Here is a 144,179-nt window from a genome sequence, read left to right on the forward strand (position 1 = left end):
ACATGTACTGGCTTCAGCAGGGGGAACGTCTGGCCCTGCAGGACCTGAGTCCCTATCGGCGTAGTGTGTTACTGATGGTTCCTTTGTTACTCTGGTCCCAGCTCTCTGCAGGTCATTCACTAGGTCCCCGTGTGGTTCTGGGATCTTTACTCACCGTTCTTGTGATCATTTTTACCCCCCAGGGTGAGATCTTGGAGCCCCAGATGGAGGGAGATTATCAGTGTCTTGTATGTCTTCCATTTTCTAATAATTGATCCCACAGTTGATTTCTTCACACCAAGCTGTTACCTATTGCAGATTCAGTCTTCCAGCCCGGTGCAGGTCTAGAATGTTGTTTCTGACGTCCTTTGACAGCTCTTTGGTCTTGGCCATAGTGGAGTTTGGAGTGTGACTGTTTGAGGTAAAAGCCATAAATCTTGCTTGTTTGTAGGTGACCAAATACTTATTTTACTTGAGGAATTTAACAATTAATTCAGTAAAAATCCTACAATGTGATTTCCTGGATTCTTTCCCCCCATTCTGTCTCTCATAGTTGAAGTTACCTATGATGAAAATTACAGGCCTCTCTCATCTTTTGAAGTTGGAGAAATACCTCCCAGTAATGGGCTGGGGGACAGAACATGTAACATGTAAATGTAATTTTCCCATATTATTCTCCCATGTCTTTGACCTGGGACAGGTCCCTGATCCATCGATACACTGAACTGGATTCAATAACGTCTTTTGCAGATAGATTATCAGACCTTGAAGAAGGTCGTAATGATTGTTGTCTGCCTGACGGAGAAGAAGTAAGACCAACAAAGAAATTGTAGCAGGTAATACTTATTGGCTCGTAGGAGAATACAACTAGGATGGAAATCACAGTTTGCCTCCACAGTGTCCCCTTGAGTTTAAGACCTCACAATAACCCCAAATCCAGAATAAAATACAACCTTAGAGGGTCTCCTGGGAAACTGGATGTGGATCGGAGCCCAATATTAGAATACAAAAGGAAACTGTGAACGGTTAAACAAATACATATCAGTTCCCAGAGGTAGTGTCTGTCCACATGCCTCAGGACACTCACAACATAAGCAACCCCCCCCTCCCCCGTTGTTGTGTTGTACATTATTGTTCCATAATTATTTCTACGTATGTTGCAACATCTGCAGAACCTGCATTGCAGATCACGAGTGAGGGACTAAAAATGGAAAATAAGGCTTTTGAAGTAAACTGATCCTTATTAAACCTTTGACATGAACAAAAATGTTTCAATAAAATGCCTGTTTTGACATTATCTCTCTTTTTTTTACATAACGAATGGGGTAAAGTTTAGCTTGCGATCCTCCTTTCTTTTAACAAGCATAATCAGATTTTCCAGGATTAAATGTAATGTTATACTGCATACCATTTCAGATTTGTAACAGATTTTGTAGGACACAGGACTACTTTATGATCTGCACAGGTCAAATGTTTATTGATAGTATTTTGAAACATGTATCCAGGTTTACAGCCTCTCAACTTTCTGGACAGATCCATAAAAAGATTAAACAAAACAGGTGATGGTAATCCACTTTGTTGCAGTCCATTAGTCACTTGAAAGGATGCAGAGTGTGCTGCTGCCTTCCTTGGCCAGGTCACCCTCGTAAAAGAGGTCTTGATCTCAATGGGTCTTTTATCTGGTTAAATAAAGGTGAGATAAAAATAGATTTGGGGATGTTTTTCTGCAAAGGGACCAGGACGACTGATCCGTGTAACGGAAAACGGAAAGATAAACTCCTACTCCATCTAATAATCACCGTTTGATGAAAATACCAAAAACAGAGAATCTATATTAATTATTAGGGAACCAAAAATCCAGAAAGTAATGAGTAATGAAAGTAGTGAGTAATGAACGTCCACGATTAGCATACATAATATGTTCTATTGTTACTTGTTCCCTTTTCAGTTTTTTAGTTGTAACTCATTTGATGAAACAACATTGCTGTCCTTCATTTTGCCATTCAACATCCCAGCTATCTTCAGGTAAAAGGCAACGGTAAACCCTGCAGTTACCAGTCCACCGCTGGGCCTCTTTTTATTATTAATAACCTTAATTCCTCTCCAGCAGTTGCTACCGTTCTTCTCCTGCAGTGAGTCCCCATTGCCTGCTCAGCAAGTTCAATAAAATGCCAGAAACAATACCAAAAGAAAAAGAAAAAGAAAGCCCAGCAACAACACTTTTTAAACCTATAATGCTTCATATTTGATACATTAATTTCTGAGACCTTTGCAGCACCCACATGATATGAAGAAAAAACACTATATACCACTTCTGCACCGCTTTCCCCTCCTGGGCCAGAATCTCTTTGAAACCATCCGGAAGTCGCTCTCCAAACTCTGGGCCGAAGCCTCGTCCCAGTTTGCCTGAAGCGCTGCTGGAGATGGGACTTAAAGCTCTTTCTATGAGAGAAGTGTCCAAGACATGTGGCCGCAAGTCCGATGATACAATTGACCCTTTGTCAGCCTTCTGATTGGTCCCTGTCTGACCAATCAGAAAAATGATTCTCCGCTACATCCGGGGCAGAATATCCGGTTGGACAAAACAGCCGTCTCTCTCGTTCACATCAATGGAGAGAGCCTAGTTTTTACTTGCCTTGTATCGAAATTGTTAAAACTTTGTATCAATAAAAGAAACACTTGGGAACACACTGCACACAGTGCAGTGAGGGTGCAGCTTAGTATTTATCCCCAAACTGGCAGAAATCCGATCCGTACTTCCAAAACCTCAGCTCGGCAGCAGGCTACAACCGCGAACGCGTTTATTTATTTATCTTGATTAAGTGGTGTGCTCGGGGCACTTGTAAAAGTGACACCCAGAGAGAATCACAGGAATACATTTCATCCCAAAACCAACGGCAAATTAGGAAAAATGTCTGCTTTAGATAAAGCTATGTGGACGCCCAGGCCTTCCACTGTGCTATCAGCTAAACTAATCAAAATATCTCGTTTTCGCCTAAACTTTTAAACTCACAACCCGGTACCTGAGGTGTTCCTTTTTATTAATATCTAGTTGTTGCTGATTTTCTTTGGTTGAATAATTAGAAATAAAGTGATGTAAAACCCTGTGTTTACAATGGAAGTGGACTGGAGAAACGGCAGTTTTGTCTGACCGAGCAACGGGGGTCACTTGACCCTTTGTCAAGCCTCGCGAAGGCGATCATCACGCTGCAACCCTGGGTGTCCTGGTGGCGTGTACACATGTACAAACACCCTTATACTTGAACATGGTGTTTAATGAACAATCTGTGACGGGCAAAGAAATCCAATAACAAAACAGCACTCAGGTTTAGCTTGTTCTTTCCAATCACACCCCTCCAGTAAAAATGTTTCATAGGGGTGGCCAGATGGGGCCACTTAAATTCTTGGGGTGGACACCAAAACTAAAAGCCATCATTACAGGATTTTATTATACTGTTGTAGCATACAGGCTCAGAAATACTTAAAGAAACACCTACTGATATGCATTTGGCCCAAATGATTTGGGATGAAACGCATAACTGACGATAGAATCTAAGTGACCGGAAAGTGTTTTTTTTTTGTTTTTTTGTTTTATTGAGGCAAGTGGGGTGGCCAGCAAATTTGTAGGGGGGCCTCTCTGTAGAGCAGCTTCTGCAGCCGTGGATCGGGCCGCCACGGTCCCCGCCTTCGGCCACCACAAAGCTTATGCTTATACTTTTCCACTAGTACCAACTCGGCTCTACTCATCTCAGCTCGACTCAACTCGGCCTGGTTTCTTTTCCACATCAATTCAGCACCTGGATCAGAAGTAGGAGGTTGGAGTGAAGCTGCTGTGACGTATTTGATTGTGTGATGTAAACGAGGAAGACAACAACACTAAAGATGTAGAACCTGGAGGAGATGATAGATGTGTTGCTGGGTCTGTGGCTTGTGTTCCATATCAAGTTAAAAAATGAGAGAGAGAGAGAAGCTTCAAGCAGCAACGCTTTTTAATTTTTTTAGTTCGGTGTTGCTGAAAAGTCAGCTGTAGCCGTGAGCAGCTATGAAGTGACAGAGCTCCTGGTAGATCTGGTCATTCCTTATCACCGTCTAGATCCTTTTTAATTCTCTCCTCAGCACCAGGTTTATGAACATCTGACCCTCAGAGTTGGATCATTAAACAGACTTTTGCACTGCCGTTGCCTGTTGAATAAAATGAACAAGAAGCCGTCAGAGTCTCTTTCTCTGGACGTCTGACTCCAACCCCCCGACCAATCAGTGGCCTGTAGTGTGATGATGTCAGATACAGCCGACTCAGCAGCTTAGAACCTCGGCAGAATAGTTACAGAAAAGTATCTACTTGGCACGTTAGACCCCTGGTGGAAAAGAACCAAACCGAGGCGAGTCGAGTCGAGTCGGGCTGAGTAGGTACTAGTGGAAAAGCGCCATTACACTACACCCAACCCCTATGGCCCCTCCCACAGGCAAGCGCAAATGATGGTCGCTGTTTTTATTCATCATACGGGGTATTTTAAGCGGTGCTTTGTCTGACTCCCCACCTAGGACCGGTTTGTCTTGGGTGACCCTACAAGGGGCATAAAGCCCCAGAAAACTGAGGTCCAAGGATCAGTGGAGCATGCAAACACCTCCCCCACGGTAAGGTGGCAGCATCCAGGCTATTGAAAACTATGTTAATGTGTTGAGATGAGCAGAGGGAGCAGAGCAATCAGTGCTGACTTTCATTACCGTTTTGATGGAAATGTGAATGCAGAGAGGCAAAAACAAGGGAATTATGCATCAGCGCCAGGTAAAACTTCTCTCTAATTAAAAGATGTGTGCCCTTCACTTTACGGAAATCCCATATCTTGTTTTGATCGCGCAGTCGCTGCTGCTAACCTGCACAGAATGTTTGAAAAGTACTCTCAGAATTAGATTAAACTCTTCTCCTGACTTTGTTCATCTAGCTTTTTTAAATGGAAATCACTCCGTAAGAAGGTTTGTTTCAAGCGAACAGAAGGCTGACTCATCTAAAAGCTCGGAGTGGAGACTGCAGCAGGAAGACGCACACTTCAGATGAAAGCTCAACCGCCGTGTTTCAAAAGGACGCAAAAACAAGTTCATTCATCTTCTCCTTCATCTCCTGTAACCCCCCTGGAAGCTAGAAATCAGCTTCATGTACATTCTGCTTTAGATACACAAAGTGAATTGTGAATGATTAGTAAAGAGGAGTGTTTAGTCATTGAACATTTAATGGAAAGTCTGACCTCTTCTTTTCTGAGCTCTTTCAGCACAAAGATTTCATCTGAAAGTCAATAATACGCTATCGATCCCCAAAGGAAAGCGTTTGTTCAAGAGTGTGTCCATAAAGTACACGCACTGACTGCAACATATGGCACCTCATTTGATGTTTATATGGGATATCCACCCAGAGAGTACCTAAAATCTGGCTTCATTAAAAGGACCGTGTTAGAATAAATACATTCTGGGCTAGAGAGCATATATTTCAGTGGCAACCAAATCAAAAACTTCAACATAAAACAGAAGCCTGAAGCTTAACTTTGGCCAATCTGAGACTGAAAACATGTCACGCAGGGAGCTGCTGAGATTTGCAAGAACAGAGACATCTGTTTGTTTTCTCGAGGTTGGGAAGAACAAGAACAAAGTACCCCGATGCAAACAACAATAAAGCGACAGCACGGTGACCACGGCAGCGTAGAAGGAGGAGGAAGGCCATCTGCATATAGACGCTGGGTTAGAGCCAAGGATGCCAAAAGAAAGCCTTTCTTTGATATTTATGCAATCTGACGTTGCTGCAGAAGTACGTTTCCTTGTGTAAGTGTGTGAGTGAAGGTGAACGTGCCCTACACCAGTCCTCTCCACAGGCTGATCCCACAAACTTTATTAGGACCTGAGACAGACTCTGACAGAGGACTGGAATCACAGACAGTGAAGTACAGAGAGACGGACAGAGACAGAAGATTGTGATGGATGTTGATGATGCATTGATGTGTGTGTAGATTTTATAGTTTTATAGTTTTATTTGGATCCCCATTAGCTACAGCAAAACTGCAGCTATTCTTCCTGGGGTCCGACACATACAGTAATACATAGTACATTACAACAAAAAATTAAAAGCAAACTTAAAGAGGTAGCATATAAAAAAAGAAAGGAAAAACAGAAAATAAACAAAAAGTAAAAAGTCATTCCGTTTAACATTTAGATATAAATAAAAAAAAAGGAAAAAAAAAAAGCCAGTGAGGCATGTTTTTGATTATGATTGTTATGATTTGTATTATACTGTATTTATTATGATTATTATTTAACTATTGTTCTTTGGTTTAAATATACATATATGCATATACATATACATATATACATATATATATATATACATATACAAGCATATATATGTACACATACCCATCTATTAATTATTTATTTAATAATAATTAAATAAGTTGCATATGTATATATTCAAAAGATGTTTCTTTACTAACAATTTGAATTATTTTATGTTAATAGTTTGCTTAAAGTGTTTGGGAAGTGGGTTCCATGCAGACATAGCTCTGTACATAAACGTTCTTTTACCGTAGTTTGTCTTCATTTTAGATGAGATCATGATGTTCTGTGTTTGTGTTGGATGTAACCCCTCCGGTTTGTGCAACAGCAGAAACAGTCAGAGCTGGAGAGGCACATAAAGCAGTGAACATCCAACTGGTGATCACAACAATAAACTGTGGGCTGACTCCCAGCTGGTGCTGCTGTGTTGGGTCAGTGTCACGCAGCAGACCCCCCCCCCCAGTTCTGCAGCCCCCCCACGGATCCCGGTGAGCGTAGGCGAGGAAGAGGAGGAGGGTTGGATGTTACTACTTACGGTTGCCGAGGGAGCTGTTGTGGCACGAGCTCCCACTTTCCAGCACGAACCACGCCCACTTCAAACTTCCAAACAATAACCACGCTGACAGCTCTCAGACACCCCGCGAGGACAAAGAAAAGACGTCCCGTCTCTCTGGAGAACAGCGTACGTACAGGTCTATATCCAGCCTTCACATGCTTTTACCCATCCAGCGTCAGCTCATGCTCGCCTCTCCTGGGATGTGGGCCACAAACAGAGCTGTAAAACCTCAAACCTGTCACATACATGTCCATGAGATCCCAAGAAACCCGACTTTGGGTTGTGGTACAAATAAGTCTCTTTAAAACTGATTTACAAAGTTCAAAATATCACTATTAACCCTTGTGCTGTCTTCGGGTCAAGGAGGCGGGAGGGAAGAAGGAAGGAAGGGAGAAAGAAAAGAAGGATGGAAGGGAGGAAAGAAGGAAGGAAGGAAAGAAGGAAGGAAGGAAGGAAGGAAGAAAAGAAGGATGGAAGGGAGGAAAGAAGGAAGGAAGGAAAGAAGGAAGGAAGGAAGGAAAGAAGGAAGGAAGGAAGGAAGGAAGGAAGGAAGGAAGGAAGGAAGGAAGGAAGGAAGGAAGGAAGGAAGGAAGGAAGGGAGGAAGGGAGAAAAGAAGGAAGGAAGGAAGGAAGGAAGGAAGGGAGGGAGGAAGGGAGAAAAGAAGGAAGGAAGGAAAGAAGGAAGGGAGGAAAAAAGGAAAGAAGGAAAGAAGGAAGGGAGGAAAAAAGGAAGGAAGGAAGGAATGGAGGAAAGAAGGAAGGAAGGAAGGAAGGGAGAAAAGAAGGAAGGAAAGAAGGAAGGGAGGAAAAAAGGAAGGAAGGAAGGAAGGAATGGAGAAAAGAAGGAAGGAAGGAAAGAAGGAAGGAAGGAAAGAGGAAGGGAAGAAGGAAGGAGAGAGCAGAAGGAAAGAAGGAAGAAAGGAAGGAAGGCAGGAAGGAAGGAAGGAAGGAAGGAAGGAAGGAAGGAAGGAAGGAAGGAAGGAAGGAAGGAAGGAAGGAAGGAAGGAAGGAAGGAATCGAGAAAAGAAGGAAGGAAGGAAAGGAGAAAACAAGGAAAGAATGTACAAGGGGAGAAGGAAGGAAAAAAAGAAGGAAGGAAGGAAGGAAGGAAGGAAGGAAGGAAAGAAGGAAGGGAGGAAAAAAGGAAGGAAGGAAGGAAGGAGAGAGCAGAAGGAAAGAAGGAAGAAAGGAAGGAAGGAAGGAAGGAAGGAAGGAAGGAAGGAAGGAAGGAAGGAAGGAGAGAGCAGAAGGAAAGAAGGAAGGAAGGAAGGAAGGAAGGAAGGAAGGAAGGAGAGAGCAGAAGGAAAGAAGGAAGGAAGGAAGGAAGGAAGGAAGGAAGGAAGGAAGGAAGGAAGGAAGGAAGGGAGAAAAGAGGAAGAGAAAAAGGAAGGAGAGAGCAGAAGGAAAGAAGGAAGGAGAATTAGGTTATTTTGACCCAAAGACAGTACCGTACAAGGGTTAAGTACGTCAGCATACGACTAAGACATTCTCCTTTTGTTATTTCCCTCCGTGGAAAACATCTTGACCCCCAAAAAGATGACGTCACCTCGTCTTCCTTGAAGTTACTTCTGTTTCTACCAAAAACTCGGAGGAAACTTTTCTCTCGGTCCTCTAAAGACTCTGGATAAGGATTGGAGCCAAAGCTTTGACGACCAGGACGCACCAGAGACGAGGAACCTCACAAATGAATGTCTCCTCTTGAGGGTTTTACCATGAACAGAAAGAAAAAGGATAGCCAGCGCTGGCTGAGAAAAGGCTTCAGTCAGAGAGACGAGGAGAAGACGGGTCAGACGTCCTTCAGACTGACCGTCAATCACCGTTTTTATACTCCTAAGTGGAAATAACGAACAGCGGACTCTCCTTCAGACGTCTTTCTGTGATACAATAACACAGTCGGCATGAATATTTCATCTTACAGAGTTGATTTAGTTTAATTAAGTTCACTGAGACAGATTTAAGTACATTTCTAATTGGATATTCCTCTCCTAACAGGGAAACAGATTATTAACAATAAGCATGTCTCACATTGTGCTTTTATTTTTCAGACTTGTAATGCAGTTTCAGGGGACTGATTGTGTTAGTCCTTTACTTACAGTATGATCTGCGTGTGCAAGTGCGCGTAAAATGAGGAGGAAGATTAAAAGGATTTGTCTTTAGAGAGTTTATAAGTCTATTTGAGTCCACATTATTATGAACTTATCCTTGATCCACAGCGTAAGCTCCGGTAGTGTTTTGCTTCGTCTGTCTGCGGCTCCAACGCTTCGTGAAGCTGCAGCAAACGGCCGGGCGGCTGAACCGTAACGCGCCGCCATGAACATGTGAGAACCATTGAAACCCAAAACGCAGAGGTGTCAAGTAACGAAGTACAAATACGTTGTTACCTTACTTAAGTAGAAATTTTGGTTATCTATACTTCACTGGAGTAATTATTTTTCAGACAACTTTTTACTTTTACTCCTTACATTTTCACGCAATTATCTGTACTTTTTACTCCGTACATTTTAAAAACAGCCTCGTTACTCTATTTAATTTCGGCCTTTAAAAAACAACTATCCAGTTAAATTGCTCCTGCAACTAAACTTGGATGTACATTCCAATAAAGGTTAGGATAAATGATAACATGCCTCTGAAGTTTGACTTTTTGCACCATTACAATACTTATAGGCAACTAGTCATCATATCTCCTGCTCTCTGAAACACATGTTAATGCTCAATAGTACACATATATGCTTCTTTAATATATTTGCATTATACTAAGATACATTCATTTTCAATGGCTTTTGTCCTTAATGTCTTTTCCCCCTTACATTACTTTTACTTTTATACTTTAAGTAGTTTTGAAACCAGTACTTTTATACTTTTACTTGAGTAAAAAACTTGAGTTGATACTTCAACTTCTACAGGAGTATTTTTAAACTCTAGTATCTATACTTCTACCTGAGTAATGAATGTGAATACTTTTGACACCTCTGCCAAAAGGTCATGTGACAATAAACATGCATGAAGTTTAACAACCCAAAACTTAAATTGATTTAAAGCTTTTCCCTCCACCGAAGCCTCCCCGTGGAAACACATTAACAGACGCATTTCTTTTCTTCCTCTGCTTTTTAAAAATGTTTTCACCTTGCTCTCCGGCTGTGCAGTTTATTTTTGGTTATATTTACATTATCATTTGCACAGCAAAAAGCTTATTTACATGTTTTAGTAAAGTCAGCTTTTAAGTTTGTTGAATTCATTAATTTTTACCTGCGGTGGCTTCATCAGCCTGGCAGAGATCCTGAAATCACATTTACTGTCGGGCTCTCCTCTCCCAACCCAATGTGCAAATGATGCCGCAGAACAATCTCCGTGTTGTGAATTTCCATGTTTCGTTTTAATGCAGGAGGCTCGACATTTGCATGCCAATCGATAATTAGCGGCTAAGAAAAAATGGAAGAGTTTCCGGGACCTGCACGACAGTGGCGTGACACTGGCGTGACACGGCGTTGTCTCCTGAAGTCCCTCTGCTCCAAGCCGGTCCCTCCACTTTTCATTATTTTAACAAGTCTCCCAGCGTGCTAACAAGCCGCTCCGCTCGGCGAGCGAACAGACGGAGCTCAAGGGGGAGAAGAGGATCAGAGAGACTCGGAGCTCTTGGGTTTGTGTGCGCTCAGAGATTCACGTCTTTTTTTTTTTTCTCTCTCCTCCACGTACAGCTGGGGCTCAATTAGTGTCCATTTTTGCTAATGAAGTACACTCTGTCTGAATCAGTGGTGCAAAGACTAACGTTGTTTGTCAAATCATATGCTGTATCCGGCGTGCTGCCCCTGAGGCAGACTGGAGGCCCCTCTACTGTACTGTACATCGCTCTCCCTCCTCCCTTTTTTCATCTCTCTTCAAGTGTTCAGAGATACGGGGAGGAAGTAAAGAATTCCCCCGCGGTTTGCTAACGGTGAGATTTCTTCTTCTCCGGTGTTGTTTACACTAAACCCTGCTTTGCAAGTGCGGCTTTAACAAATGAGGGAGCGTCGATCGTCGCTTGATCCCGGCTGGTCCTCGGCTGCAGCCCTTTGTGCCGGACGTCGGTTTTTCTGCTCGTTACCGCGGCGGCGCGCTAAAGCGCGGCCGAAGCCATGGCGGCGGAGTCCTTGCGCCTATTTTCCTAACAATGTGAAGCGGCATGAGCTCGGTAGGGGCAGATAAATCCTAAAGGACTTGAAGAGGAGACCCACAGTCACAGACATTTGCAGTGTGAAAATACCCTTGCTTAGTGTCAGAAGTTAACACTTTGTAGTAGGATATGTGTTAAATTGCTCTCACAGAGAGAGAGATTTGGGTTCCAGGACCGTCCGTCTCTGCAACACCATCTGCGTATGGTATTAATTTTCTGAGTGAAGACCCGCGGTCCTTGTGCAGAGGGGTCAGACTTCTTCCGAAATGATCTGTCAACCCCTTCATCCTCTGTCGCACTCTTATCAAGGCTGCACACTTCCCTTTCCCCTGTTGCCATGGTTACGGTTTGGCAGGAGCGAGCAGTATCAAAAGCACTCCGGAGTTTAGCAAAGACTCCTCTCCACACTCACCTTTGTTATGTAGCTCTAATCCCTCCCTTTTGATCTTCTTTTGATGGAGACATTAAACCTGGAGGAATTCAGGATGTACCTTACAAAACCTTACTCCGCCGTGCGACTAGGATGAGGTGGCGGTTTTTCTCTCTGCGGACGGACTTCTCCCCGTCCTGCAGAGCTGCTCTCTTCCAGCTCGCAGATACCACCTCATTATCTGCGGCCCACAGATAGCGAAACCGCTAGCAGTCAGGAGCTCGGCTCTCTTCGGCTGCGTTGCTTTGAAGCCGGAGAGAGAAAAACAAAACGATGAACTTCACATTTTCAGCTTCAAGAATCCGTTTCATGCCAAATTATGGCTTTAAATACTTTGCAGGCTGGAAGTAAAACACATCTAGATGTGAGGAAATCAGAATCTGCAGCCAGACGAGCGGCTTGCCAAAAGTATAAAGCTGTTATTAGTTCCCAGTGTTCATGTGACTTCAGCTGATGCGGATGCTGCAGATCTCGGTTCTTAAGATGAAATGCTGTTGAGTCTGATGGGAGAGTCGTTTTGCATAAATAAATGTGGTGGACATATCGGGATTTGGACGTCATGAGACCAGTAGAGGAAAAGAGAGCAGAAAGGTGTTAAAAACCTTCACTCTGAGTAATTGTGCTCTTTGACTCAGCGTCGTCCAGTTAGCCACAGAGGCTTTGTACAATAAGGAGGCAGATGAGGAAACCCTGCGTGTGCCCATGAATAAAATATCAACATCTAAAATACGACCACATTAAGCTGTTGAGAGGAATGTGGTTCTTTGGATTTTCCCGCAGAAAGGTATTTTTGCAGCAGTGAAGTGCTTTAAACTGGACACACCGCCTCCACACGGCATATTTAGCAGCTCAAGCAGATGTGTGCATGAACAGCTGGCCCCGTCCAGCCACACTTGACCGGGCATCAAGATGCAAACTGACGAGGCCAGCTGAACCGTCAGTTAACATGTTGCCAGCGTAGCTGAGCTTGACGACGGCAGCTTTTAAAGTTGACCCCGCGGCTGCTCTCAAAGCTGAACAGGAGCGCAGCTGGACAGAAAAGCCTGTTGACGGGGTTAAACTGGTCTCCAGCGTGGACACTGGGAACAAGTTGACTCCTGATCTGGCATCGGCCCTTATGGCAAAATGTGATTTCCAGGCTTGGAACCGGAAACCAACATCATAGCTGTTAAAAACACTACGATGTAGAAATTAGGCGTGTTGAAAAAAACGATTTTCCGATTCTAAATCGATTCTCATATTAAAGGAGCTTGAGGCAGGATTGAGGCAGGATTTATGAATAAAATCCGTATACATTTTAAGTTTTCTAGTAATAATGTCAGATGAAGCGTTCCAAACCAAAACGAATGAACCCTCTAGTGTATCTCTCCGTTGCCTTGAACAGGCTGTGTGCTGCAAAATGTGCTGCAATTCGGTCCCGAATTTCCCGCGCTGTCCTGCGGATGTGACGTCACATGACGCTGCATGCACGTTCTCCCCGTTCTCCCGTGCCGGCTTCACTGTTGGCTGCAGTACCCCCAACGGCCGTCGTGGTGAAGGGTGGCGCTAGAGAGTCTCATTTCTTAAAAGGAGCCTCAAGCTCCTTTAATTCCTAAAAAATTGATTCTTATGTCTAAAGATCGATTTTTTTTTTTATTTTTTCTCCATCATTTTGGCCAGGTGAACTTTAATCCCAGTAGTCGGACACACAGTTTGTCATGACACTTCTGAAAAATGCCAGGTGCTTCATGACAATATGTGTGCGTGGTGACAGAATAAATTAGATAAGCTAAAATGATTTGTTTACTGCATGAACTGTTGCAATTTCTTTCTTTTTTGCACTTTAAATGGATATTGAAAGGCCTGTTTGAGTTATTCATTTCTTAGTTATTTCACAATAATTATTGTGAAATTATTATTTCACTAGTTATTTTACAGTCATATAATTCAGGCAACAGCTCAAAAAACATTTTAAATAACACTAAGCCAAATAGATATCGAATCGGATCGGATCGAATCGGATTGAATCGAATCGGTTCGAATCCTGATAATCGATTCTGAATGTCAAGAATCGGAATCAAATCGATTCTTGACGTTTGAATCGATACCCAGCCCTAGTAGAAATGTAGCCCCTGATGTCACTTTGACCTTCATCGAATTATTTGCTCTAATTTCGTTTGTTATTCACAGATTTTCCAATCTAATAGGCCCAAAAGAGATAAACACAGTTCATGACCTGCCTGCAGAAGTTCTCAAGTCCACGTAACTGGCGTTTGCCAGGAGGCGTCAGCGGCTCTCCTTTCAGGTCCACAGTGACTACGTTTACATGCAGTCAAAATTCAGGTTATTGCTAATATTCCGGTTACTGAAACAATCGGAATATTCCGTTTCCATGGTAATTAATCATTCAGGATATCTGGATAAAACCAGCGACGCGTGAAGAACATTGTGACGCAATAACCGTCATTTCCGCTTCTCCTTCCTGTATCCAAATCCAAAACAAATGCTGCTTCGCGCAACTTTTCGCTCACCTTCTTGTAAATCTGGCTATCCCGGTACTTTCTACCGTCTACGAATGCAGAAATGTTCATATCCTTCATTACATTTATGAAGTGATTAGTCTCCTCCTGGTCTTGCGTTTCTCCGTGTTTATAAGAACGTCCTGGACTCAAAAGACCAGGATTCCTTGTGAACAGAGCATGAACAGAAAACAAACTCATGTTCCGTTTGATGGGGATATTCCGTTTGGCGATTACATGACCAAATATTCGGGTTTTAAAAGGAGTAACCCAGGGCTCATATTCGGGTTTTTAAAAACCGGAATATGAAAAAATTCGGGTTATTCAAAGGGGTTATTGGTGTTTACATGGCCGTGCAAAACCGGGTTATTGTCAATATTTGGGTTTTAAAAGGGTTATTGATGCATGGAAACACAGTCACTCTCATTCATGAGGAGAAGAAACAGAACAAGCGGGTTCTCATGAATCTGAACCGACACCATCGACTTCACGGCTCCATCAGCAGCTTCATCCTGTCTGATGTGGAAGAACATTGTTTACATGTCTGAACTAAAACTATTAAACACGTCACCCCTACAGGGCAGTATAAATGCTAGACTTTGAAACCAAATGGTTTATCTGTTAAGTAGGAGATGACTTTAATAAAACTTTAACAAATTTTAACAAAATTATTAATGGGATGAGATCTATGACTTCCTTTGTGAAAGAAACTACTTAAATCATTCTTAAACTGATCTGCAGGAGGTCTAAAATAGCACAAAATACTTTCTTTCATACTGAAATATCAGTTTTAATTTCATTTGAAGGAATATTTGCTTGATCTGAGGAAGAATCACATACTGTAGCTGCCCCAGTCTTCTATCCCAGTCATCTGTCCCAGTCTGCTGTCCCAGTCTGCTGTCCCAGTCTGCTGTCTCCGTCTTCTGTCCCAGTCTTCTGTCCCAGTGTTCTGTCCCAGACAGTCCCACTGTTGACAAATACCAGCCAAACTAACCTGGGATCTCCGTCCCGGCTGCCACTCCCGACCAACAACGTTGTAAATGCAACTTAACCTCCGTGCCTCTAGGGGAACCCCCCGTTTAAACTGATTAAAACTTAATCAATTAATGTAATTTTACCCTGCGGTGCATGAACAGTGTTGATCCTGGATGTTGTCATCATGGAGACTGTAAGACCTCCCTCTTGCTCTGTGATCCCAATTTACCTGTACTAACAACCAGATCTATGATTAGATTTTGCACACGTCCCTCTGTGGCATGTGCAGTAGAAGTCCTCAGTAAACGGTGGTCCGCTGGCGGGCGAAGTTTGTCTAAAACATCCTTGAACAAGGTTTTCACCATTGCAAAACAATCAACAGGCTTGTCCAAGTTAGCAACAGTAACTAAGAGGGCGGGACCAGGGGTGCAGATTCGATGTCAGGATTGGGGGGGGGGGCAACGTGATTTTAATTTTTAATTTTTTGCCAATATACAACTCATACCATGCCATAAATTGGTAAAGGCTCGCCAAAAAATACTGCACAGGGAGTCATTTATTGTGCTTACCTTTCTTGTTTATTTGTCCTAAACAGCCAACAGTGTGTGTCACTGCTTACTTAACTGTTATATTCCTAAATCATAATTTTAAGGGTTTTGGGCATGTAGTGTCTACTCATCTCAAATTCTTCTCACCATCTTCCTTTTATTCTATGGGACTACTTTATGCACGATCAATTGATATATGGATGAAATATGGAGCCCTAAACTAGTTGTTTAAACTAACTGATCATGTTTTAACACAGTTAAGGTGGTAAACAGTTCTAAAAAAAAAAAAGGACCCATTGCTAAGAGCACAATAAACAGCACAAGTTGACCCAACATCAAATGTATTTACATAAATGTCCATGTTCGTTTTCATCTGTCATTTTCCAGGACTCCCTGGAAGAAGAGATCCTGTATCTTAATAGGCTAACTCTTCTTGTCTGAAATAAAAATGTAAAAATATTAATTCAGACTAAAAACAAAAAATGTATGGAGTAGCAATACTTTCATTCTGTACACCTCAAAACGCACCGTGGATGTATTATTTTTTTATAAATATATTTTTAATAAATATTCAACATATTCAACCTTTAAGTCTGAAAATACATTTGTTCAATTTTGAATAATTTAGGGTATTTTTATTGGGGGGGGACAATTCATGTTTTTCAGAAATTGGGGGGGACATCTCCCCCCCCGGGATCTGCACCCATGGGCGGGACTTTCAAAAGGTACAACCTACTTCCTTGAAATCTGCCTCCAAAGCCACGCAAGAACATTAACTCCTCAAACAACCCAAAAGAGTTGATTTGATGGCGTTTTTATCTCTCTTTCGCTCCCACGGATGATTTACATGTTTCTGATTGTTTCATTTACTGTATTGTTTGCTATCAGGTCATTTCAGGTGTTACAGCCAGAAACAACTCCAGAACCGGAACTCCAACCCAGTCTTTTAATCACAGGTGTTGGTTGACCGTGTAACTGAAGTAAACCTGACACAGACTAGTTAGCTTCCTCACTAAATGGAGCCCAGTTACAACCAGAGGGAGGTTTTCTACACCGAATCATGTGACAGGACTTATAAACGGCTATAAACTGCACAGTATTGGAGAGATAACGTTGACGTAGAGGATCGTGTTTATCTAAAGTTACTGAGACTATAATCGTGGCCAGAGACGACCTGCACGTGCAATGAGAAGAGACTGTCATGCATGGCCTGCAGCTACACGCTGCTGCGCTGTTACCTTCATGCATCGTCAGTGACAGCGATGGGCGTAGCTCTGTTACTACTCCTGCTGAGGGGTTTAAAACGTATTTCGTAACCATATAAGGCTAGATTTATGTATCATTGATCAATATGAGCTTTATTTCCCATAAACAGTTAGAGAATGTACTGAAATAAGAGACAGGCAGCTTAAAATTCAATCATCTACTGCAAATATTTAAATATTTCAAATACATTAACAACGCATGAATGTGATCAATCTAGATCAGTTAATAACTGTTATTAATAATGTTGTTTATTGGTTGACTATTACTGTAATCCAAATGTAGTCTACCAAACACAAATAATCCACACAAAATACTTTGTATCTCCTTAAAACCCACAAGCCTCATGGTACATCTGATTGAAAAGTGGGTGTTTACTTTTAAAACAAATGAACATATTCAGTCTGATCTTTCAACAAAGAACAAGCTGTATCTTCCATCATGTTCCTCTTTCACTTAATATTTTATGTATTTTAATGTTCATTCAAGTTTAGTTGTAAACAGTCCTACGCTACGCCTAATTACAGATACTTTTTCTTATTTTTGCCTCCCGACACACATCTGCAGCTGAATCTATACCGGTAACAACTCCCACACATGGACCTCAACACCTGCTGCGTGTGACGCTTTGAGCCGTTTTCAGAGGACACATATTGACTTGTCACAGCACAGAAATCACAAGACACACCATAAAGAGGATAATCATATGCAGACCTCTTTATTGTGTGCATATGATTATGCAGATAATAAGGAGGACGTGATACTAATAGATTTTGTTTCTTCTGTCCTTGAAAGAGTCTGAAGTGACAATAAACTCAAAAACTGTGCGATAACACAACTTTTTCACCTGGTTCAGAGCACCTCGCTATGAGGTTCAGCGAGTGGATTTACGGATCAGATTTGCAGGATTCTGTGATAACACAGATCCAGACCCAGATGAAGGTGGAAAATCACTTTCTCCACCTTTATCTCCACCGAGCTGCATTTACTGTACCTCTGCAAAGCTGAAACCCTGGTTACAAAAGATACTGTGAAGGAGGGGGGGGGGAGTGGAGTGATAGTTCTGGGTCCACTCCCTTAAATGAGCTACAATAAACAGAATGAGAGACATTGCTGAAGCGGTATGTTTGTTGTGGATCCCAGATGTGTAAACGTAACAGACAGAAGGTCTGTGATAGTTCCTTAATGAACTATCACCACCTTTTCATTAAGGAAACGGGAACAAAGGGCCCAATGGCCCCCCTTAAAAGATGCCTGGGATCTTTTTAGAGCCTAATAAGTATCACCAATGATCCAACATGCAACACCAGCAAACCCTTAAATGCAGCCAGCATTAATGGCACTGCGCACCACCTGCTAAAACGCGTCAAAAATGTCTGCAGCGGGGGAAAAAAGGAGGAAAAAAAGTATTTTTCCAGATGGTAAAGTGGTCAGTTGACCAAACCACTGATAGACATGTGATGAAGAGCCCGGAGTTAACAATGCATTGATTGTTGCGATGATTACCTGTCACACGTGCGCTTTCTATGCAGAAATACAAGCATATATTCTGTCGGCGCACGTGCATCAGGCCACACAGATGTAATGGTGCACACACGAAGTCTCCTTCCACGTCAATAATACGTGCTTTAGTGGAAGCAATAAGTAGGAACTTGGTGTTTTAAACACTGCATCTGCATTTACAGGACTGTCTCAGAAAATTAGAATATTGTGATAAAGTCCTTTATTTTCTGTAATGCAAAAATGTCATACATTCTGGATTAATTAAAAATCAACTGAAATATTGCAAGCCTTTTATTATTTTAATATTGCTGATCATGGCTTACAGCTTAAGAAAACTCAAATATCCTATCTCAAAAAATTAGAATATTCTGGGAATCTTAATCTTAAATTGTAAGCCATAATCAGCAATATTAAAATAATAAAAGGCTTGCAATATTTCAGTTGATTTGTAATGAATCCAGAATGTATGACGCTTTTGTTTTTTTAATTGCATTACAGAAAATAAAGGACTTTATCACAATATTCAAATTTTCTGAGACAGTCCGGTACGTGAGCGTTTTCTTTAATAAATGAATTATTGGAAATATTTCATGTGATTTTCAGTTGAGCTGGCATTTACTGAATCAGCGATTTTCCTTTTAAACTATGTCCTGATTTGTAAAAACCTTGGATTTAAAGGGGAGTTTGTTGCCTTTTTCACTCAACGGTACACATATACATGTAAATATGAGTCAATTCTCATCAGATTCACATGTCTTTCACTGAAGAATTAGTGTGATTTTTTTGCCAGGACTGTATTTGACTAAAACCATGAACGTGAGCTTCATGTTGACCCTCCAGAATAATGGTTCGAGACATTCAGGCCGTCTCCCGAGGAACTGGAAACCAACTAATCTCCTCGCAAGTTAAGGGTCAACACGTCTGGCCAGTGCAACTTCTGTCAGTTTTATATCCATACATATTAACTTGCTTTACATTTATTAACATAAAAGTGTAAACACTTCTTTCCCTGCCAACTAAAACCAGCATCAAGATAAACCTTTAGGTTTCTGACCCCAAAAGCCAGACGGTATGAGCAGATGCATGTTCGTACATCCTGGGTCCTGCAGCCCTGCGTGAGAAACATTAACACCACCGACAGCTGCTTGAAGGAGAGGAAGAGGAAAATAAAAACTGCAACATAAAGTAAAACTATTGGTGACGTGTGCATTAGTTCCCTCTCGGCCTGCCTGCCTACTCACCAGAGGTGTCAAGTAACAAAGTACAAATACTTTGTTACCTTACTACTTAAAGGAAATTTCCTTTTAAGAAATGACACTCTCTAGCGCCACCCTTCACCACGACGGCCGTTGGGGGTACTGCAGCCAACAGTGAAGCCGGCACGGGAGAACGAGGAGAACGCACATGTAGCGTCATGTGACGTCACATCCACAGGACAGCGCGGGAAATTCCGGTCACAATTGCAGCACATTTTGCAGCACACAGCCTGTTCAAGGCAACGGAGAGATACACTAGAGGGCTCATTCTTTTGGGTTTGGAACGCTTCATCTGACATTATTACTAAAAAACTTAAAACGTATACGAATTTTTTTCATAAATCCTGCCTCAATCCTGCCTCATGCTCCTTTAAGTAGAAATTTTGGTTATCTATACTTCACTGGAGTAATTATTTTTCAGACAACTTTTTACTTTTACTCCTTACATTTTCACGCAATTATCTGTACTTTTTACTCCTTACATTTTAAAAACAGCCTTGTTACTCTATTTCATTTCGGCCTTTAAAAAAAAACTATCCAGTTAAATTGCTCCATCCGGATAGAGTGAATTTGGTTGTGGTTGGATGAGAAGTATAAACATAATACCATTCCGACACCCTATTGGTTTGTACGCGTCTGCTCTCTGAAACACATGTTAATGCTCAATAGTACACATATATGGTTCTTTAATATATTTGCATTATACTAAGATGCATTCATTTTCAATTGCTTTTGTCCTTAATGGCTTTTTTCCCCCTTACATTACTTTTACTTTTATACTTTAAGTAGTTTTGAAACCGGTACTTTTATACTTTTACTTGAGTAAAAAAACTTGAGTTGATACTTCAACTTCTACAGGAGTATTTTTAAACTCTAGTATCTATACTTCTACCTGAGTAATGAATGTGAATACTGAAGACACCTCTGCTACTCACTGAACCCGCGTTCATCTTCAGACAAAGCAGTTCAGCCAACATAAACGGATTTACAGCCGGATGCATCAAAGCAAGCTCACTTCTACCTGCCATATTAATAGTAATGACTGGCAGTTAATATTGAAGTAGGTACTTGTAGGACCGAGCGGGTGGACGTGCGCTGCTCTCGCGGCAGACACGCGGTGAAGCTTTAATGAGATGCTCTCGTCATCGTGCCTGACGTGCTTCGCGTGGCTCCTCGTCAACAGTGGATGGGGAAAGTTAACTCTGTGACTGGTGAATATGCTGGAGTCTATACGGGCCGCGTGATGAATAGCTGGTGTCAAGTGTTACCGGGGGTGATGATTACTTGAAAGCAGCAAGGGCAGGATAAGCATTTGAGATTCCTAGCCAGGCTATCAAATCCTTGGCAGGTCATTTATTTGGATTATACAGGTAATTTCAGGCGATAGGAATCAGCTTTGTGTGTGTTTTGCTTGTGAGTTAGAGAAAAAGAGATCACGCTGCTCTACAGTCAGAAGGCCTCTCTTCCCGTTTCATTAGGAGCCTGCGGTGACACATGTCCCAGCCTCCGTCGGCGCTGCAGCCCCTGGAAGCAGCCCGAGACGAGGTGACACACATTACTGGAGCCCCGCTGACGATAACACGGACAGCAAGGAGGTTTTCCTTATCGCCGCGTTTCAGGTGAACTTTAAATGTATCCAGATCTCGAGGAAAAGGACCTAATTCTAGATATCTTCTCATTCAGTGTCTTGTTTCTATCACGCCTCACAAGCCGGGCTCTGAAAATAATCTCCCCAAACCTTGACTGGCAGCCTGGCGGTGCGATACACCTCCATGCTCCACACAGTCACTGCAGATGTGCAGATAGGAGGGAAGTGAACGGGGACATGTTTTTTCATGGATTGACACAGTTTCCTGAGGTCCTGAAAAAAAATTGCACGGGTTCAAATGCAGCTGAGATGCGATAGAATAGCTCCCCTTTTCTGGTTTGGTTTCTAGAAATTTTGAAATTGATCATACAGCTTTGTACGATCCACTGATGTCAGGTCCTGAAATGGGATATAAAAGAGAGCCCTGGATAACTTTACTCTGATCTGGGTCTGTGATGCCACATCACCCTAAAAAATCCGAATAGCCCACTGAATGACATATTTTCCGATTCAAGGGACAAAGTAAGGCCCCATTTACACGGAGCAAAAACCGTGGTGTTTTCATGCGTTTTGGCCGTTCGTTTACACGGAAACGGAGCTCAAAGTCACCAAAAACAATCATTTCTGAAAACTCCGGCCAAAGTGGACATTTTCAAAAACTCCGTTTTCACGTTTGCGTCTAAACAGAGGAAAACGGAGATTTATGCTTCAGAACGTCACATTATGAGACAGAAACGTCACCAGCGTCATGTGTGCGACCTGTGTTTACAATTAGTTTGGCCACCGTCAATATTTTCTTGTATTTTACCTGTTTTATATTCTAAAGTCACACTTAAAAGTAACTCCACTTCTCTGTCACTCCAAACGAAAGACTCTCGTTCCGTCTTGGAAGTAAAGCTTGAATTATGGTCCCGCGTTAAATCGACGCAGAGCCTACGGCGTAAGGTACGCGGCGATGCGCGCCGTACGGTGTGCGTCGCCGCGTACCCTACGCCGTAGGCTCTGCGTTGGTGTAACGCGGAACCATAAATCAGCCTTAACTGGAAGTTACACGTGTCATTTGTTGATGTTTTTTCCAGGATTCTGATTGACTGGCATGACGTTAACACTGTATTTATGCGGATTCGTGTAAACGAAGAGATTTTGAAAACGATCTCGTGTAAATGATGGGATTTTTCAAAACGTAGAGGGGGAAATATCCGTTTTTGTAAATACCCGGCTATGTGTAAACGTGGCCTAAGACTACGTTCACACTGCAGGCCTTAATGCTCAATTCCGATTTTTTCCCATATCCGATTTTTTTGTGTGGCTGTTCACATTATCTTTTAAAATGTGTCCTATATCAGAGGACTTCCGGTGCGGCGCCATGTAGGGAAGGAGCGAGGTGGAAGAGCTCAACACCAGAAATCTATAAAGACGCTTTTGCTCGGTTTCATAAACGCATTAACACGGCTCATATCTTTGATAAAGTCACCAGTCGACTGTTAAATCTGTTTGAGTTGTGTCCAACAAACTAAAACAGCGCCATGCCTGACAGACGCAGGACCACCAGCAGACAAGCTAACGAAGGCGCTAGCTCCCAGGCTACCTCGACGCAGAGTAAATCCTCTGAACAACCTATACTTCAAGCCATACGTGATTTGAAAGACGAACTTATTGCCAAAATTGACCAGAAGGCAGAGGCACAACGTACAGAGCTGCGCACTCAAATTGAGGCCCTGCAGAGTGAGTTTAAAATGTGTCCTATATCAGACTGGAGTGTGAACGCATCGCAGCCCTGAACTGACCCGCATGCGCAGAGGAACAATAACAAAGACGTCACACGCAGCACGCCGTCATACGGCCGTAAACATGGAGGCAACAGAAGTGAGCGTACATGGGAATATTATGTATATATTATGTATATATTATATTATTGTATATATTTGGTATATATTATGTTTGTCTTGACCTTTTCCGATCGCTTCCGAGTGACTCCCGCCCACGCCAGTGCAGTATTGTGACAACGGTCGCTCTCAAGTGACGTCAAAGTCGCATTAATTCCGACCTGGCCGTTCACACTGAGGTCGCGTTGCAAAACATTAGACCTGTATCCGATTTAGAACCACATATGGAAGCGATCTGAATCTGATTTGAAAAGATCAGATTCCATGTGACTTGTGCTGTTCACACTGTCATAAACAAATCATTTCCAGTTGTGGAGCTACTCATCCTTTCACAGAGAGCATGTACAATCTCTGATGTCACGTCAAAAACTATTATTTGTAGTTTAAGTGTTGCAAATTCACATACAAATCATGTTTTAATAGCAAAAAAAAGACCGCATTTCCACGTACGGTGCGGGTCGCCGCGTACCTTACGCCGTAGGCTCTGCGTTGGTGTAACGCGGAACCATAAATCAGCCTTCAGTCGCGCTGTGAGCCTGAACCTGCAGCCCGTCAGCTCATCAGGAGGACAGGTTATGGAGCGGGGCTGCCAGTTATTCATTGCTGGTTCGTTTTGTTAACTCTGAGCTTTGTTGGTTGGTTTGTTAGTTTGCTGGTGGTTTTGTTCTGAACACTCTCTGTTTCTCATTTTGCTGGGACGCCGGGTCCCTCCGCCGAGACACAACTTTTGCGGTATGCGTTCATTGTTGTGTCTAAAAATGATGCGCAGTGCCGACCCAATCAGAAACGGTACAGATATTTTGGGATTTTTTTATATATATAAAAAATTTAAATTATGAAAAAATAAAGGATCCCCATAACCTTTGATCGGGTGGGCAGGACACACGTTAGGGTGGACACAGCCCACCCCCGCCCCAAAACCTGCCTCGAGTTCCAGTAACAGAGGTCCGACGGGAGGATTAGAGTGAGATGGGGCAGTCTCAAACGATTTAAAATATTGCACAGTGTATGCCCAGCTTTACAGGTATGGAACAGCATGTGAGCTGGCTCCATATTGTTATGGTTTTTGATGTCCTAATTACATGACTTCACACAATACACGCGCTGGGTGACGCCTCCGCTCCGACGTCGTTGCTACGGCAACCCGTCAGATCAGTCAATGATGTGACCCAGTCTGAACAGAGCCAGATCCGATTTGGACACTTGCTAAAAACAGTGTGGACAGTCAGCCCTGAAAATCGGATATGAGAAGGAATCAGATATATATCAGATTTGCCTGCGTGACAGGATGGTGTTATACTGGAATTTTTGAGTTGCTAGACAATTGGGTCGCCTGAACATATGCTATCAGAGTACATTTTTAAATTAGTTTATTTTTCATTAAATGTCTTGTTGCAGCTTGGGATCCAAGTCAAGGCCAAATTCCTTTGGCCTTATTTCTTTTCTTTAACAGTTTGGACATCTGCTCTCAAACCACCGTATTAAACACCCCCGCTATGTTTACTGAAGCTTCCTAAAGTCTGTCCGTTCCTGCTCCTCTCCAAACCACGGCCTTTCCCCTCCGTCTGCGGGGATTTGTTATTCAAACTGGGCTGAGAGACCTAAAACCTTCTCTATCTCATCAGCAAACATGCAAATGCATAATCTGCTCTTTCTTTCCATGCCATTCACATGCATGCAAACGGCATGGAAAGGAATCAAATGATCCCTGCTGGCCCCTCTTTTCACACAGAGCTCACTGCTCCGGGGCTTTGAAACGCAGCCTGGCAGCCCCGACTCGGCGCTTTTGTTGAAGCTGCACCAGGCTTCATTTTGTTCAGCTGTTACAGTGCACAATGAGACACGGTTACAGTGTTCTCTGTGATGCTTTACATTAGAGAAGCAGGATGCTCGCAATTACCACAATTTGCAATTTAGGAAAACGGCATATGTTTGTGAGACAAATGTGTTTGCAGGGTGAAGCACTGAAGTATCTTAGCTAAGCACCCAAGTCTGGCTTTGTTTGAGTAATCTAACAAATGTGCCTTTAAAACAAACATCTTGATTTAGCTTTGTCTATCTTGCCATATAGGAAGCAAACACACACCCAAACTATGGCCATTCCTTTTAAATAATGGCTACACCCAGTCATATAAGACAATGAAGTCGTCTCTTTCCTGCCAGTATCAGTGTTGCTGACTAGAGTAGCTCTGAGGAGTATGCTCATACTGAGAGCCAGGGCTGCATTTAATAACTATTATTTCCTCCCAGGGACAACTACAACGGGAATGAATGACAATAATTCTCCCTCAGGCTGTGGCGGATAAGTGTCCCTTAAGATAGTTTACTCTTTTTAACTGGCCTGCAGATGGAAATCCTGCACAGCCGGGCTGAGAGTGCAATCTGACAAGCCGTCTGCACACAGGCAAATTGGATCCATGTGTTTATTTGCAGGTTTGCTTTCCTCGTCACTTTAAGAGCCTCCACATGAGACATCAACAAAGCTTTATGTTGCCGCCTGCCCGTGACAACCCTGAATGGGGCTGAGACAGGTGTAGAAAATGAGTGAATGGATGGAGGTGGAGGCTGCCGTCGCTCAAAACCGCTGACTCATTTAACCGGGGACTGATTTGGGCTGGAACTGTTCCCACAGACCACACAGATGTGGATTTGTGGGTTTTAAATCAGCGTGAGGGCATTTGAGGGGGGAGTTTTACATGTTTTGTGTGTGCACACTCATGTGTGTGGTGTAGGGATGGGCGGTATGGACAAAAACATTATCACGATCATTTCTGGCATTTGTCCCAATAACGATAAAAAAAATACCAATACAAAAAGTGTCATCAACGGGAATATTTCTTTCTTTCTTTCTTTCTTTCTTTCTTTCTTTCTTTCTTTCTTTCTTTCTTTCTTTCTTTCTTTCTTTCTTTCTTTCTTTCTTTCTTTCTTTCTTTCTTTCTTTCTTTCTTTCTTTCTTTCTTTCTTTCTTTCTTTCTTTCAGGCTCATTTCTTTTTCTTTCTTTCTTTCTTTCTTTCTTTCTTTCTTTCTTTCTTTCTTTCTTTCTTTCTTTCTTTCTTTCTTTCTTTCTTTCTTTCTTTCTTTCTTTCTTTCTTTCTTTCTTTCTTTCAGGCTCATTTCTTTTTCTTTCTTTCTTTCTTTCTTTCTTTCTTTCTTTCTTTCTTTCTTTCTTTCTTTCTTTCTTTCTTTCTTTCTTTCTTTCTTTCTTTCAGGCTCATTTCTTTTTCTTTCTTTCTTTCTTTCTTTCTTTCTTTCTTTCTTTCTTTCTTTCTTTCTTTCTTTCTTTCTTTCTTTCTTTCTTTCTTTCTTTCTTTCTTTCTTTCAGGCTCATTTCTTTTTCTTTCTTTCTTTCTTTCTTTCTTTCTTTCTTTCTTTCTTTCTTTCTTTCTTTCTTTCTTTCTTTCTTTCTTTCTTTCTTTCTTTCTTTCTTTCTTTCTTTCTTTCAGGCTCATTTCTTTCTTTCTTTCTTTCTTTCTTTCTTTCTTTCTTTCTTTCTTTCTTTCTTTCTTTCTTTCTTTCTTTCTTTCTTTCTTTCTTTCTTTCTTTCTTTCTTTCTTTCTTTCTTTCTTTCTTTCTTTCTTTCTTTCTTTCTTTCTTTCTTTCAGGCTCATTTCTTTCTTCTTTCTTTCTTTTTTTCAGGCTCATTTCTTTCTTCTTTCTTTCTTTCTTTTTTTCTTTCTTTCTTTCAGGCTCATTTCCTCAATTTATCGTTTTTACTGTGAGATAACAAATTCTTACATTATTCTTGACGGTTTATTGTGAACGGTAAAATATCGCCCATTCCTAGTGTGGTGTGTTCAACAATGAAAATCATTAAATTGTATAGAACTTAGTCTTCGGGAAAATAAAATGCAGCCTTAGATAAACAACAACGTTACTTTTTTCACGATGCCATTATCTATCCAATAAAAGTGAAGTCTGAAGGAAAAACAAATCATGTGGGCAATAGCAATCATCCCCTTACTGCTGCGGATGAGCTGCAGCCGGTTCTGCTGATCATCAGCACTTCGTGGGTAAATCCTCATCAGGTGTGCAGTTTCCTGGATCTAAGCAAGAACGTTAGAGAGATTATTCACTAGTGGAAATCACTCAGGACAGTCATTCTCCACGGTCGCCTCGAGCTTCCTCAGAAAGGGGGGAAAGGGGGGGGGGGTCCCCACCCGTCTGACAGAAACCATCAGACGTGTGGAACAATGTCCTATGGAGTGGACTTCTTCTTAACTTAATGCAAGGCTTCATGCTTGGTAACAACCAGTCCCAGGTCCTAAAACGCACTGTCAAGCACGGCGGTGGAGTGGGGGTTATTATCGGGGGGGGTTTTGCAGCTACAGGATCCGGGCCCCTTAAAGTCATCGAGTTGGCCATGAAGTCCTCTGTATACCAGAGGTTTTTAGAGGCAAATGCGACACCATCTGTCTGAGAGTTAAAGTGGGTCATGCAGCAAGGCAACGGTCCAAATCACACCGGCAAATCTACAGCAGAACTGCCAAAAAATGAAGCAGTCAGGGTTTTTGGGATGGCCTTGTCAAAGTCCATACCTTAATTCAGCTGAAATGTTGTGGTGGGACCTCGGAGAGGTGTGAGGAGGTGAACGTCCAGAAAGGAAAGGAAAGAATGGTGATGTGAGAGGCTGATAATAACGCCACACAGGAAACAACTTCTGTTAAAGATGAAGATGCAAACCAATAAATTGCTGAAAATTTGTGCTAGTACTAGAGTATTGCCCACATGTTTCTTATCTTTTTGTTAATAAGTAATACCATAGTAAAAAAAAGTTATGTGTTCTTATTTGTCTGAATTTACAAGACCTAATATACAGTAATCCAATTATTTTGGTGCAAAAAAACAAACATATGATTAAAAGTAGGGTGTACTAACTTTTGCACATGACTGAAATAATGACAAGCAAGCGGATGGTAATCTCCCCCAGGGAAAAAAACGGTTTTACAGACAGGCGTGGGAGAGATACCAGGCAGCCCATCCAACGCTCTGCAGGGGAGATTGAAAAAACATGGTTCCAAATGTTAATATATGACAGAGCCACAATAATACAGAGCCGTGATTTATTCACAATCCCTCCTTGCTCTCATATTTCCTCCTTTCCTAATTCCTCCCTTCCTCCTCGTGACCTTATTCACTGCTCTGATTCTCCTCCGGCTGTAGAGGCTGCGGCCGAGAGATCAGCAGCCCCAGCAGCAGCAGCTCGTCGGGGGGTGGAGGGGGTGGAGATGATGGAGGAGGAGGAGGAGGAGGAGGAGGAGGAGGAGGAGGAGGAGGAGGAGGAGGAGGAGGAGGAGGAATAGGAGGGGAGATTGGCTTTAGAAGGTTTTCTGCAGCGCAGTATCTCGTCCTTCAAGCCCAACATGACACTGACACCCGTTAATCAATGGCCGGGGCTTGGAGGCCATTTAATGGATCACACATTTGGAGCAGGAGTCACAGACCCACCGAGGTGCAGAAACCTCACAGAGCACATCATGCACTGTTTTGAAAAACCCCAGTCCCTGCAACATGAAAGGCTCTTATGACAACAGTGCTGGGAGGTAAAAGCAAAAACTGGAAAATGTTATTTATTGTCACAGAAGTGCGTGTGTGTGCATGCATGTGTGTGTGTGTGTGTGAGGCTGCTTCTGTGTTGCAGCTCTTTTAATTAAATGTGAAGACATCATTTCGGGCTGAAAGCACTGCTCTTTTGCAGCCAGGCCTGCGTTTATATTTTCTATTAGACATGAAGCTGCAGCAAAGATTACAGTTTTGTTTGGTGCCAGCTGCTGCACAAAAATACTCCGACATAATACTTGAAGGCCAGGGTGAGGGAGTAATGGATTATCATTAACAAGATTACAATAATCTGGTTACAAGAATTTAACACATTAATTTGGATTAAAATAAGAAGAATGCCTCATAACCTTAAAGCTCTACATTAAATGTCAGATTCAACTGTAAAATTATAAGCAATTTGGGAAATAAAAGAAATGTATCAAAGGTTAATGGCTTACTATTGTTATAATAACAATTACATTGTGCAGCTTTACCATATATTGATCCTATAAAGGCTGGGCTTCATTAAGATCTCCTTAATGTATATTCCATCCATACATTAACTTTGGGGTGGGCCTTTTCCCGCTCAGTCAACTGGCTCCCCTTCATGTGCAGGAGAAGCAGCTACTCCAAATCTCTCCCTGATGACCAACCTTACTAATCCCTAGAGAGTCCCCTTTGGAGGAAACCCATTTTGATCCTCGATCTTTTTGTTTCAGTCACTCCCTGCTGTTTGTGGCCATACATGAGGGTCGGAGGGTCAGTCAGAGAACAGAAGGCCTTGCCTTTTGGCTCAGAACCCTCCTCACCACGACAGATCTGCATTACCAAGGACACCACACCGATCTACCTGTCATTCTCCCGGGAACAAGGCCCTGAGATACTTCAACTCCTCCACTTAAGGCAGCATTTCCCCCAGCCTGGAGAGTATACTCCACCTTTTCTGACTGAGAGACATGGTGTCAGATTTGGAGGTGCTGATTCTCATTCAAGTCACAATGCAGACCAAACTCTTGCTCAGTGTGTATAGGGACTGGATAACCTTGAGCAACAGACCCAGTTCCCCATACTCTTGGAGCATCAAGTGCCCTGAGGCACATGGTCGAACCCTTTGTCTAAGTGCACATATGTGTGAACTGGTTGGTCAAACTCCGATACACCCTGCAGGGTCCCGGCGAGGGTGTGGAGCTGGTCCAGGGTTCCACAGCCGGGGCAGAACCCACACTGAAACTCACCAGTGTCTCCTGTTAAGGATTTACATTTAGCTCTTTTAAATATCAGCTCTCTGGTTGGCAAATATTTCTTAATCAATGATTTTATTAACGAGCGCAACCTTGATTTTATGTTTTTAACTGAAACTTGGAAATCCTCTGTTCTGGTATTATTGGATCTCAGTGCTGCATTTGACACAGTTGATCATAACATGCTACTCAGTAGATTGGAAAAGTGGGTGGGACTTACCGGCACTGTGCTTCAATGGTTTAAATCTTACTTGCAAGATAGGGGCCTTTTTTTGTGTCAATTGGAAACCATGAGTCTGAGAGAACCAAGATCACATGTGGGGTTCCTCAAGGGTCTATTCTCGGACCGCTTCTATTCAACATCTATATGCTACCCCTAGCTCAGATTATGGAACATCACAACATTTCCTACCATACTTATGCCGATGACACACAGCTCTATATTTCAGTGTCACCACATGACTACAGTCCCCTACTCTCATTGAGTAACTGTATTCACCAAATCAATGAGTGGATGTGCCAGAATTGTATCCAGCTAAATGCAGAAAAGACAGAGGTGATCATTTTTGGCCCCTAAAAATGAAAGGGAAAAGATCAGCGCTCACCTTGGCTCCATGTCATTGACAGCTACAAATCAAGCCAGAAATCTTGGTGTAATTATTGACTCAGACCTGAACTTCAACTGGCTTCCAGTTAGTCAACGGATAGAGTTTAAAATCTTACTGCTGGTCTACAAAGCACTGAATGGTCTTGGACCAAAATACATGCTGGATCTGTTAGTTCCTATGAAGCTCCCAGACCCCTGAGGTTCATCTGGATCTGTTAGTTCCTATGAAGCTCCCAGACCCCTGAGCTTCATCTGGATCTGGTTTGTTGTGGTTCCAGAACCAGAACCAAGCAAGGTGAGGCAGTTCAGTTATTCTGCTCCTCACCGGTGGAACAAACTTCCTGTAGACCTGAGGTCTGCTCCAACTGTCAGCTCCTTTAAATCAGGCCTAAAAACATTACTGTTTACTGAAGCTACTCTTAAATTAAATACTTACCTGCTGTACTCTACGCCTCATTTTTTAACAACTTGTGCTTTTTATTATTTCACCTCTTTTCTCATCATTTTATTTCATTTTATTTGTTATTTAGTGTTTAATTGTGTCTTGCCGCTTTTAACAATCAATCAGGCTTTCCTCTCCAGCACTCCTTCCTAGACCTTGGAGCCTCTATGAATAAGAAAGGGGACCCACCACCCCAGTCAAGAGTTAACATTTTGAGTTGCACAACTCTGTTTTATTTAGCGATTATATTTGACAAAAGGTGTACATTTATTGCAAACAAAACAGTTACTGAAGAAAAGCAGATACTGGCTGATACAAATAAAAGCAGGTACAGAAACAATCAGATCTTTGCTTTATGTAACAGGCCTTCCCATTGGGGATCAATAGTCTGATTCTGATTACTAGGTTTCAGAACAGCTTTATTCACCTGTTGCTGTTTTTTGGCAAACACATCCGCAAAGTCATCCAGATTTACGGCTCTGGCCCTTCTTGATTCTACACTCAGCACACCCAAGTTGCCTAAACGCTCATCAGTCGTGGTCCTTCTCAAGGCAGCTTTGATTAACTTTATCTTTGTTCTTAAAATAAAAAGAGATGTCTGTGCACTTTCTCTTCATTGTCTTGCTGCATTGGCATAAAATATACAAGCACCAGCTAACGACGTTGGCTAGGTAACTGTCAAAACGAGTCAAAAACACATCAAAAAGCTGCTGTAACAGTTCACTGTCACTTCTGATAGACATTCCCAGCAAACCTTTATACTGTAGTTATTGGTTAGTGATTGGTTGACAGCTCCTCCTGTAACCTGAGTGTCCAGAAGATTGGGCCACGGATCAAATGATACAATTAAAATATTGATCATTGCACTATGACCCATGTTGTGTGAATGCCATGTCTTGATGCCCTGGTGTCCGGAGCATATGGCCACAAAGTGGAATAAGGGAGTGGAATAAGGTTCAGGCCCTTTCTAGGAGATTGGTTCCAGGATCCACGCGAGGTGTTTCCACTGGGGGCAGGTTCAGGTGGTTGGTCAGGGGCCCGATCGTTGATGCATATCTCCATTAACAGGAACGACCCTGCAAAGGAGCCCGTCAAGAATCTTTGCACAGGATTAAAAACCTTCCTGTAGCAGGACAGGTACCCAGATCCCCCTATAGGGACCACCTAGTGGGGCTCTCTGCTGATCTGGTTTTCTAAATTAGTTCATCCCTCTCATGTGAATATGAATTACCTGAAAACAATGAAGAAGCTGGAGATTTCAAGAAAAAACATTAACTGAGCCGACAGGGAGGTCCTGGTGTTGTTGGCCCATTATGCCAGTGATGAATTCCCGCTAAGGTTTTTCTTTTAATCTCAATCTCTACCTCTGTGGAATATGTTCAAAAGCAAACAGAAGAAGTAAGAAACATTTCTGCCCCTTCCATGTTTACTTGTTTCTTCTTCTCTTTCTTCTTTTTAATTTTCTTTTAAGGCCCTGACACACCAAGCCGAAAATCGGCCGTCGGTGCGCGTCGGTCGGGCTAGTTTCCCCGGTGTGTCCCGCACGTCGCCACAGGTCGGCCGCCCGTCGGGAGCTTTTCAGCCGATTCGACATTCGAATCGGCGTCGGCCGTCGGTCAAACAGCTCACTCTGTGATTGGCTGTTCAGGTAGCGAATCATTGCACGAGAAGAGAAACGGAAGTGACGAAAGTAAACAAACGGTGAAGGATAAGAGGACCATGGATGTATTATATTAGAAGAGGACACACAGGCTGTATCAGAATTCGGATCCCCAACCTGGGCTCAGTTTATCCAAATAACGCCTGTTAAGAAATTTGATCCGATGTTTCGGGGATCAGAAGAGCTGCCGGCCCCGGGGAGCAGCAGCAGCTCACGGCTGGGGAGACAGACGTGATCGCTGGGTCAACCTGCCGTCGTCCCGGGGAGAAACCTGCAGCTCTGTGGAGAATCACCGCTGGCTGAAATAAATCATTTAGGAAGATATATAACGTTGTCATAACACTTACTGTAAATCACTTTGATTTACCTAGCAAGCACGCTAAGATAACTAACAGAAACCTAACATACTATTAAAGACCTAACGTTATTAGGACAAATATGCCAAGTTCTACATTCATTACAAATTTGCAACGTAGCTTTGTCACAATTTTTAATCGTTGTCCTTACACTAAATTGAATTATAAAAGTTATATAATAACGTTACTTACTTTTGTATTGCACTTGTGTTTTCTCAATAAAGCTTTGAAAAAAAAAGCGCTTCCCAGACCTTCCCGTTTTCCCTTGTTTTTGAGTGAATACAGACTACCGCTGCCTGCTGGTATGGAGGGGAATTACCTCTCACGCATGCGCAGAACGTACGTGCTAGTCAGGCCGTCGGGTGTCGTCTTTGCGGTGTGTTCAAAGAACCCGACCTAGCCCGACCCAGCCCGACACAGGCGACGCGAGCCGACACAGCAGTCAGCCGAGAGCGGGCGACGTCGGGTTGGTGTGTCAGGGCCTTTACGCCGAATAGCAAAAAGGATGCATTTCTGCCATCACATGGTAAGTGTTATTTGTTCAGCTAATGGTTCTTGTGTGGCGCTACAGTGTAACGGAGACACGCAGTCAGAGGCTTCATCTGGTCGGTTTACCAGAAGCCCTGATGGTTCTACCAACACTGAGGTGAGTCCGACTAGATCAAGCCAGTACTTCTCATCCTCAAACACAAGCTCGGGCTGCTTCCCCACCAAAGAGGTGACATTCAAAGTACCAAGAGGCAGTTTTGGATGCCAAGCATCAGCACGCCAAGGGCCGTGGCTTCAACTGCCGCCCTTGACACGACACATCCAGCCCCTCCTGCGAGTGCTGAGCTATCAGGGCTTCCTAAAGTCAGTGATGGAGATTTTTGTCATTTTTCCATTTCATTTATTCATTCACTTCACAGATATTGTTTAAAGTTAAATAAAAATCTGAAAAACATCTAACATTTGGAGGTTTTTAAGTCAAGTTTTCCCTAGACTTTCATGTATAATTAATGTACCGTATCATGCACTGCGCTTGCTGCTACTGCAGCTGTCTCGTGAGTTCTCAATCCTTCATTTGCTTCCATCACATCCTTCACTTCACTCTGTACTGTAAAGTGCATCGCAGAATATTCAATTAAAAAATCCGTCCCGTTTTGCATGAAAAAAGTGAAAGTGAAAAGGCTTTGATTTCCATTTGTGCTTGCGGTGCAAAGATGCAGAATTTTCCTCCGCGCAGAGCATGTAACAAGTCGTTAAAAAAGCAGAGACTTTTGTGTCTCTCCTCACAGTTTAGGCTTAGTGCTGCCTGCCTTCCCCATAAAGAGGGTGCTTTTCCATTGATGAGCCGGCACAGGCAGCTTCAGCACCATTTGCAGCAAATCACTACTCTGTTAAAAGGCCCTGATGTGTAGCAAACTTTCCTGCCAGGCCTCCACACTCCAAATCCGCCTGCTTGTAAGGCCCCCTGTAATTGGAGGCATTAAACTTGCTTTGGACACGACGGTAAATGAGCTCTTTTAGCTTGGAAGAGAACTGACTGGTGCATTCAGAAGGGGGCATGCCAGTAAATGCAGCTAAATCTGACAAATCACTGCCAATCCAGCAGATTTGTATTTGAATATGTGAGTGTGTGTCTCTTCCTTCCCCCGTGGTGTCCAGCCTAAGCTGGAGTTTGTCCGTGACTGCACACATGCAGCATGGCGGGAGAGCTGCTGTTAATCTCGCAGTAATCGTCAGGATCACCGTGTGCAATGCTGGGATTTGATGCCGAACCACAAACTGTCTGGTCAGAGATGAGCAACCAGCAGCCATGAAATAAAACCTGTCACGCTGCCATCACTTCCCCGGCTCTCCCTCCGCCGAGCACGCTCATTAAAAACTCTCTGTGAGAACGTGTCGCAACTGATTTCTCATTACTAATGGTCCATAATACAATCATGAGATATTTTCCTCTAGGTTTGCTGCCATTTTGCATCATCCTCAAGATGCGGCAGTGAAAAATACACGGTAAACATCTCTGCAGGGACGGAGGGGTGTGGATGTTTTCTCTGGTGAGCAGCTGGAAATGCTTCAGATGTTTAATGGTAAACAGGATGCAATGTCTCCCTGCTGACACTTTGTTAGATCTCAGATGTAAAAACATGTTTTAAAGCCGGGCACACGTAAAAATTACTCTTTGACAAAATGCCTTTATTTTTCTTTAATTACTTCTCTTTCTGCAAGGTTGTTCTTTGAGGTTGAGCATTTCTTTACAGGAAGAGCAGCTGCACCGCTTTGAAGTATATATATCTGGTACTACTGGTCAATTTGACATATGGTACATGATGCTGTGACAAGAGAAAGTATTTGAACCCCTTTGAAATAACTGTTTTTTGCAACAAAATTTGATTTAATCTTCATCAAAGTCACACTAACAGACGCAAAAGATGATAAAACTCAAGCATTTATAATACCCTAGTTTATTATTGAACACTCTTAAAAATGTTCAGTGTACTGGAGGAAAAGGGAAATGGACCAACACAGTCCCTATTAAGGGAATTAATTACTTGGATCAATAAGGGACACAGAGGTTTGCTGTTGTGAACTGCGCTCCGACAAAAGGAGATCGCTAAAGACATAAAGTTTGTAGTAGCTGATCATCAGTTTGGAAAGGGCTAACAAGTCATCTCAGACAGACAGGTCCAGGGTTAGACAGGTTTTCTGTAGAAGGAGAGATTGCTTTGTGTCTAAAGTTGACCAAAGAGCATCTTGGCAATCTGCAACACTTAACAGTCCAGGTTGTATTGAGTGCTATGTTTGTCACAAAAACTGGACGGCTTACCGAACCTCAAAAGCTCATGGCCACTGTGGAGCATGGTGGAGGAAGCATCATGATGTGGGTTTGCTCCACAGGCTCGGGGTCTTGTCCAGTTGAGGGGAAACTGTATTCACGAGTTGATACAAATACAGAGTACCTTGTCCTCCAGCTGAAGCAATTAGCAGAAGCTCGGGGATGAAACAGCACCATGGCCTCAGGCATTCAATCCAGCTTTATTTATAAAGCGCCAAATGATGACAAATGTCATCTCAAGGCACTTCAACAACACTGTTCAGCCCATTCCAAATAAGTCCAATTAACACAGAGCCAATAAAACGACAATAACAATTATTGCTTCGCAAAGGAAACTACCAGATTGCATCAGAGCGTTTCTTTGTGCTGAGCAAGCACCAGGCGACTGTGGGAAGGAAAAACTCCCCTTAAACAGGCATCAACGTAAATCCACCACAGAACGGCTGCGGAAAAAAGAAAATCTGCCTTTCGGAGCGGCCCAGACGGAGCCCAAGAGACGCAGGGAAATTACCTCAAGGAGAGCCACTTCCAGCAGAGACCTGAAGCAGTGGTCCTCAACCTTTTTTCAGTGATGTACCCCCTGTGAAATATGTTTTCAGCCAAGTACCCCCTAACCAGCACAAAGCACTTTTGGTTGTAAAAAAAAAGACCTAAAACAGAGCACTGTGCCATCAGTAACTGATTTATTAAACATAAAAATATTGCTGCTATGCTTCAACCACGACTCCATCGTGGGTCCAAGTGATTGACAGGTGAAGCCAGGTGATTGACAGGTTAGGTGGAACCATCCTGGTGTGGGGGGAAACTCTGCGGTTTTAGGATAATAAGTTGAATAGCCTACTCCTGAAGATAAAATTAATTTTATGAATTTAGACTTATATTTTCCTCAATTATTAATGAAATATTTATTTTTAAAGGATTTTTGCATGGATGCTACTTTTTAAATATATTAGTCCATGGGCCAGAGCCCCAAATTTCACTTGTCAGTACCACTCAAGGTGACCAAACTTGCTTATCATTTTTGAAAATATCCACGTCTGTAGATGATATTTTGGTCTGATAACCTTCCTGAGTGGCAGCTGGATCATAGTTATCAGCTCATGAAGTTAAAACCCCCTTCAGAAAATGACATTTTAGATGCTGCTGCATATCCTGGTTTAGACTCATATACAGGATATCTGTCAATGTTTCACTATATTGTGTTTGGTATCATTTTAAAGGGGACCTTTAAAGCATTCATTCAAGCTAAGATGTGATACATTTCCTGAATCCTTATGCTCCTATAAGTATTCCAATTTTTGTATTTTGTGTCTCTGTTGTTCCTAGATGACACAGGGATAAAATATACTACCGGTATATCATTTAGGTGGAAATTGTGTAAAAATGTGTGTTGTTTATAGTTTAAAGAGCTGCAGTGAACTCTATGTTGGTCAGAAAGATTCACATCTTAGCTTGAATGAATGCTTGAAATGATACCGAAGACAATATTGTGAAACATTAACAGATTTCCTGTACATGAGTCTAAACCAGGATATGCAGCAGCATCTAAAATGTAATTTTCTGAACTTCATGAGCTCATAACTCTGATCCAGCTGCCTCTCAGGAAGGTTATCATACCAGAATATCATCTATAGACATGGATCTTTTCAAAAATTATAAGCAAGTTTGGTCACCTTGAGTGGTGCAGATATCTGGTCTGGAACATGGACTAATGTATATTTTAAAATCTCACGCACCCCCAGGGGTACGCGTACCCCCATTTGAGAACCACTGTCCTACAGAAACCTGAAGCAGATCTGGACGGGGATGGTCAAAAACCTCGTCCCGAAGGGTCCAAGTCTCAAGGTTCAACCAACCATTAACACCAAGCCTTCGTTCAGCTGCAACATGTGTTTGAACAAAGACGTGAGAAATCACAACTGTTTTCTCAGCTTGTGTTTGTTTGTTAATGTGACTAAGATGAGAATCAGATCTGATTTTAGGGAAAATAAATGCAGAAAACCAGTTATTTCTTGGGGGCTCACACACATCTTCTTGCCAGTGTAAATGCCAGGGGCCCCGGCGTTGACCCGGTTAGTTTCCATCCTGCGAGAGCAGATGATTAAAGCATGTGAACAAGACGCCAGGCTTGGCCGTGGCGGCTGCAGCGCGAGCAGCGACTCAGAGACGGTTAAGGACGATCCCTGGGAGCCCCTCGTGGACGAGAGTCCCCTCGGTCAGTAAGAGCAGGGTGACAGCTTCACTCATCTGCACGAGGATCCAGACACGCTCCGTGTCCTGGCTGACAGCCGAGAGCCAAACAACACTGACAATTGGTGAAGAGCCACATTAACTTTGCTTTCTTGAAGCCTCTCCAGCAGCAACGGAGACTAAAAATCCCCAGAACAGTCCTGCCGTCTCGCTAATTGGCCAGCTACTTTGACCAGGCTTTGATTAATCTTAAATCTTAATGAGTTCGCCCCAAAGCTGCTGCGATATTCCGACTGAGGAGGTAAAACTCTCGCTTTTTCCCTCATTTTTTTTTATTTTATTTTTGTGTGTGTGTGTTTCATCCCGCAGCTGCGAGGAAGGAGACCAGGAACTCTGGCCCAGTGAACTCAGCGAGGAATCAAAGTGAATAACAGAGATCTGTTTAATAATTTATTTGCATATGATTATCGTAAAAATACTGAAAGAGAAATGCTTATTTTTGTTCTAGTTTTCACATTTTTTTTTTTTTTTGTCTTACAGTCTAATACAGCTTTTACTTGCACAGGAAAAAGCCTGCCCTAACAGACACATGTTGTTGTTTCACTGTGACATACTGGATCGTTTCAGATATGTAATCCACGTTAAACTGTCATGTCTCCATGTTTGTGCGCCGCGACAGAAAACAAACAAGCATATAAATGAGGAACTGTTGAGACGCTGAAGTCGGGTCATATAGTTGTAAATGCTCAGCAAGATTTGTCAAATACAAACATGGTGTTTTATTTACAGGCAGCTGCTTTATGGGAGGACTGCAGTCGCGGCTGGCGTTCATGGAGAAACCAACCAGTCGCCCATTTGTTTCACGTCACCGTTCGTGGGTCGACATCTGGGTCGCGACCCTTCACGGTCCGTGTACTTCACGGCCATCCGTTTTTTGTTTTGAAATGACAAAATAAAAATAGAGATATAATCCGTTCCCCATGTTTTGTTTTGATAATAAAAAACGGAAAACGGATCGTTGTCCGTTATCCGATTTCATTGATGTGTTTGAAAATCGAAATTGGGAATTAAAACAGCGAGTGGAAAACTCTTTTCTCTATTTCCTATTCGTTTCCAGTATGTTAGAGTTCAGTTATTGATTGGACGCTGCTTTTTTTTGGACGCTGCAGCTGAACGGACTTTCACAACATCACTGCAGTTTCATGACGGAGTGAAGACAGATTACAGATTAAACTCATGTTTCACTCCCAGGTTTCATATTTGATTTATTTTCTGTTTCAACATTAAAAAAAAATCTAAAACTGTTAATTTTAAATCTGATCGTAGCAAACTGTTTAGTGTCAGTTTGCTACATGATCAACAAAAGAACCAGAAACAACTTTCTTCATTTATTACTGCGCATGTGCAATCCCCCCATTTGTCCAATCCTTGTTTTCAGTATCCTTGGAAACGAATAGGAAATAGAGAAAAGAGTTTTCCTTCGCTGTTTTAATTCCCAATTTCGATTTTCAAACATCAATGAAATCGGATAATGGATAACGTTTTTTTTTTTTATCAAAACAAAAGATGGGGAACGGATTATTTCTCTATTTTTATTTTGTCATTTCAAAACAAAAAACGGATGGCCGTGAAGTACACGGACCTTTCACATTCCCGCTGACGCGGCCAGCTCTGCTGCCGGCGGCCTTCGCCTCCGAGAAAAAGCACAAAACAAAAAATGCAAAAAAAAACCCTGTATGGCGATAGCAACACAGTCTGATCCGTGTTCTTAAAGGTAATTAGTCCGTCTGAGCTGAACTTTTCTTTAATTCACTCATTCGTGTCTGTCTGGTTTCCTAAAACATGATAAAAAAAAAACAAAAAAAACAAGCATTGTAATATAAAAGTTAAGCCTTGGTTTAAAAAACACACACACGCACACACACACGCACAGAAAAAACAACCTCCTTTTGCATTAACGGATAATAATTTAGCATTCAAATCAAAGCGAATCAAATAAGATTGAGAAAAAACGTCGGCTTTGGAGCCGTTACTGCAAAAATGCCACCGAAGCAACAAGAAGGAGTTTCCACTTTGGCATGCACATGACGTGTCCCGCACAGTGTTGGCTGCCCGCCCTGGGCGGGCCGTGAAGACTCGGATGCTTTGTACAGATCTGTAACACGTATATCTCCCGGTACATGTGGAAGACGTTCTTTAAGAGGAAGCAGATGAAACTTCTTTTTTTTTTTTTTACTCTTTTCTCCAAAAAAAAATAAAAAATAAAAAGGACTCAAACAAAACATTTGGTTGGGTTGAAAAAAAAAAACAAAAAAAAACAGAAAACTGAATGAATACAGAGGTGGCGCTGTCTTGGGAGTTAGTTGAGAGCAAGTGTTTGCCTCATCTTGGCACTGAATCATCTCTGAGTTCAACCTTCCTCAGTGTTCGGGGGGGAAATAAGAGGAGAGACGAGTCCCCAACCGGCAGAAAAGAAACATGCAGGCATGCAAACACAACCTGAGAGGGAGCAATAAGAAGTCTGGCTTCATGTCAACAGTCACAAATCCACAAGTGTCAAGTAATGAACACACACACTGCAATGGCAACTTCTTTTTTTATACAGACATTAAGTCTCCAGTGAGAAGGAGGCGTCCAGAGCCGTCCACGTCCGCTGCACAGCCGGACCGTCTTCTTCTGTATTTTACATCATTCTCTCTTGCGTCAGAGTTTCTACGGTAGGTAGTTTTTTCTTTTTTTTTTGTTCATTCTTACATCCTTTCGGTCTGTCAGTTCACACTCGGATGGGGAGGGTTTGGCTCATCTGTTGCCGGATGATGTCCTGACTGTCGTCGGGGGCCTTGCTGTTGTGTCCCGGCAGCGTTCCTCCCAGCCGCAGCAGGTCCCTGCCAACACAACGCCACACGGGTCAGCGGCCGGCTCGCATGGAGCCAAATCACGGCCAAAAGTTTTGCTAATTTGAAAATAAAATTTGAACCTGAAAATTCTTTTTTACAGTTTCAATTTTTTTTTTTTTTTCGGTATCAGATCTTTTTTTCAGTTTCAAATCTTTTTTTCAGTTTCAGATCTTTTTTTTTCAGTTTCACTTCTTTTTTTTTTCCAGTTTCAAATATTTTTTTTTCAGTTTAAATTTTTTTTTCTGTTTCAGACTTTTAGCCCCGATCTGGCGTGGGGGGCGTGACATCAACTGAGAGGGGCGTGGCATCATGAGTGACAGCATAACAGAGAAGGCGGAGGACGTTCCTCAGTCATGTTGCCTTCAGGAAACGTAGGTTGCAGAAGTTATCAGTAGAAGTTTGAATCAATACTGTATATACACTATATTCACGTGATTGGCAGGGGAAAAAACGGATACTAGTGACATATTTCCGTTTAAAAAGCTGTTTTAGACCATACTTGGTAGTATGTGGAAGTGGGAAGTCTGGCATAGTTTATTGCTTTTATACTGCGATTGGTGCCAAGTACGGTCTAAAACAGCTTTTTAAACAGAAATGTGTCACTAGTATCCGTTTTTTCCACTGTCAATCACGTGAATATAGTGTATATACAGTGTTGAATCATACTTCTACTGATAACTTCTGCAACCTACGTTTCCTGAAGGCAACATGACTGAGGAACGTCCCCCGCCTTCTCTGTTCTGCTGTCACTCATGATGCCACGCCCCTCTGAGTTGATGCCACGCCCCCCACGCCAGATCGGGGCCAAAAGTCTGAACCTGAAAAAAAAATTTGAAACTGGAAAAAAAAAAGATTTGAAACTGGAAAAAAAGATGTGAAACTGAAATAAAAAGTTCTGAAACTGAAAAAAAATAAATTTGAAACCGTAAAAAAGAATTTTCAGGTTTGAATTTTATTTTCAAATTAGCAAAACTTTTGGCCTTGATTTGGCTCCATAGGCTCGCAGCCACGCTTCAACAAAAGGCTACCGCTCATTATCGCCCCTGCTAAGTGCTCCCGGCGAGGGACCGGAGGGATCTAATCCATCTCAGCGCAGCCCCCGGTTTCTGCATGTGGATAATAGCAAGTACGGCACCGGGGGAACCAACTTAAAAGTGCTGATCTAAACTCAGCCCAGAGATGTTGTGGCCTTTACGTCTTTGATAGCAAGGCGTACTGTACATTATTGTTACATTGGAAATCTGCTGGAAGTCCCTCAATTTCTATGTGGCTTAAGGATATGATGTCTTTTCTGAAACTTGAAAAAAATCAGGTACTCTAGTCGTGGAAGTACTGAAAGGTTCTATCAAAGATGGCAATATTTCATATCCCATGTTTCAAAGTTAAAAGTGTTACCCACTTAGAGGTGCCTGTTAGTTTTCATATACTTTTTCTTTCCTTTTTGCAATTTTATTTATGTGTGGGTGTGTATTTGCATTATGGTGTTTAGAGTAATAGTTTAGTGAGCTGTTTTCTTTTATTTGTTTTTATTATGTTATTTTTTTTTTAATTTCTTTTCTTTTTATTTATTTATTTTCTATTCTTTTTTTTGCGTAATTATTCGTATCCTGCTATAATTTTATATCCATTTATTTTTATTTTATTTTTATGTTTCTATGTTGGAGGGGTTAAAAAAAAAAAAGGTAAAAAAAATCTTTGACTTGTGATTTTCTTTTAGTGATACTTGGTACACTACGGTCACTGAATGTAGTGATCTTTCTATTGTTTTTTTTTCTTCGAAATAGTTATGAAGATGTATGTACCATTGTTACTTTGGCTATATCAATAAAAAAAATTAAGAAAAAAAAAAAGTGCTGATCTGGAGCTTCATCTCCTACGAGCAACTCAAATCTATTCATCACATTTCCCGTTTTAATAAAAGTTCAACATATTTTTCATCTGACTTGGGGCAGGAAAACAGCCACCGCCGCCGCCTCCCAGGGTCCTTTGTTCCTCGGCCAATGTCCCTCTTTTTGAGGCCCCGGTGGCAGAAGATGCTGGGCAGATAGCGCTCCGTCTCATATCCTCTCTCTCCATCCTTATCTGCCCTGAAATGAGCGAGCAGCCGCTGGCAGGTGAGCGCCGGCAAACGTTTGCGGACGCGCACGCAAACATGGGACACGCTCCCTAAATCATGCTCTGACAACATGATCCTGTCTCTCTCCTTCTCTTCCTCCCGCTATCCATCATCCGCCGCCGCTGCATACAGATGAGGCCATAAATTAATCATGGGCATGTCATCGTCGCCCGGCGACAGCGTAACACGCGGGCACACGCTTATATCCCTTCCCTATTTGTCCATCACGCCACCGGGCGCACCCCTCCCCTGATGCATTAAAATGCTCATTAGCAACCTAATTAAACACATTCCTCTCTTTTAGCTTCTCCTCAATCTCTGTTATTGCTCACACTTCATCACCTCCTGCTTTTCCACATCAGCAGCTCTGGCTGCTGTCTGTCCCATCACCTACATTCCAGCATCCAGCCGAGTACGCTGGGAATTAGAGCGAGGTCAGCCATTACATTTCCACACACAATTAGCTCCGCCGAGCCCCGAATCCTGGCATCCTGCGCGGCCCTGGAGGCTTGGGTGTTGCAGGGGAAAAAACTGCGAGCCAAGGCTCCACACCTGGATGCTGCGTGTTTGGATTCCTCCGTTTGCATCTGTCAGAAAAAGCAGTGCTTCTCCCCGCCAGCATCAGAGATGCTGCTGAGGATCCGCACTTGATCCATTATACATCACATGAGGAACTGTGGATGGAGCATCTAAACCAGGACTAATCACGCCGTTGACTGGATGCCAGGCTCAGAAAAAAAACTCAGAACAAACGCGCCGGTAGGCTGGAACGCCTGGCGTCAGTGTGCTCAAGTACAAAGCTGAAAAACAACTCCTGCAGGCGACGACAGCTACCTATGAATAAGTCGACTTTCTCTGCTTCCGTGAGGTGTCAGAGACTTTCAGGCAGGAATCTGTCTGGCAGCGAAAACCCTTCAGCTCAGAGAAGCAGCCTCCCCAGTCAACAGAGAGCATAAATCAAGCTAAAGCCAACAAGCACCGGCGCTGCTGCGCTCCCTCTTTAGGCGAGCCACATCCGTGCCTTTTCTCACTGTGACATCTTATTCCACAAGGCACCAGACACCAGTCTCCCTCCCACAAATTCACGAGGCGAAGGAGGAAAAAGAGCATCGCCTTGGCTTCGTCGTAACGAGCAGAAAGTAAAAAAGGCCAACTAGCGCCCGCCACCACGTAACCTCTCTTGCTCGCTGTTGCGAAGCGACTCCCTAAGACTAGCGCTTACGTTACCATGTTCGACAAAAGTTGCAGGCGAGCGTTTAATAGGCCCAACTTTTCCCACATAGCCTGGGAACTCACTCCAACTTTTTCTGCTGCATTTATTCATAACGTCGGTTCAGCAAGTCTCTCTGTGAAGTTGCTAAACCTTGCAGCAAAATCTGAGCCGCAAACACTGCAAAAACTCTAAATCTTACCAGGAATATTTGTCTTATTTCTAGTTAAAATGTCTCATTTTTAGTCAAAAAATCTCATTGCACTCAAAACAAGAGTCATTACCAGAAAAATAACTTGTTATTTGACAATTTTCACCTGTTTCAAGTAAATTTTCTCTGGAAATAAGTAGAAAAATCTGCCAGTGGGACAAGATTTATCTTCTCATTACAAGCAAAAAAATCTTGTTCCACTGGCAGATTTTTCTACTTATTTTATGTGAAAATCTACTTGAAACAGGTGAAAATTGTTGTTTTTTTCCAGTGATGACTCTTGTTTCAAGTGTAATGAGATTTTTTTGGACTAAAAATGAGACATTTTAACTACAAATAAGACAAATATTCTTGTTAAGAGAGTTTTTGCAGTGAATTTAGCAGAAAATAAGGCAAAACCCACACCATCTTTATTTTGGAAAGGCAATAGACTGAGGGCTTTAAAATGATGGAAGAGTGTAGCAAGATCCCTCTGCTAAAGGTCACGCGAGTAATTGACTCGTGACGGAGTGATTGATGGAAAACTAACAAACACATCCAAACCAAAAAGAGATGGCGGGGAAGTTTTCCCCGGTTCCAGTGATGCTTGAGGCCTCTCACCCTGAGTAGGTGCTGGTCACCACCTTGAGGCTGGCGGCGTTGCGGAGCAGCTTGTCCAGGGTGCTGACGATGCGGGAGAACTTGGGCCTCAGGTTCCTCTCCTTCATCCAGCACTCCAGCATCAGCTGGTGCAGCACCATGGGGCAGTCCATGGGGGGGGGCAGCCGGTAGTCCTGCTCCACTGCCGTCATCACCTGAGGGGGGGGACAGGTTTCAGCAAGGCTAAAGGTTTCTAGCAGTCCTGGCACAACAACATCTGACAACATCGAGCCATCAAGACTCAAATCAGCAGCGTAGTTATGAGAGCGGCTCGCTGTGGCTACCTAGTGTTGTTTCTGTCAGCCTGTTTCAATTCTAGTTTTAGTCTAGTCTTTGGGTCTTTGGGCGTATCATTTTAGTTTTTATTAGTTTTAGTCACGTTCATTCCTCTTTTAGTCGTGTCAAGTTTCAGTCGACGAAAAGTCTGAGCATTTTAGTCAGAATTGTCCAGGACCATTTTAGTCTAGTTTTAGTCAAAGATTGTATTTAGCCAAACCCATTTTACAATTCAAACAAGGTTATCTTATTATTATTATATTATTGTTATCTTATAGACTCAAGAATATACAGAAGAGTATTAGGGCCAGGCAGGAGAAAACTAAAAATAATATTTTAGAAGAGGAAGATTTTTTTTTTCATTATGCACGTGGAGAAAAAAGTCGATATATTGAGAAAAGTCAAAATTTTGTGAATAAAGTTGAAATTTTGAGAAAAAAGGCGAAATTTTGACTTTATTCTTGAAATTGTATTACAACATTATTCTTGACATTTTCCTCTCAAATTTTTTTCTCCTGCATGGCCCTAATACTCTTTCGTAAGAAAACATTCATTCCAGATACAGAAGACTCTAATTTGAGTTTACAACATATTTATTTTTCCACATTCCTCCCCATCTTTTCTTTTCCACGTCTATGTAGGAAAGTGTATCCAAAGATGGTTCTTCTTCTTCTCCCCCCCAGAGCAGATCCCTGCGTTTCTCTATGTAACTTTGTTTTTAATTGAATTGAACTTAGAGCTCTGCGTTAACGGCATCAGCCTCTAACTCTGCAGCTGCATCTTCTGGATCTGATTCCCCGCTGCAGCGACTGGGATTGAGGACTAACGTCACCCAGCAGAACTAAACCAGAGAAACTACTGAAAACATGGAGATTCAGGATCTTTGGTAGAACATTTCGTTTGGTTTTAGTCAACGAAAATGAAAACACATTTTAGTTGAGTTTTTATTTTGTAATCTACATTTTAGCTCAGGTTTTATATCCTCTACGATATTGCATTATATATTTAATTATCGTTATCGTCACATGACCATTATTTTCGTTGCGTCTCATTTTCCTCAGGTGATAAAAGGTTCGTTGACGACGATATTTAATCATAATTTTCGATGACGAAAGCAACTTTAACCACAACTAGTGCAGCTGGTCCACCTGCTAGCCTCGTACTTCCTACATGCATGAAGGCTATTTCCAAACCTGTATAGTGTGTACTGCACGTGCAGTTTGCAGTTTAAGCTGCACACTAGTCCAGCAGCTGCTGGATTAGGGTTAATACAGCAGTAACACTGCAGTCACGTGACCGCTGCCACGGCATAGACGAGTCAGCCACCCAGCGGCGAGCTGCATGGAAATAGCATAATCTCTGGGCATTTTCAGCATTCTTAAGATCGCGTTAATGTTTTTTATGTTACATTTTGTCTAAATCGGTCCACACACCCAGCGCAGCACGCAACTGCTAGAGAAGACCCGGATCTTGACGCCGCTGGCATGTCTGAGGTACATGAAGGGTAAAAGAAAGAAAAATCATCACAGTTCTTCCTCTAAACCACAGGTGTCAAACTGAATCCCAGAAGGGCCGGTGTCCTGCATGTTTTAGATGTTTCACTGCTTTAACACACCTGATTCTAATTAATCATCGTCACCAGCTTGTCATCAAAGTCTGGATAGTTCTGTTGATGACACAGTCACTTGTATCATGGTGCAATGAAGCAGGGAAACATCTAAAACATGCAGGGACACCGGCCCTCGAGGACTGGAGTACAACACCCCTGCTCTAAACTATACAACAAATGTGTATAAAATGTACAAATGCCTTTTTTTATACAATAGTTGTAAATTAAAATGTTCTAGGAAGGGCATGTCTTTATTGAATACATTTCACCGTATGTAACTATCTGACTCGAGCTTATTCATAGATATTATTATAATTAAATATATACACATATTAATTGCCTATTATGGAAAAAAATAATAATTTCCTCATTTGCAAGTATATCTTTGACTGTGTGAAGTAATTAGCATAATTAGCATCAGGGTCATGATGTGATGCTGATGTTGTTCAGGAGGTTCTATTATAATTCTATTTATGGCACCGCACTTTTTATTTTTTTATTTCTATTTTTGTTTTTATTTTTCTATCTCTATTTTATTTTTTATTTTTTTATTTCTATTTTGTTTTTTTTTATTTTATTTTTGTTTCTATTTTTATTTTATCTTTATTTTTAATTTTTTATATTTTTATCTGTATATGGGTGTTTTTGGTCCGAGCCCGTCTGCACCGCTATAACCAGCTGCCCCGAACACGCGGCGTTCGACCGCAGCGTGCCAGAGACATTTCATTAAGACCTCACAAAAGTGAAAATCCTCCTTCAGGATCAGTCAAGCGTTCCTGTCGGGCAGCAGCGGCCCCGGTACAGTAAATGTCTGACTTCTGGCGTCTGACAGCCGTGCGGCTCAGTGGTGTCACGTCCTCCGTTCCTGCTTTCACCGTCTCCACTAAACTATGAAAAATAACACAACCCCCAACATAATGTTAAATCCGTCCGTTCCAAGCCGCCGTGACTGACAGCAGAAACAATAAGTGGAGGAGAAACTCTTTGGCTCTTTGATTGGATTTTGCCTAGCAACTGCATTTGCCTCCATAAGTTTGGTACGGGTTTTAAGTCCCCAGAACAATAAAAAATTGGCATTTGGGAACAATAAATCATTTCTGCTGCGCTCGTCTTCTCCTGCTGCTTGTCCTTTGATTTTGTGTCGTGCCTCCAGCCTGCGAGTACCGCTGTTTATATCTCCTATTTGTTGACTCTGTTGCTTATTGAGCGATGACTGAGGCACAAACGCTGCTGGGAACAATAGAGGCCTCTACTTTGATCCTTTCATTACTGCATGTGGGTTTTGTTATGAAAGTTATACATACATTACTGCCATTTTTCATTTTGTTTCCATTTTTTTGCTTTATTGCTATCAGCGTTACAAGTCTCCTTTTGAAGCACAATACAGAGCAGATAGTCCTGGGAGAATTAAGTGGAGGTGTGCAGCGCACGCTGCTGCAGCACTTTGTTCAGCGAGAAGGAACCCGGAGATTTGGGTTTTTTCTCTGCTACAAGCGGCGCTGCTGTAGCTACAATGCCTGCGCGGTGCAGATAGCCTACAGGTAACAGGAGCCATAAAAAGCCCTTCCTGAGAATGCCTTAGTTAATGTGCGCAGGGAGGCTTTGCAGTATGGATTTGTAGGGGGGTGGGCCGGCCGCGGCTGTAAATAAGGTGGTAAAAAGTAGAACACAGACACAGAGCTGCACAGCCATCTGCGGCGAGGAGATAAAGATGGCAGAAGGAGCCGGGGCCCGGCGCGTCACGCTGCAAATCAAGCCCACAGCAGGTCGGAGGAACCCAGCCACGCGCGTGGCCTCCGTCTGCGTGGACCGGTTTCTGTGCAGAAACCTCCGGGGGAAACTCACATCCTGGTTGCTCATGTCCCAGTAGGGCCTCTCCCCGTAGGACACCACCTCCCACATGACGATGCCGTAGCTCCACGCGTCGCTGGCCGTGGTGAACTTCCTGAAGGCGATGGCCTCCGGCGCCGTCCACCGGATGGGAATCTTCCCTCCCTGCTCGCACAGAGAGAGAGATGGTTAGCAGCCGCTGGAGCGCACTCAGGCCACGTTTACACAGAGCCTGGTATTTACAAAAACTGATATTTCCCCCTCTACGTTTTGAAAAATACCATCAGTTACACGAACCCGCATAAATAGCTGTTAAGGTGGTATGAGCAGTGTTGCCAACTCCTCAGTAAGGAAAGTAGCTATTGGCTGTCCCAAAAGTCGCTAAATGACGTCATCGCCTAATTTGCATAATTGGCAATTTGCATACTGTAATGGACGCTGTAGGAGAGGAATAACGTCGTGGGAGAGACAAAAGTGAGTAAAAAAACCCCTAAATATGTTTAGAACTACAAATGTACAAAAATAATTTCAACATTAACAACATTTAATGATTTTAATGCTTTGTCTAGATCCACATTACACACATCAGTTTTGTCCTGTATTGTTAAATGTTATAACAGCAAATTTAATCAAAACATTGTTATGTAGGGTGAAATTCCTAGCTCTACAACCAACACTCCTCCTTTATCCGGGCTTGGGACCGGCAAAGTGACCCAAAAGAAAAAAGAAACGTTTACATTTACATCCTGCTCTGCAAGCCAGCGGCGGCTTTGCGCAAGCGCATTTCATTTGCAGTCTGGACGCGGAGTGGTGAGGGTCTCCTCTCTGCTCTGCTCTGCCCACCAGATAAGTCTCCAATAACACCAGAAAAAGTCGCTAGATTTGTCGCTAGTCGCTTTTTTGAAAAAAAGTCGCTATAGGGGTCTGAAAAGTCGCTAAATCTAGCGACAAAGTCGCTAAGTTGGCAACACTGGCTATGAGCAGCCAAACCTACAGGGGGCAGTGTAACCAGAAGATAAAGTCATGCTAGCCAATCAGAATCCTGGAAAAAAACATCAACAAATGACACAAGTAACTTCCAGTTACCGTATTTTGCGGACCATTAGGCGCACCGTGTTATAAGGCGCATGATAAAACAGTAGTAATACAGTAATACAGTATGAAGTGAAACAAAACAGTGCAGTAAGTTGGACTTTATTCAACTAATTAACAATAACGCAGAATACTGTTCAGTTGTAACTGAGGTATGCTGAGGTATAATATTGCAATGAAGTGCTGTACTATTTTCATAAGGTAATAACAGGTATAATCTTTTTTGATAAAGTAGTAAAGCTTGCTGTTATATTTTTTTCTTATTTTTATTTTCAAGCAAAATTGAAATAGAAACAAGGGGTAGGACCTCATAAGTTTTTTACTCCCTCCTACTCCTTTTCGGGCATGAAGGTTTATTTCCCTTTGATTTTGTTTAATGACTGTTTATTTATATTCTTTTTTTGTTGTTTTGTGTAATTGTTTTTTTTATGCTCGAAATATGCTCGAAATAAAGATTTCAATCAAAAACTAATACAGAAAAATACCCTCACATTTTAAATCATCCCTCTTCCACAAATCCACCAATAAAGAGGAGTAGGTGAGCGTTTTACCACGTCCTGTTCTCTGATTGGTTCATCGTTGCAAGCGATAGCAGACACCTGAAGTTAGTTTGAGGTTGGAACAACTTTGTATTCCCACATTGGATTATGATGTAGATTTGAAAATTGGGTTTATGCTAAAAACCTAACGTTGGCTTGACGTCTAATTACAGTAAGGTAACATTGACTAGATGTTGGATGATGGTTGCTAATCACCACTACATAATTAATTATCTAAAGCTGTCTGACAACCAGTATTCAACAAAGGACCGACTTTAATGTAGCATATCAGCTGAACGCTCCATCAATCGAGCGGAGCGGCTTCCTCGCTACCAAAGTCGCACTAAAACTGCACCATTTTTTTTTTTTTTTTTTTTTTTATTTTTTATTTTTTAACTGCACCATTTTTGAGCGCAGTGTACCACATAAAACTGGTTTGAGGTCAGAAAAGCACAACAAAATTCATACACTGCTGGTTTTTGAAAAAATTAAGGATTTTAAATTCGCCTTAGAGTGCGGAAAATACGTTACTTCCAAGATGAACGAGAGTCTCAAGTTTGGAGTGACAGAGAAGTGAATTTACTTTTAAGTGTGACGTTAGAATATAAAACAAGTAAAATACAAGAAAATATTGACGATGGCCAAACAAATTGTAAACACAGGTCGCACACATGACGCTGGTGACGTTTCTGTCTCATAATGTGACGTTCTGAAGCCTAAATGTCCGTTTACAAGCAAACGTGAAGACGGAGTTTTTGCAAATCTCCACTTTGGCCGGAGTTTTCAGAAATTATCATTTTTGTTGACTTTGAGCTTCGTTTTTGTGTAAACGAACGGACAAAACGCATGAAAACACGATCAAGGACACTTGGGTGACGTCATTTCATCCGTTATCTGCGTTTCGGGCCGCAGTATGTTCCTTGAAAGCAGGTACAAATTAGTTCTCAAAACAAAGCGAACGAAAAAAAAAAGAAGATTTAATTTAGCAGGAGTGACATTAAGCAGGATTGTGATGGATTGGACTCCATCACAGTCTTTGAGGAACAAAACCTCCACTTTGTCAACAAACTCAGGAGAAAATCGCTTACAAGTGAAGATAGATTGGAAGGGCTTTACGCGTTTCATTAAACAACTCTAGGAAAGACTGTCTGGACGTCGAGGACAAGGACACGAGGCTAAGCTGAACACCTCTAATCTCCCATCCCGCAGACGGGACGGCATCAATAACTGCCAGGCATCAATAGCTAAATGAGCCACATGGGACTGAGATTACTTTAACCACTTTAACCCGCCGTGCAGAGCTACACACACATTTAAAACCTGCTTGTTACTCTTCTGCAGGGTTGCTGTTGGCATCTCTGGAATCAGAGGCTTCTGTGGATTGTGGTTAGATGAATCAGTATTGCAACTAGGGCTGGGGATCGATTCAAATGTCAAGAATCGATTTGATTGCGATTCTTAAGATTCAGAATCGATTACCAAGATTTAATTCGATCCGATCTGATTCGATTCCGATATCAATTTGGGTTAGTGTTATTAAAACTGTTTTTTGAGCTGTTGCATGAATTATATGACTGTGTAGTTATGCAACATATTAATACTAGTATTATATTAAGATTCAACAGCAAGTATTGCAGCTAATGATGCTGTAAGGACCAATCAGCTCCCAGAATGCTGATAGAACTGCAAACAGAAACATCATGTGGGTCAGAATTACCAAACAGATCCAGGGAGGAAACAGAGACGGATGAAATCGGTTTTATTTTTTCCCACATTCCGTTTTAATTTTCTCCATATTTGGTCTATTTCGGGGGGGTTTTTTTCTGACAATTTATGCAACTCTAACTGAAAACTTTAATGTTTTCATACTTTAAAACATATTTAAAAGGAAAAAACATGTCACCAGTTATTCTTGTGTCCAACAAAACATTCCTTTTTTGGGGATAAACAAAAAAATACCAAAAGTTGTAATGTAATGATTGAAAAAAAAAAAATAAAAAAAAAAATCGATCTTTAGACATATGAATCAGTTTTTAGAAATTAATATGAGAATCAATTTAGAATCGGAAAATCGATTTTTTTCAACACAGGCCTGATTGCAACGGGTTTTTAGATTAAATGGATCCTTCAGGTTCTTATCCAGGACCAGAAGGGCCGCCCAGACTGTATCAGCAACACATCAGCAAGTCATGTACGTGTCTGTGACGGCAGCATCAACGCCGGAAGGAGCACTGAGCTTGTGGAGCACCATATGTTTCCTTCAGGAAGAGATGCATCCCTGGGATGTTTGTGAAGATGCACAACTCCAGTTCTGATACACTACAAGGCACATATCTGAGGAGGAAGAGGGTACTAGACTACCCTGACTCCAGCCCAGACCTGGTCACAGGTAACAACCTGGGGACAGGTCTGGACTGGAGCTTTGCTCACCATGTAGCAACCCTGTAGCTTTGCACACTTTAATGTATAAAACAGACATCATCAATGCGAGAGCAGTCAGCTGACGGAGATGATACAGACTTTCCTGCCTGCATGAGAAAATTATCAAACGAAAATGCTTTAATTGAGTCTTGAGACATGTTTGCAGGACGACTGGAGCAAAAATAATGACTGAAACTCTTCGTCATTTGATTTCCTCAATGATAAAACACTGTTGTGAGAAGGAAAAGTGGTGAAAACTTTAGTTTGGAATATTCTGCAGCCCTGAAATGCCAAAAAAGGATCTATTACAACGAATGAAATTAAATTGATGCAAAAAAAGAAGAAAAAACCATGACATATCTCAATTTCATACCGTCTTTAAAAAAAAAAGTTCAAATAGACGTATGTATCACAGCGGTGCTGACTGCATTGTTCCTGCTCTTCGTAATTGAAAGAGATTAAATTAGGGTTAATTAAACATCATTAGTCTACAAAGTGAACATTGCAACAGAGAGCAGAGCAGCACACACACACACACTCACACACACACACACACACACTCACCAGAGAGCTGGTGTAGGTGGGGTCAGCAGACGTGTCGTCCAGGAAGCGCGAGAGCCCGAAGTCGGAGACCTTGCAGACCAGGTTGCTGTTGACCAGGATGTTGCGGGCGGCCAGGTCTCTGTGGACGTAGTTCATGTCCGACAGGTACTTCATCCCGGCGGCGATGCCGCGCAGCATCCCCACCAGCTGCGTCATGGTGAAGCGCCCGTCGTTCAGCTGCAGGACAGCAGAGTCAGAGTGAGAGGGGGAGGGGACGCCGAGCCGTGACCAACGAGGCGGGGAGGCTACGAGTTCATCACGGGGGAAACGGATGACGGGGGGAAGCGTGCGGGACGGACGGGCGGAGCGCCATCCGTCACCGGGGCCACTTAGACCCGACACCTGTCATAACGCCCCCCAGCTGCTGCAGACACGCCGACACCTGACCTTCTCACATCACTGTCCCGTCAGCTGATGAATCACCTCTTTACCGTCACGCCACGTGGTGAAGGAACAATAATCATTTACAGAGGTGGTAGTAACGAGTTACATTTACTCTGTTACATTTACTTGAGTAAGTTTTGGGACATTTTGTACTTTTAGGAGTAGTTTTGAATCACTATACTTTTTACTTTTACTTGAGTAGATTTGTGAAGAAGAAACTGTTCCTCTTACTCCGCTACATTAGGCTACGTTGAGCTGTTACTTTTCTTTTATCCCTTTTATCCACGTACGCGTCAATCTCATGACATCACTGGGTGATTCTTTGGGAAAAATGTTTGTTTTTGCATGTTTTGTCACATTTACACAGACTCAAACACACACAGAGTTTCTATGAGTTCATGTATGTTCATATATAGATATATATATATAGATTTATTTAATATGTGTAGATATATAGATTAATATTATGGAAACATGTTATATATATGTATATGTATGTATATGGATATATAGTGATATATTATACATACAGTATTTATGTATGGATATATCTCTGTTAATATATATGGATATATAGTTATATGTAGATATGTTGGTAAATGGATGTATATTTATGTTGATATATAGACTTATATTATGGTTTTTTTTGTGTTCTATAAGTAAGCTCATTGATTCTCTTGCTATTTTGGAAAAATGAATATAAGATTTGGGGGTAGGACCTGATAAGTATATACTTCAATCCTACTCCCTTTCGAATATGCTGGTGGATCTGCGAGGTCTGCCTTGTCTTTTTTTTTTACTTTTTAGTATTGTTCTTTCTAATTTGCATATTCGAAATAAAGCTCAATAATGTTTGTTCTAGTTCTGCCTGGTTAAAAAAGAAAAGTACAAAGGCTTGAAATTTTGTGCTACTTGTGCTTAATTTATTTTTTTATTCTGTTATTTTATTTATTTTATTATTTAATAAAGTACTTGCATTTGCTTTAAGATTATTTACATTTAAGCTATTTTTTTTTATTAATTTTAATTTATTTCATTATTTTATTGATTTAATTTGCCTGAAAATTATTATTTTGTACTTTTGTCTGTTTGAATGGTTGTGTTAAAAAAATAAATCAGACGTTACTCAACAGTTACTCAGTACTTGAGTAGTTTTTTCACCAAGTACTTTTTTACTTTTACTCAGTAATTATTTTTTTACTTCTACTTGAGTCATATTATTCTGAAGTAACAGTACTTTTACTTGAGTACAATTTTTGGCTCCTCTACCAGCTCTGATCATTTGACAGAAACACCGTCAAGGCAGTTTCAACTCTGAATTCAGAACTAGGCCACTTTCCTCATCAACTATTCACAGGTACAGACTGCTCACGACGGTTGACACCGATTCTTTCAACTGAGCTTTTGTCTGCATTTTTTTAGGTTTGTTTGTTTGTTTTTGCTCAGGAACAAGCGAAAATCGGCTTGTCAACTAAATTACAACAGCGCGTTGCTCAAAGGCACATCGCTCCGTTTGAAAGCCCTTGACTTGCTGAAACGTGGCTCTTTTTTGTTGTCGTTGTTTTTGTTGTTAACATTTGAGAAGCATGAAACAAATCTTAGATTAAGGCTTTCAAGGTTCATTTTACAATTTCTCCACATTAGCGAAGCGTGCCACGAACTGGAGATTATAATAAATCAGCACGGCGACCTGTGAAGGCTCGTGATCCCCGATGTGCAGGAGCTGAGACAAATCAATGAAACGTCAATATACAATTACAAAAAAATGGGTAGAACTTTCTGCAAAGCAGCATGGAGCCGCGCTCGTGACCTGAATATCTAATAACGTCAGAATCTGGAGGAGGGGGGGGTTCAACATGATATGGGCCTTTTTAGAGATGACAGACTGGTAAACACGGCTTGTGCGCTGCACACCCCGCTGGAGTCTGACAGCCAGCCACGCCGGATGGATGGATGCAGGAGCGGCGGCGGCTGACAGCGGGCCTTCAGGGCCGCGCCGGCGTGCATGCGTGTGTGTTATTCCTGGATCTCTGCGAGGGTTCTTCCGTGTCCAGGCGGACGCGGACACGTGTAAAGTGTTGTACCTCCCCACAGGGAGCCCAGGTCCATGTCCATGTGTGTGTGTGTGTGTGTGAGTTAACGCAGCAGAACTCCGAGTTCCTCTGAGTCACGGTCGGCGTGACACTGACGACAGCTGAGAGAGAGGAGGGAGGGAGAGGGAGCCCAGGCTGGGCTGATGGGGAGCGTTTTCACTACATTTCTTTAGAAGTTAGCAAACTTAAAGGGGACCTATTATGAAAAACACGTTATTTTCTTGCTTTAACATATATAAAGTGGTCTCCCCTCAGCCTGCCAACTCAGAGAAGGAGGAAAGCAACCAAATTCTGCAGTGTCTGTACAGCCGGCGGATGAGCCGTCCAGTCTGATGTGGATCTACGAGCCGTTCAGATTTGGTGCATTTTCGTTACGTAACCAAAATGCAAACCACACCCACAACTATAAAACCGACGCTCTCTGTCCATCTCCCTCCAGCAGCTGCCACTTTATTGAGGTTTTTGTAGTGAAATGAGGAGGAATCATAGAGATAACTTCTCATTTCAACTAACTGGATCAGCCGTTCCTCATCCATGACTGTTTCCTACAGCGCTTTCAACCGGCTTTCAACGCGAGCGGCAGGAAGAAAATAGAAGCAGGGTGTCCGACAAATGTTCAGCTCAAAACGGCGTGTGGCACCACGCTGCGGCGCCGTGTCGTTCTGCGTCGCATTCCAGATACAGAATACGCTCTAATTTGAGTTTACAACATATTTATTTTTCCGCATTTCTTCCCATTTTTTTTCTTTTTCGACGACACATGGGGTTTTCTTTTCCACGTGTATGTAGGAAAGTGTATCCAAAGATGGATCTTCTTCTTCTTCAGCCCCAGAGCAGATCCCCGCGTTTCTCTATGGAACTTTGTTTTTAATAACGTGAACCTAGAGCTCTGCATTACAGTAATCCCTGGTTTTCCGCGGGGGTTACGTTCCAAAAAGAACCCGTGATAAGTGAAATCCGCGAAGCAGTAACCTTTTATTGGTTTACAATTATTATACAAGGCTTCAAATTGCAGAGATCAGCACCACCCCACCATGACCCGATTCATTAGATTTGAACGGGAGAAAATGAAAAATGATTATGAAAAAAAATACAATAAGTACAGCAGGACAAATTGTGACTGGCGTGTATTTCCCTGCTCTTCTGATGCTGCTGCATCCTGACTCGCTCTGTAGCGTCTTTTTCTTCTAAAGCCGCGGTGCAGGTGTGTTTTTTCCAGAGAAGAAAATAGTTATGGGTCGTTGTTGTTGCTCTTTTTTCTTCTGGGCAAAAAGATTCTTATAAACAGACATGCCACCATGGATTATATCTGAGACTGTAATGAACGATTCATCAAAGGTCCTGTTCTTGAGCTGCTGCTGAAGCTCATTGGTCGTTCTCAGCACTGTTGCTAAGCAACCAACGTTATTGACACAGGAAGTGAAGAAGCGGGGAGACTATTTAGCCAATCAGAATGCAGAACACGATGCACAATGTAAATCCATGAAGCAGCGAGACGTGAAAGGTGAACCGCGTTATAGCGGGGGATTACTGTATTTGCATTTACAATAGGAAAATAATAGTTGGATTGACTGCACTTGAAATAGTATTATGTGTGAGGATACGTTACGTAAGGATCTGTGTGGGGGGGCATTCAGTCAGGGCAGCATGGAGTTTTTTGACCTCTCACTCTGTCTAGCTCTCTTTTTTATTTTCTTATCTTGGATTATGTTTGTACCGTTGTTTATTTGTGAAGTAAACAATTGAACTTAATCAAGAGGATCCAGTGGAGGTTTTCCAGAGCGTCAAGCTTGAGGCTTCATTAATCAGGAAGCTACGAGGGCCGTCTCATTTACTGCTGATACCAGGCTGCTGGTCCCCACTGCTTCCACACAGGGCTGGGCCATATATCGAGATTTTAATATATATCCATTAGGGCTGTCAGCGTTAACGCGTTAATCGCGATTAGATTAATGCAATCCATAATGCGTTATTTTTTTTTAATCGCATTTTAATCGCAAACCTTTTTGTCCCTTCTACTCACCCGTAGTCGACTCTTCTGTAATGATCCAGAAGAGGGCGGTAATGCACCGGAAAAAACTGGATGCCAACCGCCAATAAACCTCAAGAAGAAGAAGACTCCTCTGTAGCGCCCATGGATGTATTATATAAGGTAGTGCCATGTTTGCTGTTTCCTAAAGTAAACTTCCACCACCACCAACTACAAAGAGACGCCAAACTGAACCACTACCCGTGGATAGAAACAGAAAACGTGTGTTCGCCGAGAAGTGGCTGCATGATGTTACGCGGCGACGCGCACCGTACGTTCGCGCTCCCGCGTATCCTACCCCGTAAGCTCTGCGTTGGTGCAACGCGGAACCATAAATCAGCCAGCGTCCGTCACTGCGTGCAGCAGTTTCTGCACCAGCAAGACGCTGCTCTGATTATGGCTCAAAGTTTATGAAAACCCCAAATAAAAAATAAATTAGAGAATATTTTATGAAATCAATAAACAATTCCATCATCAAAATTATAACAAATAAAGGTTCAACATATCTTGCTTTGAATGTAATAAGACTATATATCTATATTAGTTTCACCTTTTAAGTTGAATTATTGAAATAGATTAACTTTTACACCATATTCTAGTTGAATTATTGAAATAAATTAACTTTTACACCATATTCTAGTTGAATTATTGAAATAAATTAACTTTTAAACCATATTCTAGTTGAATTATTGAAATAAATTAACTGTTACACCATATTCTAGTTGAATTATTGAAATAAATTAACTTTGTAAAGGACCATATTGAGCCATTCATCTTTATAAGTGAATAAATATCGTTTTCCTATAACTTATTCCTGCATCCCTCTTTTATCGATCCGGCGAGACGGGTCACCGCGTTTTTGGAGCCCCAAGTCACATATCCAGGGGCTCCTCTGAGCACCAGACCAAAATAATTATGTGCAGCACTTTGTTTAATTTGAAAAACTGTATTTGAAGTAGACAGTGTTTTAAGTTGGTCTACATGGCACTTTTTTGAAAGAAAATACAAAAGGTCAAAAAGGAAATTCTTTCTTTGTGTTCATTTGATTCCCAATTAAGACACAATGGTAAGAAATGATTTACATTATGGGCTTAAAACTGCCTTGAAATGCGAAATAACAGAATTTTAAACATGCAATTCAAAATGCGATTAATCGCGATTAACTTTTGAAATTCTGCGATTAATTGCGATTAAAAAAATTAATCGTTTGACAGCCCTAATATCCATATATTTTCAAACGTGATATGGTACGAGACAATATCGTTTATATCAATAGAGCTTATTTTGTGACAAATTGACTGAACATCAACGCTGACCCCTCGCGCTGGCAAAAAAGTACCTTTGTGTGCTGAAACCTGACAGTGTTGACAGGTTAGTTTTCCTGGCACAAAATCTGTAAAATGTACAGTAGTTGACTTATTGTAATTATTTGAGATTTGCTCAAAGAGATGAAATATCTGTTTACATGTCTTATTTGAGATTTGCACAAATGTTTTGTTATTTGCACAACTGTCAACGTCAGTGGAAACGTCTGCCTGTTACTGTCTACATTGTATTCATTGCACAGTGTATTTTAATTTAATTGTTATGCAGGAAAGGGATATTTGTTTTATTTTATTCAAGAAGCATTTTTATTCTATATATGCAGGCAGTTTATTTTTATTTCATTTGTTTTATACAATTTCTATATTGTGCAGACCTCTGTTAATAAAAGGTGCCTGTGTGACATTTGTCACGTGGCTTTGTATTAAAACTGAAAAAATGAAGCTAACAGAGATGCTATGCTATAATGCTTTGGGGGAAACCCCAATTATAGCACAGAAAAAATATTGATATATATCGAGTATCGCCATTCAGCTAGAAAATATCGAGATATGACTTTTGGTCCATATCGCCCAGCCCTAGTTCCACACTGAAGTCAGCTATTCAGGGAGTCATCTGAACACCATTATCTGGCTGAAGTTCAGGGGACTCCTTTTTTCTTTTCCTTTTCCAGCTGGTGATGATGGATGTATTTTTTTTAGGTTGATTATGTTGAAAGAAAGGCGGCGATCGTTCAGCTCCATCAGCGTGACTTCGTCCGCTGACTCCTTTCCGTCACTCTGATTGGTCCTAGCGCTAAGCAAAGGCAGGTTTTTTGTTGCCGCCCTTTGGCTCCTGTGGATCGTTCTCAGACCGCTGAGGCATCTGTGGCGATGTGGGTCCGATCTGTCCCGCCAGGTAAGATCCTGAAAACTAATTACAAAGTAAAATCATTGATTCCAGCAGATGGATGGTTGCTGCTTCCTGGGGAACTGTCCATCTGCTGCAGGTTGTGTTTGTTTCACCGTCACAACGCCGGTGTGTGAGTCGTGCAGAACGACGACTCCACACACCTGTAATCTTTCAGCATCTTCATCAACCGCTGCTGAGAGGCTGATTGATCCATCTATTAACAATTGTCAGTGCAGGATTATTCATTTTCTTCAAGCAGCAAGAAAAAGGGGATATCGATTATGGTCTGCTGAAATATTTAGATTGATAATACAGTATTTTATAATATCATTAATCAGCGACGCAGACCTGAATGATCTCATTTAGTTATAATGTATTCAGGTTTTTCTGTGAGCTTGCTTTATTCCTCGATGCCTGATGTCACACACTTGATATATTCCTTTATGAGATGTCTGCAACCCCAAGGGTCCAAACAATGAAAGGAATTAATAAAACTTTTAAAAAATTCTAAAAAAGTAAATAAAATTGCCAACTGCTTGCAGAGAGAAAAACATATTAATTAGAAAGCTGTTCAAGAAAACATTAGGGGTCTTTTTAATTTACATTTATCATAAACACTTTAAATGAAAAACTATTTCTGTAAATATATTAAAAAATATTAGGCATAGAGAAGTTATATTTGGGTAAAACAAGTCAGTAATGTACCAAAATTATACACAACAAATGAAAAAATAAGAAATAATATTGATGAATCAGGCTGTGTTTAAGTTTTATCATGTGAATAGTTCAGTGTGTAGAAGTATAGCACAGTGGAGCTGCAATTACTGTCATTACTAATAACTTGAATTCCTGCTCTTTGAAATGAGACAAATACTGTTTCCCACCACTTTAGATTAAATATCTAAAGCCCAATTATTGGGAATTAATGGGATAAAACTGATAATTGGCTATATTAGTCTTTATCCTACAACATTGACCTTAAATTTAGTTTTAACAAAACACATACTTCTCTATGCCTAATCTTTTTAATATATTTACAGAAATTGTTTTTCATTTAAAGTGTTTATGATACATTTAAATTAAAAAGACCCCTAATGTTTTGTTTAACAGCTTTCTAATTACTTTCACTGTGATCTTAGTTCAAACGGATAGATGGATGGATGGATGGATGGATGGATGGATGATAGATGGATGATAGATGGATGATAGATGGATGGATGGATGGATGGATGGATGGATGGATGGATGGATGGATGGATGGAGGGATGGATGGATGGATGGATGGATGATAGATGGATGGATGGATGGATGATAGATGGATGGAGGGATGGTTGGAGGGATGGATGGATGATAGACGGATGGATGGATGGATGGATGATAGATGGATGATAGATGGATGGAGGGATGGATGGATGATAGATGGATGGATGGATGGATGGATGGATGGATGGATGATAGATGGATGGATGGAGGGATGGTATATGGGACTTAAAAGGAAAGACTTCCTGGTCCAAACTGGTCCACATCCCAGCTCTCCTCCAGCCCAGACAACGATACCAAAACATTGTGTTAACTAAAACATTGCTATTAACTCGTTCAGCAGAGTTCTAGTTCAATCACTGGGTTCACTTCCTCACAGCGACGCAGCCCTGCAGGACAAACTCCAGCTGTAGTGAAGGTAAACGACGTGTACCGCCCAGGAACTGGGCTGTAAGTGACTCCCATGAACCCGTGAATGCAGCCTGACACCTCCTCCCTCATCCCGCCCTTGTTCGCTAATTCGTTAAGGTTGTGTGGTCCGAACCAAAGACTCTGATCGTTAATCTGTTCGGTGCATAAACCAGGACTCTAATACACTTGCGCGTGTGCGTGTTTTCCACCTGGAGCTTGTGCGGTTGAGCGGCTGTCAGCATCAGTCAGTCATGTCAGGCAGAGACACCTCGCCTCCTGACTGCAGGCGCTGCGCTGCACATTTAATCTGCACCACTCAGGGAGCGCCTGGGGGTGTTTCACGGAGTAAAGCGTTCCAATAACCCCAAGGTATTGTGGCTGGATGTCTGTGTTCATCACAGCTTTGATCCAAACAGAGAGTAATCTCCTCTGTCACAGGTGCTGCCGCCCCGCCGGCCCCACCGTCCCCCCTGTTCCCCCCGGACGGCCCGCCCCCCGCCGCCCTGGTCCGTGTACTTCGCGGCCATCCGTTTTTTGTTTTGAAATGACAAAATAAAATTAGAGAAATAATCCAAAATAATCCGTTTCCCATCTTTTGTTTTGATAATAAAAACGGAAAACGGAAAACGTATCGTTATCCATTATCTGTTATCCGTTATCCGATTTCATTGATGTGTTTGAAAATCGAAATTGGGAATTAAAACAGCGAGTGTAAAACTCTTTCCTTTTCTTTTCCAAGGATACTGAAAACAAGGATTGGACAAATGGGGGGATTGCACAATAAATGAAAAAAGTTGTATCTGGTTCTTTTGTTCATCAGATTGAAAATTAACAGTTTTAGATTTTTTTAATGTTGAAACAGAAAATAAATCCAATATGAAACCTGGGAGTGAAACATGAGTTTAATCTGTAATCTGTCTTCACTCCGTCATGAAACTGCAGTGATGTTGTGACAGTCCGTTCAGCTGCAGCGTCCAATCAATAACATGTACTGAACTCTAACATACTGCCCCCCCCGTTGGAAACGAATAGGAAATAGAGAAAAGAGTTTTCCACTCGCTGTTTTAATTCCCAATTTCGATTTTCAAACACATCAATGAAATTGGATAACGGATAATGGATAACGATCCGTTTTCCGTTTTTTATTATCAAAACAAAAGATGGGAAACAGATTATTTTGGATCATTTCTCTATTTTTATTTTGTCATTTCAAAACAAAAAACGGATGGCCGCGAAGTACACAGACCCGTCCACCCCCCCCCGCCCCCCCCGGCCGGCCCGCCCCACCTACCCGGAGGAAGGAGTCCAGCGCGCCGTTCTCCATGAACTCGGTGATGATGAGGACGGGGCAGCTGCGCGTCAGCACGCCCTCCAGCCGGATGACATTGGGGTGGTCGAACTGGCCCATGATGGAGGCCTCGCCCAGGAAGTCGCGGCGCTGCCGCTCCGTGTAGCCCGCCTTCAGCGTCTTGATGGCCACCACCATCTCCCTGCGGCCCGGCTGCTTGAGGCGGCCGCGGCACACCTCGCCAAACTCCCCTGGAGCGAGACAACAAGGTGGCAGGGAGGGGGGTGTGGGTGTGGGAGTGGGGGAATGAGGAGAGGAAAGAGGAGGAGGGGTGGAAGGAAGGGAGGGGTGAGGGGGTGCGGGGAGAGGGAGCATTACTGGTCAGATTCGGGAGTGAAGGAGCTGATCTGAGAGAGTTGAGGGCTCTGACTGTGGGACGGATCTAGAGAAGAATGACGGGGGGGTCAGAGGTCAAACATGTTGGGGAGGGGGGGGGTGTCTGGTATCGACTTCATGTGCAGCCTGGGGGTGGAGCAAGGACAGAGGGGGCGGGCGAGGAACTTGGGGGTTCTGCACTCGGTGCCTGAGTCCAGATGTGTTTACGAGGGAGAGAGAGAGAGAGAAGACGGGAAGAGCGGACAGTTGAGCGAGCAGGTCGAGTCAGAACAACATGCTGCTGAAGAGAGAGAGAACTGAGGGGGGGAGGACCCTCACATACCCCTCCCGGAGCGTGACACCACCCCCCCGGTCACATACACCACCCATAAACCCCAGCGGAGCTCCGTCCCCCTGCCCTTTACCTGCACCGATGACTTCTTCTATCTTCACGCAGGAGATGTCTATCTCCTTGGCGAACTCGTGGATGGCGTCGTTGGGGTCCTCGTAGGTGAAAGGGTCGATGTACACTTTGACACCTGGAGAAACTGAGACAGCCGGTGGAAAACACGTCACAAAAACATGATCAACCCAAAACCGATCGTCACTTTAGTCCGTGAACATCCCAAATTAGAGGGGGGCAATCCTGGTCCTCAAGGGCCGGAGTCCTGCATGTTTTACAGTTTTCTCTACTTTAAAAGGCGCTTTTCCACTAGTACCTACTCAGCCCAACTCGTCTCCACTCGGTTTGGTTCTTTTCCACTAGGGGTCTAACGTGCCGAGTAGATACTTTTTCTGTAACTATTCTGCCGAGGTTCTAAGCGGCTGAGTCGGCTGTATCTGACATCATCACACTACAGGCCACCGATTGGTCGGGGGGTTGGAGTCAGACGTCTGAGTCAGGAGGAGGAAATCAGAGAAAGAGACTCTGACAGATTCTTGTTCATTTTATTCAACAGGCAATGGCAGCAAAAGTCTGTTTGATGATCCAACTCTGAGGGTCAGATGTTCATAAACCTGGTGCTGAGGAGAGAATTAAAAAGGGATCTAGACGGATGATAAGGAACGACCAGATCTACCAGGAGCTCTGTCACTTCATAGCTGCTCACGGCTCCAGCTGACTTTTCAGCAGCGCAGAGACAAACTAAAAAAATTAAAAAGCGTCTACGCTTGAAGTTTCTCTCACTCTCATTTTTTAACTTGATATGGAACACAAGCCACAGACCCAGCAGCACATCTATCATACGGATTCAGAAAGCAACATTCGACAGCACTTGCCCTCACAGAGTCCTTAGAACTGATTAAAGATGCGCTTGACCACAAATTATATATAGTAGGCATCTTTATTGACCTCAAAAAAGCTTTTGACACTATAAATCACGATATTTTGATTGAAAAATTATATGATTACGGTATCAGAGATACAGCTTTAAGATGGATCAAAAGCTATCTATCTGGTAGAGTCCAATATGTCCAGATGGGAACAAATACGTCTACATGCCTGGATGTCGTCTGTGGGGTCCCACAGGGGTCAGTCTTAGGCCCTAAGCTATTTACTCTATATATCAATGACATAATCAAAACATCTGATGTATTAAAACTTATTTTATTTGCTGATGATACAAATATTTTCTGCTCAGGAAACGACTTGAATATACTGGAAAAAGCGATTAACAGAGAAATGACAAAACTAAATACATGGTTTAATATAAATAAATTATCACTAAATCTGGCAAAGACCAAATTCATGTTATTTGGGAGAAATAATGTAAAGAAAAGCATAAACTTGCAAGTTAATGGATACAATATAGAAAGAGTGAGGGAACATAAGGTTCTGGGTATATTAGTGGATGACCTCTTGACATGGCGACCACATGTAAAAATAATTCAAAATAAGATGGCAAGGAGTGTGTCTATTCTGTGGAAATTGCAGAAATCTCTCAATTTAAACTCGCTTAAGACCATATATTCGGCACTAATAGTCCCACATATGAGGTACTGTGTAGAAAATTGGGGTTTCACTTACAAGGGCATTACAGAACCAATATTTAAATTGCAAAAAAAAGCGCTTCGCATCATTCATTCTGTCCCAGCCAGGGCACATACGAACGAACTGTTCATAAAGACGAAATATCTAAAACTGAGAGAGATACTTCATTTTCAGATGCTACAAACAATTTACAAAGCAACACAGGCGGCATTACCAGTAAATGTTCAGAAATTGTTCACTCTTAGTCAAGGTCCTCACAGCATGCGCAGCTTGCTGCAGTTTCAACAGAAAAAGATAAGGACAACGATGGGAAGCCATAGTTTGTCAGTAGCTGGTGTGAAAATGTGGAATAGCCTAAACAATGAATTAAAGTTGGCAAGAAATGTAACTGTTTTCAAACATGGGTTAAAGAAACTGTTATTGAAGGATTATCAAACCTAGGTACAGGAAGGCAATGTCTGGCTATGTGTACAAAACAATGGCAATGTGGGAAATTCAGCACTGGAACACCTGGCATGGAAACAAAACATGGAAACAAAACAAAGTCACTATAAAATGTGTGTGTGTGACATTGAGCTCTATGTATGGTCGGAGGTGTCCAAAGCTCGGGAGGAGATGAAGTCAGTACGAGCGGAGGGGGCAAAGGCGGCTAGAGAGCCAGAGGACGGCGACTAATCAAAATCTGCATTGACACACGCACCTCCATTGCAAAGTGGATTGCATGCAAAAAGAGGCTTGGACATAAAAATAACTGAACAGTGGACACAGTAGTAAATCACAGGAACGGTGATCAGGATGAGTGGACTGGACACGTGTACAAACATACATGCTATCTGGACTGTGAAAGATGAAATTAGACTAATTGCTATGTGGTAAACTATGTATCTTACTGAATTCTGTTGTTGATGTGATCATAAATCTTACATAGAACGGGGCGGGACTTTGATAAGCGTCAGCTTCTCCCGTACCCTTTTCGTCATGTGCTGAGTATGCAATGTATAATGTTCTGGAGATGAAATGTGTCTATATAAACATGCCGAAATAAACGAAATAATAAAAAAAAAAAAATCATCTCCTCCAGGTTCTACATCTTTAGTGTTGTTGTCTTCTCCGTTTAGATCACACAATCAAATACGTCACAGCAGCTTCACTCCAACCTCTTACTTCTGCTCCAGGTGCTGAATTGTTATGGAAAAGAAACCAGGCCGAGTTGAGTCGAGCCGAGTAGGTACTAGTGGAAAAGTGCCATAACAGACCCGATTCTAATGAATCATCGTCATCAGCTTCACTGCATGATACAAGACACTTATATCATGCAGTGAAGCAGGGAAACATCTAAACATGCAGGACCCCGGCCCTGGAGGGCCAGGATTGCCCAGCCCTGCCCTAAACCATGTCCTTGTTCTGGACGTTTATGAACCACCTACATTACACTTTTCCAACCACATCTTCATTTCTTTATTCAAAGCAGCAGGTCAGACATGTAACTTTTGACCCCCCTCCCCCCTTTTTGTGTGTCCCACTCCTGCGGCACAGCAGCACAACAGGATGTGAGGTCACATGGCCATGAACATGGAGGATATTTATACTCTGATGTGGGTCTTTGACTCAGCACGCTGCCCTGCAGCCCCCCCCCTCAGCGGTGCATCTTCACACTCAGCTGACATCAGATCAGCAACACATAATTACAACCCAGCGTGTCTGTAGACGCTGGCTCCATTATTGATATCTGCTGCTGATCATATGTCCATTGTTTTGGGGTTTTTTGCACATATACAGCAACAATAAATGATTACATTACACCTAACAGAGACACATGAACTCTGTTAGGTGTTATTTATTGAGCCTTTAACTGCCAGGACAGATTAGGAAACATAAACCAGTCACAGTGGAGACTGATGATCATCTTTACTGACCACAAAAGCTGGACAAGCTGGATAGTTTTTATAGTTTAGTACTGGTATAGGTATAAAAAACTAAATATAAGGTGTTTACTAGGGAGGAAGGAAGGAAGGAAGGAAGGAAGGAAGGAAGGAAGGAAGGAAGGAAGGAAGGAAGGAAGGAAGGAAGGAAGAAAGGAGCCTGAAAGAAAGAAAGAAAGAAAGAAAGAACGAACGAGAGAAAGAAAGAAAGAAAGAAAGAAAGAAAGAAAGAAAGAACGAACGAACGAGAGAAAGAAAGAGAGAAAGAAAGAAAGAAATGAGCCTGAAAGAAAGAAAGAAAGAAAGAACGAGAGAAAGAAAGAAAGAAAGAAAGAAAGAAAGAAAGAAAGAAAGAAAGAACGAACGAGAGAAAGAAAGAAAGAGAGAAAGAAAGAACGAACGAACGAGAGAAAGAAAGAGAGAAAGAAAGAAAGAAAGAAATGAGCCTGAAAGAAAGAAAGAAAGAAAGAAAGAAAGAAAGAACGAGAGAAAGAAAGAACGAGAGAAAGAACGAGAGAAAGAAAGAAAGAACGAGAGAAAGAAAGAAAGAACGAGAGAAAGAACGAGAGAAAGAGAGAAAGAAAGAAAGAAAGAAAGAAAGAACGAGAGAAAGAAAGAGAGAAAGAAAGAAAGAAAGAAAGAACGAGAGAAAGAAAGAAAGAAAGAAAGAACGAGAGAAAGAAAGAAAGAAAGAACGAGAGAAAGAAAGAGAGAAAGAAAGAAAGAAAGAACGAGAGAAAGAAAGATAGAAAGAAAGAGAGAAAGAAAGAAAGAAAGAAAGAAAGAAAGAAAGAACGAGAGAAAGAAAGAGAGAAAGAAAGAAAGAAAGAAAGAAAGAAAGAAAGAAAGAAAGAAAGAAAGAAAGATAGATAGAAAGATAGATAGAAAGATAGATAGAAAGATAGAAAGATGATGAGATAGATTTATAGTTACAAAGGTGGAGTTGAATTGGTATTTTTTTATCATCATTTTTATCGTTATCAGGATAAATGCCAGAAATTATCGTGATACATTTTTTAGTCCATACCGCCCATCCCTAGTGTTTACGTGCTGACCTTTTGTCCAGGGAGCATACCAGGGCGTCTGAAGTGAAAACCAGTGAAAACCCCAATATTACACCCTCTTGCCTCGTTGCTTTGGGAAACCTTTGTCTAAGAATATGTCCTTCACTGAGCCATTACGGTTGGCCAGAGACTGTGACATCACAGACCCAGATGAGGGTGGAGTCGACTGTCTGACTCCACCCACTAAAACCATCTCCAGGTCTGAACGACTCCAACGACACGGCCCGTCAAAGCTCATCATAGATGCCCCATTTAGTTTAAATTTAAATTAGCTGTTAAAAAAGGCTCAGACTTCACATTCCTTAAAGGTGAAGACCACAGAAAAGAAGTTACTGCAACAACATAAGAACATACCAGCTCAGAGTGTGGATCGCTGCCTCTGCTGCTATATTGGATTATTTTTCTGCTGCACATGAATCTACTTTATCCTTTTTGAACTCACTTCGGTCAGTGCGGTCTGACTTCCTCTGAGCCGGGGAGAAGTTTGCCTGGGCCTAAGCAGGTGATTGGATAATTGACCAAAATCAGTGGATTAACTGTACCGGCATGACCGCGAGAGCAGGGAGGAGGCAGATCTCCGGCCGAACACACAAACTCACTGTACTGCTGCAGCTTCTCCGTGTACTCCAGCTCTGACCCGCTGCGCTGCTTCCTGTAAACAAGCAGCACATGAACAAAGTCACATTCATGTAATCAATGCCGGCCCTTCCCAGGTACAGCAAATCAACCTAATGACTATCTCCGGCATCAGATGGAAACGCAGGGGCCTGGAAGAGCGGCTCTGTTCCGAGCTAAAGTACTTAAAGAGAAGAGAAGTACACATGCTTTGAAATCATCTCAAAATTTAATGAGCTCCTTTTTTTTTTTTTTTAAGTCTAATTAGCGCAGTGAAACATGTAGCTTTGGTCGGACGGTGATAAGAATCGGACACTTACTTGAGGCAGACGATGGCGATAACCACCAGGGCAACGATGACCACCAGACCCGCCGACGCCGAGCCGATGATGAGAGGAAGCTGGTCCTGCACCGACTTCTGGGGGTCACCTGGGCCGCGCGGTACACGGACACAAATGAATAAATAACGGCGGGGAGATTAAAGGGCGGATGGTGCTGCATGTGTAATGGCCACTAATTAAGGTGGCCATAAAAACTATTAGGCCTGAACTGTCATTAGGAGGAGTACGGCAGCAGCTCATCAAGAGCAAAGCTGCAGAGTCAGGTCTGTCCGTACTTACTGTGCAGGCCGTGGACCGTTTCAGCTGACAAGATCCATGATTTTATCTTTTTTTCTTAACAAGCTGCCACAATTTCTTCATGTGATGTTGGTGACTTTGGCCCAAATATCAGAACTAGGGCTGGGGATCAATTTAAATGTCAAGAATCGATTCCGATTCTTAAGATTCAGAATCGATTATCAAGATTTGATCCGATATTGATTTGGGTTAGTGTTATTAAAACTGTTTTTTGAGCTGTTGCATTAATTATATGACTAGTATATTAATACTAGTATTATATTGAGATTCAACAGCAAGTATTGCAGCTAATGATGCTGTAAGGACCAATCAGCTCCCAGAATGCTGATATAACTGCTTCCACATTCAGTTTTAATTTTTTCCGTTTTTTGTGTTTTTCATTTTTGATCATTTGGTTTTTAGCATTTTATGCAAATGTAACCCCAATAAAGTATATAAAGTAATGAAGTATAGACAATGTATGCAACTATAACTGAAAACTTTAATGTTTTCATACTTTTAAACATATTTAAAGGCAAAAACATGGCACTAGTTATTCTCGTGTCCAACAAAACATTCCTTTATTGGGCAAAAACAAAACAATACCAAGAGTTATTGTATTGTTAACGCTGCAGCTGCTCTTCGACGCCATGTTCATTGTTTGATAGTTTCACACCACGTGCATGTGTGAATTAAATGACGTGAATACTGGGATTAAAGTTCACCGGGCAAAAATGTCAGTCCGTACTCACTGTGCAGGCTGGTGCTGAAGTCGATGGGGTTGCTGTAGCGGCCGTATCCGGCCACGGTGCGCGCCCGGACCTGCACCACGTAGGGCGTGTCCGCCCTCAGGCCCTCCACCCGGGCAGAGCTGTGCTGCGACGTCACCGTGTGGGACATGGGCTGGCCCTGCAACAACACACGCAGCTTATCACGGCAGGTTCTATGCTACTGATGCTAGGGCTGGGGATCCATGCAAATGTCAAGAATGATTCCATTCCGATTCTTAAGGTTCAGAATCGATTATCAAGATTCGATTCGATTCAATTCCGATATTGATTTGGGTTAGTGTTATTAAAACAGTTTTTTGAGCTGTTGCATGAATTATATGACTGTAGTTATGCAACATATTAATACTAGTATTATATTGAGATTCAACAGCAAGTATTGCAGCTAATGATGCTGTAAGGACCAATCAGCTCCCAGAATGCTGATAGAACTGCTTTCAGAAACATCGTGGGGCAGAATTATCAAACAGATCCAGGGAGGAAACAGAGGACGAATGAGATTGGTTTAATTTTTGGTTTAACACATTACGTTTCTATTGTTTCCATTTTCTGTTTTTAATTTTTGAGAATTTGGTTTTTAGCATTTTATGCAAATTTAACCCCAAGAAAGTATATAAAGCAATGATAACTGAAAACTTTAATGTTTTCATACTTTTAAACAGATTTAAAGGCAAAAAGACTAAGAAATAAACAACTCAAATATTCCTCTCAATATTTATTTAATTTAAAGTATTTAAAGTGCAAAAAAAGAAAGACATTGCAACAGCTCAACAGCGCATGTGTGAATTAAATGATGTGACTACTGAGATTAAAGTTCACCGGGCAAAAATGTAATAATGAAAAAAAAGAAATCGATCTTTAGACATACGAATCGATTTTTAGGAATTAATATGAGAATCGATTTAGAATCAGATAATCGATTTTTTCAACACAGGCCTAGATGCGATGCGTCATTACAGCCCACGCTGGTTGCAGCAGTGTCCTATTATCACTTACTAACGACCAACTAGTCACTAACTTACATGCAGTAGGAATCCATCTCTTTAGTCTTCAGTTACATATAAAAATAAGAAACAACAGCTGCCCCTCCAAACGGAGAGGCTGCTCCTGATCGTTGGACGACACGACCGGCTCTTTTCAAAGAGAATCTGTGGCCTCGCTTCTGCAGCCTCCTTTAATATTGCATGAAATTACCCCGTGATACTTCAGGAGCCGGCGAGATCAGCTCTTCTGGCTCTGCCGAGGCGGTTCTTTCTAGTCACTACCATTATACCAGAATTGTCGCTTGAGGTTTTATTTTTTTGTTTACGGTAGCCTGTTAAGCATATCAGGGGAGCGTTTGCGGGTCAGTTCCCAGCTGAAGGCCACTGGTGAGGGGGGATATAAACCTACAGGTTTTGCTGATTAATGTTATGTTGATAAATGCAAACAAAAGCTAATGGCTAGTAAATGTTAACGAAGCAGCTAGAAATGAAAGGTAACTGCTAGTGAATGTCGGTAAACCATAGGGGTGTAACGATACACTAATCTCACGATACGGTACGATACACGATATTGAGGTCACGATAACGATACGATATTATAGCAGTATTTTTTTAACAACCTTGAATGAGGAACATATGACTGGAAAAAATGGTCTTTTATTTGAAAGACAAAAGATACAAAACAATGCTGTGCGTTTGCCCTATTGTTACAGTTTGTAATGCTTTATAACTGTTTAAGTTTTAAAGAGAAAGCCAGGCCAACCATTTTCCACAAACTGAACTAAAAGTAAATGTCAGGTTTGCATTATGCATCTTCAGTTTCATACAAGTACAAATATTTAGCCACAAACTGAATAGTTTCTCTCATGTATGATTTGACTTTTTTCTTTTCCAGAAATTTAACAACTAAAATTAAATAAATAAATAAAAGTAAATAAATACATACAATTTTACATCATAAAAAAGATTGATTCATGCTCACCTTATAAGTGTAAGAGGAGATTTATTTTTGTTAAGGTTATTTTGGTAACTCAGGGTTCATTATTTTATAAATATATTCTTTATATTCTGGTGTAAATCAGGGACTATAATGACACTAGTCAGTTTATCTGTAGTGATTAGTCTGTTTTAGATTGGGCGGAGTGATACGCCACAGTACGGCACTAGGTGCTGTGTTGATGTTCTAAAATCCTACACTGTTGAGCGGACATTAAAGTACACTGGAACTCACGCAGAAGTTGTCCCCGTTTTTATCCTACTCACGACCCCAAAAAGGTTTAATTTAATAAGGTAAGGCTTAACTCTACACCAGCCTTACATAAGTAAAAGTTCAGAGCTCAAAACAGGACCGCAAAACGGGACTAGTTTCTTCTGAGCGGAGTAAGATTTTGCTCCGCGGGTCGAGGCGCGGTCGTTTCTAATCAACACAATAGATTAATATTAATAACCCAATATCGCGATACACTTTGTCACCTCCACGACACGTATTGTGACGTTTTTGTATCGCAAAATTTCGTGGCACGATATATTGTTACACCCCTAGTAAACCATAACGTTATTATTCTGCTCTTCTCCTGCATTCTTAGAAAATAAAAAAAGAAATCCAGTTTGACTTAAATCTCCTCCAAGTGAGTCCACAGAGGCCGTTTTAGTGCTGGTTTACAAGAAATCACCTCCCAGTTTGACATTCAGCCTGATCAATATTGAATGAATGAATGATTGTTCAGCAAAAAAAGCTTGGAAATTTTATAGTACAGATGTATTCATATTTCTTTTACACTGGGATAACTGTCTTTTTTTTAATGTGGGTTATTCAGGGAAAAGTGGAACTTGAATTCTGCTTCTGTGCACGTGAAGTCATCCAGCAAAACGGATCAAAAGCATGCAAATGACTCTGAATCGGAGGTTTAAATGATGGGCTAATAAAAATGAAATATTTATTACGTCCTTTGTAGCAGGTTTAGAAAAGCTCGTGCTTCGTTAGAGCCAAATAGAACAAGGAGGACAACAGTTGGCCCGAGTGGAGCCTTAACAAGTCGACGGCCTGAGCATCTCAAAGTTTAAATGGTCATATTGTGCCTGCGGTGCTTTCCAAGGGAGCTGATTCAGTAATTGCATGACCAGTTGGACCAGCCTGTACTCTGCAACAATCAAATCTATATTCATTAAACTGAAACTCTGCGCGAGGAGGGAGCGGTACACGTTCAGAACCACGAAGGCATGCAGCATGAAAGAAATCAGCACTTACTCTCTCCTGGTACTTGATCTCGTAGTCGAGGATGACCCCGTTGGGGTTCTCGGGAGGCAGCCAGGACAGGCTGAGCGCGTCGGAGGTGGAGCGCATCAGATGAACAGTGGGCACAGCTGAAGGTGCTGCAGGTGGACATCAGAAACACACTTCATTATCATACACGTACCGGGGTTTAGCGGACCGTTGCAGCTGACAAGATCCACCATTTTCTCTTTTTTTCTTAACAAGCTGCCATCATTTCTTCATGTGATGTTGGACCAAATATCAGAACTAGGGTTGGGGATCAATTCAAATGTCGAGAATCGATTCGATTTCGAATTTTAAGATTCAGAATCGATTATCACGATTTGATCCGATATTGATTTGGTTTAATGTTATTAAAACTGTTTTTTGAGCTGTTGCATGAATTATATGACTAGTACTAGTTAATACTAGTATTATATTAGGATTAAACAGCAAGTATTGCAGCTAATGATGCTGTAAGGACCAATCAGCTCCCAGAATGCTGATATAACTGCTTTCAGAAACATCGTGTGGCAGAATTATCAAACAGATCCAGGGCAGCAAACAGAGGCCGTATGAAATCGGTTTTATTTTTTCCCACATTCAGTTTAAATTTTTTCCATCTTCTGTGTTTTTCGGTTTTTAATCTTTGATCATTTGGTTTTTTGCATTTTATGCTAACGTAACCCCAAGAAAATATATAAAGTAATGAAATATAGACAATTTATGCAATTATAACTGAAAACTCATACTTTTAAACATATTTAAAGGCAAAAACATGGCACTAGTTATTCTCGTGTCCAACAAAACATTCCTTTTTTGGGCAAAAACTAAAAAATACCAAGAGTTATTGTATTGTTAACGCTGCAGCTACTCTTCGACGCCATGTTCATTGTTTGATAGAAAAATGTAATGCTGAAGAAAAAAAAAAGACATACAAATTGATCTTTAGGAATTCATATGAGAATCAATTTAGAATCGGAAAAAAAATCGATTTTTTTCAACCCAGGCCTAATCAGAACGACTGATCCCTGTCCAGCCGCGAGTCTACGGCAGAGAGAAGAAGACTCTGCCCTGAATAGTCCAAGAAAAGCAGTAAATGATTCACCTGCACTCGCTCTGCGATGCATTGATCCGTGAGGCCTGAAAGGGACTCTGCCGATCATAAACTGCAGTGCGGGGGATTATGTGGGAGCTAACTGCAGCCTGACAGGTGCTCGGCAGAGTGCTTGATGAGGAAACTGCACGTGTGAAGCAGCGATGCTGAAATGATGTGGGCCTGTGAGAAGGAGCCGTCTGCTGACGACGGGGGATTTTTCCTCCTTTCGTGTGTCTTTTTCTCAGCGTTGGTCCCTCTGATTCTCCAGTCGTGACCGCTCTCTGCGTTAGAGCCTCTTTGGATACTAAAACCTCATTTAGCAACTCAATGACATTGAGTGGAAGTAGGAGCCACTAACGGGCCGTCTCACCGTAATGGTGATTGGTATTGATCGGAGCTGCACGCTGGGGCGGACGGTTACTAACCGGCCTGGTTGGTGGTGATGTTGACCGTGGAGTAGCTGGGGGTGCTGGGGTTTTTCCCCGAGACCCCGTTGACGGCCTGCACCTCGAAGCTGTAGCGGGTGTGCGCCTGCAGGTTCCTCACCACCACCTTCCGCTGCTGCAGCCCCACCCGCCGCGGCGCGATGTCCACGTTCTCGTTGCAGCGCGTGCACGGGCTGCTGTCGCGCAGGCACTTCTTACACACCACGCTGTAGGCCAGGTCGCTCCGGCCGCCCGAGTCCTCCGGCTCGTCCCACTCCAGGGACAGGGAGGTCTCGTTCACGCTGGATATGACGTTGCGTGGCGCTGAGGGGATCGCTGCAGGAACACAGGGAGGGGTTACAGAGGTCAGCAGGAGGAAGCTCCTCCATAACGGGGAAAGACAGACTCTAAACAATCTTATCAGACATTTTTTTTTTTTTTTTTACAAATCTTTTTTTTTTTTTAGTTTACATAGTCAGTAAACTACGGAAGAGTATTAGGGCCATGCAGGAGAAAATTTGAGAGGGGAAGATTTGTTTTTATTGTGCACTTTGCGAAAAGTCGAAATGCCGAGATTAATGTTGAAATACAATTTCAAGAATAAAGTTAAGATTTCATGAATAAAGTCAAAATATTGCCTTTTCACATTTTCACTTTATTCACGAAATTTTGACTTTTTTCTTGATATTGTACTTCAACATTTTTCTCGACATTTCGACTTTTTTTCTCAAAATTTCGTCTTTTTTTCTCAACATTTCAACTTTTTTCTCGACATTTCAACTTTTTTCTCGACATTTCGACTTTTTTTCTCGACATTTCGACTTTTTTTCTCGACATTTCGACTTTTTTTCTCGACATTTCGACTTTTTTTCTCGACATTTCGACTTTTTTTCTCAACATTTCAACTTTTTTTCTCGACATTTCGACTTTTTTCTCGACATTTCGACTTTTTTCTCGACATTTCGACTTTTTTCTCAAAATTTCGACTTTTCTCTCGACATTTCGACTTTTCTCTCGACATTTCGACTTTTTCTCAATATTTCGACTTTTTTTTCGACATTTCGACTTTTTTCTTGACATTTCGACTTTTTTCCTCGAAGTGCATAAAGAAAAAAATCTTCCTCCTCTAAAATGTTTTTTTTTTTTTTCCTCCTGCCTGGCCCTAATACTCTTCCGTAGTAAACAATTCAAAGTGACCAGGCGTTTCTGTTGGTAGTTGTTGAGTAGTAGGTGCTACAAGGATAGGAACATAAGCTTCTAGGCTTCTAGAAACTCTGTATTATCCGTCAACCCTCCCTACCCACCCACTCTACCCAAGTCGGAAATAAAACATAAACAGACAAGCACAAGAAATAATGAATAGATAGGCAGCTAAATGAAATGAGAAATAAAATAAGAGAAATAAGGACAAAGGTGAAACTGAGGAACTTATATAAAAAACTAAAGAAAAACACAGCAACAGCAAACACACAAACAGACTAATTATTTCCTTTTCAGTTATTTGAATGGTAGTTCTGTTTAAATAATCTATGAAGGGCTGCCAGATTGTGTCAAAGGCTTTGCCGGAGCTTGAAAGTGAGAACCTGATCTTTTGGAGTTTAATAGAAGCTAAGAGCTCCTTGAGCCAGCTGTTGTGAGAAGGAGAGCGTGTTTCCACCTGAACAATAGAAGACGTCTGGCTATAAGGACGTAAAGGCCAGGATCGTGACCCTGGACAGATGGAAACTGTTGATATCTTATTCTACACTGTAGAATCTACAGTAAGGACAAATAAAAATGGTCCAAACATAAACACACACACAGAACCTGGATCAGCTGTCCAGCATGCACGGATCTGCCCTGGAGCCTCGTGGACTCGTATGGGCAGAAATATGTGCCACTAGAAACTGAATCTGAATCATTTATATTTGAATTTTAATTGCTCAACTTGAATAATTGCATTAAAAAACTGAATCTGAATCACATAATTTGAATTTGTATTGTTTAATTTGAATCATTGCATTGAAAAACTGAATCTACATTCCGAAAAACTGAATCTACATTCAGCTCTCACAACTCAAATTCAGTTCTTGAAATTCAATTTCAATTCTACTGTGCCAGACATCCGGGTCTTCTGGAGGAACAGCAATCGAGTGCAGATACAAAGAACTCGGGTATCAGTCACGTGACGTTTTTTGTTGTCAGCGCCATCTGGAGGACCGACCGGGGACATTCCAGCCCCCGGGTCTCGCACTCAGCAGCACGCCGATTTCTCCCAGTGGCCAGCCGCGGTACTGCAACAAAAAATCCCATGTGGCCCAGAAAGCTTTTTTCCCATAGACCGCAATAGTAAAAGAGAAGCCTCTAAAACTGTTCACAGGAACCTCCAGCTGTAATCACCGGCATTTACTAATCTTTGTATTCTATATTTTTAAGTCATGGACTTTATCCATACCTGCCAACATTGGGCTGTGAAAAAAAGGGAGATTTTCTGGGGTATCGGTTGGAATGCTCCACTCACAACATCCCCGCCCTGATAGAAACAAGACGACTTTTAATGAGCTTTAAATCCATAGCTACAATGAAATGTGCTAAAATGTACCTCCCAAAATGATTCTACAGCCTTCTTGGAGCCAAATATGTTTAATATTAATAACAATAAAATACAATATACAATTGTACATACAATAATAACAAAAATGTCCTCTTCTAAACCACACACATACTGAATCACGCACTGAGGTGGTGGTGATGGTGTGTGTGTGTGTGTGTGTGTGTGTGTGTGTGTGTTGTGAGTAAATAATATAATGAAAATAGATAAATAGTTTAAGAATATATAATTTGAAAATAAATAAATAAACAAATAAATAATTATCATATAGAGTGATGTAATATAATAACATATACATATATATATATATTAAATACTTAATACGTAATTAAATTAATTACTTAAAAATATAGAATACAAAGATTAGTAATTGCCGGTGATTACAGCTGGAGGTTCCTGTGAACAGTTTTAGAGGCTTCTCTTTTACTATTGCGGTCTATGGGAAAAAAGCTTTCTGGGCCACATGGGATTTTTTGTTGCAGTACCGCGGCTGGCCACTGGGAGAAATCGGCGTGCTGCTGAGTGCGAGACCCGGGGGCTGGAATGTCCCCGGTCAGTCCTCCAGATGGCGCTGACAACAAAAAACGTCACGTGACTGATACCCGAGTTCTTTGTATCTGCACTCGATTGCTGTTCCTCCAGAAGCCCCGGATGTCTGGCACAGTAGAATTGAAATTGAATTGTGAGAGCTGAATGTAGATTCAGTTTTTCGGAATGTAGATTCAGTTTTTCAATGCAATGATTCAAATTAAACAATACAAATTCAAATTATGTGATTCAGATTCAGTTTTTTAATGCAATGATTCAAATTAAACAATACAAATTCAAATTATGTGATTCAGATTCAGTTTTTTAATGCAATTATTCAAGTTGAGCAATTCAAATTCAAATAGAAATGATTCAAATTCAGTTTCTAGTGGCACATATTTCTGCCCATAGACTCGCCCCAAGCTCCTCCCCAGGGAAAGCAAACCAGGACTTAGACGAAGAAGACAACACTAAAGATGTAGAACCTGGAGGAGATGATAGATGTGCTGCTGGGTCTGTGACTTGTGTTTGATATCAAGTTAAAAAATGAGAGTGAGAGAAGCTTCAAGCGGAGATGCTTTTTCATTTTTGTTAGTTTCGAGCTCCTGGTGGATCTGGTCATTCCTTATCCCCCGTCTAGATCCCTTTTTAATTCTCTCCTCAGCACCAGGTTTATGAACATCTGCACCTCAGAGTTGGATCATGAAACAGACTTCTGCTGCCGTTGCTGGTAGAATAAAATGCATCAGACGTCTGACTCCAACCCCCCGACCAATCGGTGGTCTGTAGTGTGATGATGTCAGATACAGCCGACTCAGCCGCTTAGAACCTCGGCAGAATAGATACAGAAAAGTATCTACTCTGCACGGTAGACCCCTAGTGGAAACTGGAAAGGTGCCAAACCGAGGTGAGGCGAGTCGGGCTGAGTAGGAACTAGTGGAAAAGCGCCATTAGACCCAACCATGGTACCGAACCAAACAAGGCTCAAACCAGCTCAAGATCTAACTCCCAATACCAGGACACACGAGGCCTGGCATGTGGACCTGTAGCTGACTGATTGGTCTGGATGAGCCCTCTCCTGCTGGGTCCAGATCCCACATCCCCACTCCTCCCACAGCCAGACAGACCAGTGCACAAAGTAATAGCTGAAAAACATGAAAAGGTGGCTGATGTGGTGAGTAAAGCTCGTCAAACACGGGACAGAACGCTGCCGCGCCTTCCGTCACCGTGGTAACGTCGTTAATCTGGCCATGATAGAAAATCATGCAAAACTTCTGAAGCGAGTCAAGCTAATCCAAAACGAGCGTGTTGTGGCGTGTTGCGCCGAGCAGTTAGTGAGGAGTGTTTGAAATCAGGACAGTGATGACCACAGACGAAAGCATCCTATTAACGCTCTGCTCTGAGCTGCACCTGACGTACAGTGGAGGGAAAGGGGGAGGAGGGACGGCTCCCGGGCTATCAGCGGCTGATGGGCAACACTGGCCGTCTAAAGGGTTCAGCTCCTCGTCCGGCTCGCTCTGAGCTCGCCTTCGCTCGCTCGCTCTCCTCTAATTAGGCAGACGGAGTTCACAGAGTAGCAGCTCCTCTAATTGGACTCCCTCCTAAAACACACGCTGAGACCAAGCTGCCTCCCATTGACTGGCTGAGCCTCAAACACAAAGCCCCGGCTGCTGACACGAGCTCCGGCGGCCGCCCAGACCGAGCTGTCAGCCCCCGCGTGTGTGTGTGTGTGTGTGTGTGTGTGTGTGTGTGTGTGTGTGTGTGTGTGTGTGTGTGTGTGTGTGTGTGTGTGTGTGTGTGTGTGTGTGTGTGTGTGTGTGTGTAGGTGCTGCTGGTGTCCCTGCTCGTCTGTCTGTGTGCTGTGCTCAGTGTCAGGGTCTGTGGTGTTCCTGCCACCAGGAGCCGGAGGAGACAGTTGTGTGTCGTGTAACATGGCGAGATGCCCCGGGGGCGCGGCGCTGCCGGTCAGAGGAGCAGATCTGCTCCAGATCTGCTCCAGATCTGGAGGGACGCTCCCTGGGCCTGTCCTCGTTGGACAGGACCAACCACCCAGGTCGGGAACAGCAACCTGTCCATCCATCTTCCATTCCCGCTATATCCTTTGCAGGGTCACGGGGGTCTGCTGGAGCCTATCCCAGCTCATGGACAGGTCACCAGTCTAGCAGAGTGCCACATATGGAGCTTTTACACTAGTACCTACTCAGCCCGAAACGGCTCGGCGCGGCTCCACCCGTTTTGTCCCCGTTTGTTTTTCCACAGCCAGGTGAGAAGTGGGCAGGTTGTGGTGAAGCTGCTGTGATGTACTCGATTGCGCAACCACTTTGTTCATGTCGGCGCTGATCAGAAATCAGCTGGAGCCGGGAGCGGCTGAGAGTAAAACAGTCCTTCTACATCCCTTTTTTAATTCTCTCCTCAGCCACCAGGTTTATGAACATCTGCACCTCAGAGTTGGATCATGAAACAGACGTTTGCGCTTTATAATAAAATCGCCGTGAGCTGCGAGTCGCTCTCGCGCTGACTCCCGCTTCCTGATTCAAACGTCCGACCAATCAGAGGCACTGAGGGTGATGACGTCAGAAATAGTCCCGGCTCAGCCCGGATAAAACCTCGCTAGAATGGTTACAGAAATAGTATCAGCTTGGCGCGGCTCTACCCGCCTCAGCCCCTAGTGGAAAAGCGCAAGACGGGGCCGTGGCGGGTAGAAGCGAGGTGAGTAGATACTAGTGGAAAAGGGCCAATATATGGCACTTTTATACTAGTACCTACTCAGCCCGCCTCGACTCGCCTTGCCCTCGTTTCTTTTCAATACCCAGATCAGAAGTAGGGGGTTGGAGTGAAGCTGCTGTGACGTATTTGATAGTGTGATCTAAACGGAGAAGACAACACTAAAGATGTAGAACCTGGAGGAGATGATAGATGTGCTGCTGGGTCTGTGGCTTGTGTTCGATATCAAGTTAAAAAATGAGTGAAAGAAGCTTCAAGTGGCGACGCTTTTTTGTTTGTTTGTCTGTCTCTGTGCTGCTGAAAAGTCAGCTGGAGCCGTGAGCAGCTATGAAGAGACAGAGCTCCTGGTAGATCTGGTAGTTCCTTATCGCCGTCTAGATCCATTTTTAATTCTCTCCTCAGCACCAGGTTTATGAACATCTGCACCTCAGAGTTGGATCATGAAACAGACTTTTGTGCTGCCATTGCTGGTCGAATAAAATGAACAAGAATCCGTCAGAGTCTCTTTCTCTGATTTCCTCCTCCTGACTCAGACGTCTGACTCCAACCCCCCGACCAATCGGTGGCCTGTAGTGTGATGATGTCAGATACAGCCGACTCGACTAGATACAGAAAAAGTATCTACCCGGCACGCCTCCACCCCTAGTGGAGAAGCGCAAAAACGGGGCGAGGCGAGTCGCACTGAGTAGGTACTAGTGGAAAAGCACCAATAGAGACAAACAACCACACATACGGTGCGTCCGAAATCCTGTACTAAAAAGTATATACTAAAAAGTATACTTAAATTCAGCACACTTTTGAGTAAATATCAGTAGTATGCATTAATTTGGACATACTATTAAGAGCGCACACGTCACTTCCTGCCGTTGGGAGGAAGTGACGTGTCGCAGCGGTAGCAGCGCACCACTCTTTCCCGTTTATCCTGGCCCAAACAAGATGACATTATATAATATTATTATATACGAATATTATAATATTAATATTATTATACTTATGACATATACGTATCACTTAGCAACCAAACACTGCTGCATTGCATTGTGGGAAGTTTCTGCTCGGCTAGTGTCCATCAATCCACACTCAAAAAATTCTCCGGAATGAGTATGGATAGTAAATACTATTGAGTACGTTCTAATGTTTCGGACGCACTAAAACATCTCCCACACTCATTTTGCATACTCATTAGGGTGGAAGTATGCAATTTCGGACGCAGCCATTCTCACACTCACACCTACGGGCAATTTAGAATCATCAATTAATCCACTACGCATGTTTTTGGACTGTGGGAGGAAACCGGAGTACCCGGAGAGAACATGCAAACTCCACACAGAAAGACCCTGCCGGGCCAGGGAGTTGAACCGGGAACCTTCTCACTGTGAGGCAACAGTGCTAACCACCAAGACACCAGGGGGAACAGCAACGTGTCCTTCCCAAAGCCCACTGCAGCTGCAGAGGTTTCATTTTAAAATTGAATTTGCAACAATTAGTGTGAATAGTTTCTATTCTGTGATTGCATTGGAAAAGCTTCTTTTCCATCACAAACAGTTTACTGCACTTAAACAGCGGGAGAAAGTGCCGTCTTTTTTTTGCTTTTGCATAATGGCAACTTTGTCACGAAACCCCATTTGCCCTCCAGCGTGTCTGAGCAATTAACTGATCAATCCGGAGCCTCGCTGGTGGGAAGTCTGAGAGGAAACGCATCATGCCCTCTTTTTTAAAGGTTAACACAATCTTCTGACATTTTCCTAAATGTCTGGCTCATACTTTGGTCAAAATCCCACAGGAGCCAGAAAAGCTGTGCTGTTCAGACGACATGGCTTGCTGTTTGGTGAAGGCTCTACATCAGCACGTTGTTGTTGTTGTTGTGGTGTTTACACTACGTGACTGATGGGCGACACTCACACCACATGATCTCACAGATCTCATGATCTCTCATCTCTGTCTCCAAATAACATTTGTCAACAGAACAGAAACAGATGCACAACAGAGGTTTGTTTCCAAACAGTCGGGCGGGGGAAACAAGAGAGCTGTTCTTCTCCTTCAGTCAGAACACAAATCGAATTTTTATATATATGGTATGGGAATGCCCAGGAATAGCCGAGTTTTGGGGAAAGATTATAAAGATTATATCGGACCTAACGGAGGTACAGTTTCCAGTAGACCCATGAACTAAATCTTACCAAAAAGACCCGGAAGGTCTGGGTTGCCAGGTTGACGGCAGCCAAAAAGATCATTGTACAACGATGGAATCCAACTCATGACATTTCAAAAACCCATTGGCCGAGAAGCTTTTTGGATATCTCGTATCTGGAATGTTCTCCTGCAAGGATTAATCAAGCGCAACAAGGAACAATAGCAATTTGGACAAACTTGATAACGGAACTGAAAAACCTACTGAATGTGTAATTTGATGAATCAAGGTGTGATTTATGTCTGAGCTATGGAGGGTTAGGAGGGGGGATTGAAGATGCTGATTATTATTGTCATATGTGTATTATTGGTTTTATATATATATATATATATATATATATATATATATATATATATATAAACAGATGGTGCTAAATTAACATGGCTGTTTCACTCACGGAATACAAGATTCACACAATTATAATAATAATTCTGGCTCCCTGCTGCTGTGGGCTGAGCGGTGTCTTCCTGCTCACAGATGCCCCTGGTGGGTGTTTGGCTACACTGCAGCCTCTGGTGAGCCCCCCCCCCCCCCTCCCCCCTCGAACAAGAGACGTGATTCTCACATGAGATCTCGTGAGAATCATGTGTGAGTGGCATCGCATGAAACTGGAACCATCTGTATATATATATATAAGGGCTGTCAAAGTTAACGTCCTTTTAACGCAGACAATTTTTTTAACGCACGATTAACGCGCAGGATAAAAAATAAATAATAAAACGCGGACTATATAATTTCTGGTGGTCGACGGCACCTGTAGCTTGGGGAAAAGTATGGCGGACTACTGCGTGAACTTTTTGAAAAGCGAGGAACATACTGCACTTTACATACTGCACAAAAAATCTTATCTGTTGTACCTGCGCACTTTATATGTTTCACCGAGGGAAGTGGGAAACGTCCTCTCGATTCCTTGTATGTCTGACATGTGAAGAAACGACAATAAAGCTACTTTGACTTTGAAAGATGAAGAATGAAAGGGGACTTTTGAACAGCAAGTTCACTTTCAAAAAGATGCCACAAAAAGATGGACAAGACTAAAGTTATTTGCATGTACTGTCAATTTGAAATTAATTACCATCGAAGTACGTCAAGTCTCAAATACCACTTGCAGCCAAACACACGACCGATGCAGAGAGCGCACCCCCCCCCCCCGCCCCCCCCTCTTCAAAAGCAGACAACACTGGATATTATAAATTTAACTGACCAATGCACACAATTCTTGTACAATGTTTGTGATGCTATGGTTCATTGTTTTACATTGAGCTGCTTAAAAAAAACAAGGAATCTTAAGTTAGTCTTTACAAGTGTAAAGTTGGGACTACATTGTGTTACGTTCAGGTCAAAAGCTTTTTTTGTGGAAAGTTGATTAAATATTGGCATAAAGCAAGCATATTTGCCCTTTCTCAGGTTGTTAACAGTTATTAACATTCAAAAAATACCTTAAAGTAATTTAGAACAGCAAAAAATGTGGAAATAAATGTGCGATTAAAAAAATAAATCGTTTGACAGCCCTAATATATATATATATATATATATACATATATATACATATATATATATATTGTGAAAAGGAATAAAAAAAATATTTTTTTTATTTATTTTTATTCAATTCTAATTGAATAAAAAAGAACATAAATTGCAAAGAAAACAAATGGAGGTAAAGGTTTGCGGTAGTTTCCTGCTGTGTTTCGGTCCGTCGAGCCTCGTTAAGTGTTTACAGCGTCTCATGATGACATCATCGCATGCCTTGCTCTCTGATTGGCTGCAACGTGGGAGTGAAGTCACCGATTGGCAGCAGATACCTGGAGACTTATCGCTGAGCGTTTTTCACGTGTCTATACGTGCAACTGAGCACTAACAGCCCACCACTGACTGTCCACTAGCAGTTGTCAATCTCACACATTGTGCGACGTGAAAATGCATCTACGTCTCATCTCCACTCTGTATATCGTTAGAAACTGGTGTTGCAGCTTTGCAAGATCCATCTGTGAGGTACAAAGTATGCAACATGACGCAACGTTGTGTGATGCCGGATGATTCTGTGTGTGTGATGTCACATTACCCTGCAAATCTGAGCTACTAGGTGACATATTATCAGAGTGAAGTCTGTCTTTTGTTGTCTTTCCTTGGAAATGTGAGACGGAAATAACCTCAAACACCTGAACACATGCTCCGGAGAGACTGAAAATGTAATTCTTCTAGGATGTCTCTTTAAATAGGCAGGAGCGTAGTGTTTCCGACAGAGTGTGACATGAGCTGCAGCCGTGCACAGTATGAGGTGGAAGAAAAAAAAAAGTGTCTTTGTAAAATTGCAGGATATATAATTCATCTATGTCGAACACTTGCTTAGTGACTGTCGACTGCTGCGTTTAGCGGGGCATTAGACACCTTTAGTTTACGGGTAAAGCGAGAGAAATGTCAGACAAAGGTGCCAGAACCGCGGTACTCGATGTGTTACTTAATCATCTGAATTACAACCCGGAATGCAGAGTCACGCGGCTCTTAATCAGGACTCAGACGGATTCAAATATTGACATCCTCTGGCTCGGCCCCCAGCTGGCTACCGGCCGCCGCGTCACCGGCGCTGAGGTGCAATATTCACCATTATTTTTAGTCTCTGCTCACACACGCACACACGCACTCACGCACCAGCAGTTTCTTCTCTAAGATCTGTTTGTCTGGTCCAATTTAAACGGACCGGAACGCATTTGCTCGAGGAGTCTCGTGCGTTTGCGGCAGCGTGAATGCGAAACCAAACTCTCATGCCGGTCAAAGATAGGGCTGGGTATAGATTCAAATGTCAAGAATCGATTCGATTCCGATTCTTAATATTCAGAATCAATTATCATGATTCGATTCGATTCGATATTGATTTGGCTTAGTGTTATTTAAAATGTTTTTTGAGTTGTTGCCTGAATTATATGACTGTAAAATAACTAGTGAAATAATAATTTCACAATAATTATTGTGAAATAACTAAGAAATAAATAACTCAAACAGTCCTTTCAATATCCATTTAAAGTGCAAAAAAGAAAGAAATTGCAACAGTTCATGCAGTAAACAAATCATTTTAGCTTATCTCATTTATTCTGTCACCACGCACACATATTGCCACGAAGCACCTGGCACTTTTCAGAAGTGTCATGACAAACTGTGTGTCCGACTACTGGGATTAAAGTTCACCTGGAGAAAATGATGAGAAAGAAGAAAAAAATAAATAAAAATAATAAAATCGATCTTTAGACATAAGAATCTATTTTTAGGAATTAATATGAGAATCGATTTAGAATCGGAAAATCGATTTTTTTCAACACAGGCCTAGTCAAAGACGCAAACTCTTGGTCGCCTAAAAACCTCAGACTGTAAAAAACGATGGCCGAAGCGTTTAGTCACGTGGCGGGTGAGACGGAGACGGTCTCACTTCTGCAACCAGCCTCTACTGGCGCTTTTCCACTAGTACCTACTCAGCGCAACTCAACTCACCTCGCCCCGGTTTGGCGCTTCTCCACTAGGGGTGGAGGTGGGTGGAGGCGTGCCGAGTACTATAAATACTTTTTATCTATCTATTCTGCCGAGATTCTAAGCTGCTGAGTCGGCTGTATCTGACATCATCACACTACAGGCCACCGATTGGTCGGGCGGCAGGGCCGTAGACATTTGAATCAGGAAGCGGGAATCAGCGCAAGAGCGACTCACAGCTTCTTGTTCATTTTATTCAACCAGCAATGGCAGCAAAAGTCTGTTTCATGATCCAACTCTGAGGTGCAGATGTTCATAAACCTGGTGCTGAGGAGAGAATTAAAAAGGGATCTAGACGGGCGATAAGGAACAACCAGATCTACCAGGAGCTCTGTCTCTTCATAGCTGCTCGTGGATCCAGCTGACTTTTCAGCAGCGCCGAGACAAACAAACAAAAATTAATAAGTGTTGCTTCTTGAAGCTTCTTTCACTCTCATTTTTTAACTTGATATCAAACACAAGCCACAGACCCAGCAGCACATCTATCATCTCCTCCAGGTTCTACATCTTTGGTGTCGTCTTCTCCGTTTAGATACACAATCAAATACGTCACAGCAGCTTCACTCCAACCTCCTACTTCTCATCTGGGTATTAAAGAAACGAGGGCGAGGCGAGTGGAGTCGGGCTGAGTAGGTACTAGTGGAAAAGTGCCAATATAGTGTGGTGGCAAAAATTGTTGTTCAAAAAGAATGTCTGAAGATTTAATGGAAAGAGGAAAAACATTCAATTGAATGGAGCCACACAGTCCAACCGGTCACATGAACCGTCAGTCCTGAGTGAGCTGAACGTGCTTAAAGAAAAGTTATCTTATAGTTTGGGAAGCTGTGAAACTAGACAAAACATCACCCATCACCCTGGCAACCGTGCCAGGCTCTGTGTCAAAGGAGCATGACCTCGACATAGGAATGTTCACTTGAAAACAGGCAACAGACAGTGTTATACCAACATTTTCCATTACAATAGTCCATGGACCAAAGACCAAAATTTGACCTTTTGGGCCCACTCAAGGTGGAAAAACCTAGTAACATTTTTTGTGTTAGAGGCTGATGCCGTTAACGCAGAGATCTAGGTTCACGTCCATTAAAAACAAAGTTACATAGAGAAACACAGGGATCTGCTCTGGGGCTGGAGAAGAAGAAGAACCATCTTTGGATCCACTTTCCTACATAGACGTGGAAAAGAAAACCCAATGTGTTGTCGAAAAAGAGAAAGACGGGAAGAAATGCACAAAAAGAAATATGTTGTGAACTCAAATTAGAGTCTTCTGTATCTGGAATGAATGTATTCTTGAGTCTATAAGGTAACAATAGTATAATAAGAAGATAACCTTGTTTGAATTGTAAAATGGGTTTGGATAAATACAATCTTTGACTAAAACTAGACTAAAATGGTCCTGGACAATTCTGACTAAAATAAGACTAAAATGCTCAGACTTTTAGTCGACTGAAACTTGACACGAATAAAAGGAGAATGAACGTGACTAAAACTAATAAAAACTAAAATGATATTTTGACCCAAAGACTAGACTAAAACTAAAATTGAAATAGGCTGACAAAAACAACACTATCTGGTAGGGCTGGGCGATATATCGAGATGTTAATATATATCGATATATTTTCAAATGGTACAAGACAATATCATTTATATCAATATAGCTTTTTTTATGATTTTGATATAGCTTATTTTGTGACAAATTGACTTGAATTTTTTTTTTGAGATTTGCACAAATGTTTGTCAACCTCAGTGGAAAAGTCTGCCTGTTACTGTCTACATTGTATTAATTGCACAGTGTATTTTAATTTAATTGTTATGCAGGAAAGGGATATTTGTTTTATTTTATTCAAGAAGCATTTTTATTCTATATATGCAGGCAGTTTATTTTTATTTCATTTGTTTTATACATTTTGATATTGTGCAGACCTCTGTTAATAAAGGAACCTGTGTGACATTTGGCACGAGGCTTTGTATTAAAACTGACTGTTTTTTTAAGGGTTTGCCTCAGAAAAAATGAAGCTAACAGAGATGCTATGCTATAATGCTTTGGGGGAAACCCCAATTATGGCACAGAAAAAATATGGATATATATCGAGTATCGCCATTCAGCTAGAAAATATCGAGATATGACTTTTGGTCCATATCGGCCAGCCCTATTAGCTGGGAGGAATCATGGATTATTGCACACAATGATGGGACAGTGAGAACTCCCATGATTCCCTCTGTGACCAGACAACACAGCGAGGGATGCATGTTTCCTTCATCGTAGAGGAGGACTTACAGGTGCAGGAGGACTCCGGGGGGTCGCTGTCAGCGCGGTAGAAGCCCCCCAGGCAGGGGCAGACGCCGGCTCCCTGCGCGCTGGTGCGGCTGTTGGGCGGGCAGGGAGCGCACGAGTCCTCTCCGAACTTGGACTTGAAGGTCCCGCTGAGGCAGGCTGGACGAGCGGGAGGAAAAACACAAAAAAAAAGGACATTAAGACAGAAAAAAAAAGGGCTGGAAAAACAAAAAGCTTCGGCGCCGTCACTTATCTAAATAAGAGCAGCTTGCACGTTTGTCACAGAACAAAAAAGCGCTGGCGGAGTACCTGCAAAGCTCAATATTTATGAGCACCACGTGCATAACGTACATGCGGAGCGGCGAGCACTTAAGCATCGGGGCTTATCTGTGCATTTGCATCTGCTCTTTTATTCTCAGCCTTGCGACGGGGTGCCATTAATCTCCCTAAACAGCAACTCGCACTGATGGAAAAGTTTTGTGTTGAAGAGGAGGGAGAGGGAGGATAGAGACGGAGGCCGACTGCTAACGGGAGATTGCTGTTGACAGACAAACAAGGACGGAGAACGCGTCGGAGAGAGGGATACACCCTCCACCCATCAATCAGTGTCTGCTCAGCCCTCAGTCGTCCACAACACTCCGCCGAATGCAAACAAGGCCTCCGCACGCAGGCAGGACCACTCCATAATACACTGATCAATCAATCCCAGCGCAGGGACGGGAGACGAGACGTAAATTAGTGGAGAGTTATGAGGAGCGGGAGCAAAGCAGGGTAATCTCGGTCCCCGTGATTCATGGGAATTCCTGCGCGTCGGTCGGGCTGATATCAGAGTCTTTAGGACAGGGGTGCACAAACTTTTTCTCCAGTGAGGGCCACATAACTTTTCCCTTCTCTGACGGGGGGCCAGCGTCCGTTTCTAAAGGAAAAAGTGTGACAATTGCAGGGGTGCCTAAATGTAATCATTTATTGTTTTCTAGAGAACATGCTGACACTCCAGCACATATCCAAATATTAATAACCCTTTATGAGATCAAATAACCCTCTCTGGGCTCTTCACAGAATAAAATAACGCGGAAAATATATAGGCTAATAACTACAGAATAGTATTAGGGCCAGGCAGGAGAAAAATAAAAATAATAGAAAGAGGAGGAGGAAGATTTCCTTTTCATTATGCACTTGGAGAAAAAAGTCTAAATGTCGAGACAAAAGTCTAAATGTCGAGACAAAAGTCTAAATGTCGAGATTATTGTTGAAGTACAATTTCGAGAAAAAAGTCGAAATGTATTTCAACTTTATTCTCGAAATTTCGACTTTATTTACGAAATTTCAACTTTATTCTTGTAATTGTATTTCAACATTATTCGACATTTCAACTTTTTTCTCGAAATTGTACTTCGACATTAATCTCGACTTTTTGATTTTTTTCTCGACATTTCGACTTTTTTCTCGAAGTGAGCAATAAAAAAAAATCTTACCCTCTCAAATATTTTTTTTCCCTGCATGGCCCTAATACTCTTCCGTAAATAACACTATTTATAAAATCAATAAAAATCAAATAACCCTCTCTGGGTTCTTCACAGAAAGAAAGTTATGTTGTGCCGTGCACAATCCTAGGTCAAAGTTCAGCTTCACTTGTCAGAGCAGAATCTCAAATGTCTCTCAAACTTCTTGTGTTCTTTCCTTATAATCCATAGGTGAGACAAACAGCCTTTTCTTTGCATTGAACAAAAAAATGATCGTGTGTCCACTGTGGGTTAAATACCCTGCATTCTGAATCCATTTTTCTCTTACCCAACCTTTTTGCCATTATTCCATTCTGGGGGAGGGTCACATTCACGTTTCATGTTCTATGACTGAGGTCTGGGTGGCCATTAGGGGAAAAAACTTGCTGGGGCAAAATGAGGTCGTGGTAGCATTTTTTTTTTGGTATAGAGGGTTTGCATTGATGTCACCTCCCCACTGGACCAGCCCCCTTACTCACACTGAAAGCAAAACATCAGCAAAAATGGCTGCAACTAGTGGAGAAGACGGGATAACAGCTGATTATGGGCTTGAATTAAAGTCAGTTGGACTTGACAGTGAATCGTACAGTTTCCCCAAGAACCAGTGGTCCATGGACATTAATATTTGGTACAGTTACCAAGAACCAGTGGTCCATGGACATTAATATTTGGTACAGTTACCAAGAACCAGTGGTCCATGGACATTAATATTTGGTACAGTTACCAAGAACCAGTGGTCCATGGACATTAATATTTGGCCACGAATCCAGTTTCCTGATATTTATATGTACTTAATTTCTACGCCGGGGAAATACACAAAGCAAAGCTTGAAGGCTTACAAAAGTCTTGGTCCGACTTCAAGGCAGGATTTGTTGTAGAAATTAAAGTGATGAGGACACCGAACTTTATGATTTGACCATTTAACGTTAGCTACCCAAAAATCCAACATTACCTGATACAAAATGGGAACCGCAAATCCACGTTTCGGTGCCTGGAATCCAGTTGTTTCTGTGAATTGCAGCGATCCATTTGTCTCTCTAAGCTTATTTTCTTGCAGTCTGTAAAAAGATAACTCTGATTTCTTGCTAAATCTATGAGTACAGTCGATCGCACAACAGCTCTTTCCCATTTTAGATGTTTTCAAGTTGCTCAAACTGAAAGTTTACGCTGCCACTCAGTCTTTCTGACACTCAGTCTTTCTGTCACTCAGTCTTTCTGACACTCAGTGCAGGCGTAACCCGCTGTAAAGTCTCATCTGTGACGTCATGCACATTCCCTCTATAGTTCAGGGTTAGGGTCAAACGTGGAGGCCCCCAGGCCGTAGTTTTGGGGACCACTACTTTCGGCTAAAGTAAACTGGGGCTAAAGAAGGATTCAGATGAAGAGGATTAGCACGCATCTGTCTCCAGGGCCCGCCACATTCCTAAGCGCTGGTGTAAGAGGGGGGTCTCTGGCAAACATCTGCCCCGGCGGCGTGACGGCTCGTAAAGGCCCGCCTGGGAGAGTGTGATTAAGTAGTTAGGCTAAGTGGTGGAGCAGTTTGAACTGCAGCCCCACCTACAACCAGCAGCATCTTTAGTAGCTGCATCTGGCTCAGCTCGTAAAGCGCTGAGTGGTCGTGTACATAATACACACAATGACCACTTTCCCAGGTGGAAAAGGTGGATCTGATAACAACAAACAAAGACCAGGGAGTTTAGGCTGCAACCAATGGCACATCTGGAAGGATGTGCCATCATTTGTTACACAGAAGGTTTAAATTGGAAGTTAATCCTTGCATATTTTGTTCTTTTGAGGCCGAGACCATTGAACAGCTTTTTTTTTTTCTTTTACAAAGTCCTTTTGGTCTGACATTCATAATTGGTTATCTTTAAAAATGGATGGAATTCCTGTTTTTAATTACAATGATGTTATTTATTATATGGATAACTTGGATCCTAAATATTCAAACATTATCAACCAGGGGCCGGATTCACAAAACATTCTTAAGAAAAAAGATCTTCTTAAGTGTCATTTTTTTCTTAATTTCAGTCTTAAGAAGAAAAAAGAGAGAAGTCATATTCTCCAAAAAAGTTCTAAGTATTTTCTCAACTTTCTTCTTCTTTTTTTTTTTTTTTTTTTTTTTTAACCTTGTCTGCACACATATTCTCAACTTTCTTCTTAAGTTTCTTCTTAAGAAAAAACTTAAGAAAAAAATGGTATACTTGAAATACATTTCTCAAATTTGTTCTTGACTTTTTTCTTAACTTTAAGACAACCTTGACCTGTCTTAAAATTTCTTCTGTGAAAATAATAATAATAATAATAATAATAATAATAATAATAATAATAATAATAATAATAATAATAATAATAATAATAATAATAATAATAATAATAATAATAATAATAATAATAAGCCTCTAATATCACCTTTTTCAACACATTTTAGACAAGTTTAGACTAGTAGGTCATAGTTTGAAGATATACTTTGTAATTAATTACACAAAGAGCCTGTTAACTGTTTGTTAGCATGTTAGTTAGCGTGGTAGTTAATTATTATTAATTTTCCCCAATAGTATTTTTTTTCACACATTAATCTCATCCACCATAACCTTGAAAAGTTCCTGCATCTCTTTTTCTCCTTCTCCATGTTTAGTGAGTGACTGACGGTTAAGAACCAAACTACCTATAAATGTTGTTTGTTGGCGCGTGCAATGCAATGACATATTTTAAGAAGTTCTTAAGTAGGAAAAATAAAAAATTCGTAAGAAATGACAGTTCTTAAGAAAATATTGAGGAATTTCACTTAAGAACTTATGAACTTCTTAATTTTAGATCTTAAGACATTTCTAAAGATTGTTCTTAAGAACATATTGGTGAATCTGGCCCCTGGTGATTATTTGGGGTAAATATCATATTAACACTTGTAAGTGGAGTGGAAATACTCCCTCCTTTACTATACTACTTTAAATCTGTGAAAAAGATTGATAACATGAATAGTGTTGCCAAGAAACTGCACTCATCCATAACTCAGTCCTTGCTCTTGATTTTATTGCACATTGCTGTCCTTGTGCTTTTTGTTTGTTTTTGTTTCTTGTGTGAATCTGTTATCTTCACCATTGTTGCTGTAATTATTTCCTAATTGTATACCTTTTTCATCCTGTCTTGATCTGTACATTCTTTGTGCTAAATAAAGTTTAAAAAAAATAAAAAATAAAAAATCTGGAGGGATGTGCGCCCTGGCAGCAGCATCGCTGTGTAATATGAACCTGGAGGGGGTGAAGATGAGAATCCTCGTCTTTAATAATTCACATGTCACCTTTGGGCTTCATCCTCTCTGATCGGAGGATTTGTTTTCTCGGAAATGCAGAGCTTCACCTTTCCCTTTTGTTGGATTTCCTCGCTTTTTTTTTCAAGAGGGTGCTGAACCAACCGTGCTGCCTTGTTTTAATCCATTAACCTCTTTGGAGGGCACAGTGGACCCCCCCCCCCCACATCCATTGTCTCTCATCTCCTCCTCTTCCTCTCTCCATCTCATGCAGCATTTGGCTGCGCGTGGAGCGGTGAGGAGTGCAGCGGCTGAGTGATTAATGCGAGCGCGGCGGCGCTGGCTGGCGCGGGCCTGAGCCGTGTTAATGAGCGCCGCCGCCTGTAGATTAACGAACGGCGGGCCGCGGAGGAAATTACACTTCCTCATCACACGCGCCGCCCGGACCCCGGAGAGCTTTCTGTCAGGGTTTGGCGGCGAGCGTTTAACCTTGAGCAGCCAAACGGCAGCGGAGCAGCGGAGCAGCGGAGCAGCTCTCCAGCTCTCCGGCTCTCCAGCTCCCCGGGCGTTCCACTCCGTCTCCTGCTGCCCAGGTGAGGCAGCTCCACCCGTCTCCTGCAGCTCCTGCAGCTCCTGCAGATCCCATCCCTCTCTTCCTGCAGCTCCCTCTGTTCTCATCCCTCTCTTTCTGCAGATCCCTCCGTCCTGATCCCTCTCTTTCTGCAGATCCCTCCGTTCTCATCCCTCTCTTTCTCTGCAGCTGTTTTCTGTCCACGCTTTGGCAGTTCAGGCCTGGTGAGTCTTCCTCCTCTAACATCTCTCCTACATTCATCCACCACCTCTCCTCCATCTCTCCTACATTCATCCTCCACCTCTCCTCCATCTCTCCTACATTCATCCTCCATCTCTCCTCCATTCATCCTCCATCTCTCCTCCATTCATCCTCCATTCATCCTCCATCTCTCCTCCATTCATCCTCCATCTCTCCTCCATCTCTCCTCCATTCATCCTCCATCTCTCCTCCATTCATCCTCCATCTCTCCTCCATCTCTCCTCCATTCATCCTCCATCTCTCCTCCATCTCTCCTCCATCTCTCCTCCATTCATCCTCCATCTCTCCTCCATTCCTCCTCCATCTCTCCTCTCCTGCCTCATCCTCCATCTCTCCTCCATTCCTCCTCCATCTCTCCTCTCCTGCCTCATGCTCCATCTCTCCTCCATCTCTGTCCTCTCTCCTCCATCTCTCCTCCATTTCCTCCATCATCTTTCCTCCACCTCTCCTCCATTCATCCTCCATCTCTCCTACATTCATCCTCCATCTCTCCTCCATTCATCCTCCATCCCTCCTCCATCTCTCCATCATCTCTCCTCCACCTCTCCTGCATTCATCCTCCATCTCTCCGTCATCTCTCCGTCATCTCTCCTCCACCTCGCTTCCATCTCTCCTCCATCTCTGTCCTCTCTCCTGCATTACTCCTCCATCTCTCCGTCATCTCCCCTCCATCCTTCCTCTCCTGCATCATCCTCCATCTTTCCTCCATCTCTCATCCATCTCTCCTGCCTCATCCTCCATCTCTCCTCCATCTCTGTCCTCTCTCCTGCATTACTCCTCCATCTCTCCGTCATCTCCCCTCCATCTTTCCTCCATCTCTCCATCATCTCTCCTCCATCTCTCATCCATCTCTCCTGCCTCATCCTCCATCTCTCCTCCACCTCTCCTCTCCTGCCTCATCCTCCGCCTCATCCTCCATCTCTCATCCATCTCTCCTCCATTCATCCTCCATTCATCCTCCATCTCTCCTCCATCTCTCCTCCATCTCTCCTCCACCTCTCCTCCACCTCTCCGTCATCTCTCCTCCATCTCTCCTCCACCTCTCCTCTCCTGGCTCATCCTCCCGTTCCATTATCTGCATTTTGGTCACACAGATCCATCTATCTCAGCTCTTTCCTTCTTCCCACCGTCTCTCCCTGCCTCCTGTCCTGCTCCACCAGTATCTGTATGCGGCTCCTCTCTGCAACACCTCATTAATTCATGCTCCCCTCCTCCACCCTCCCCCCTCCACCCCCTCCCCCCTCCCCTCCCCGGCAGCCACACAATAACTGCAGCGAGAGAGGAGAGAGGTTACAGGCTGAAGCATCTCTCCTCCAGCACAACAGGGGCGTCGGCCCGAGCCGCGCCGCCGTGTTTTTTCCCGATCCACCTACCCTGGCACTGGGTGCTGTCCCCGGACGGCTCGTAGCCGGCCACGCAGGTGCACGAGCCCACCGGCACCATCCACTCGCCGTCGCCGTTGCAGTACAGCTTGAGCGGCACGGACAGCTCCATGGCGTTGTTGACGCAGGAGCCCGGCGCGATGACCAGCGACGTGGCCTCGGCGCCCGTGGCCGTCTCCGGGAACACGGCGAAGTTGGCGATGGTGGTGGAGCACTTCTTGAAGAAGACCCGCACCGAGATGAGGGACATGCAGGCGCCCAGGTCCTGGAAGGCCAGGTAGAAGCCGGCCTTGGAGAGCGGGCCGAAGCTGCGGATCTTGGTGTTGATGCGGCCCACCTCCAGCAGGGAGAAGCTCTCGTCCGGGGCGATGGTGTCCACCTTCACGTACGGGTTCTCCCTCCACAGCGGGCTGCTGTCCGTCGCCGTGTCGCCCTCCGACTCGTAGTAGAACAGGTTGAAGGTCTCCTTGCAGGAGCCCGGGATGTTGGGGATGCTGGCGCAGTCGCGCACCGAGAACTTGAGCTCCACGTAGACGCGCAGCACGCCCCGGCGCGGGATGAAGTCCGTCCGCAGCCAGTTGTTCTGGTTGGGCTCGCGCACGTTGCACACCTGGTAGGTCCGGATGGGGCTGGTGAAGTCGTCGTAGCCGCTCACCTCCTCCCACTGCGGGAGCAACACACGGGGAGACGTCTGTCAGCGTTTATGGCAGGGAAATACATGCTTGAGCTTGTCTCTGAAGTGGACTCAGAAACGTTTCCATGCATCAATAACCCTTTTAAAACCCGAATATTGGCAATAACCTGAATTTGCACGGCCATGTAAACACCAATAACCCCTTTGAATAACCAGAATTTGCTCATATTTGGGTTTTTCAAAACCTGAATATGACCCCTGGGTTACTCCTTTTAAAACCTGAATATTGGGTCATGTAAACGCCTAACAGAATATCCCCATCAAACGGAACATTAATTTGTTTTCTGCACATGCTCTGTTCACAAGGAATCCTGGTCTTTTGAGTCCAGGAAGTTCTTATAAACACGGAGAAACACAAGACCAGGAGGAGACTAATCACTTCATAAATGTAATGAAAGATATGAACATTTCTGCATTTGTAGACGGTAGAAAGTACCGGGATAGAAGATTTACAAAAAGGTGAGAGAAAGGTTGCGCGAAGCAGCATTTGTTTTGAATTTGGATACAGGAAGAAGAAGCAGAAATGACGGGAATTGCGTCATCACGTTCTCCGTGCGTCGCTGGTTTGATCCAGATATCCCAAATGATTAATTACCATGTAAACAGGGATAACCCTGTTTGCTCACGCATGGAAACTGAATATTCTGAATGTTTCAGTAACCGGAATATTAGCAATAACCTGAATTTTGACTCCATGTAAACGTAGTCTATGTCACTGTGAATCATAACCGAGGAGATCTGGAGCGATATCTGGCCATGTGTTAGCGATCAGTCACAGACCTCCCAGTTAGACCAAGTTTCAACATTCAAATTAGGCCTGTATTGAAAAAAAAATCGACATTCCGATTCTAAATCGATTCTCATATTAATTCCTAAAAATCAATTCGTATGTCTAGATCGATTTTTTTTCATCATTACATTGGTATTTTTTAGTTTTTGCCCAAAAAAGGAATGTTTTGTTGGACACAAGAATAACTACTGCCATGTTTTTGCCTTTAAATATGTTTAAAGGTATGAAAACATTAAAGTTTTCAGTTATAGTTGCATTAATTGTCTATATTTCATTACTTTATATACTGTATTGGGGTTACATTTGCATAAAATGCTAAAAACCAAATTCTCAAAAATTAAAAACCGAAATAGACCGAATAGGAAAAAATTTAAACGGAATGTGGGAAAAAATAAAACCGATTTCATACGGTCTCTGTTTGGTAATTCTCCCCCACACGATGTTTCTGAAAGCAGTTCTATCAGCATTCTGGGAGCTGATTGGTCCTTACAGCATCATTAGCTGCAATACTTGCTGTTTAATCTCAATATAACACTAGTATTAATATGTTGCATAACTACACAGTCATATAATTCATGCAACAGCTCAAAAAACAGTTTTAATAACACTAACCCAAATCAATATCGGAATCAAATCGGATCTAATCAAGTCTTGATAATCAATTCTGAATCTTAAGGATTGGAATCGAATCTTGACATTTGAATGGATCCCCAGCCCTAGTTCCAAATAAAAACAGCACATGTTACGTTCCCTCTAAAACCTGGTCAATACAATAAGAACAAAGGTCACAGACAAGAGTGGAACAGGTTTGACATTAACATGAATTTGCTGAATGCAAAAACAAACAAAATGAAACTCATTTAACGCAGCGTGCTGCCCGTTAATATTAACCAGTGTTAGATGCAATGCCTCCTAACTGCTCAAGTATGGAAGATGTTCAAAACGGAGCTGCGGCGCCTGCGAAGAGCAGATTACAACACACACACACACACACACACACACACACACACACACACACACACACACTGCCGTGCATCCCCACAGAGTGTGGCGTACGTGTGGCCTGTGAAGAATAATTTGCAGCTAAAACGCTTCTAATTACAGAAATCATTCAGAAAATTCCAATCATTATGGGCTATTAATAGATAACAGTTTCCCATTAAAACACATTTCACGCATTGAGACGCTGGGGCTGTCTGACGAGTCTGACGAGTCTGACGAGTCTGACGCCCGGCGCCGTGCAGGAGGGTTACGGAGGGAGGAGGACGTGTCGGGCTATGATCACGCCGACCGTGTTGGGGACAAAGATTCACCCAAGTTCACGGCTTCAGGAATAGGGATGGGAATTGATGAGATCTTTACGATTCCAATTCCAATTTGGCTTCTGCTTAACGATTCGGTTCTTTATCGATTCCCTTATTGATTCTCATTTAGAAAAAAAGGACAACAATGAGGCAAATGGTGCAAATATGACGGGCAGTGCTCGTTGATTAATTAGTTACCTGCAGTATTATTAGCCAAGGACACGCTAACGTTGCTGCTGCCTGGTTGAGAATTACTGACGTCAGTCTGGTGTCGACTGAAAACATGAAATTCATTGATTGTTATTGCGGGTGGCTAGTTATTTCCTCACTTTGACCAAATATCCGGTTGGCAAGTATTGCGAGTTGCCCTGTTGTCGTCTTTTTTACTTAACTCTTAAATTAAATGCTTTTTGAAAACCGCAGCAAAGTTCTGGATAAGCCCTGAATGCAGGCATTGTGACGTAGAATTGTCAAATTGGTTTAATTCACCGCACGAATTGTTACAGATTACTTTTGTAATACTGTATTTGACCCGGTCTTTGTACATTTTGACCGTATAGAAACGTAATTGTTGTACCTGCTGTACTCTACTGCCCTCTTTTCTTACCATTTTATTTCATTTGATTTATTATTTACTGTTTAATTGTGTCTTTCCACTTTTAATGTTGATGTAAAGCACTTTGAATTGCCTTGTGTTGAATTGTGCTATACAAATAAACTTGCCTTGCCTTGAAATGTAACCAAACCTTCATGCATTTGTATCGTTTGGGCGCCGTGTTTACTATTGACTGCTGGATTACAACGTGCGTGACGACTAGGGATGGGCGGTATATACTAAAAAATGTATCACGATAATTTCTGGCATTTATCCCGATAACGATAAAAATGACAATTAAAAAAAATACCAATTCAACTCCACCTTTTTAACTATAAATCTATCACCACATTCAGTCTTTGGAGCCCCAAAACAAGTTTTCTGCTTATAAAATCACAAAGTAGAAAAAAATACAACTTGATAAATAAAGAAACAGGACAAATAAATAAAAGTTCACTGAAAATAAAATCCAATCAGTGATGACCTCTTCTAATATAAATAAAATGTGCAAATTAACCTGTGGTTGGAACATGCCACAAGTTAGATACTATTGACATTTTTTTTCCTAATAGTCAAACGTTATATCAAAATGTAACAACCATTTCCGTCTGTTTTTGCAGACTCTGCATATAATAGATGATGTTTGCTCCTCGTCTCTCTTTTTAAATCCAAACCAGTTCCAGATAACGGAGCTGGAGCCTCGTTTAACAACGAGCTCCTCGCTCTCAGATCCGCCTTCCGCCATGTTTGTTACACAAAAACGTCATCAACAGGAATTTATCGTTTTTATCGATTTTTTTTCGTCATTTCATTGGTATTTTTTTTGTTTATGCCCAAAAAAGGAATGTTTTGTTGGAAACAAGAATAACTACTGCCATGTTTTTGCCTTTAAATATGTTTAAAGGTATGAAAACATTAAAGTTTTCAGTTATAGTTGCATTAATTGTCTATATTTCATTACTTTATATACTGTATTGGGGTTACATTTGCATAAAAAAACACAGAAAATGGAAAAAAATTCAAATGGAATGTGGGAAAAAATAAAACGGATTTCATACGGCCTCTGTTTGATTATTCTGACCCACACGATGTTTCTGAAAGCAGTTCTGGAGCAAACAATTCCAAGGAATTGAAACACTGGGAACCGGTTCCGGACAAGAACCGGTTCTCGATTTCCATCCCTATTCAGGAAGCAGCGCTGGCGTTCTGGTGCAGCGCCGTCCCAACGGCCTCAGACGGAGATTTGGTCCCGAAAGCAAACAGCGCCTCTTAAATGGGAACATCTATAATGCATGGCGACCTAAACGTGGTGCCGTGGGGGGGGGTTCAGCTGTCGTGGGCGTCTGTCAGCTGTGTGCACCGTATAACTACACCTTAAGCAACAGTGTGCACATCTGCATATGTTGGTGCATGAACCTGCCAGGCTGATGCTTTTCAGCAGCATAGAACTTTGGAAAAATGCTGATTTAAGGGCCAACATAATGAAATTATGTGCATTTATTTAAAAAAGATATGACTAACGGGCTAAAAGCTATGAGTTACCGGCGGTCTCTGCGCGCGGTGACTACCAGAGACGCCATGATCAACCGTGTCACCGCTCGATACGTTTAGTCCATCAGGAAATAACCTTTTGAGAAGTCAATCTTTTTTGATTTTTCTCCTAATTCCCAGCTGGACTGAATGCTTCGTTTCCATAACAAATGACTGTTCCCACAATTGATTATTTCTGCTGGGGGAAAATAATGCATAACTCATCTCACGTCTCTCCGAGCTCGTGGGCAATCTATCCCCAAACGATGAGCCCGGGAGACGGCGTCGGCCGCCGTAAATCACCGGCAACACGTTGATGCACTACCTGACACGTGTGATAATTGCCGGGCCCTGAACGTATGGGCTTGTCAGGCGTGAGGAGAGGGGCCGCCGCGCCACTCCTGACATATGACTTCATGGATGCCAGGACATTCAGAGGCAGCCCTTCCAGGGGAAAAAAACGGGGAGCTGCCGGAGAGTGTTTCCATGGAAACCCAGCATTTCCATTGACTGACTTTGTGCTCACGTAGCGAAGACAAATTACACCGGCCGGGGATGGGGGAGGTCTGTCAGGCTGTTAGCCCTGGGGTCAAATTCATGTTGTTTTATTTTCTCACAATTCCTACCGGGGGTATCAAGTGAAAACTTTAATTTCTCCCTGTAATGCGCTTTTGGGCCGACATAAAAGATGCAGAGCGCCGTCACCGGCCTGTTTCCTGGGTGGAGATGCAAGGCAGAAAACACACCTAATGATGCCTAAACACTGTGGGGATCTGCCTTGCTTTGGTTTGGTGCTCCTTTTTTTAATGTTTTGTTTTGTTTAAAGCAAAACAATTCACATATTCAACGCTCTTCTTCAAGGCTTTCAACAAGGCCCGCACGCTGAAATCTTTAATTTCTTCCGCGCTATGTCACACACTAGGAGTTTGTGCTTTTATAGTAGCCAGGAAAGTAAACATTCACTGCAAAAACAAAGATCTAAAGCAGCAGGAGGCGTGCTGTTCAAGGCAGTTTGGGCTCTATTAACAAGCAAATGGAACAAATGCTGCAGAAGAAAAAAAAGAGAGAGAGAGAGAGAGAGAGAGCACAAAACAAACACACTCACCCCACTTTCTGGAAATGTCATCCAAGCCAGCTCTGTGGTAGCCCACCGACTGTCCATGAGGGTTTCTGCAAATTAGGAGTAGGAGTTACGCGGGAGAAGATTGTTGCAGAGAATTAACATCGACCACAGAACCTCTTAAAAAAAAAAAATCAGGTAAAACTCATTCTTCCTCTCTTTTAATATCTCCACCCACATGCACTCAGTTTTTGAAAGCACTGACAATCACAGCATATCTGGTGCCACTTAATTAATGCTCCGTGTGTGCGAGTGTGTGCGTGCGTGTGTGTGTGTTTGGCAGGGACAAATGCATTTCTTTCAATATTCATTTGCCCAACTAAGAACAAAGCATCCTCTGAGACGCCTTCAGAGGAGAATATTCCATTAACCACAACTGGTTCAGAGAGGTCGCTTAGGCACGAGGAACTTATCATAATATAACTAATATATCCCATCAGGGGGTTGGGGGGACTCTCAGGCCCCGTTTACACGGAGCAAAAACTGTGGTGTTTTCATGCGTTTTGGCCGTTCGTTTACACGAAAACGGAGCTCAAAGTCACCAAAAACCATCATTTCTGAAAACTCCGGCCAAAGTGGAGATTTGCAAAAACTCCGTTTTCACGTTTGCGTCTAAACAGAGGAAAACGGAGATTTAGGCTTCAGAACGTCACATTATGCAACAGAAACGTCACCAGCGTCATTTGTGCGACCTGTGTTTACAATTTGTTTGGCCACCGTCAATATTTTCTTGTATTTTACCTGTTTTATATTCTAAAGTCACACTTAAAAGTAACTCCACTTCTCTGTCACTCCAAATGAAAGACTCTCGTTCCGTCTTGGAAGTAAAGCCTGAATTATGGTCCCGCGTTAAATCGGCGCAGAGCTTACGGCATAGGGTACGCGGCGATGCGCGCCGTACGGTGTGCGTCGCCGCGTACCCTACGCCGTAGGCTCTGCGTTGGTGTAACGCGGAACCATAAATCAGCCTTAACTGGAAGTTACACGTGTCATTTGTTGATGTTTTTTCCAGGATTCTAGATTCTATTCTATTTATTGTATTTATGCGGATTCGTGTAAACGAAGAGATTTTGAAAACGATCTTGTGTAAACGATAGAATTTTTCAAAACGTAGAGGGGGAAATATCCATTTTTGTAAATACCCGGCTATGTGTAAACGGGGCCTCCTCCACCTCCTGCCACCTCCTCCAGGCTGAGGTGTGTCAGAGTTAGCAGGTCTGCTCGGCCGGTCCGGACCTGGCCCGGGAGCACCTTTCATATTGCAATATTGTTTGGGGGAGTACATTTACATATACTCTCCATAAAATCTTAATTCTCCAGAATGGTTTTGTAAGACTTGTCTTGTCTTGTCTGAGATCTGTCTGGGATGCTACTGCTGCTCCCGTATTTAAAAATCTACAGATCCTTACTATTTATGACATCAACAATATGCATTTTTCTTTACAAGATATTTTCCTCAGAAGGAAATGTTCCTGAGCACTTTAGGTCATACTTCGCTACAAACTCTCAATTTCATTCCTACTCAACACGGCAGGCCCTGGCCCTACATCCACCTAAATGTCTGGAATCTAGAAGACCATTTTTGTTTAGGTATAGAGGTGTCAAAGTCTGGAATAGTTGGTACCATATTGCAAACAATTGTAGGTCCCTATCCATTTTCAAAAGTCGCTCAAGAGAACATTTAATTCAACAATGTAGTCAAGAAAGCTCTTGCTTTTCCCACTGTTAATGTTTCTTTTGTACTTCATATTCTGTGTTGCCATTTGTTCAGCATAATATTCATATTTTCATGATCATGTGATCATATGTCTACAGTAATTTTTTATTTTCATTCATGTTCTACATGCAATTTTTATGATGTATTATTTATTTTTATTTTATGATTTTGTATCCTCATAGCTTTATTGTGAAATGTTATTAGGTGGGGGCTCCTCATAAGCCTACTGGCTTGCTCGCTCCTCCCTGCACACTTTCTTTTAACTGCACTTATTTGTGTGATGTTATTTTTTATTGTATGTGCTAAATAAACTAAACTAAACCGGGGGTTGGGGGGGGGTGGGGGACAGTGGGCTCTGTTCTCAGCTGGGAGGTGGTCACGCGGGTCCATCACACCTCAGAGGAACTGGACCGTCCTCGGGTTCTCAGGTTACAGCTGTCCCCGCACCGGCTCCCATTGTTCTGTTGTCGTTAACATATAATCACGGCAACAATTACGCTTTCTTCGCGGAGGCTCGGCGACGCAGCGCCTGCTGGGCACCATTTGCTCGCGAGGCGTTGATGACAATGCCGGAGGAGGGTGCGAGAGCCCAAAACAAACAGCGTGTCCTAAGATATTAGCGCTCTTATTTGGCTTGGTTCGGGTGGCAGATTTAAGCCTGTAGTCCCCGTGCTGGTTAAAGGTGGGTGTCTCAGGTTGTAGATAACTCATCCGTCTCCAGGAGCAACGCAGAGCAGGTTTCAGAAGCAGAGTCTACTGTGGGACATCAGGGACATCGCTGTGTTCTCTCTTGTTATTGGAGGGTGGGAGATGATGGACGGAGAGTGTTACATCCAGCAGGTTATAAACACTCCAAAGTCACAGTCTCAGGTTGGGCCCCTGTCACCTTTAGAAGTCCCATCTGTCGTGGGAATGTTGACAAGACGTTGACACCCTGGTGAGATGACTAGGCCTGTGTTGAAAAAAAAATCAATTTCCCAATTCTAAATCGATTCTCATATTAATTTATTTATTTTTTTCCCTTTTATTTATTTTTTTTTCATCATTACATTACAACTTTTGGTTATTTTTTTGTTTATCCCCAAAAAAAGAATGTTTTGTGGGACATGAGAATAACTACTGCCATGGTTTTGACTTTAAATATGTTTAAAGGTATGAAAACATTAAAGTTTTCAGTTATAATTGCATAAATTGTCTATATTTCATTACTTTATATACTGTCTTGGGGTTACATTTGCAAAAAATGCTAAAAACCAAATGCTCAAACATTTAAAACCAAAATAGACCGAAAATGGAACAAATAAAAACGGAATCTGGGAAAAAATCCCTGGATCTGTTTGATAATTCTGACCCACGATGTTTCTGAAAGCAGTTCTATCAGCATTCTGGGAGCTGATTGGTCCTTACAGCATCATTAGCTGCCAATACTTGCTGTTTAATCTCAATATAATACTAGTAGTAATATTTTGCAGAACTACAGTCATATAATTCATGCAACAGCTCAAAAAACTGTTTTAATAACATTAACCCAAATCAATATCGGAATCTAATCGGATCGAGTCAAATCTTGATAATCCATTCTGAATCTTAAGAATCGGAATCGAATCGATTCTTGACATTTGAATGGATCCCCAGCCCTGGAGATGACTCTGGATCCACGTCCATGACAGCGTCACACATCAGCACATCCATGCCCCACTACGGTGCTTCGTTGGCCTGATGTCTGGTGACCGTGGAGGTTTCACGACAGTGACCCTGCTGTCGTGTTCAAGCAGCCAGTTTGAGAAGGTTTAGGGTTCGAGGACTGGCAGCCATCCCGGTGAAAGGAGCCCGACAGAAGGCGGGTACGCCGGGGGTCGTGGCATTTAAACAAAGCTTGGTTGGTTCCAACAGGGCTAAAAGGAGGTGAAAATAAATCCCCCACCCACCACAACACGACCCTGTAACGCTGACAAGAGGGAGGACGGGTTTCATTTCATTTATTTATTTAGCACTTTTTTTTTTTTTAAACAGTGCATGGAGGGAACGAAGCCCAAAGTTTTTTGTTGCAGAAGATCATAAAGTTAGATTTCTTTACATTTAGAGTTAGCTTATTGATCTGGAACCAATTAGAAACAGTTGATAATTCATGGTTTACACATGTGATGAGAGACTCAAAGTCATCATGGACAGCTACAAGACTGGTGTCATCAGCATATAATAAGGGGAGAAGGTTATTACAAGACATAGGTATGTCATTAATGTAAATTAGAAACAGTAAAAGGCCCAAGATGGATCCCTGTGGAACTCCAGAGAGAATACTTGATTTAGTAGATGAGGCACCATTTAAATAAACAAACTGCTCTTTATTATCCAGGTAATTGACCACTTTAGGGCATCATCCTGGATTCCATATCTTTTGAGTTTTGAAATGAGAATGTTATGGTTGACAGGGTTCACGCTGCCATGTTTACACCAGATTCTCCCCTACAGTCCTCTGCTGGCCTTGTTGCTGAGCCCATGTGAACCGCAGCCTCAGTTTCCTGTCCCCCCTGACAGCAGTGACACCCCCGCTCTTCTGCTGCTGGAGCACATCTGTGTCGGCTTGTTCAGAAACCCTCTTCTGTATATCTGATTTGAGTTACTGTTGCCTTTCTACCATTTTGAACTCGTCTGACTTTTTCTTCTGACATCTAAAAGCTATTTTCTCCAATCAGACGTATGCTGCTTTTCCTCTTTCTTTGGGCCACTGACTAAACCAGAGAGGTTGCTGCGTGAGGACATCCCAGTAAATGGTCTGTCGACCACAGCTACGTGCTGCAATGCACCGTACTGCACTCAAACAGGTGTACCTAAAGAAGTGGGTAGTGAGTAGGAATGTGCCGATATACCGTCAAAAAAAATCCCCACGGTACGAATTTGTCATCTGGCAGTAAAAACGATAAATTCCTGTTTTTGTGTAAAGCTGATTTATGGTTCTGCGTTAAATCCACGCACAACGTACGTGAAGGAAGGAAAGAAGGAGGGAAGGAAGGAAGGAAGGAAGGAAGGAAGGAAGGAAGGAAGGAAGGAAGGAAGAAAGAAATATATGAGCCAGAAAGAAAGAAAGAAAGAAAGAAATATATGAGCCAGAAAGAAAGAAAGAAAGAAAGAAATATATGAGCAAGAAAGAAAGAAATATATGAGCAAGAAAGAAAGAAAGAAAGAAAGAAAGAAAGAAAGAAAGAAAGAAAGAAAGAAAGAAAGAAAGAAAGAAAGAAAGAAAGAAAGAAAGAAAGAAAGAAAGAAAGAAAGAAAGAAAGAAAGAAAGAAAGAAAGAAAGAAAGAAAGAAAGAAAGAAAGAAAGAAAGAAAGAAAGAAAGAAAGAAAGAAAGAAAGAAAGAAAGAAAGAAAGAAAGAAAGAAAGAAAGAAAGAAAGAAAGAAAGAAAGAAAGAAAGAAAGAAATATATGAGCAAGAAAGAAAGAAAGAAAGAAAGAATTTTTTTATCGTCATTTTTATCGTTGTCGGGATAAATGCCAGAAATTATCGTGATCATTTTTTAGTCCATACCGCCCATCCCTAGTAGTGAGTGTATTTTACTAGATCACAGGGCTGGTTTACGTCTGTGCACCAACCAAGTGCACCAACCAGGATCACCGTCCAGGTGCATCCACAGTGCATTTGAACCCAAACGTCATTAGCGCTCTGTGAAGGCTGTGGCAAATGAGGAGCAACATGCCTTCAATTAGTAAATGTCCTACATTTATGTCCAGACCACAAAGGGAAACACTGAAGTGACATCACAGCCAACCTGCAGCCGGTACACCCAACAAAGCCATGTTGTAATGGATCCCTTTCATAGAAGTTCCATCAACCCTGGTCCGCACTGTTGCCGTTGTCCCCTGTAGGGTGTCTCATCGCTTTAGTCCAACTATAAGAACATTTTTTGGGGCGTCTCTTGTCTTGTACATCTGTATCACCCAAAGCCATTTCTGAGCAGTTTTTTCCCTCCAAATCAAGGGGGAGCTTTTGCAGACTATAATCCACTTTGGGGAGACAGAGACAGCAAGTTAGTTTAGCGTGAGGCTGGAAACCCAGGAGGAGAAGAAGTCACTTGTTCATGATGATTTAACATGAACACCATGATGAAGTCATTTATGTGATTAGTGAAGCATCAGGCGCCGTCTGAAATGTCCTGCAACCAGGAGATGTTTGCTTTATAATTCTGAAATGCTGTTTTTCTGATAAACAGGGCCGCAGTCAAAGTGAACTAAGCACCATTTAATGGTAAATCATTAAGCATTCATTAATCACATAATCTTATCTTGATTCCATCTGTTCATAGGGCACTAAAGTAGTCGTATTAAACGCACGAGTGTTCAACTCCGCCGGACTGCTTTAGGAGGTGAAACATTGGCTTGTAGATTAGAACAAAACAAAAGAGCAAAACACTAAATCAGTGAATTGCAAAATGAATAAACGCCTTCCTTCATGTGACAAAGGAAAAAAAAAACAACCTTCCCTGCATGTGCTAGTTAATGAGCTGTGTTTATGCACCGAGCAGATGTACATTTACATTAAGTTCTGTTACTCATTTTTAAAGCGTTTCTGATTCGTCCGCGCCCGTGTGCAGGCAGGAAGGAACAACGGCAGTTAATAACCTCAGCTGTACGACCCAAATCCACGCCGGAGAACGATGTTGTTGTGCTGATTAGCAGGACCTGAGCCGGGGAGGGGGAACTAATCAGGGAAATCAGCGCCTGTTGTCTTTGCTTGGCCACACTCGGCCCCCGGCGGCTTACGGCTGAGTGCGTCCTCCTGGGCGACGCGCAGCGGCGGCCCAGCCGGGCCTGCCGGGCCGCTGCATCACTCCCCATCCTCACCCCCCCACCTCACCCCTCTCTCCAGGTACCTGGAGGCAACACCAAGCACTCAGCCAACCAAAGGCCCGTCTGAGCTGCTCCTGCTTCATTAAAGGGCCTTCATTTTGCACTGGACATGCAGGCATCTCTGCAAGGTGATGCCTCGTTCAAAATCGAATGCTTCTTTTATCTACAGGTCAATGTCTCTGGAATGATCTGCCTCAGTATCTCCGCTGTATTTACAGTAAATCCATTTTTGAGAGGAAACTTACATTCTATTTAAGACAGAAATTTCATCGGTTTGGTGTGTTGTGGATATGATTTGTTTTAGATGACGGGTTTGTCTATTATAGACGGAATGCGCATGACATCACAGATGCAACTTCACAGCGGGTTTCGCCCACTGAGAGGCAGAAAGACTGAGTGGCAGCGTAAACTTTCAGTTTGAGCAACTGGAAAACATCTAAAATGGGAAAGAGCTGTTGTGCGATCGACTGTACTCATAGATTTAGCAAGAAATCGGAGTTATCGTTTTACAGACTGACGAAAAATAAGCTTAAGAGAGACAAATGGATCGCTGCAATTCACAGAAACAACTGGATTCCAGGCACCGAAACGTGGATTTGTGGTTCCCATTTTGTATCAGGTAATGTTGGATTTTTGGGTAGCTAACGTTAAACGGTCAAATCATAAAGTTCAGTGTCCTCATCACTTTAATTTCACCAACAAATCCTGTCTTGAAGTCGGACCAAGCGTCAAGACTTTTGTAAGCCTTCAAGCTTTGCTTCGTGTATTTCCCCGGTGTAAAATGTTAAGTACATATAAATATCAGGAAACTGGATTCGTGGGCAAATATTAATGTCCATGGACAACTGGTTCTTGGTAACTGTACCAATTATTAATGTCCATGGACCACTGGTTCTTGGTAACTGTACCAAATATTAATGTCCATGGACCACTGGTTCTTGGTAACTGTACCAAATATTAATGTCCATGGACCACTGGTTCTTGGTAACTGTACCAAATATTAATGTCCATGGACCACTGGTTCTTGGTAACTGTACCAAATATTAATGTCCATGGACCACTGGTTCTTGGTAACTGTACCAAATATTAATGTCCATGGACCACTGGTTCTTGGTAACTGTACCAAATATTAATGTCCATGGACCACTGGTTCTTGGTAACTGTACCAAATATTAATGTCCATGGACCACTGGTTCTTGGGGTAACTGTACGGGTCACTGTCAAGTCCAACTGCCTTTAATTTGAGCCCATAATCAGCTGTTATCCCGTCTTCTCCACAGTTTTCCCTACTAGTTGCAGCCATTTTTGCAAGTAAGGGGGCGTTTTCCAGTGGGAAAGTGACGTCAATGCATACCCTCTATTCTATTTAAGACAGTAATTTCATCTGTTTGGTGTGTTGTGGATATGATTTGTTTTAGATGACGGGTTTGTCTATTATCTATTGTATGTATTGTTTTGGCTTTCATGTTTAGATTTTTGTTTTGTGTGCTTTTATTTGTGATTGTACTGTATGTGGAAGACTAGCTGCTATGGCACCAGCTAATGGGGATCCTTAATAAATAAATAAATAAACGAAGTGCAACACTGAAGCCCGCAGAAGCTGCAGAGCGAAGGTGAATGTTTGACTAGAACTTGTCTGAAGAAAAAAAAGAAAAGAAAAAGATCTGAAAGAATCACAGGAGCTGCAAAAACAGTTTAGCCAACAGAGGAGAGGATTACGCTACATATCCTGCAGCTTAACATGAGACCAGGCTCATGTGTTGCACTAAAAACACTAAATCACTGCATGAGGAAGGGTTTTTTTTCTTAATATTTGCCCGTGGCTCTCCCCACCAAACTGCTAGAGGTTGAAAAAGATCCCATTTGTTCCACAGTTTTCCCTCATTCCCGTTAAATTTACGATGCCTCTGAGATGGCAGAGCTGCTACACCCCCCATCCCCACTCATAAAACCACAGCAGCGCGGGAGTCGTTCTGCCCCCGGGGCGAGAAAACAATGCAGCGATGGGAACTTCAGAGCACCAACACCCATGGCATTTCATGTGTTTTTTTTTTTTTCTTCTTTTAAACGCCCGCTGGAGCCAAAATGCCACACAGCTCTGGATCCTGGGCGTGCTGAGGGAGGCTCACGCGCTCGCTGATGTTTTATGCACTTTGTGAGAGAGGAGAGGCGGTGCTCCCCATGTCGTACGCTGACACTCGCCGCCGACGAGCAAACATATTAAATATTTACAGTTAAATACCATCATCATCAGTGATCACAGGAGGATCGCATCTCTGCGGAGAAAACAAACCCATGGAAACCTGGGATTGACTCGAGATTCGAGTTTTGAGCGGGTGGAGCTGACCTAGTTCACTCTCTCTTTGCTCGTATCTGCTTTTACAGGTCAAACTACTTTAGGGTCCAAAAAGCTGAAAAACATCAACGATGCTCCCTGTTGATGTGGAAAAACACACAAACACTCACACACACAGGTATACCTCCTTTAGATTGCTTTATAAAATGCTTTCCGTGTACTCATCCATCGAGTTTATTAGCTTTTAAAATAAGAGGATGGTAAACGCTGACTGTAAATGAGAGAATTAGGACGTAAAAGTGTCACGGCGGCTGAGGCCTTTACTGCAGCGAGCTGGTGGGAACAACAGATAAGTGCCCCTGGAGCTTTTGTAAATATGCACACACTTGGAGCCACATTCAAGCTTCCCCATCGCAAACTCTTACAACTCTGACAGGAGGGGAGAAAAAAAAAAAAAAAGGGAAAGAAGAAGAAGAAGAAGGGACGCCTCGTTCCTGCCAAGACTACGGAGCTTAATAAATGCATCCTGCAGAAGAATGCCTCCCTCTTCCACCTCATTTAAACCCATCTGATGATCTGCCCTTCATGTTTATCCTCAGAGGACAAACATTAGTTAACCCCTGAGCTCCGAGTAACGCTTTAGGTTTTCGGGGGGGGGGGGGGGGTTTGCAGGAGCAGGACTGATCATCTCCGCGCAAGGGCCCATGGGACCCCGAGTGCGGCTGCCGCTGCATTGATTTACTTGCTGACACCAGAACTGATGAGGGATCAGGCTGGCGGAGGTCCAGGGGAGGCGGACCGGCCGAGGGGGAGGCGGGGGGGCGGGGGGGGACCGTGATGTAGCTACAGCTCAGAGGAGCCGCTGGTGGGCGAGGGTGGGCTTCTCCCGCGGGGCGACACCCCCGTGCTCGCGGCCAGGGCTGCACTTGTTAAGCCGCTGACCTTTCATACACACTTGTCATCCAACATGTCTCACATGTGTGTCCCGGTGGTGGGTCGGTGAGGGGGGGGGGGGGGTGTTAAAACCACCACGTCACTGGCTGCTGCAAGTAGCATGTTCAGACCTCCGTCACAGGGGGGGTGCCGGCGGAGGGGGGGGCCCCTGTGCTCCTATGCACGGCCCTGGGGGGGCCAGGGGGGGGCAGGTGGGCACCCTCGCCCAGCTCCTGGGTGTGACAGCAAGGACAATAGCAGCAGGGCACAGTCCTGCAGCTGCAGGAGACACTGGGATGTGGCACCAGCAGGAGCAGCGAGGTTTACTGCTGCACGGGATTATTATTACAGCACTTATTAAGGGGGGGGGGGGCTGTACCAGGAGATGTAATTAAGGGGAACATGGACCGAGTCCTGCTCACAGATCCCACTCCTGATAGAAACACATCAAACATTCAGGATGGACCGCCTCAGTATTATTCACATTGAAATAATAATAATAATAATAAAAATAATGAAAAAAAAATTACACATCCCATTATTATCCCCCTTCTGTATTTAGATTTTCTTTTTCTTTTTGTTTTTTGGGAGGAACGCCTTTTATTGTCAAACCATTTGGCATCCAGACAGTCTATTGTTCCTATCCGAACCGAACCTTCCCATCCCATTGTTGGACTCACTCACCTTCCACCGCCAGCACCGCGGGGACGAGCACGCTGCACACACACAGCAGGTAATCCATTGTCAGGAACCAGGCGCGTGCATGAAGAAAGGTGTGCGGACTGGACCCTCGGACAGACGGACGGACAGATGGACGGATGCAAGGAGGGATGGATGGAGACTCAATCACGGAGATCTGCAGCAGAGCTTTGTGTCCGTCTGCAGGCGCTCATGTCTCCGGGCTGCAGGAGGGTCTGGGGGGGTACAGGGGGGTTAGGGTTCCGGCTCCTGACGGCTCCTGGGGGCTCCTGGGGGCCACTCCTGCCGGGGCCACGGCGGCTCTCAGCCCCGTCCAGCCCGGGTCCTCCCGGACCAACCCCTCGCCGCGCAGCGCCGCATCCAGCCGGGTCTGAGCTCCTCCAGGGCGGACTAGTCCAGCTCTCTGCCGCCTCCCTGCGCGTCTCTGCGGGGGCCGGACCGGCGCTGCGCCCGCAGACAGGCAGGCAGGGTGCTGTCCGGGTCCGGGCTGCAGCTCCACAGGTGCAGGGGGTGAGGGTGAGGGTGGCACCCCTGGGTGAAGCTCTCTGCCCTGCACAGGAATCCAAGTCCACTCCGACCAACTCCAAGCTGTTGCTCCTCTGAGAGGGATGTGCTGGAATGAGAGGAGAGAGAGGTGGGGGGGAGGTGGTCACGGAGGAGACCATGAGCACTGCACTTCCGGATGGAGGTTTCAAAATAAAAGCTTATTAGTATATGAGTGTGAGTGAGTGTGTGTGTACGCGTGGGGGGTGGGGTCGTATGGAATGTTTTAAATTGTGTTTTTTATTGTTATTTTATTCTGCATGTAAAGCACCATGTGTTGCATTTTATATTGTATGATTTGGCGCTATACAAATAAATAAAGTTTAAGTTTAAGTTTAAGTTTAATTAGTATTGTACGGAAGAGTTTGGGAGAAAAATAATATTTTAGAGGAAGATTTTTTTTTCATTGTGCACTTCGAGAAAAAAGTCGAAATGTCGAGATTAATGTTGAAGTAGGCTAAAATTTCGTGAATAAAGTTGAAATGTTGAGAAAAAAGACTAAATTTCGACTTTATTCACCAAATTTTGACTTTATTCTTGAAATTGTATTTCAACATTAATCTCAACTTTTCGACTTTTTTCTCGACATTTCGACTTTTTTCTCGAAATTGTATTTCAACAATAATCTCGACATTTCAACTTTTTTCTCGAAATTGTATTTCAACATTAATCTCGACATTTTGACTTTTTTCTCGAAATTGTATTTCAACATTAATCTCGACATTTCGACTTTTTTCTTGACATTTCGACTTTTTTCTTGAAATTGTATTTCAACATTAATCTCGACATTTCGACTTTTTTCTTGACATTTCGACTTTTTTCTTGACATTTCGACTTTTTTCTTGAAATTGTATTTCAACAATAATCTCGACATTTCGACTTTTTTCTCGAAATTGTATTTCAACGTTAATCTCGACATTTCGACTTTTTTCTCGAAGTGCACAATGAAAAAAAATATTTCCCTCTCAAATATTTTTTCTACTCCATGGCCTAATGCTCTTCCGTATAATTGAGACCAATACAAGAAACAGGTTTTTTGTTTGGTGCAGAGGTGTATAAAGTAGTTGAAAAAAGTAACTAAGTAAAAGTAGAAATGCCATAACTGAAAAAGACTTTGGTAAAAGTTAAAGTCACCCATAAGAAAATTACTTGAGTAAAAGTCTTAAAGTAGCTCACATTAAATGTACTTAAGTATCAAAAGTATCTTGTGAAAAAATATACTCAAGTATCAAAAGTAAAAGTACATGTATTTTATAGTACGCATGAAAAGAAGCAACACAACCAAAAATTATCCTTCCCTTGTTTTTTTTATTTCACTTTCAGGTGAATGAAATGTGGTGTAGAATACAACACCAAAAATAGTCTTTCTTGCAAAAAGTAATTCTTTGATTATTTTAATTTGTAACGAGTAACAAGGTGGCAAATGTCAAAGTAACGAAGTAAAAGTATATTTTTTAACTTTTAAATGTAGTGAAGTAAAAGTCCTGATTAAAAAAAAAACTACTTAAGCAGTGTAACAAAGTATATGTACTTTGTTACTATACACCTCTGGTTTGGTGCCACGTCAATTCAATTCAGTTCGGTTCAGTAATACTCTTTTAATCTCACTGTACCCATGTATCATGACAATAAAAGTATTCTATTCTTAATCCCTAAAGGTAAATTGTATATATTGATTTAGTTAACTGAACATTCTGAACTCATAAGCTACCTCATACTGTACAATATTCTTTCACTCATTTATGTGCAATATTCTTTCATTCATTCATTTTTATAGTGTAAATATATTTATATTATCTGTTTCTTATCTTGTTTTTACATAGTCTTTTACATGTGTGCACTTTTATGGAGCTGCTGCTTAATCTCATTATATTATTATAATGACAAAAAGGGTTTCTATTTTATTCTATTCTATTCTATTCTATTCTATTCTATTCTATTTTATTCTGACTTCATTATTTTAACAGAGTGCATTCTGTAGACTGAGCACTCAAAGTGCTTTTACACTACAATTCATCCACACCTGCATTCATAGAGCCCTTTTGTGGTTTAGATGTTTCTAATGAGTGTTTTAAACATCTCCTGTATCTTAAATACACATTGACATGTCTTGAGTGAATTAATGAATTGGGTGTTTTGAGGTTTGTCTCATTTGTTTCAGTGTGACCTAAGATGGTCTGGCAACCAGTCCCGGATGTACTTTTCCTCTTGCCCAGTAACAGCTCCAGGCTCCAGGCTCCGGCGAATAAAGCGAGTTTTGAAAAATGGATGGAATGCCTATATTGTTTTTATTTATCTTTTTTTTTATTTCAAACTTATCTAGAAAAAAAGCAGCTGTATAGGATAATGTATAGTTTATTTGTATTTGACAATCTGTGAGCAAACACCACCAATTAATATGTAATAAAAGGTTTAACTCTTTTCATAAGCATTAGTAAAAGGACTATTTAGAAGAGATTTTTGAAGTATGTTTAGTTTTTGAGGTTTTTTTGTCTAAAACCCTGAGATAATTCCAAAGCTGTTCCATCCTACACGTGGAGCGTGCAGATGCAGAGCCCCGCTAGCTACTAGAGCTAATGAGTAAAGTCACAAATCCTAAACTTTACCAGTAACGAGTTCATGGACTCAGAATTTCTATCAGCATTTTTATCAGAGTCCTGAAAATTTGGGAAATTTCTTCAAAATCAAGTTTGCAAGTTTATAAAGTCAGAAACTCTGTTTTTATTTGCACATTTAAAAGCTTATAGAGTCACCATTTCTCTTGCAAATGCACAAGTTCATAAAGTCTAAGTTTTCACGGGTTTTATGCTGCACTGAAAGCGTTTGAATTCCCCCATCACACTGCAGTTTTATAGCATATGGGCCCCCACACAGACTCATTCACAGGACCCACAGAAACCGGTGAAACGCCCTGCATCTTTCCCTGAACTGATGACACCTCTGTGCTTTTGTTTTTGTTTCTTTACAAAAAAAACAACATTTAGACAAAGAGCCGCACTTTGAGCTTTTATTTTGAAGTATAAAACCTGCAGCTTCCGGGCTGCCCGGCTGTTTATATTTACGTTGACGCAAACATGTGTGTGTTTGTGGACGTACACGCGCAAACGCGTGAATGCGGAGGGGTGAAGGACGAAAGAGCGGGGAGATGGGAGGAGGAAGAGGAGGAGGAAGAGGAAGAAGAGGAGGAGGAGGAAGAAGAGGAAGAGGAGGATGAGGAAGAAGAGGAGGAAGAGGATGAGGAAGAGGAGGAGGAAGAGGAGGAGGAGGAAGAACTTTATTTTATTTGTATAGCACCAAATCATACAATATAAAAAGAAGAGGAGGAAGAGGATGAGGAGGAAGAAGAGGAAGAGGAGGATGAGGAGGAAGAGGAGAAAGAGGAAGAGGATGAGGAGGAGGAGGAAGAGGAGGAAAAGGATGAGGAAGAGGAGGAGGAGGATGAGGAGGAAGAGGAGGAAGAGGAAGAACTTTATTTTATTTGTATAGCACCAAATCATACAATATAAAAAGAAGAGGAGGAAGAGGATGAGGAGGAAGAAGAGGAAGAGGAGGATGAGGAGGAAGAGGAGAAAGAGGAAGAGGATGAGGAGGAGGAAGAAGAGGAGGAAAAGGATGAGGAAGAGGAGGAGGAGGATGAGGAGGAAGAGGAGGAGAAGGAGGAGGATGAAGATGAGAACGAGGAGGAAGAGTATGAGGAAAAGGAGGAGGAAGAGGAGGAGGAAGAGGAGGAGGAAGAGTATGAGGAAAAGGAGGAGGAAGAGTATGAGGAAAAGGAGGAGGAAGAGGAGGAAGAGGAGGAGGAGGATGAAGAGGAGGATGAGGAGGAAGAGGAGGAGGAGGAAGAGGAGGAGGAGGAGAACGAGGAGGAAGAGGAGGAGGAGGAAGAGGAGGAGGAGTAGGATGAGGAGGAAGAGGAGGAGGAGGAGGAGGAAGAGGAGGAGGAAGAAGAGAAGAACGAGGAGGAGGAAGAAGATGAAGAGGAGAAGAACGAGGAGGAGGAGGGGGATGAGGAGGAGGAAGAGGAGGAAGAGGGTGAGAAGGAGGAAGAGGATGAGGAGGAAGAAGGAAGATGAGGAGGAAGATGATGAAGAAGGAAGGGAGAGCTCTGCTGAGACTGCTCAACGGTACCGAGCTGCACTTGGGTCAGGTTCATCAGAACCAGCTCTGATCTGAGTCTGGCTACACTTGAGTTCACAAACACAACTACAGATTCCTCTCTGTTTCAGCGTGAACCAGCTCAGGGACACGAGCGGATAATGATCACGATAATCAGAAGAAGAAAACAGTATAATTAGAACCACGTGCTGATGAAGTGAAGTCGACATGGTTGTGAGGCCGTGGCACCCACACGCCCCCCCGAGGCGTTTACACACAAACACCATTACTGCTCATCAAAGTGATATCTTCCCAGCAAAGCCCTGTCTTGACAGACTGTAGTCCCTCGTTAGTTCTTGACAGGGTTTGACCTTTTGCAGTCTGTCCCCCAGTCCCCCCCCCGGGTCTTTCCTCCCCCGGTGTTCCCCCAGCGGCTCCAGCAGAGTCAGTGCTGGATGGTTCAGCTCAGGGAGCAGGCTGCCCTTCACACTGACCATGTATCATCTCTGAGCCCCTGAGCCACAAACAGTACCACCAGTACTGGAGATGAGGGGGGATGGCATCCCCTCCTGAAATAAAAACGGTCCAAATCATCCCCCCTGTAAAACTGCCATCCCCCCTTTCCATCCCTTATGTCATTTCATCAATGAATGTGGTTTTACTGCTATTTCAACATTTAGAGTCATCACCAGAAAAATAACTTGTTGTCAGGGAGGTCCTGGTGAGGACCCAGATGCAGGAGAGGAGGAGGCAGGAGTTGGCAAAAAACAAGGGTTTATTCCAAAAGAAGCAAGAGGCAAAAAACCAAAATCAAAGCGCTGCTTGGCAGGAAAAAAACTAACATGAACCGGGATCAAAAAACCAGAATAAATGGAAGAAGCACAATACGGACCGACAGGGAACAAGGGAATGACAAGGGCCGGGTTTCCCAGATCAGTTAAGTAGTTCTTAACAGCGAAAGACTTCTTTCAAACCTTCTTAAGGAGCCTGTGAAAGAAAATCGCGTTTCCCAGAGTCACTCTTAGCTTAAGTATCTCTTTCATTAAGAAGGAAATGAAAGATGCTGCTGACCCAGTCTTTACAACCATCTTAGTGAACAAAGACTCACAGATCCAGCCGCGTCAGGCAAATCAATATCACACCAAGTAATGAGATATTAAAACAATGCACCCCGCACAAATTTTGATCTATTTTATACTTTAGATTTATATTGTTTAGCATTTATTGGTGACAGCAAAGGGGGAAAAAAAAGGAAAATAAGGAATAACAAGTGTGTTCCTGTATATGCTTTATGCTTTACGCACAAATAAAACGATCATCATGAATATCATTTATTTGATAATTTGGCTGCTATACAGCATGTTCTCGCTGCAAATCAACCGCATCGCCGTGCGCGAAGCAGAACTGTTTTTATGAACGCATTCGTGCGTCAGCACTTCAATCCCCTGGACGTGTGTCGGACCGGGCTGTCAGGCAGCCGTGACACCTGCGCCGTGCCCGAGCCCGAGCCCCTATGTGATGACAGGGAAGCAGCAGCTGAAGAACGAGATCCTTTGATGAATCGTTCATTACAGTCTCAAATATAATCAATGGTGTCGGTTTATATTAAAGAATCTTTTTGCCCAGAAGAAAAAAGAGCGAAGACAACGACCCATAACTATTTTCTTCTCTTGAAAAAACACACCTGCCGACTCGCGCTGTATACAGCGCGAGTCGGGATGCCGCATCATTCAGAAGAGGAGGAATACGTGCGAGGCGGTTCTGATCTCCGCAATTAGAAGCCCTCTATAATTGTAAAAAGAATTTCACTTATCACGGGTTCTTTTTGGAACATAACCCCTGCGAAAAACCAGAGATTGCTGTAATTCCACGTTGCGATTTGCGAAACTCGCCTTCTCTTGGCTCATGTTTTTGAACGCACACACACGCCCACCCCGTTTCCTCCCGGTTTCTGCGTGTGGGGAAAAAAAGCCTCACTGTAGCCAGAAATAACGGAGTAACGCACCGTTTGGATGAAAAAGGGTCATTGAATTATATTTATCATCTTAATTTTTTATTATAACGCACAGGCAGCAGTGAATTAGTGCGTTAGGCAGCAGTGCTGCGTGTGAAAATGCGCTGATAGTGATCGGTGATCGATTTGCCTGGCATCGATTCATTTGGTTTCAGAACCGGACAGCTGCTCCAAAGAGCTTCTGAAAGAGCGAAACTAAAGGACGGTGTTAAGAAGTCATCTGGGAAACACCCGTATCTTAGGGTTCTCTCTTAGTTCAAACCTTCTTTGAACCTCTCTTAAATCCTTAAGAGAGGTTGGATCTGGGAAACCCGGCCAAGACCAGATATACTCAGGGGATGACGAGACACGACGAGACACAGGTGCAGACACAATCAGGGCAGATGGGACACAGGCGGGGCAAAACACAAACTCAAAGGCTGGGGGGGATGTCAAACCCTGACACTTGTTATTTGACAATTTTCACCTGTTTCAAATACATTTTCACTTGAAATAAGTAGAAAAATCTGCCAGTGGGACAAGATTTATCTTCTAATTACAAGCAAAAAAATCTTGTTCCACTGGCAGCTTTTTCTACTTATTTCAAGTGAAAATACTTGAAACAGGTGAAACTTGTTGTTTTTTCCAGTGATGAGTCTTGATTTAAGTGTAATGAGATTGATTTTACTAAAATGAGACATTTTAACTAGAAATAGGACAAATATTCTTAGTTTGAGTTTTTGCAGTGATCCATTTTACTTATCCTGTGAAGGACAGAGTCATATTGATAAGTTGAAGAAGTTCTTAAGTAGGAAAAATAAGAAATTCGTAAGAAATGACAGTTCTTAAGACGGTTCTTAAGAAAATATTGAGGAATTGCACTTAAGAACTTTCTTATGAACTTCTTAATTTTGGATCTTAAGACATTTCTTAAGATTGTTCTTAAGAACATATTGGTGAATCCGACCCCAGGTTTTTTGTTTGGTGCCACATCAATTCAATCCAGTTCGGTTCAGAAATACTCTGTTAATCCCAAATGTCATATACACAAAACAAAATTCTCAAAATCACTCCCAAATTTCAATGCTTTCCTTGGAGATTTTAATTTATATATAGACTCCCTTAAACTTATGTCAAATAAAAAGAGCGAACACACATTCTCATATTATAGAGACCTTTTTCTGTCTTGCTTGATTAAGCTAAATTAATTGTATAGATATTTTTATTTTATTCATTTATAAATATATATAATTTTATATTGTATACTGTATTGCACAAGTTTTTGTGTCATATTGATAAGTTCAGAAAAGTGTTTTTTATTGTTGTGTTTTGATGTATTTGATGTAAGCCCAGTGGATATTTAAAGCTTACAGAAGGCTGCATTTAACTGCTGCTATGTCATTCCTGCAGTATTCCTGCAGGTGTTTTGGTCAGTGCTATTATTTGTAATATATTATATTATTTGTAATCAGCACAAATTATCTGTCCTCATACGATAAAATCCACCATCCCCCCTGATTTCTTTTTACAACTCGAGTACTGCATACCTCCCCCCCCAAAACAGCCCCTCTGTGCTACCAGCTTGAGCCCCCCACATCACATCACCACCACATCCCAAAGTTTCTTTGTCCCGCGGGCTTTGTGTATTAATTAACTACAGTTGAGTTCCCAGCGGGGCCGGGTCACGCCGCCGAGGAGCCACTGATGGATGGCTCCTTTTAACCACTTCTATGGAAACTAAAACAGTCAGAGAAAAAAGAAAAAAACAACATTTAATTATAGACAGCATTGGTCCTCTCATCATAAGCAGGTGATGTGGAAAATAAGCGAGCAGCAAAGTCGATTTTAATATCCCCCACCGGCGTGTTGCACGTTGTTTGTTTGAGTGTGTTTTCCTGAGCAAACATGAACTTTTGAATTTAGTTTAACAGCAAGCCTCGGATCCCCATGGTATCTCCGAGTGCACGGTGCACGGAATGGTTTCTATTGATGAGCAAGAATCCACCAAATTCGACGTGACCTTCCCTTTTATTCTAAAACAGACAATTTCCGAATGATTTGATTCAAATGAACCAGATCCCTCAGTGACTGAGAGATGTGATCTGACAGTTTTCAAACTGCAACACCTCCCTGTTCCTCCCCTCCGCCCTCCCCAGCAGCGTTCAGGTGTCGTGTCAGTGCAACCTCTCCCCCGCTCTGCAGCCGCTGGCTCGGTTTCAGCTGCTGCGTGACAGATGGAGTGAGGCACGGCAGCTCTGGATCATACCTGTCAAGTTTGGGATTTAAAAATACGTGGAAATTTTCCCGCCGCTGTCCCACCAGCCCAACCCAGGTCCAGTATCTTACATTTTAAGACAAAGGGCCAATCCCAATACACCGCCTACTTTCTGCCACTAGTCCTCCCTCACTACCACTACCCCTAAAAAAGAAGGGACAGATTTTAGGGCACTTGAAATCTTCCCAGGGGTCTGTCCCAATACTCCCCCTACTCCTACTTTCAGCACCACCCTTAAAATCCGGAAGCTGAGAACCAAAAGCTGTTTTAATTTCCGCTGTAGCGCTGTTAATATGCCACTTTATTAACTTTTAATATTTTTTCAGGCGTAAAAGTAACCGTTAAAATCCCCAACTTGGGCTCAGTTTATCCAAATAACACCTGTTAAGAAATTTGACCCGATGTTTTCGGAGATGATAAGAGCCGCCGGTTCGGAGCAGCAGCAGCAGCCGGAGTACAGACGTGATCGCCAGGTCAACCTGCGCCGTCGTCCCGGGGGAGAAACCTGCAGCTCTGTGGAGAATTACCGCTGGCTGAAATAAATCATTTAGGAAGATAAATGTTGGTTTAATAGATGAAATCTAACAGTTGTAGCTACGCCTGTTAGGAAATTTGCTCAGAAAATTTCGGGATTTCTGCCTGCCGGCTCTGGAGCTGATTTCTGGTTCCGCGTTAAATCGACGCAGAGCCTACGGCATAGGGTACGGCGTAGGGTACGGCATAGGGTACGGCGTAGGGTACGGCGTAGGGTACGGCGTAGGGTACGGCATAGGGTACGGCGTAGGGTACGGCGTAGGGTACGGCGTAGGGTACGGCGTAGGGTACGGCGTAGGGTACGGCGTAGGGTACGGCGTAGGGTACGGCATAGGGTACGGCATAGGGTACGGCGTAGGGTACGGCGTAGGGTACGGCATAGGGTACGGCGCGTGTTGCCGCGTAACCTACGCCGTAGGCTCTGTGTTGGTGTAACGCGGAACCATAAATCAGCCTTTATTCTGGCGAGGTTTGAAAAAGACTTTGCAACAACGGGCAAACGAGTGATTATGTACATTCACTGAGTGAATATTATGAAAGTAAAATATATATTTCTCGCTAGAAATGTAATCAAGACGCATTTTTATGCAGAAACTAACTCAAAATATTGATTTCATTCACTAAAAAATAAGAAATGTCCGCCATGTTTTTTTTTTAATTCAGTCCGCAAATGACGACGAAAAGCCTTCTGGGAAATTTTTCTGGTCCTAGATCAGCTAGGGAGCATCGGAAATCCCTCGATCCGTAGGGACAGATTCATAGCCACTACACTCGTTTTCTCCACTACCCCTAGGTGGAAAGAGGAATTGGGACACCACTACCTTCACGGGAACGTGCAAAATTTAGGGGTAGGGCTGAAAAGTAGGGGTAGTGGGAGTATTGGGACAGGGCCAAAGTTAGGAGAAATCCAAAATAACTACCTGTCAACCACTTACAAACTACAATTATGTGCTCATAGCCTGATAGTTCTACATTTGTTGGCACTGAAATGCTGTGGACATTCCTATGAATGTAATTCCTATAATAGAACCTAAATGAAAACACAAAGGGGAATTAAAGCATATTTATTTGTATTAAATATTTTCAGTTTATATACACATTGGTTTTCTTCGAGTGAAACATTTACTTACTATTTTCTTTTAATTTGTCATTTTCACTCATGTGGCTTTCTGGCATTCACTGACTGACGACACAGTTTCTGTCCTGCTCCTCTTTAGGAAAGTAAATTCGGTTTCCCATCTTTAGAGATATTAACACGAAGTTTTGGTTTTTTTGGCAGAAATGCCTCCTCTCTCGTTACATCCATCCATCTTTGATTTGTTGCTGAGTTTGCTCCCGTTGTCGCCACTAATCACAAGAACTGCCACCCAGGCTACAGCAAGCAGCAGTTCTCGCGAGACTTGTGACAATTCAGTTTGCAGTTTAAAAATTACCGGTATATTATAAAACGGGAAATTTACAGGAAAATACTAATACAGGAGGACGGCGGGAAAGAGGGGTAAATACAGTAGTTTCCCGCCAAAACGGGAAATTTGACAGGTATAATCTGGATAGTCTTCCCGTTCCTGCTGAAAGCTCCGAGTCCGAGAGGGGAAATACATATTTCAGAGAGCCGGGAGTGCAGTGGTGAAGAGGGTTCGAGGTGGAGGGAGCGGCCCCTGAGACGGCAGCGTTAAGTCGACAAGAAGGAAACACATCGCCCCCACAACAGAGAGCGTCTCCTGCAAACTGCTCGTGAATTATGGAGCATGTGGACCGTGTTTGTGCACGTGCACGCAGCTGTGTGTGCTCATATATTATTCTTTGTGCATATATATACCTCAAAGTATTTATCAAGGCGTCTACAAATGTTAAACATATAAAAGCCTAAATCCATGTTGCTACTTCAGATGCATAATTCACCGCAACGCCGCTAACCGTCGCCGGGGATCAACAGTGTGGAGAGAGAGACTCATTCATTCATGTCTGCCTTTAAACCCTCCCAGTCTGCAAGCCGGGGAAGAATAATCAGGGAATTATTCTTTAATGACAATTCAGTTCACTGCAAATCTCCAACAACAAAAAGAAAACAACAACAATACTGAAACGGAGCTTGAACAAACGTCACCGTCTACAGGCTAGTTATCACACAGTGATTGTTCAGATTGTTTCCTCTGCAGGCCAAGTTTGCAAAGAGGCTTTTTTTTGTTTTGTTTTTAATGAATTTTTTTTATTGGAAGTAGTTTCACAAGATACAACAGTAGTACAGCAATATAACAGGGAATACTTCCATCTTTTTATATCTCTCCCACATTCCCATCCCCACCAGCACTCACAACAGACCCGTAGACAAGAAAAACAACCAAATAAAAAGAAAAAGAAAAATACATAAAGAAAAAAAAGGGGGGAATTACTAATTAAAATAAAATAGGGGGAGGTTGGGCTCTGTCATAACAGAGATGTCAAAGACTCAATATGACTTAACAGACGTCTCCAGGTCCTTTCAAATGAATGTGAGGAGCCATTGAGGGAAAATCCAAGCTTTTCAAGACTCATGACCAGTTAAACTTCTTCCACCCACCTACTATGAGCTGGAGGGTGAGAGTGTTTCCATTTTAGGAGTATAAGGCGTCTGGCTGACAGGGTGGTGAAGGCAAGGATGTTCTGTATAACTCTAGAGGTAAAAAGCCCCAAAACAAAGCTAAGAGGTTCAGGAGAGATGGTGTTGTTATATGCTGTGCCAAGAATTTTGAAGATTTCAGTCCAGAATGTGGCAAACAGAACCAGAACATATGAGAACAGTCAGCTGGAGATTGTTTGCACCTATTACAGGATTCGGTTGCACTGGGATAAATTTGAGATAGCCTCAAATTAGTGTAGTGGACTTTGTGCACTACTTTACATTGCAGTAGGCCATGCCTCGCACAGATTGAGGAGGAATGAACCAAGCGTAATACTTGTTCCCAGTAATCATCAGGTAGTGTAACTCCAAGCTCTTGCTCCCACGAATCCTTGGGCCCCTACACTGGGTCATCCAGGGAAGAGTTGATAAGGCGCTTTAAGGTCTTTTGACTCGTTTACTTCTCTGTAACTAACAAAGGTCATGTGGGAGCACATTGTTATTTCTTTTTCCTACACACTGATTCTGCTTTCAGCAAATGTTTTTGTTAATTTGCAGTGAAACTTAGATAATCTGACTTGTTGCTCATCAGGAGTTGCATTTTTAATTCTTAAGGGGCTGACACACAAAGCCGAAAATCGGCCGTCGGGCCGTCGGTGAGCGTCGGTCGGGCTAGTTTCCCCGGTGTGTCCCGCACGTCGCCACAGGTCGGGCGCCCGTCGGCAGCTTTTCAGCCGATTCGACATGTCAAATGCACTGTGCGAATGCACGCCGTAGGCTCTGTGTCGATTTAACGCGGACCCATAAACCAGCTCCCGAGCCGACAGGCAGGCAGAAAATCCCGAAATTTTCGGAGCAAATTTCTTAACAGGCGTAGCTACAACTGTTAGATTTCATCTATTAAACCAACATTTATCTTCCTAAATGATTTATTTTAGTAGCGGTAATTCTCCAAAGAGTTTTGTTTGTCTGTTTTGTATTGCACTTGTTATTTCTCAATAAAGCTTTGAAAAAAAAAAGCGCTGTCCTCCTCCTTGAGCCCCTGAATACAGACTACCGCTGCCTGCTGGTAAGGAGGGGAATTACCTCTCACGCATGCGCAGAACGTACGTGCTAGTCAGGCCGTCGGGTGTCGTATTTGCAGTGTGTTCAAGACCCCGACACAGCCCGACACAGGTGACGTGAGCCGACACAGCAGTCGGCAGAGAGCGGGCGACGTCGGGTTGGTGTGTCAGGGCCTTTAGACCTGGTAAGGACCGGATCGTCTGATGTCTCGCCGCAGTGCACGAAATCAAGACCTTACAGTTTATACCAGGGATTTAAATGTGAAGACAAAGCGAATGTTAATGTTTTGCAAATAATCTAAATAACACATTTACATCAAAATAGCACAAAGAGAGTTGTATTCAGTCCAGTTTATTTGTGTCGCACCAATTCACAACAAAAGTAAACTTAAAACAGCAAGTGTACGAGCTCACTGCAGGCAACGCACTCGGCCCTTGTTCCCGAGATCAGGGAAAAGTTTCCACAGTCTGAATGTGAAATGTTTTCATCCTCCTGCTTGATGGAAAAGGGTAAAGGCTTTTTCTGAAAGAGATGTCATATACATCAAAAGTTGCTCCTCAAGCCACAGATGGTGAGTTAGTCAGGTCATCTGCAGCGATGCTGCAGAGAGCAACCTATGTGTGAGGAAATCACTGAGATGATTCAAAACAATCCCTCAGAGAGAGAAACAAAGGCTTTGTACATTCAACTTACTCCTCCTTCAATCGTTTTTCCGCTGCAGGGTCACTACACAGTACCAGTCGTTTCCATCGTCCGCAGTTTCCTCCACATGTCCTCTTTCAGCGCATCCACAAATCCTCCCTTTTCCCTCCATTTCCAGTGTTTTGCAGCAAGCTCTTTCAAGGCGCGGGACCCACATCTAAAGTATCTTCTTTCAGCGCTACACGGCTGCCTCTCCTGACAGAACAGTCAAACGGTTCCCACCAACAGTCTGCTGGGTAGCGATGCCGGCGGCGGCCATTGTTGACTTGATCTATCTGGTGTTGAAACCCGTTTCATGTTCTGCAGATTGATTCGGTAGGTTTTATGTTGGACGCCCTTCCTGACGCGACCTTCCCCGTTTAGGGGTACAGTTTGGGAGTCCTTACTGGCTGTGGTGTTTGTATGTTTCTCTTCCTAGTCGTCTGCAGTCCATAATATCACCGAGCAGTTCAAGGAAGATACTCCGCTTCTCACTTGCTGATGTTGAACCCGAATCAGACTGAAAAGTCCCTCATTAACAGCGTCTATATCCACCTGGACGAGAGATCACATTTTAAAACATTTGATAGGCACCACTTCCAACTTCTTGGAGGCGTCTGCGATGGACCGTCTCACAGTGGAAGCGTGAACTGCGGTCAGACTGTTCCGGCTGGGTTGTGTTGTGAACTCCAATGCAACACTCACGAGACGGGAACGGAGTACTGCCCTGCTAGGCATTTTTATTGTCCAGAAAAATCAGGAAGTGTAGTTACAATCCAGGCTTGTGTAGGTCGGTGGCCAAACAAACAATCCAGCCCCGTGGCGGTGGTGAGAGGTAGCACTGCAGCTCTGGAGTGAGGCAAAAACAAGCAGTCAGAAAAACGGACAAAAAATGCTGAAAACGACTCCACAATACCTGAACGGCACATCTACGCCTCTGAGGGCATCCTGAGTGTCTAAGGCCACGTTTACACATAGCCGGGTATTTACAAAAACGGATATTTCCCCCTCTACGTTTTGAAAAATAACATAATTTACATCAGATTGTTTTCAAAATCTCTTCATTACATGAACCAGCATAAACACGCTCTTAAGGTGCTATGAGCAGCCAGACCTACAGGGGGCAGTGTAACGAGAAGATAAAGTCATGCTAGCCAATCAGAATCCTGGAAAAAAACATCAACAAATGACACGAGTAACTACAGTGGCCAAAAAAATTGTAAACACAGGTCACACACATGACGCTCGTGGCGTTTCTATCGCATAATGTGACGTTCTGAAGCCTAAATCTCCGTTTTCCTCTTTTTACAAGTAAACGTGAAGACACGGTTTTTGCAAATCTATACTTTGGCCGGAGTTTTCAGAAATGATGGTTTTTGGTGACTTTGAGCTTCGTTTTCACGTAAAAGAACGGCCAAAAATCATGAAAACACCAGTGTTTTTGCTACGTGTAAACAGGGCCTAAGTGACAGAAGTGCGATGGCGCAATGGATAGTGTGCAGAATGTGGAGGAGGCGGGTTCGAAACCGTAACACAGACCGAGACCAGTAGAACCGCTCAGGCTGTTGTCAGCCGCTTATCCGAGGCCAGGCTCCATGATGGTCTTATTAGTGTCCCCGGCAAAGGTCTACGCTCCCGTAACGGCAGCATTAATGCAGAAAAGCTGCGATTTCAGGGCATGTCGCCTTCCAGGCGGCAGCTTCTCCAGGGACGTCCACGCGTCTTTCAACAAGACGGTGCAAAAGCACCTCGTGCTTCCTCCTCGTATTATAAAAACATGGCTCTGCGTAGAGCGAGCACGCGTGGACAACAGGGCTGGGGATCCATTAAAATGTCAAGAATCGATTTGATTCTGATTCTTAAGATTTAGAATCGATTATCAAGATTTGATTCGATCCGATTCAATTCTGATATTGATTTGGGTTAGTGTTATTAAAACTGTTTTTTGAGCTGCTGCATGATTTATATGACTGTACTTATTCAACATATTAATACTAGTATTATATTGAGATTCAACAGCAAGTATTGCAGCTAATGATGCTGTAAGGACCAATCAGCTCCCAGAATGCTGATAGAACTGCTTTCAGAAACATCATGATGGGCAGAATTACCAAACAGATCCAGGGAGGAAACAGAGACGTATGAAATCGGTTTTATTTTTTCCCACATCCAGTTTATATCTTTTCCATTTTCGGTCAAATTCGGTTTTTAATTTTTGAGAATTTGGTTTTTAGCATTTTATGCAAATGTAACCCCAAGACAGTATATAAAGTAATGAAATAGACAATTTATGCAATTATAAATGAAAACTAATGTTTCCATACCTTTAAACATATTTAAAGGCAAAAACATGGCACCAGTTATTCTCGTGTCCAACAAAACATTCCCTTTTTTTGGGCATAAACAAAAAAATACCGAAAGTTGTAATGTAATAATGAAAAAAAAAATCGATCTTTAGACATACAAATCGATTTTTAAGAATTAATATGAGAATCGATTTAGAATCGGAAAATCGATTCTTTTCAACAGAGGCCTAGTGGACAAGTTTACAACTCAAACCACATAAACCATGCAAGGAAGTCAAAAAAGTAAACAGAAGAATCGATGTGGTTTGTTTGGGGTTTTATGTGAAATGTACATCCGCATATCGCCCCGACGTTTCAGTCTGTAATGTTTGTGGAGCCTTTCAACATAAAACAGCCTCTTTTTCAGACCCAGTCACGTTGCTGGTTGGTTGCAGATCAAAGTCTGTAGCTGTGAGATTCTGGACCTGATAATGATCGTCAACAAAGACGAGCAGACAGTCTGTGTGTGATGACATATAACACATCATGAAAAGGAAAGAGAGCAGGAAGCCTTTTCTCAGAGGCTTCTTAAACAACCCGGCATACATTTGTACATCTCTCAAAGCCTTCTCGGGGCTCTTTATTAGCCGCCGTAACGAGGCCGAAATAAAGAGTCCTTTTAGGCCTCACAAGTAATGGTACATAATTACACCGTGACAAAGAGCTGGCTGTTCGCTGCCGCTCAAGGGCACAGGCGCTGCTGGGATTTTCACCAGCTCCTGCCGGTGAATTGCTCCTGTGCTCAGCTGATTGATTATGAATTGGTTTCAGTTTCAGTCTGCCTCTCCGACTTCAGCTGCCGGATCGACTGATGCAGCTGTCACCGGGTTAAGGCGCACAGCTCCAGCGATCTGCACCTCTCTCTGACGTTCCCCAGATAATGAGTGAAAAGCTGTCACTTACTTTTGCGGGACTTTTCCAAGCGGGCGATTTTTCAGAACTGCAAGGTAATCTAAGGAACAAATAATGAGTGCTCATCTGGGGGAGGGGAGAGGGTGAGGCAACGCGTGGCAAAAACTAATTAAGACCATTTCATTTTAGTGGGCAGAGACAGTTTTTCAGCAGAAATCTTTTTCCCTCCGAATTATTCACAGGAGGCGTTATTGATGATTTGCCACATTCTGCAATTTTCCCACCATTTTTCCTCCTCCATTATTCATTCACCTCTACTTTTAATCTCCCGTGAGCTGAGTCAGAACTTCACTTCCATTTGCAGACTGTTCCTCCTCTCCGCTCATGTCTGTAGCATTGATTAAATGGACCCCGGCGGGCTGGGGATTACATTGGGTCTATGTGAAATGCCATTTCTACTGTGTTTTTCCATTACTGAGCATACTATTGGAATTTAGATAAACTGGGTCTAGGTGGGCTTTGCTGATTTCTGAGTTTATTTTCCCCGGTCCACATGGGGTCCTTTAGCTGCAATTTAACAATTACTAGCTTTGGTGTGTTTGTTAATTTTCGGCGCCTGGAGGGTAGCAGCGAGAGATTCCCAGCAGCAGCGAACGCACCACGAGATGTGGTAGTATCGCGAGAACGAGGCAGCAGAATCCAATATGGCGAGGTAATACTTTCGTTTTCAATAAATGCTTTAAAAACGATTATATTCTCAGTTTAAAATAACGAAAGGGTAGTTTATAGTTAGATTATATAATTCCGAACCCAACCTGGAGCAAAGCGAATCTTTAGACGCATCTATAGACGAGTATTTTGAGAGATTTGTCATGGTGAAGAAGTCTGGGGGCGCGTCCTCCGGCGCTTCCTCCACGCCGAAGCGTTGCCGTCCTGAGGATTCCCCTGGAGCAACCTCTCCTCCAGGAAATACCACCGAGGACATTCTGAGGTCCATTGACACCCGCTTGGCCTCCCATGACTCCCGTTTATCCCTGGTGGAAGTCCTGCACAAGGAATTCCAGTCATTAAGAGAAGCTGTGGAATACGGTAACCAGCAGGTGGAAAAATTGATGGCTGAAAACACCAATCTGAAGAAGTCGATGAAATCCATGTCAGAGGGTTTTAGCCGACTCCAAAATGAAAATAAATCTTTAAAGGAGGCCGTTTTAGACCTTCAAGCTCGTTCCATGAGGGACAACTTGGTGTTCTCGGGGATCCCGGAGAAACCTGATGAAGATCCTGAACAATCCGTCCAGGATTTCATCCGGAACCACCTGAAGCTTCCAGAAGACCTGGCGAACTCCATCACGTTTCACCGCGTCCATCGCCTAGGAGGAAGAAGACCCGAAGCCCAGAGACCCAGGCCCATTGTTGCTAAATTCGAACACTATAAAGACAAAGAGCTTGTGAGAAGACGGGGGCCACAGCTACGCGGATTGCCGTTCTCCGTGAACGACCAGTTCCCCCGGGAGATCCTGGACCGGCGCCGAGTCCTCTTCCCGGTCCGGAGGAGGTTCATGACGGAGGGATCTCGTGCTGTCATCACCGTGGACAAGCTGTACGTGAACGGACAACTGTACCGCGACTCCAACATCACGCCCTGGCTCTTCTAAAAAGGATGAGTACAAAATTTACTTTCTTTTCCTCTCTTTCTTTCTTACTAACTGGTGATTAGGTCAGATATAGTTACATAAACACTTGGTGATTAGATTAGATATAGTTTCATAAAATATTCTCGGTATATATTAATGTATTAATAATTCTTGCTCTGCTAGTCTCGGTAAGTTATAGGCTCACACTGGTGACTGCCTTTCTCTCTCTTTTTTTTATTTTCTCTATTTCTTTTTCTATCATGTTTAGAATTATCTCCCTCCCCCCCACCTCACTCCCTTTCCCCTTTTTTTTTCTTTTTTCCCTCTATGTCCCACTCTGCTGCACTTTCTTTCTCGGTTTGGTAAATTGGTACAAACACACATTTCACACATCTAGAATAACATGGCACACACACATACAACAGCTTTTCATGCAACATTACCACTTACATATAATGTTACTTTCAATGATTGGATTATGGATAAATTAAAGTTTGTCACCTGGAACGTAAACGGAGCCGGGAACACGGCAAAGAGATTAAAACTTCTTAACCACATACAAACTCTGCAGGCGGACATTGTCCTACTGCAAGAAACTCATTTAGTTAAAGCTTCGGTAGATGCATTGGCCACGGCACAATTTCCGCATGTTTTCTGCGCCTGTTACAACTCCAGACAAAGAGGGGTAGCAATTCTCATTAATAAAAGAGTAAATTTCACCGTAAAGGACACTCACATTGACTCAGAGGGTAGATATTTAATTTTAGTCTTGCAAATTCAAAGCTTGAATTTATGTATTTCTAATGTATATGGCCCAAATGTTGATGACTCCTCGTTTTTTCACTCTTTTTTCACCTCACTTTCTGCTCACCTAGACAACACAGTCATCATCGGAGGAGACTTCAACATGGTTCTGGACCCTGGAGTGGACAGGCTCAGTAATGCAGGCGGACACAGGAGTTGGCAGTCAGCAAGTATTGTTAAGCAATACATGAATGATCTGGGTCTTTGCGATACATGGCGCTCTCTACACCCAACCCTTAGGAACTACACTTTTTTCTCAGCCGTTCATCACTCATATTCTAGGTTAGATTATTTTTTAGTCAGTAGCTCTCTGATGAGAGATATCTCAGAATCACAAATTCACCCAATCATTATTAGCGATCACGCACCTGTTTCTTTCACTCTGGGGAAGAGGGGGAGCGTATCATCCTCCAAAGTTTGGAGATTTAATACATCATTGCTCAAAGACCCCGACTTTATTAATTTCTTTAAGAAAGAATGGGATATATTTTTACAAAATAACGACCAGCCGGAAATATCAGCGAGCGTTCTATGGGAAGCAGGAAAAGCAGTAATGCGAGGCAAAATAATTTCCTTTTCTTCAAATAAGAAAAAAAAAGACAACTTAAAAACAAAAGAATTAGAGTGTGAAATAAAGACGCTAGAGGAGGCCTTCCAGACCTCTGCAGACGAACGTATCCTTAACAGAATAAGGAAAACTAAAATAGAATTAAATAAAATAATTGACGCAAAAACACAGTTTCTAGTACAAAGGCTTCGCCTGGAAAACTTTGCACATGCTAACAGATCGGGAAAATACTTAGCCAATCAATTAAAAATAAACAAAGAAAAAACAACCATAACATCCATTAAGGACCAGTCAGGGGGAGTTACACATGATCCCTGTTTAATAAATTCAGTCTTTAGAGACTTTTACTATAAATTATACTCGTCACAAATTGAACCATCTGATCAATCCATTAATGAGTTTCTTGGAGACATTAATCTGCCGAAGTTACATCAGGAACAGGTTACGAATTTAGACTCACCGCTCTCAATAGGAGAACTCCATGAAGCTCTTCAACATATGCCCAATAATAAAGCTCCGGGCCCAGATGGTTTCCCAGCTGAATTTTACAAGGAATTCTGGAGTATATTAGCACCAACATTTTATAAAATGATTCTAAATGCTAGGGAGAATAAAAGCTTACCCTTAAATATGAACTCTGCTAATATTAGTCTTTTATTAAAACCGGACAAGGATCCCTTGCTCCCATCGAGCTACCGCCCAATTTCATTGATAAATGTAGACCTTAAAATAATTAGCAAGGCCATTACTGAACGTCTGAAAAGAGTCACCCCTTCTATTATACATCCGGATCAAACAGGCTTCATTAAAGGTAGACATTCGTCTACTAATATTCGCAGATTATTAAATATTATAGACTATTCGAGTATCAATAAACAGGAGACTACTATTATATCCTTAGACGCGGAAAAAGCATTTGATAAGGTAAATTGGAAGTTTCTATTGGCAACTTTGCATAAATTTGGATTTGGCGAATCTTTCATTGACTGGATAAAAATATTATACAGCTCTCCCAAGGCACGTGTAAGGACAAATGATCAAATCTCTACAAGTTTTACCTTGCAAAGAGGCACTAGACAGGGTTGCCCTCTCTCTCCCTCATTATTTGCAATATTTATTGAACCTTTAGCAGCAGCTATTAGACAAAATCAAAATATTAAAGGTATACAATGTAAAATATTAGAGCACAAAATAAGTCTTTATGCGGATGACGTACTCCTCTTCCTCCAGAACTCACGATCTTCACTATCACAGACAATTGCACTTATAGAGGGATTTTCATCTCTGTCTGATTATTCTATTAATTGGTCTAAATCCACTGTTTTGTGTGTTAACTGCAATTTTAGGAATATAACCAATACTCAATTACAATCAGGGAACATTAGATATTTAGGCATAAACATCTCCCCTAGGCTGTCAGAGTTAATAAAATTAAATCATGTTCAGCTTATAAAGAAAATAGAAGATGATCTTTCCAGATGGAGCTCTCTCCCCATTTCGCTCATGGGTAGAATAGCCACCATTAAAATGATGGTTTTACCAAAAGTAAATTATTTTTTCTCAATGATACCATGCAAACCCCCTCTTTCCTGGTTTAAATCGTTGGACTCATATGTATCAAAATTTCTGTGGAAAAATAAAACTCCACGTATTAGTTTAAAGACATTGCAAAAATCCAAAGAATATGGAGGTTTAGAATTACCTAATTTTCAGTATTACTTCATAGCCAGTAAGTTACAGTATATTGTAAAATGGTCAAAAGATCATCCTTTAGATAGTCAATGGCTGGACTCAGAGCAAGTGTTTTGTAATGAACTAGAAATCTCAGAGTTACCATTTATTAGTCAAAGTATCAAACGTCATCAATGTTTCAAAAGCATTAATATTAGCACAACTTTATCAGCTTGGTGGGAATTTCTTAAAATAGCTAAAATTTCACTTTTTCCATGTGACCGTACACCCATATGGAACAACCCAGACATCGTGAAAAAGGATAAAAAGATGGTTAACTTCGTTCAATGGAGAGATCAAGGAATACGGTACTTACAGCACGTAATTGTAGGAGGACAGTTTGTACCTTTCAATACACTTATTGTTCAATACGGAGTTAGCAGGAATACATTTTTAGAGTATCAACAACTTAAGGCAATAATAAATAAAACATACAAAATTAGCCAATTAGATTTAAAACTTCCCGCTAAGATAATAGATTTATTGAATCTAAGCACTTTAAAGTTGTTATCAAAACTCTACAGGTTAGTGTCTAAATTGGATAATTCAGTCTCTCTCCCGATCTCCAAGTGGGAGGCGGATCTCTCTCTTAATACCGACCAGTTTTCTTGGTCACAAATATGCTTAAATACGTTTACTATGACTAAAAACCCAAACCTACAACTTATACAGTACAAAGTTCTTCATAGAATACATTATACTGGACAAAGGATGTTCCAGATGGGCTTTGTCACCTCTAATATCTGTTCACAGTGCACAGAGAACACCCCAGATAATTATATGCATGCTTTATGGTTCTGTACACCGGTACAGAGGTTCTGGAAGGAGATTTGTGAGGATTTATCCACATGGATCAACCACAGAATCCCAGTGTGCCCCACGGTATGTATATTAGGTCACCTGGGAGACACTCAAATAGATCCTAATTGGACACACCGGGTTCTCACTGCCTTATGTATCGCAAAGAAAACCATTCTAGTAAATTGGAAACAAAAATCCAGTTTATGTATCAACCATTTTAGGAATCTTTTATCAGATCATATTAGTAGTGAGATAATGTCTGCCTCCACTGAACAACATTCGGCTGAATTGCACTCTCTGTGGTCCCCGTTAATTGGCTTCGTTACCTAGTGGGGGCGGGGGGGTGGTGATCTCGTAGCCCTTGGGGTTGGGGGTCGGCTTGGGGGGTCTGGGGCGCGGGCCTCGGGTGGCCCCTGGGGGGCGGTGGGGGGGGCCGCGGGGCCCTGTCCCTAGCCGGTGGGGGCCTTGGGGGCCTGTGGGGGGGGTTACCTCATGGCGGTGGGGGGGGGTGGCTGGGGAGGGCTCGGGCGGGGGGCTGTGGCTGGGGCGTCTCCGGGCCTCCCGGGGGGGGCGGGGCCGTGGGCGTGGGGGTCCCACCCGGAGGGCCCGGCCCTGCCTGGGTGGGGGGTGGCTGTCTGCGCTGGGGGGGCATTGCTGCCTTGGTCCTCCGTCGCTGGGCGGGGGCCAAGTGCCCCTGCGGATGTGGGGACTCCGGGACCCTTGGGGTGTCCGCCGGGGTGGCCTCGGGGGGGGGTGGGGCCGGGTCCGGGGAGCGGGCCTCCCCTGACCGGGGGGTGCACGGGCGGGCGCGACGGCGGGGTGGCACCATTCCCAGGTATCTATGTCTTATGTTGTCAGTATGAATGGGAGGATGTTGGACCGTTTCCCCCTCCGTCTGGGGGCTCCGGCGGCGCCGGGGGCGCCCTTGGAGGTACGGTGGGGCCCTTGCCCGGCTCGGGGGGCCGGCCCCCGTCTACTGGACGGCCGGTGGGGGGACGCGGGTGTCTTATCAGGGCCGGCTTTGCTGGTCCTGCTTCCTGGCTTCGGCCTCCGCTCCCCCTCTTGCCCCCCCTACACGATTCATACGCACATAGGCGAAAGGCGGGGGGTCCGGGTCGTGGGGGGCACTGTCCCGCGGGGCCTGGCACTCCCCGCCTCACGGTTTTAACAGCAAAATAGACACTGCACATTCAACACTTAATAAATACATTTGACAAGGACACGTAGTTCGGGAGGGGGGGGGTCTGTGTCAATCGATACTTGGCCCTCCCTCCTCCCTGTTTTTATGGCATTAATCACATGCACTCAACACAAGGGGCGGGAGGGGGTCCCACATCACCCGCGTTCCCTCACCGGCCTGGGCCTGGGACGGGTGGGTCGGCTTACCCGGGCCTGGCGGGGCCCGCCGTGCAGCCTGGGGTGCCTTCTGGCGGTGCTGGATCCCCCCGGGGAGGGGGAAACGGTGCGTGATTGTATGTCTGTGTCGGTGGGAATGCGGTATGGAAGGGTCCTGCCATGGAGGATTTGAGCCTCCATTGGCAGGACATCAAAAACTTAATAATTTATCAATATTATTTTATACAAAGATGGTTATTATTATTATTATTATTAGTATTATTATTAGTATTATTATTATTATTATGTATAGTATATTATATTATTATTAGTATAGGTATCGAATAGGTGAATGGATGAATGAATGGGATGCCTGGGTCTGGGGCCCTCCGTTGTCGGGCCTGTGCGGGTGTCGCCTTGTTGGGGGGTTCCCTCTCTCCGGGCCCGTCTCCGGTCCCCCCCGCTGCCTCTACGGCGGGGCGCCCCCTCTGGTCTTGGAGGGCCACTTTCGTGGGGGACGGGTGCGCCTGCCCGCGTCGGCGGCCGGGGCGGCTCTGTCTCTCCGGGCAGGCTGGCCCCCTGCCGGGTGGGGGTCGTTGGCCTGAAGGGTGAGGGCCTCCTGGCCGCGTGTCCGGCCCGGACCGGGTGGCCGGGGATTGCCTGGGTCGCGGTCCGCCGCCGCGGGATCCCTGGCTGCTTCTTTCCGCGCCGTGGGGGCCCCGCCCGCGGGCCCCCTCGGCCGCCGCCGGATGGGGGGGGGGCCTCGCAGGCGGTGGGTTGCCTCCCTCCTACTTCTCCCCTCTGTGGGGTTGCCGGTGGCCTGGGTTCCGGGCTCTTCCTTGTCGGCCTCTGGTCTCGCGGGTGGCGGGGTTGCTCCCCCCCCTCCCCCACTATAGATACACTTCAGGTGGAGCTTTGTTTGGTTTATTACACACACACACACACACACACACACACACACACACACACACACACACACACACACACACACACATATAGTCATTTAGTCACATGCATACACACACACACACACACACACACACACACACACACACACACACACACACACACACACACACACACACACACATGCATGATCATATACATACACACACACACACATAGACATACACACTGGCTTGTTCACCTGCATGCTGGCTCTCTAGTTTTTGGGTTTAGGTAGCGGTAGCGATAGCTTAGCTCAGACTGCGATCAGATCTCAAGATTTAGGTCGATTGCTGTTCGTGTTTTGGATGGCTCCGTGCCGGTTTCGTGCTTTGTTTGTGGTTTTTTTGTTGCAGATTTCCAGTGCTTGACGTGTGTCTCCGTGTGTTCCTGCTTCCTGGATTGGCAGTGGATGTCGTCACCCCCCCCCCCCCACCCCCCCCAAAAAAAAAAAAAAAAAAAAAAAAAAAAAAAAAAAAAAAAAAAAAACACTGGGTTTGTATGTGTATATTTATGTATGTCTACGCATATGTGTGCGTATATATATGTATATATTACATATAGTAATAATGCACATATATACACTTTTGGTTTCTACCGTCATGGTATCAATCAATAATATGTGTGCAGACAAGGTAAAAAAAAAAAAAAAAAAAAAAAAAAAAAAAAAAAATTTCGGCGCCTGCGTCCCTCGTCAGCCGAGCGGGCTCCCGGCGGAAGAGGAGGGAGCGGCGGAGGCAGGAGAATGAATGCACACGATTGTTTTTCATCAAGTGAGACAGAGCAGGGACGCGATCAAACAGAAATGAGAGAAATTAGATAACCGAGGACGGAGGCTGGGAGTGAGAGCCTGCTGCTTCCGCTGCCGCTCCGTCTGGTAAATACTGTATATTTGTGTTTTTAACCGCGCAGCCTCCTCTGATGAAGAAGCTGCTCTGTTTCTTTGCAGCAGATCAGAGTGAACTCAAGGCAAACTCTCATGATGTTGACTCTCTGGCTGAAGTGCACGTCTGAGGGTCACGCATGCTGAGGGACGGGAGCTTTCAGCAACCGTCCAGTATTCATGTCCTCCGACATGAAAACCTGGCCGTCTGGCCTCTTGATTATATATAAGTGTGCAGGTAAGCAGAGAGTCTGTGACTTCATCCTCCCAGATCAAGTGAAAGATGTCAGGTGGTTCTGTTTCTTCAACAAGAATGAAACTGCATGTTGCCGTGGGTACCAGACCCCAGCTGAACGCTACACTGTAAAGGAAACATAAGATGCTGTGTTTCAGAGTATTAATGAAATGTATACAACATGCTTGGATTTCCTCTTCTAACCACGTCTCTACAGCTCTACTACAGGAGATGGGCCTCCTTTGACGTCAGTATTAGATAGGGGTGTAACGATACACTAATCTCACGATACACTAATCTCACGATACAGTATGATACACGATATTGAGGTCACGATAACGATACGATATTATAGCAGTTTTTTTTTTAACAACCTTGAATGAGGAACATATGGCTGGAAAAAAATTGTCTTTTATTTGAAAGACACAAAATACAAAACAATGCTGTGCATTTGCCCTGTTGTTACAGTTTGTAATGCTTTATAACTGCTTTATAACATTTCTTAAAAGGAGCATGAGGCTCCTTTTAAGAAATGAGACTCTCTAGCGCCACCCTTCACCACGACGGCCGTCGGGGGTACTGCAGCCAACAGTGAAGCCGGCACGGGAGAACGGGGAGAACGCGCATGCAGCGTCATGTGACGTCACATCCGCAGGACAGCGCGGGAAATTCGGGACCGAATTGCAGCACATTTTGCAGCACACAGCCTGTTCAAGGCAACGGAGAGATAAACTAGAGGGCTCATTCTTTTTGGTTTGGAACGCTTCATCTGACACTATTACTAGAAAACTTAAAATGTATACACATTTTTTTCATAAATCCTGCCTCAATCCTGCCTCATGCTCCTTTAAGTTTTAAAGAGCAAGTCAGGCCAACCATTTTCTACAAACTGAACTAAAAGTAAATGTCAGGTTTGCATTATGCATCTTCAGTTTCAGTTTCAAGTAAAAAATATTTAGCCACAAACTGAATAGTTTCTCTCATGTATGATTTGACTTTTTTCTTTTCCAGAAATTGAACAACTAAAATTAAATAAATAAATACAAGTAAATAAATAAACTATGAAAAGTCCCAAACTCCAAATACACCATGACTGTTATTTATCTTGTGCCAGAGCTCAGATCTTCACCTGCTCCAGCCTGAGGCCGTAAGGTGAACCCCATTATCGTTTCCTCCTCCCACCTTTGGGGACGACACAATCTTTACATCATAAAAAAGATTGATTCATGCTCACATTATAAGTAAAGTCAGATTTTGGTCCGCGGGTCGAGGCGCGGTCGTCAGGTGATCCCGCTGCACCAATAGGATGTTACTAGTAAACACAATATATTAATATTAATAACCCAATATCGTGCCACAGTTTGTCACCTCTGACACATATTGTGACGTTTTTGTATAGTGAAATTTCGTGGCACGATATATTGTTACACCCCTAGTATTAGATCTTCATGCTACCTGCTTGTGGGGTGGAGATAACGGTGGGAAAACCGGATCAGACCCCTCTGATCCGGATCTGTGACATCACACTACACTGCAGATCGGACTTTGTCTTGAATGACACGTTTCCCAATCTAGGTGGCCCAAAACAGAGTGGTTTGTCAAAGTCTTTTAGTGGTTGGTCCCTGCAGACACCTCAACGTATCCTCCGGAGCAAAGAGAACATATCTCCTTTCATATTACTTTTTCCTTGCTTCTTTTTTTGTGCAGCATGACGGCTGTAGCATCCTTCTCTGCACGCTCTTCTCCAACAAAACATATGGTTAGAAAGCCTGAGCAAAACCTCTCAGATAAACGTGAGACCACAGTGAACAAAAATAGAGCTGGTAACAATGAAGAAGTGCAGTTTGATGTCATTATTTATTTCTGTGCCCACTTAACCATTGACATTCTCATGTTTTCAGCCAGTGTAAGGCTAGACAAATGTATTTTTAATCCATCCATCCATCCATCAATGCATTCATCCATCCATCCATCCATCAGCTAGACCTGCTTCCACTCATTCGGGGTCCCCGGGGGCAGCTGGAGTCTATTCCAGCTCATTCTGAGCTAGAACAAGGAGTACAGGCCCCATTATATAGCACAAATAAACAACAACGCTACTCAGTGTGCTCTACGTAACACATAATAAATACATCAGACTAAATGTAAAATCAATACATAAAAAGGATGAAACTATGACCCAAAGAGGTGCAGTGAAGTTAAAGTCATCAATAATTCATTATTAAATTTATGTTATATTATTAATTAAAGTCACTAAAACAAATTCAAAGATTACGTAACCCAAAAAACATAAAAGTGAAAGTAAAGCAAAAAGCAAAGCCAGTGTGAAGTATTTCCCACCTGCCTGACATGTAGCGGCTGACAGACACTGTTGGAGGCCGGCCGGGGAACATGGTGCAGCATTTCACAGCCGGAGAGCCCGGTATTTCCCTCAGGAGTTGTCAGACACCGCAGACGGAGGGGGGGTGGAGGAGGAGGAGAGGGCCTGGATACAAGACACAGGAAACAGAGCTGGAGGAGGCAGAGTTGGAGATGTGGAGACTCTCTCTGCTGGGGATGAGGATGGAGAGGATGAAGAACGAGCACATCAGAGGAACGGCCAGGGTTTAGACATCCTGGAGATAAAGTAGGAGAGGCGAGAGTGAGATGGTTTGGACACTTTGGTCCAATGATGCCAGAGATGGAGCCGTCAGGCGGGAGAAACGGGGGGAGATTTCTGTTACAGAGGAAGATGCAGGAGGGGAGGATGAAAACAGGGGATCCACCGCGGCCAAAGAACTGACCTACCGATAAGCCCTGCCCCACTTAGTTACTGTTGCTAACCAGACAATCTTTCATCAATGTCTACAGTTGGAATCTGCCTATAAGAAAACCTTGTCACAAGATGTTTTAGAGACGTTTCTTGGAGCTTTTACACGTCTGTAACTTTACAATGATGTAATACTGCAGGGAAAAGACTAAAAGTGTGCACGGACACGATTTTCTAGGTTTCTTTGACAGAAATGAGAGCCTAATCTGAGATTCATGCATTTATCACTCATAGCTATCCAGATTCATCTTTCTTGGGGAGAGGCTGGGGCCCCTTTTGCTTAAAAAAGCATGAAAACAGGAAACTAAATGTATTGTTTTAAAATCAGTGTTTGGGCTTTGGATGTTTTGGGAATTGATTCCGGCAAAACAGTTTGCTCGTGCAACTGTCACAGCATGCTGACAGCTCGCTAGACACTTTTTAAATGACTGATCTGAGATCTGAATCCACTATCCGTCAACGTTGGGTTGTAATGCGTGACAGAAGCGTGGCTGATTTCTGCAACCGAGGTTCCTCACTGTCAGGACCCCAGATATCTCCAGGGTATCTCCACCTGTTGGACTGAAGTCAACGGTTCATCTACGGTCTTCCCGTGCCTAATTAACAATTAAGACGCACACAGATGAAACCTGCAAAGCAAGGCAGGAATATGGGTATAATGCACCAACACTAAAACCAGCAGCTGCTTTTTCAGTCACACTTTACAATGTGTCATTAGGGCCCGAGCACTTACAGTGCGAAGGCCCTATTGTATCTGTAGGAATTCTTTCTTTCTTTCTTTCTTTCTTTCTTTCTTTCTTTCTTTCTTTCTTTCTTTCTTTCTTTCTTTTTATTTTTATTCTTCTGACAAAAGGAAGGCCTTTTTGCCCCCCTAAACGTGCCCAAAAAGTCACCATATTTTGCACGCAAGCCAGGCCTGGCGAAAAATTTGATATTTAATGGTTAGCATTCATGGGCGTTGCAAAATGGCTCAACAGCGCCCCCTAGAAAACTTTGTGCGTCAAGCCCCACAATACGGTTTGACGTACATGAACGAAAATTGGTACACACCTGTATCATGGGACAACTTAAAGAAAAGTGTCTTGGCGCCATGTCCGAAACCGAACAGGAAGTCGGCCATTTTGAACATTCTGAATTAATTGCGTAATTTTGGAGCAATTTATGCCATTCCTTCGAGAATTAATACGGCCCGAACCGTAACGTGCACCTAGGTGTGTTATACATCAAAATATGCGTCTCCATACTGCGACGACACGCATTACTTTTCTCTTCAAAAGCGTTACCGTGGCGACGCTATTTCTGCCATAACTTTTGAATGCTTCGACATAGGTAGTCGTGGGTGCTGTCATTTCTGATATGCTTATGGGGGCCCATTCATCGCTGCTTGCAGCTTTAATTTCATTTGTACTCTGAACAAGTCACTGCACAAACAGCTGGCACCGTTAGTTTCCTCTCTTGGCTCATTTTCTAATAAGTTGATAAAATGTGGTTTTAAAGACCAGCGGGGCGAATGAGTCGCTGTCAGATCATATAGTGTGTGACCTGGCGCCAGCGATCAGTCATGTGAACAGGAAAATGACTTCATAACGCCACCGTGAGTCACGTAATCTGAACAGCCCGGTGATCTGACTGGTATCTGAAACCTGAAACCAACCTCAGGGAAATTAATAACGTAAGATACGTTCATGAGACAGGAAAACACATGTGTTGATTAGGAGGAGCATACGTACAGCAGAGAGGAGACACCGTTACATCAGCGGTGTGACACACCCAGGTGACGCCACCCCGATGAGAAGACGCCCAACATGATGACTGATGTTGGATGTTGAGTTACAGGAAAATCAATAGTGTTTATTGGCTTCCATTGGTTTCATCCACATGAAACCACATGAAGTCAACATAAAATCAACAGAAAACTAAGATTCTCTAGAAATTAAGAGCAACTGAAAGAAGAAAAAAACACAGAATTATTCAGATAAAAAGACGTAAAAAGACAATACATGATCACACGGAGGAAGAGGATCTGTGCCGCCAGTCTCAAACATGAAAACCTTGAAGAAAGTGAAAGCATTGAAAGCCACACAAGTGCATCAGCAGGAGGTTTTAGAAATGGCTCTGATAGCCCCCAACATCTCCCCTAGACCATAATCTGGTGGGCATAACTCTAGACTACAGACTACATAGATAAATAATGACTGTTTCTGCACCTTTTTATAGATTTGAGTATAGATATGTGAGCCTCAGTGAGATGAGCAGGTGATGAAACCAGTGGAGGTTGAGGGGAGAGCCCTCACAAAGCCGGGGTTCAGGCCTGGCTTTATATGCTCACAAAAAAGAGAATGAAAATTACTTTTTCGTGCATTCAGACTTGCATGGACCAAACAGACGGCAGGAGAAGGAGCAGCGCTAGAATTATATGAAGTATTACCAGATTATTCGGTAACAGATCAATATCACTTCAATGTGTGTTTAATAAAAGTACTGTCGGTCAGTTTTGAACAAGCAAACTCTTTTACCATGAACCGTTTTCCTGGACGTTTAATTCTGGTTGCACATAAACTATAAAACGGTATCTGGAAACCTGCCGAATGCTGTTTATTAAATGCCAGACGGTAGTCTGACAGTCTGCAGCTATTGAGCTTAGCGAGAGTCAGAAATATACATGTGGAGCTGGAAAACAATCAGAAAAGGGAGTGAATGATGCATAGACCAATTTAAACTCGTTATACCCTGGAGCCCCCAGTACAGGGCGCAAACGCCGTATAAGAACATAAGCCTGAGACCAAGTGGAGCGTAAAGGGCTTTTTAAAAGTGTGGTATACCACATGCAGCGTGCAGAGACTTGCAGAAACTGCAGTATTTGAAAAATGCCCAGATGTTGTTCTAATTCCAGAAAACTTTCCAGCAGTAGCCGACCGCTCCACCTTGCTTACTCTATCCCATAATGCCACGTGTAAATACAGGGGTCAGTAATCTTCTTGAGACCTCTTAGGCAGCTCTGCCATGATGCTCATGCTGGCTCTGTGAGCTGGTTTCATCCTTGCTGATGTAAAACATGATGCTGTGAAACAGTATGCA

At 42.9% G+C, this 144,179-nt stretch overlaps 1 protein-coding gene and 1 pseudogene across 1 annotated transcript; one reads left to right on the plus strand and one right to left on the minus strand.

The window, feature by feature from the left end:
- Window positions 1-39,385: 39,385 nt before the first annotated feature.
- ephb3a (eph receptor B3a) lies at window positions 39,386-112,979 on the minus strand. The gene is made up of 15 exons (XM_061732880.1): window positions 112,360-112,979; window positions 101,866-101,930; window positions 95,839-96,511; window positions 88,885-89,040; window positions 75,058-75,393; window positions 73,528-73,652; window positions 70,261-70,417; window positions 69,212-69,320; window positions 68,876-68,928; window positions 63,726-63,848; window positions 62,929-63,176; window positions 53,208-53,423; window positions 48,607-48,756; window positions 44,838-45,031; window positions 39,386-40,688 (listed from the first exon to the last, which is right to left on the minus strand). Exons 1-15 carry the CDS (start codon window positions 112,415-112,417, stop codon window positions 40,577-40,579), a joined length of 2,775 nt encoding a protein of 924 aa, XP_061588864.1. The 5' UTR covers window positions 112,418-112,979; the 3' UTR covers window positions 39,386-40,576.
- A 3,306-nt stretch (window positions 112,980-116,285) lies between these two features.
- On the plus strand, window positions 116,286-116,972 carry LOC133452280 (cilia- and flagella-associated protein 251-like; annotated as a pseudogene).
- The last annotated feature ends 27,207 nt before the right edge of the window (window positions 116,973-144,179 follow it).

The sequence above is a fragment of the Cololabis saira genome, chromosome 10, assembly GCF_033807715.1.
Source record: "Cololabis saira isolate AMF1-May2022 chromosome 10, fColSai1.1, whole genome shotgun sequence".
Classification (NCBI taxonomy): domain Eukaryota; kingdom Metazoa; phylum Chordata; class Actinopteri; order Beloniformes; family Belonidae; genus Cololabis; species Cololabis saira.

What these genes read in the sequence shown, in the direction of transcription:
- ephb3a (XM_061732880.1), bottom strand. Translation starts at nt 112,417, where the DNA reads ATGGATTACCTGCTGTGTGTGTGCAGCGTGCTCGTCCCCGCGGTGCTG. An exon ending in CTTCAGCACCAGCCTGCACA is followed by an intron (nt 69,321 to 70,260) that starts GTGAGTACGGAC and finishes CGCGCGGCCCAG; the next exon opens with GTGACCCCCAGAAGTCGGTG. An exon ending in ATCGCCATCGTCTGCCTCAA is followed by an intron (nt 68,929 to 69,211) that starts GTAAGTGTCCGA and finishes GCTTGTTTACAG; the next exon opens with GAAGCAGCGCAGCGGGTCAG.